Below are 144,179 nucleotides of genomic sequence, written 5' to 3' on the forward strand. Positions count from 1 at the left end.
ATTGTCGCTGGTGAACGCGGAACTTGCACTAACTGCCTTGGATCAGGTGAGTTTCAAGAGGTTTCCTTTGACGGAAATTCTGCTTTTTGTCTAGTGGGTGGGAAGTAACGAAATAGAACTACTTCTTCAGTAGATTTTTCATATATCTGTAATTAACTTGAGTATTTATTTTCCTGATGACTTTTACTTGCTCATTTGAAAGAAATTCTGTACTGTCTACTTCTTATATTCTCAAAACTGGCTCGTCACTTGAGCAGCGGCGGTTAGCGTAACCCGTGCCTTTACGCACAGCGGACCTCTCTCTCGCTCACTTTCATGTGCCCTGCCTCGGGAGATGCGCGGGTCCGGCGGCGTGTTTCCGGTCGGGGGGGGGGGGGGGCAGCATGATACCCTAATCTTCCGGAGGTTGGTCGGGCTGCATTGGTCGACCAGGCTGTACCGTAATGATCCCTCCGCAGGTTCACCTTCAGAAACTTTGTTACGAGTTTAACTTCTTCTAGAGGTGGCTGTGGCTAAGGGGTAGAGTGGTCATCCTTCAACCTGAAGGCTGGTAGTTCGATCCCTAGTCTGACCCATTTGCATGCCGAAGTGTCCTTGGGCAAGATGCTGAACCCTGAATGGCCCCCCCCATAGATGGGTGAATGTAAAACTGTACTGTAAAGGACTTTGAGTGGTCATCAAGACTAGAAAAGCACTATATAAATACAAAACCATTTACCATTAGAGAGTCAAGTTTGATCGTCTTCTCGGCGCTCCCCCAGGGCCGTGACCGACTCTGGCAGGGCTGATCCGAGGACCTCCCTAGACCATCCAATCGGTAGTAGCGATGTGTGTACAAAGGGCAGGGATTTAATCAATGCGAGTCATTTCCCATCCATTTATTCCCTTTAGAATTACCCAGGTGCTCATGCATGAGCTCGGTTAAACTCAGTCTTAATTATTCTGTCTGAAATTTGGCTTGCAGCAAAACTAGAATTGTCCAGTGATTTTTTCTTCTCTGTACTAGCACTGTCCAGGCTGTTAACAAAAGAGAAACTCTTATTTTCTGTGCCTAGAACTTGTTTTCCTTTCCTGAGGGAGGCCTTTAAGGCTGAAATATGCTACTCCAACTCCGTTATTGTGCGGGGGATGGACAGATCCGACAGACTCCTTTTCATTTATGGTTCTCCGAAGGCTGTGGGTGCTGAAAACAATTCATCGCCAGAACAGTAGGTGGCGCAACGGAAGACGAGCTAAGAAAAAGCCTACCTCATGATGTCTTTGTATGTAGAATTCAACAATTGTTTATTATCCTCCTCCCGGCTTTCCTAATACGCAGTAAACTATGGCAACTAACAGACAAAGTCTGTTGATGGAGCTGGAGATGCTTGACATGGAAGAGGACTTGCTTGGCATGATTGTAGAGAATCGTAGTTGACTCTGAACACGCGTAGTAAGGACAGTTTTAGCTGAAATAAAGTGACACCCAGCCGGTGTTATCGTTTCTTAGCGCAGCAGTTCCCCGGTCTTGTTTCCAAAAAACATATACAGTGGAGGAAATAATTATTTGATCCCTCGCTTTATCACTCGATAAAATGCAAGTCTGTTTATATATTTTATTTAAAGTGATTTCCTGGATTTTCCTTTTGATATTCCATCTCTCACTATTGTAATAAACCTACAATTAAAATTATAGACTGTTTGTGTCTTTGTGAATGGGCAAACTTACAAAATCAGCGAGGGATCAAATAATTATTTCCTCCACTGTAGTTGCAGCCTAATAGTTTAAAAAATGTATATTTAATTTTAAATGTGAAAACAAAAAGGGAGAGCAGGTCAGACTGGAGGCGAACACAGAAACTGCAGCTCGGTAGAAAGCAACTGCAGCTTCTGCTCTAAACAAGAAGCTGAGGCGCTGATCTCTGATCAGCTGAGACCAGAGAAACTCTGTGTTTTCACTGTTTCCATAGTTAAGAAGCAGTCGGTCACTGAGAGGCTTCTCATAGAGAACGGGCTCTGCTTTCACTGTGTCTCTCTGAGCGAGTGCGCAGGGCGGGGGGGCGGAGCTACGGACCGGAGCGCTATCTGGGGCGCACACACACACATACACACACATACACAAACACACTCACTCGCCCGCTCCTGATACTTTATGACGGCCTGATACGATGATGTTTTAAAAATTATTGTGACTTAGTCATCCACCAACATTTTCGTCTCGTCTCGTCAACGAAAATTAAAATAGATTTCGTCATAGTTTTTATTTTCAAAGATTCGTTTTCGTTATGTCTTCGTCTCGTCTTCGTCATGGAAAAAGGGTCGTTAATGAATATATTTCGTCATAGTCTTCGTCAACGAAATTAACACTGCATGGTAGCCGTGGAATTAAAGTCGTGACAGCGGGTTTTTGAGCTGTTACCACCACCGCAGCTTGCATGGTGCACGCTAGCGCCATTATGACAGGGCGTTATAACCGTATGTGACCGTACAAACATGCCGTTAGTGCTCTAACCAGGCACTGTTAGTCAGACAACTCCGCTGGCTTAACACACTTGTCACATTTATCTTAGAATCGTAGAATCATAGTTGTGTATGGGTTTTATTGTGCTATAGGGAATGAAACAGGAAGTTTGAGGTCCGGAAATGTGAGATTCCGGAAATGCTGTCGTTCTGAAATGCTGTCGTTAGCAGACCAATCACAGCCAAGGGCTATCCCTAGGCTCTCCGACATGCCGATGTGTAGTTATGAAAATCAGAGGTGCACGAAGAGCTCTCCAAGGTGCTCGGAGAGGGCGTTCCACGGCGGTAAAGCCGTTCCCATCTGTCCGTCTCTGTCAAAACCGAGTTAAAGCTTGAAAGCCTGAAACATGCTTCTGCGTTTTCACGGGCCCGTAAGCGCAAGAGCCCTTCCGGGTCCCTTACGTGCTTATGTATCCCTCCTTACGTGCTGACGGGTGTCGACCCCCTTTTCTAAAATTTACGGCAAAGCTCCGCAAGCTCACTCAGCCCGCAAGGCTGTGATTGGTCTGCTCTACATCCCTTCTGCAGCTGCATTTCCGGTTTCATGCCCCATAATACCGGCAGAAATCACGGAAGATTTAGAAGAACGAATATGGACCAAATAGAAGAGCACTTGGCAGAAGATATCCGATAGTATGATCACTTGTATAACCTGTCACTGACTGGCAGATTTGTCCGCCAGAAAAAGGCTACGAGGAGCCGCAGTGGCTATGTAAATAAACAATCGACGAAGAAGAAAGAAGACGTCTCTAAGGTCGTCTCGACAAAAATGTTTATTTAAGCCTGAAACATGCTTCTGCGACTGCGTCTGTGTCTTTTCACGCCGCTGTGGCGCAAGACTCGTTTTCATTCATGCTTCCCCAACCGTTGCGCGTCTTACAAAGCAATTCCGCGCCAGAACACTCGGCGGAGTAATGCTTTTTGTAGAAGACGACCTTAGAGACGCCTTCTTTCTTCTTCGTCGATTGTTTATTTACATAGCCACTGCGGCTCCTTGTAGCCTTTTTCTGACGGACAAATCCGCCAGTCAGTGACAGGTTATACAAGTGATCATACTATCGGATATCTTCTGCCAAGTGCTCTTCTATTTGGTCCATATTCGTTCTTCTAAATCTTCCGTGATTTCTGCCGGTATTATGGGGCATGAAACCGGAAATGCAGCTCCAGAAGGGATGTAGAGCAGACCAATCACAGCCTATGCGGGCTGAGTGAGCATGCGGAGCTTTGCCGTAAATTTTAGAAAAGGGGGTCGACATCCGTCAGCACGTAAGGAGGGATACATAAGCACGTAAGGGACCCGGAAGGGCTCTTGCGCTTACGGGCCCGTGAAAACGCAGAAGCATGTTTCAGGCTTTAAGTTACAACAATTAGTTATTTTTCCACTATAATTCTTAAACCCCTGCCGTTTGGGAAAGTGATTATTCATTCATTTTGTACCGGTTTGTTTGTCTGTACAAGCTGTTCTCTCAGTTCTAAATTAATTCCAACATGAAGTTGTTTGAATCAAATTTTCGAATTCATTATCTTGCTTTCATGCTTTCACATTAGACTTTATGAGACACTCTCTATCTCACTTCATCTTTAATATCACCAACACTTCATACTGCATGGTGTTATGCACACCATGAAAAAAATAATGGTTTGATGCCGTTCTTTATTATTAAGTTTGTTTAATAATGAATGTGTTTTTTTCAAATGTTTGATTTACTGCTCTTTGCTTTTATTATCCTGTGTAAACAAGACACTCGTAAAAAAGAGTGAGCATAAAGATGCAGTAAAGCCAGATTACCAGATAAAGCACACCTGTTTTGGGAGAATACTGAGCTGTGTAAGAATAATATCTCTCATACAACACATCAGGGGGAATTTCATGTTCTTGTCCAGTTTTTATTCCATAAATTGTACTCATATTATTCTGAGCTGCAGCAACAGAATAGGTCTGGGTGTCAAAAAATAAAAACACAATCTTTGCACGATTAGAATGCAGCAAAATATATTTTTTTGTTATTTATTGTGGTCGACTAACCATTGTTTGTAGGAGGCCATTTTAAAACCACAAATTTAAAGTAGTTGTTTGATTCATGACACAAATATAAGTTCCTATTTAATATTAGCTACTTTACCATTAGGGTTGAGGGACTGGAGGCTCTTTTTTAGGGACCTGACTAGTCAGTAGGGCTGTTGGCAGGTTTTGATCTGATCTGATGTTACCAGCTCCAGAAGCAGAATTTGCAGTTATCGGGGTAACTTCAGCTATAATTAGTTCAGGGTTTGTGGTCCTATAGCCTGTTCACCTATTGGGGTAAATGACCATGGTATAAAGAAAAAAAAGATTCCATGGAGCTTTGTGTGGATTATTAGAGGGTCTCTGAGGAGGGTATTGCAATGATTTTATTTTGTTTGTAGTTTATTTGGTAATGATTTACCAATATTGTTAAGTATGTGCTGGAATAAGCAAAGCTATCTATCACAGGCTTTATTTAAAATGTGTACACATAGCAATATATTACATGATATACTATTAATAGCATGTGAAAATTGTAAATTAATGTATGATAGGATAGCTGTCAGAGCATGTTGAATGCAACCTGAGACAATATACTGCCTTAATATAAACATGTATAAAACATGACAGATAATGCCACATCTCGGTTGAAGTGCACCAATATTTCCCCATCAAGCTACAAAAACAATTATGGATTTGAATCCAAGGCTCAAATGCATTTTTGGTGATTTGCCCCAGCGCCAAAAGAGTTAACTGGGAGCTATTAACACTGTAAATACCATTGTAACCCCACTAAGCAGGCATGGCAAGTTGCTGTACAGAAAACATCCAATTCAAGCAGAAAATAACAATCAATGATAATGACTAAATCAAGTATATTTTAACTTTTTTGTTTTTTGGAAGTTGACACATGTTTCTGACAAATGTTACTATCCAGGTGGGCTCTGTGTGACAAGGAGCCTCATACACAGAAACCCCACAAGCACAGAGGAAAAAGAAGATCTTACGAAATGTGAACAGACCCAACAATTTATGCGATTAAAAGAAAACAGACTCCTTAAATCCCCTGGGGCATGTTGGAGTTAATACAATAAATTAGGTTAATCATACATGATACTTTTTATTTTATATCTATGTAAATGAATTGCAACATTAAATTCCTGAGTGACCAACTCCAAAAAATCCCCTATATATCCCAGCTGGTACTGGTTCTGTTTGACAGGTCGTGGTGGCAACAATGCTCCCATGTGACGCAACTAAAGGGTTAGGCAAATATCAGTTTGTGAATCAAGTGACGGGAATCTTTAAAATTCTGAGTGTCGCAGACTTATTATAAGCCAGTTAGCCCTAATGTTCTGCTTCAGGAACAATCATTTTACATGGGCCATCTGATGACACCCGAGTCTTATCAAGAGGCAGATGTTGGTAGCAGATTCAAAGTCATATACAGGTAAACAGTCCACATCTTTAAATATGAAGACAGGGAATGGTTTAAGTTCCGGCTTCCTTTTGGGATTTTGTGAAGTCTTGTCTTCACCCATTTCTCCCCTCTATGCCCTGATGAACAGTACCGAGATGAGCAGCCATCCAAAACCGACCAGTCAGCATGTGGGGTTGGCTGAGGATGGTAGATGGTGTGGTCAAGGCATTGCCTCACCGATTAGCTGAATAACAAGACTTTCACTTGTTTCTGACTTGATGAGCAACAAGCTGGCGTGTCTGCCTGCAGTGCTCGGCTTGAACTGGATGGGTAGCTTCAAATAGTGCTGTGATCTAATGTGTAGAGGAGAAAAAAAGTGTGAAAACACAGTAAACTTTAACACACACAAAACAGTAGAAGCATGAATACACAACACACAAACATGTATTTACTAATGCTGTCAGTTAAACAAAACCCATTTTAACGACGTCAATTTTTTTCTCCCAAGTTTAAGCAGAGCTGCCAACTCTCACGCTTTCGCCGCGTGACATGCGCTATTGCATGTTTTCACACGTAGTCACACTACACATCCAATCTTTCACGGCAAAAAAAACCCCGGATCATTGAAAATAAAAACTATGACTAAATCTATTTTAACTTTCGTTGACGAGAGGAGACAAGACGAAAATGTTGGTGGTTGACTAAGTCACAATCATTTTTTAAAACATCGGGCGGGCGAGTGTGGGTGTGTGTGTGTGCTCCCAGATAGCGCACCGGTCCGGGGGCTCCGGAAACAGTGAAAACACAGTTTCTCTGGTTTCAGCTGCTCAGAGATCAGCGCCTCATCTTTTGATCAGAGCAGAAGCTGCAGTTGGTTTCTATCGAGCTTCAGTATCTGAAGCTCGATAGAAGCTTCAGATACTGGAGGCCAGGTCAGACTGGAGGCCTGATTGGCCTCCAGTCTGACCTGCTCTCGCTTTTTGTTTAAATATTTCGCCAACTAAAATATATATTTTTAAGCTATTAGGCTGCAGCTATATGTTTTTATTTATTTCAAAATAGGGTACTTCTTATTTCATACATTTTCCACAAATATGGGGAGAACTCAAATAGCCCTACAAGTTCTGTGTTTAATTTATTTCAAAGTAGGCCGACACTTGCCTGTGTATTTTGTTTGTTTGTTATTTTGTCTGTTTGAGTAGCTGGCTGAAAGCAAAGAAGTAGTAGGCTTACCTTTTATTGGTGACCTAACTGTTACGATTCATTGTTTCTGAAATAAGAGGCCTGACTGCTATGTTCACAGCAAACTTGAAAAAAATAAAATATTAAGCCATGGTTTAACTGCACTATAGGCAGAGTCCTTGTTTACCTGAAATGTGCACTTTATAATTTTATTTTGTACCACCCCGTTTGGCAATGTTGTTTTAAAAAAAATTAAACATTTGCATAAAGCAAGCCAATCCACTTTCCCATGTTGATAAGAGCATTCAAATTAAAACAAATTATGGAAAAATATAAATGAAGGGACATTTAGAATAGATAAAAATATGCGATTAATGTGATTAATTTTGATTAACTATGACATAAATGCGTTAATCGTGATTTAATATTTTAATCGTTTGACAGCACTAGTAATTACACATTCAAATAAAATCGAATACTCAAGATTGCACTATATGAATAATGAAATGAGGCTATGGCTAAAATAATAATCTTAATTACAATGTACTGTAAATGCAAATCATCCATAACAAATAAACAATAAGAAGGGCAGCATTGTGTTCAGTCGGGTGGACATGAGAGTGTGATACAAAGTTCAACATGCTGGGGTCACCACACGGCTAGTACAAACTCTCAAACACACCTCAGGCAAAGTTCAGGTTATGATGAAAATCTCCAGTAGGGCTGCTCGATTAATCAAAATTTAATTGTGATTTTGATTATGGGGTCAAACGATCTCCAAACTACTACGATCGAGATGAATTGATTATTTGCAATTTTTTTGGAAAGAGACGCGCATGCGGAAGTCAGTCCTTCCCCCAAAGCATCCAACGCTGCCCAGCTGACTGGCTCTCACTCTCAATCAGCTGTAAAGTGAAGGAGTTGTGTGTGTGGTGACCGGCGGTATTTAACAGCGCGAGTGGAAAATGGCAGAGGGAGGGCACCCCTGTTCGATCGACAAAAAGGGTAGAAAAGGTTCTCTTGTATGGGAACATACCCTGCGCAGCGTTCATTCACCAGCGCAGGGGTTTTCAACTGGTTTTGTCCCAGGGACCACCATTCGGACTACAAAATAATCCGTGGCCCACTGATGTGCCTATGTGCACGCGTGCCTACTTGTGAGTGTTTGCGTGCATGCATGTGGATAGAAGGAAGTTTTAACATTTGTTTTTCCATGTTGGTTATATTTAAAAACCTCAAACAAATCTGTGTAAAAACAACAAAAACGGTTGATTTTCAGTGCTTAAGAATTGACAACAAAATTAAAATGCAGTTTGTAGTTGTAATGCATCTCAGAACCATATGTACATCAATAAATAACGTTCATGACTTAAATGTTCAGACATGTAGCTGACATGTTGAGAGAACGTAAAGTAACAGTGATCAATAACAATCAACATAAGCTGGGGCTACAACTTATGAGTAAGATGACAAAGTAATGCAGAATATGTCACAAATGACATATTCATTTAGTCCAGGGGTCTCAAACTCAAATTACCTGGGGGCCACTGGAGGCATTATCTGGGTGAGGCTGGGCCGCATCAGGTATTCCACAAAAAAAAACGTTGCTAAAAAAAATCCAAACTTCTCAAATGTCCTTATTAACAGTTATTTAACTTCAATGGGTTCTTCTGAACATGAATAGAATATTGAAGAACATGAACGGTTCTTCTGAACATGCTTTCTCTTGACTACTTCTTGCTGCCAGATCCGGTACCTCTCGTATCGATTTTTTTTTTTTATTATATTAATATGAATATTAAAAAAACTTTTTAAAGAAATAATTAAAATAAAATATAATATAATGTAATCACTAGAAATTTATGGAGCCCCTGTTGACATCGGTGGATAAATTACTAATATGTGGCCACACAATAACAAGAGAATCTAATAAGCTATATATATAGCTTTCTTAAAAACAGCATCACAATTTCATAAAATAATAACAAATGCAGACTTCTAAGATGAACCAAAATAATTATGCACATCGTCATGTACAGTCTGTGGCTCGGTGCGTAAATGTCACCACCAGAGGATGAGGGAATTTAAATCATTAAAATTCATCCCCACATATCAGGTGTAAATAATAATGTAAAACAGCCCAGACTGTAAAATGTAGATATTAGCTCAATGTCGTGTTATAAACTGCTGCGGTTTAGAATAATCCATCTTCGTAAAGAAGCTCCCAAAACCTCACAGCGCAGCGTTTGCGGAAAGGAACCGTGGTGTCCCTTGAATTTGCCTTCAATTTAACAAATTGTGTGTGTGTGTGTTCCATTCGTTTTCTCCGCTGGACACAGAAGTCGCCTTTGCTCAAGATGCCACTTTATTAATCACTGACACAAAGACTGATACCGTCACTATAGTATAGTCTAAATAAGTCCCACTGCATTGTAAGAGGCATGTGTGTGCTGCTTTAAGCGTCGTTTTATGTACGTTTCGGGACCTGTGCTGGTCGTACCTGCGCTGTCATTTGTACTTAGCGTTCCGGCACCTTGTGATTTGCAAATGAACCACTGGATACATCATGACCTGCGCGAAAGTGGGCGGAAAACTATGAATTTCACCCTCCTGCTCTCCGCACATCCAAAGCCACTCTTTCCTCTCACACACACACACGACCCCGCCCCCCATGTCACTCACATGCATGGTGCATTCACTGGACAGGCACACAGTAGGAAACCAGAACTAATAACATTGTCCCACACATAAGCTAAAAATATAAAACTCGCGGGCCACACTAACATTAATCTTTCATATTAAGGTGGCGGCCACAAAATAATGTCTCGAGGGCCGCAAGTTTGAGACCCCTGATTTAGTCATTTGTGGGTTAGGGTTAGGGGTTGAAATCTTGGCCTTTGAATTGGGACAACCCGTTCAAGAAGCCTTTAAATCATCAGTGGTCTTAGCTAAAACCTGAGACGTCATCACTAGTCGTCGATGTAAACAGACAAGACAAAAGTTTTGCCGGGGATGTCATTGTAATAACGTTGTTGAGATCTTAAATAAACCAATGCTAGTGTTTGCAGTTACTAAAGTGACAAACCTATAATACCCCAATAACATCTATGCTATTGCAGGGGAATCAATGACATTTGAAATTGAAAGGCTTGGATGCGCTGCATTATTTCACGTATGAACCAAAGCACACTGCTAGCAGTGGTCTGTAAAGAACCCTGCCAGGATGCGTTGTTATTAGAGCAGCAGTTAAGTTCAGTAACATCGCTGCAATTCATGTGATCCATCAAGTGCTTCGTGCCCTTCTTTTTATCATGCAAAAAAATAAAATAAAAAAGACCGCTAACGCTCATTTTTTTTTAAGTTGTGAAAGAAATGACCATAATACATTGAAATGATATTGAACTAAGATATTACCATCAATATCACAATTTGTAAATCCTTATTAGTTTAGAAAATACTACATTTGAGGGCCTCTTTCCCAGCTTGCCAGTGAATCTCAAGGCATTCTGGCTACCCCAGCGTTTGAAGTGAGGGTCAGAGAAATCTACCTTTCGAGGGCTATAGAGCAACAACACTTGGCCCTACTCCTCTGGATTGGACCATAGATACAGAGTTTTATGAGAGAAATCAGTGTGGAGCCATCTCTGACAACAAACGGAAAAGTGTATAGTAGTAATAAGATAACTCAAAACAGAGCTCGGCAATAATTACAAAGACGAGTTAAAGTTCCTGAAACCAGATTTTCAGTGGGCTGCTATCATGAAATGGAGCTTCTATCAGGGATAATAACTACTGGACTCACCTCAGAGAATATTTCGAATGCTTGATGTGGAATGGCTCCTTAGTGTTTACAAATTTCAGCTGTAAGACAATTAGAGAAGCAAGACATCAAATATCAAACCCAGGCACAGCGACAAATGTTAGTTTAATGTTATTACATTTCTCATACGGGATAAATTAAGTAAATCATGCAAATTTCTACTTGCAACTCAGGGCTCCAGACTGCCACTATTTAGATGCATTTTGGGACTATTTTAAGAGAAAGTGCAACAATTTTATAAACAGTGGCAATTACAAATTTGCCCCTCATTTTTTGGGGTTTAAAAAAAATAAATCATTATCATATAGGCCATCACATTTAATACCAGGCGCGAGCAAGAAACTGGGTGTGTGCGCTCCCAGACTTCTCAGACTGGGAACGATGTTGAGTTTACAAAGAGTCAATTTTATAAATGTTTTATTTATTAAGGATATTATAATAGTTTTAATTCTAATTCAATTGTAATACTGAATATTCTTAAGAATAAGAAGGGAATTGCTCTCTGAAAGGATGTACTTGCAGGATTATGTTCTCATATCATTTCAGTGGTATGAAATAGTTTCAACAGTATGGCAATAATATTTGTCACAATAAATTCTGGGACAATATATCATCCAACACAATTTGTTTTCATGACAGGCCTACCTCAATATTTAACATCATGCACCGAGTAAGAGGTTTCCTTTTCACACTTTACTGCTTCAGTTCTCTGAGAATGTCTTTCATATTCAAGCAAAATTGGTATTGTACAATGAATTATCCCAAACTGAATCAATATTGAATGGAATCACATCGAATCGAAACCTTGTGAATTGGAATCTCAACCCCCTAAGAACCTGATTGGCCATCCCGTGGTGTGGTGATGTCAATCATTTTCTAAAGCTGATGAAGCTGATGAACCATTTCGTTCTACAACGAAACGGAAGCAATGCGGAGAAATAGAGGCTGGGCTTTGTATAAAACTCTAGACACCTTCCATCTTGAAGCAATACAGGAAGTAGTTACTTGGCTCCACCAGTTAAATGCTGTCACTTCACTATGTACTTTCCTCATCGTGGTCACTGTAGCAGCACAGCAATATTAGCCTGAGTTGAGGTAGGAATTCTATATTTTAAGTAGACCTTAAAGATGTCTTCATGAATAAGAAACAAACTGGGAGAGTTCTACAGTTTCCCACTAAATGAAGTAACTTGAATACCAACTTTTAATTACTGAATGAAGTTGGCATTGTGTACTGTGCAGTTTTCTTATGTGCTGTTGTTAAATATCTGCACTTTATGCTACACTGCAAAAATCGAATTTGTAGTTTTATTTAAAATACAATTGACTATGTCAATCAATCGTTTTAGATCCACAAAGGGAGGAGACTAAACCTAATGATAACCGTGCTAAATGGGATTGTAGAAGCAAGTTCATCCTACTTTTGCTGCACCTAAAGGTCGCCATGGTAGAATATTAATCAACAAAAATGTTATTATTTCACCATAATATTGCCCGCCATGTAATATGTGAATCTTGTAAACAAGGGGACATCAGCATTTTATTGTTGACAGTGGAAAATTAAAACAATATTATTTTACCTGAAGGTCATTAGTTTTTTCTCATTTCTGGAATTTGTAATTGTCTATTTATAACCAAAACATTTATCTTACTCTCTCTTACTCCCACTTTGTAGTTTGGCTTTCTTGATGAAAATTGTACTAACTTGATTCTTGTTGTTCTGGGTTTGTACCCTCATATTTAAATGCACTTATTGTAAGTTGCTTTGGATGAAAGCGCCAGCTTAATGAAATGTAATGTAATAATATCTGTAAAACAGTTAAGAGGGGAAAAAACTGTTACGTGTTGTGTTGCATGTCGCCACAAGTGGTGCGTCTTGATTTTGTGCTGGTGCTCCTAAAATTTCGGTATGGAGCGTCAGTGCTACTAGTGAAAAAAGTTAGTCTGGAGCCCTGCAACCCCATCCCATCTAGAAAAGCGAATGAAAGTAATGGAAATAACTTGTTAGAAAACAATTTGTGGTAACGTAAATGCTGAAGATGTGTGTATACACTGTATTTCAGCTTCTGCTACAGTAATGGAGAATAATAAATCCCTTCAAAAGTCTTGATGGGAATAAGTTGCCTCTCACCTCATGCGTGCTGGATGAGTTGTTGCGGATGCTGACCTTCAAAGTGTTGGACTCACCCACCCGTGTGGCAGGGAAGGTGTACAGATCCTGTGGAGAATACACACCCCTCCACACAGTCTCCTCCTGCCTGGGGGATTACAAATTGTGATAGTTTAAACAGGAAGCCTAACATAATTACATTCAGGGGATGTGAGATTAATTCCTAAGCTATCAAGGCATCCACATATAGCTATCTCCCATACTGGCTGAAAGTTCTACAGGGAACCTGCTGAGGATCATATGCATATTTAGTTTTAGCAAAATATTTCTAACCTTTTTTTGCCTGCTGAGGCATCCTCTCCCTTTCTGGTCTTGACTGTGGGCTCTTTTTTCACCACAGTGCTGTCTCCTTCCTGTGGTTCTTCCACAGATCCAGATTTTACACCCTTAAGACAAACAGAAAACATTTTAGGATCTTTGCTAGTCGTCTCCGAAAGTGAGAAAATAAAACTGAAAGACCCCTCAAAACATTGGGCTAATTAAAGACAAGTTCAAAGTAGGGCTGCAACTTACGACTATTCTGATAGTCGAGTTTCAGTCTTAGTGAACATTTGTATCAAATTAGAACACATTCCCTGAAGCTGATCTTCTGATATCCATTTCAAGAAAAACATGAACATACTTTGTGAGGCCAACATGACCTTGACCTTTGGCTACCAAAGTCAAGTTATTCATTCCTCAAGTCCGAGTAAATGTTGTGCAGAATGTGAAACTTGACAGCATTCCAGAGATATCACCTTCCCAAGACAAAAATGTGCTTTGTGAGGCCACTCTGAGCTTGACCAACAAAAGTTAAACATACACATGAACGCTGGCACAACACGGTTGGTATATATAAATATATATCAGAGAATCATGGAAATTATCAATTCCCTGATTTATTGCTTGCAACAGTTCGAACTATGCAAAAGTAAAGCGAATTTATTTCATTATGGTTTACAAAAAGCATACATTAAGGAGATGTTATATTACTATGACCATTTTAAACTACACTACAAACTTTTTCAATACAAGTATCCGGCTTGTGCTGAAAATTTGCTTTAGTATGTTCTGAGAAAGACTAAGACAACCACCATAAAACTAAAGGCTGGGTTCTCTCACAGTGCCACAGAGCTGGAAGCGGGTTCTGGTTTTCTGCTGGGGCTCAGACACTGGGTGGCACTCCAAGTCCCAGAACTGTGCATAATCTCCTCGGTCCCTGGGCAGGAAAGTCATAGGCAACTGAGAGGATAAGAAAAACATTGGAGGAAAAGTATTTGTATTGTTGGTTTTTCTTACGCACTCACATGTTCTTCAACATCATAATGGTTTCAAAATTTTAAAAAAATAGTTCCAACAAATTTTCTAGGAATAGGATAATATTTTCGGCTCAAGTACATACAGAACCCTTTTTTTGGTAATTCTTACGACATCTTGTACGACTAAAGATGTACCTTCGTTACAGAAGCACAGGTTGGTTTGTACAGGTCAGTCTCCTGTCTGGGTGTGCTTCCTCTACACTCCTGCTGAACTGCGCTAACTTTATACTTTATAAATAAACACCAACCCTAATTACAAGTTATCAGGACCTGAACAGGACTGAAGTTAGACGACCCTGCATCATAGTGCATCTTTAGTGACAGAACATAATCGATAAATGTTTTCCGCTACGTTCATTGTTTTAGCAATGTCCTGCCGCTGCAAAATTAAAACCACTGCTTCTTCAGGACCAGGACAGATGCACATTAAAGGTCCGGTAGTCCTGTATGTGTCAGTCTCTGATGGAGTCGATTTCCTCCTCACTCCCCTGCTGACCTGAGCCCACTTTACAATTTAACAATAAACACCATCACTGATCAGAAGTTATGTAGGACATGTAGGGCTGCTCGATTATGAAAAAAACAAAAATCATAATCATGATTTTTATGGACAATATCGAAATCACGATTATTATGGACAATATCAAAATCACGATTATTCAAACGATTATTAATGTGCCCTTATTCTGAAGTCTATGCTTTATTCTTTAAATGACTGGATCGGAAGAACCAGTCACTTCCGGTTCCGGTATATCGAAATCTCCCCATCTGCCCCTCTACTACAACCACACAGACAGAGAGAGAAAGAGAGGGTTGGGGGATGGCTATGAGGACCATCATCATTTACTCCCAAACCCGACATTGAACGGGTGACATACAACAAAAAGTGGAGAATCGCGGGTCCGGTGTGAACAGCCAGGCGGCTGCGCGCTGGAGAATGGACGCAGCAAGGTTTTTTTCAGTTTTTCGACATGTTAGAAATATCATTCCCATGCCTACTTGCTAGTGGAGAATCCTCTTGATAATATCTTGCTAGTTTCTCACATGGACTCACATTATCTTGACTTTTAAATTGGGGGCCGGCAGGTGAATCTATGGAGAACTCTGGTAAATTTAAGTGAAGGTCTGAAAGCAGCTCTCGTAAAATCATGCCCTGTTCTTTTACACTGACTTTCTCTAAAAATGTGTGAATGCCTACCTGCATTTTCTCATTGGCTCCCAGAATTCCTGAGACCCTGGAGCATGTGAAAGCAGTGTAGGTAGCCCGGTAGACATCACCAGTGTTGTCAACACCCTGGGGAAAGAAACGGGTTGACATAAGTCACTATTATCACCCAATGGTCAGTAATAAGACACAACTACATGATCAATTAAACGAAATCAGGAGTGTAAACCTACAGTGGTAAATAACATTACCAAAGTCATTCATGAGACAAAAGAAAAGTAAAAAAAACAAAACTAAATAAATGAAAGTAGAAATAGTAAAAGGGAGGGAGACTAAAGGGAGGAAACATAAGCAGTAATAACTAAAAGAGTTGGCAGACGAAAAGGATAATGAAGAAAAGAGCACCTTGACATATGGTGGGGCAAATGATGATAGGTACCACCTCACTTCTACTTGCCCATTCTGCACCTCCAGCTTGGCCTCTGAAGTACAGCAGCAACGCAAGAGTTTGAATAAGCACACTGTTTATTGACTACAGACAAAGGCTGCATGATATTAGCAAAACATGTGATATGCGATAACAATATTGAATATTGCGATTACGATATGACTTAAGCTAAATAAACAAATGCTTAAGTATATGGTGTTATAGTATTTCTGCTTTGGTTACCGCTGCTAACAGACTACATACAGTGAGTAGCCTATTCAGAAACAACAAAAATTAAATGAATTATTTTCATTTAAACAACATGGTTTTATTGAGAAAATTTCACATGGCTAAGGACGCAGCGAACAGCTGAGACACAGCGTCACCAAATCAGGGGTAGACACCCAATCGAGCCAAGCTGTGCTTGCCCTGCCATCTCGTCTGGCTCTCCATACATTGTCTAACTTGACAAATTATGTTGTTTCTACACAGGTCTGATGACACTGTTTTGTGTGTTGGTGTGTGCTTCGATGTGTGTGTGGAAGAGAGCGAGCAGGATGGACCAATGAATACACATGTTCAAGCAGTCTTTTGCGATACATATATCACCCATGTTGATGTTGCATGACAGTCAATTTTCAATATGTCATGCAGCCCTACCACCATCTACAATCCCTTAGAGTTTTTTTTTTCATCAAAACACTTGTAGATTATCATTCTAAAGTTACTCAAACGTGACTGCTAATATACATAAAAAAAAAAGAAGGTCGTGGTGGGACATGTGACAGTTCTTGACCAATGGCTATTGAGTTGTGTGGGATGACAGGCTCTCATTGACTGGTTTGTTGGCGGGTCAGGGGTGAATCAGGAAGTGGAGGGAGAAGACGAGTATTAATGTTAGGAGTGTAGAGACGACTCACGGACATCTGAATGATGTTATGAAAATAGCCACTGCCCAGAACTGATAGCCAGGCTGGTGCCATATAGGCATATGGGTGTGTGGAAATATGGGTTGGGGTTGACTGGTGATGACTGGCAAAGTTAATGTCTCGCGTGCGCGTTAGACTCCTTGGTCTGTGTTTCTAGACGGCCGCCACGCCCGAGCGACGCAACGCAGTTGAGGCGTACTGAGAACAGTCCGACCCGGTTGTCAGTCGTGACCCCGACCAGGGCGGGGCGGCGGTTGCCAACGTCCAAAGTAAAAATTGGGGGGTACATAGCTGGAGATTGAATGTCTGAAGGGACTGTGAAACGTTTGGGAACCAAAGTTCTAAATAGTCATCTCCCTACCTGATGTTTCCCCAGTGGGAGTGGTGGCAAAGATGATACTCTTGTTGCTGATCGCAACCTGAGCTTGTGGGGTCTCCAGGGCCAGTGAGGGCTCAGTGATGAGTCTAGCCACAGGAACAATAGGGGTGGCAGCATGAGGGGGCAGCGCTGACAGTGTCCTATCTGATGGGGCTGCGGACACATCCAGAGCCAGGTCCTGACGAATCTGGACCTTAATAAACTAAAACAGAGGTAACAATGTTCACATTAAGCTCATATTGAGTTCCCACAATTGAAGAAAGCATTTGCTCACAAAGTTGGGAGTGCATTCTTAATATTTAGTACCTTCTGTCGACCATCACACTGGACATAGACCTGTCCACTCCATGGAAGCAGGGCAGATTTAGTTGTAAGTGAGGGGTTAGGGCTGATCCAAATCTGCAGATGGCACCTTGGTTAACAAGTAAAATGGAAAAAGTCACATATAGTCACAGAGATTATCATTTAAACCTCTTCCCAAAAGTTTTCATCCAATAAAGATATGAAGAAAGCTGCCACAAACAATCAAATCAGATTTAACCGCTCAAAATATTTAGTTGGTCAATATTCAGCAAGACAAAATATTCTTTTGTCTAGCTGATAACTGATGTTGCATGCATAAGGGAGAAGCACTACATCAATGACCTTCCAAGATTAATCCCTTATTTTCAGTGCTGGGAAGGATAGACTATCCTGTTTACACAACTTCGTAATTACCCAGTAATGCACAAGTAATGTCTACATTATTTTACTTCTGTTGAACATTTACTCAAAGCCGTCTCTATTCAGTTGGATGGAATGTCAAAAAGGTCAATAATGTGGCTTTGTTATTAAAAACCAAAGTGTCAAGTGGAACAAAAACCGACATGACATTATCTAAACACAGTAGTAGTATTAGTTTATGTAGCATGTATTTTAGAATTGACATTTCAATAAGTTTGTTATAAGTATATATTACAATTATTTAAGCCAATAAGGCTACCAAATTTTTTTTAGCATGTTTCATGATTCAAGCATTTATTTAAGATTACATAGCTTTTACTGAGCTACAGAGTGTATTTTTTTCTTACTGAGGCTCGATCACTCCATGTTGAGGTGTGATGGTGAGACAGTGAGCAGGCCAGGACAAATCAAAGCTTAGCTCTCTGGAAGTGTTGTTACAGATCTGAATCTGACTGGTGGTGGCCGCTACACCTGAAAATGAAAATGAAAAACATTAGATTCCATTGCAGCACCACTTAAATATGGTGTATTGCAGAAATGTAATGTAGAAATCTATTATGATGATAAGTTCACACAATTTTGATGAAATTTCGATTCTACTCACTGATGGCAGGAGTTGTTAGAACAAGCTGTTCTGGATGGATGGTCCAGGAATCAGACTTCCTGCGTAATAGATTGGAAGCCTGAGGGAGATAGAAAACATCTTCTACAGTCTTTCTCATCCTGTTGAAGAAGCTCTAATATAATAGCCACTCAAATAAACATGATTTAATTTAATTGAAGAGGATATCTGTACCTTTAAGGAGGTTTCTGTCACTCTCAGTGATGGACTCTGGGGACCTTTGACTGGCAGCACATCTAAAGACACACCACCATTTACCAAACCGCTGAAAAACATATAAAAGCAAATGATGCAATGTGTTATATTACATGAGCGGACATTGATGTGGAGTCAGAATAAGATGCTTTCTTCTCTTTTCAGTGGTTTTGTATAAATAGATACAATATCGGTTGATAATGGAACTGTTCTCAAACCCAGTATTGGCCGGGCTTTAGACAGGTCTAATAACTAGGTTTATTACTGAAACCATACACTTCAAGTAGCTCTTAAATATCAAAATGATGAATGCCAAAATGAAAGATGGTAAAATGCTGATAACAACAAAAACAACTGGACTCAGCTAAATCCAGTTGACCTGGGGTTTTTTTTGGTACTTGGACAGACAAAATCAATCTGTATTTGTATTCCTGTTTTTGTGTTGATAGGTGAAAGTGAAGGCTGGTATTAAGATGAACCAGGTCCTAGCATATGTACGTGGGTAATACTTTGGACAGTACCAGTCTGTTTCTGAATATTGCCTAGCAGAGGGCAGCTGCAGCTCAGTATGGTCTCTGTCCTCACACGCAGTGTTCTTTCTACTTCCCAGCAACGACACAACCACCTTACTCATGTTGCCATAGAAGATGTGGGCCTCATTTGGCCGCTGGGGCAGGTCACAGGCTACAGGAAAAGTGAAATCATTAGTCAGACTTTAAACGTTAAGGCATAAATTCCAAAATGACAAAATTGGCTTTTCGAATAATTTATCAAATATAACATCTTACTCTCTGTGACATTTTCTTCCCCCAGGAACTTTTCATTGAAGTTGATGTTTTTCAGAAGACTATTCTCGGACAGAGCTTGCTGTGCAGCCTCTGGTTTGCTCTGAAGTAATCTGAAAGAGCAAAATAGTACAGTTTGGTCATTCAATAAATTTACACAGTGCATCTATGTGCAGCATTTTCTCTACGAGAAGGGGACATTTTGGGGTTCAGTATCTTGCCTAAGAAACTTCAGAGAGAAGCATATGTGAGTGAAGACAGAAGTGCAATAGATGCCGCATGAAGCGAAACACATCAACAAGATGTGTGGTTGCTATGTAGATTTCCTATTATTGAAAGGAAGAGTAATACAAACGATTTAAAGAAAGAATGTACACTATGTGTATATTCAAACGACTTGGAGTGATAGTTCACACATTAGCTCCTCACCACTATGCCGATGGAGGGGTGTATGTGTGAAGTGTTGGAGTCCACAAAACAATTTAGGAGAAAAAAAGGTTTTTGCCTCAATACTGCTTATGTGCTGTCATCTAAGGTCTAGAAGCCCTCACATTCAAATTCGACTCAAACAGCATAATTTACACCGTGTTTTTAGCCTATGTCCTCTGATATCTTCCTCAGAGCTGCGTTTATATCCGCAACACACAAACAATGCAAACAAGCTGTCACCCAAGGCGTTCTCTAGCATCCCTACTTCCAGTAGTAGATATTTATGCTAAAAACATGGTGTAAATTATGCTGTTTCAAGTCGAATTTGAATGTCGGGGCTTCCGGACAGATGGATGACACCACCCGAGCATGGAGGCATTTTATGTATTTTGTCTGTTTTATTCGATTTGAAAAATGTATCACCAGTTACTTCAATTGTATTTGATTTGGCTACAACAGTTTGTAAATGTCAGAACCGAGTACAAACTGCTTCAGTGGGTTTTTTTCTTATGAATGATTGGTGAATGAGGCCCATTGTCACTACAAAAGAAAATAAATTTATGAATTTTATTAAGTTTGACTAATAATAGTCGCACCTCCTGTATTGCTGCCTGGAGACCTCATCTCCACAGAACAAACAGACAGTAGCCAGCATGGCAGTGACTGACTGACACAGGCCATGTTCTCTTTGGGTTGACTTCATGAGCACAGTTATCACCTGAAAACACAAAAAACACAAATGGTGAAAAATGTATTTTCTTTAAGGGTTAATGTACAAGAGGAAATTATGTTAGCTGAATACAATCTTCTACCTCTTGTGTCCTTTCCTTAAGCACAAATTGTGATGGGGCAAGGCTGATGACAGAGGGCTCCAAAACTGATCGTGTCTGCATATCTGTAAAGGCCACTGCCTTAATGAAAGCTGCCCTGGAGCCTGTGTTCCTCACGCACAAACACACTTTGCTGACGCGACCAATTGCAATGTTTGTTAGTGTCGCCACATAGCTGTCGGCCTGTTTCCTCTGGTCCTCCAGGATGATGTTGTTGGTCCCGCCATAGCCTGACAGTGGAATCTTAAGATGACAACAAAAAATGACAACTATGCCACAAAACAGTGAAGGAACTGAAGCAGGAAAGAGTGACAATGTAACAAGAAAATAATACTGGGAAATAAAAGAGCAGCGAAAAACGAATGGCCACATCCTCACCGTAAATTTGACCCCTGGCTGTGAAGGCTGGACTCCAGACTGTTTGATCTCTAGCTTGGACAACATTGAGGCCACCCTGGTGGGAGCAAAGAGCAGGTGGACAGCCACGTCCTCTCTGGGACGGATGGACAGCTCCCCATGTCGGGTTAGACGCTCTTCTGGACTGAACATACTCTGGAGCTGTGTGAAAATTAAGTTTGTATACTTTACATTAGAACTGGCAAGGTGATTCATTTAAAATTCGGAGAGCCTCAGTTTTGTGGACTTAAACACTTCACCCATCCCTCCATCAGTATAGTGGTATGTTGATAATGAGTGAATTTTCATTTTTGGGTAAACTATCCCTTTAACTAATGATCTGTAATACTTGCTTTCCTCTTCCTTATACTCCCTTAGATACCAACTCCACTATCCTTGTTCATTGAGACAAGAGAGTTCTAGCTTGTCAGGCCAGGATTTTAAATACGATTTGGAATGGTATAGTGTTGCTTCATAATGCTGGTTTTTAACCATCGCCACAGTCTCATAATGTGTACGCCTCTGTCCAGTCTTGAAGAGTCCGTATTTTAGTTTTAGTTGATGAGAAAATTTTGCTAGGATGTGTAAACAAGTGTAATGTGAGAATATTCTGAACAATACGAAACACAGATGCGGCATTCAGTCTGCAAGTACTCAAATATTAGAGTCTACCTGAAAACAGTCCTGATCTTGACCACGAATGAGCAACCGTAGCTGCTGTGTGACGTTTGTAGAGTTGTTCCTTAGAACCAGCTTCTGTTGGCTGATAAACAATGGCTGCTATTGGTTATGTGATTACAAAGAGTAAGAGTTCAGTTGTAAATATGAAGTATCTCTGACAAACTTTGCATAAAAATTTGTGTAGAAGAATGTAGCGACCAATGATTCAAGGTGATTGCTAAAATATGCATATTATTTAAGTTACTACTGAGGAATAACATCCTCTGTAGACAGCGTCTGTCCCTTCCCATGAATAACATTAGGGCTGCTCGATTAATTGAAATTTAATCGTGATTACGATTATGGGGTCAAACTACCATAATCGAGTTGAAACGATTATTTGGCATTTTTGTTTCGAAAGAGATGCGCATACTCAATTCAGTCCTTCCCCCAAAGCATTCGGCGGCCCAGCTGACTGGCTCTCACTCTCAAGCAGCTTTAAAGTGAAAAGAGGCGAGTTGTGTGTGTGGTGACCACCGGTGAAAAAAAAACAGCCTGAGTGGAAAAGCCGGGAGGGCAGCAGCAGACCATGGAGTGGCCGTGCCGTGCACCGCTATTCTCAAGCGCGCTCCCGCCTGGCTGTTCAGACCGGACTCGCATTTCTCTGCGGCAGTCAGTCGGTCAGAGAGTGTTAGGGTTGCCATCATTAAGGGTTAGAATAACTGGGCACAATATCCTGGTTTCACGGAGGAATAAGACACGCAGCCGTCATCGGTGTTTACCGGAACCGGAAGATATACAAAAATTAAAGCATAGACTTCAGAATAAGGGCAGGTATTAATAATCGTTTAAATAATCATGATTTTGATATTGTCCAAAATAATCGTGATCATTTTTTCCATAATAGAACAGCCCTAAATAACATTATACAAACCTCAATAGAATAAGGTAGACCATAGCGACTCCAATTGTTTGATTATTTTCAGATGAATGACTGATATCTAGAATGACTAGAGTAATCTTTTGTAACCAAGTTATATATATAATGTAAATTGATGAAAGCTGAAAACTTGCTTACACAGCTCGTCCCAGAGAGACGCCTCCCCAAGCTATGAACTGTTTATTAGAGAGAATTGGTGGAATGTCTTTGGTCAGACCAGAGCCAAAGGCAGAAGAAGAGTGAACAGCAGGTTTCCCACAGTCCTCTGGTACAACTTCTCCTTTCAGGGTAACCTCATACTGAGGGCCTGATGGCAACACCAATATGGTGAGGAGGCTGTAACATAACAACAAAGGTTATTGTACTGGGTGAAATGCATGTCCACTGACCATGATATTTTGGCATATATGACACAATATAACTAATAATTTTGTTCAGGCATGTACTGCGACAACCTGGTTATGGTGTAAACCCCACATTGACATGCTGCTCAATTTTCTAACCCCATTGCTAGCTACTTATTTGAACAAGGGCAAGCATTCTTTTTTAATTTAATAAGTGGTTTGAGATTATTATTATTTATTTTATTTTGGTTTATACTGGTGTTGCAGTGACAGGGCATAGTGTACAATTTGAATGAAATATGTCTAGATCCATTATGAAGTCTACTGTTAAACAATAGTGATGTTAACTTGTCAAGCCTTCATTCTTAATTTTGCTACTACTTTCAGTGTTAGAATTTGGATTAATGTTATGTATTATATAAAAGACACAATATTAAACATAATACATGTTTCCTATGATCCCTCAGCACTGCTGTTACAGCAATACTTCACTATCTGAAGTCTAGAAATCTTACAACGTATAGACGGTCAAACCATCAGGTTCCTCCTGACTAAATAAAGTTGTCTTATCCTGGTCATCGGATTCTTTAAAAACAGCTATTATATGGAGGAAACTGTTTATTTTTTTCACAGGAATAATTTTTTCCCCAGAATATAAACTAAAATGCAATAAATGTATGCCAACCTTTCTCTGGTTTTCCTGTTTTTCTGTGCTTTGAAGGAAACTGTGACCTCCTGCTCATCTCCTACTCTCAGGAAGAGTTCATCAGGTGTCACAGAGAAACTGCCCTCAGCATCACTACTCTGTACACAGAAGAATGAAAGAGAAATAAAAGTTAGTAAATAGAATTGAGAAGAAGACGGCAGAACATAGGATAAACCAGAAAGGAATAGAAGGTTGAATAATAAGACATGGCCTCGAGACAAAGAGGCCACAGTGAATCCTGCAGAGGGTCTCCTGATATGTGCTGCCATTGGCTCCTCCAGAGTTTCTGCAGAAGTTCTAGGAGGCCAGGTGGAGGAAGTCCACAGAATCTCCTGAGGGCTATCACTCACCTTTTGTTCACACATACTATTCTGTTTCTATGGAGAAACTCCAGGGGAACTTTGGAGTTCAGTGCATGTCTGAAAGCAGCTTAGGAGTAAAAGGCAGATTAAATAGATGAAAAGAGAAAGGAATGGGGAAATAGTAGGTGAGAGGAGATGAGAGCAAAGCGGAGGATGAGTTGGTGAAAGAACACCAAAAACATGGAAAGCACAAGAAAAACAGAAGCAAAAATATTTATGAATTCCCATTACATGTGCGATAGTCTGAGCAAATAATGCATGGTACTAACCCAAAACCCTAGTCTAATAAGAAAAGTAAAGGTCAGACTTACCTCGAGTTTCAGCTGCACATCAATATTTCCAGCATTCTTTAATGGCAGCATCTGTTTACTAGATATACCCAGCGGAGCAGACAGGCGGAGATTCTAGACAAAAAAAAAGCACAGCTCACTGACAACTCTGATGTTAACAGTCAATAAGTTATAGAGCATAGACAGCCGAACAAGAAAAAAATAATACAAAAAAAAAAAATACACGTTTTCGAAATCGATACACTAGTAGACAATTTCTGTCTCATTTAGCTGGATTGCTGTTTGCTCCGCGTGTTTTCAATTGCTAGACACTATGTGTAAAGGCTGTCTATCCGCAGTGCGGAGGTTGCGTGCAGAGCACAGAAAGCGGAGCGCGCGCCGCAAGCAGGGGTGCGCTCATAGTAGCACAAGCGGAGTGTGGCGCAGTAAGGCCAGCGCATGCTTCTGCAACTGCGTCTGTGGCCTTTCACACAGCTGTGTCGAAGGACTCGTTGTCATTCATGCTTCTCAAAGGGTTGCACGTGTTACAAAGCAATTCACCGTCAGGATACTAGGTGGAATAACGTTTTTTGTTGAAGACGGCCTTAGAGACGCCTTCTTGGTTTGTGGCAGTTGTCGTAGACTGTTTATTTACATCGCCACTGCGGCTCCTCATAGCCTTTTTCTGGCGGACAAATCTGCCAGTCAGTGACGGGTTATACAAGTGGACATACTTTCGGATCTGTTCTGTAAAACGCTCTTCTATTTGATCCACTTGCACTGCTGGGGCTGCACGATCAGCGTGAGTGCAGCGTTATCTGTGGATACTTCACTAATATGTATATACGGGTAGATAAGGATGTATATTGTTAATAGGGAGGTGTGTAGTCTGCACGCACGTATCTTTTCTTCTATAGAACCACACATATTACCACCCATATCCTGCCCTGCCGTTCATAGGCATATGTTGTACTGTGCTGTTGCCAAATTAAAGAACATTAACAGAGAGAAGTCATCTGAGCCGTGTTTTAGCAGACACCTGGAGCGGAGCTGTAAATCAGAACCGGCAAAAAAGAATACGTTCCTCATATACAGTCCTTACATCAATACTCACCAACACACTGGGTGTTCTCTGATAAGTTCTCACGAGAGCTGCAAATTTTGTGATGGTTCCATGCTGATTTATTTCCATACGAAATGTTGGGGGGGGGAACTGATTACCGTACTACTTACTTTGCAGGACATTTCCTCAAGCACATTTACTGAAGAGGAAGTTATCGCGAAGTCGTTTCCTAATCCAATTCAATTTTAAGACCTAGCTAAATCAAATTTAAGACTTTTTAAGACTTTTTAAGGCCTAAAAAAAAGATGTTTTGTGCTTTCCTTTTTTGTAACAGGTACAAATTGCAGTTAAATGTCTACAGAGTTTTTTTTGTCGTTCTATAATTTAATAAATGCAACAAACCATAGTTTTTATATATATTGTATAAATATATATATATAACTTTATAACCTGTGTTATCAAATATGTTTTGCGGCTTCAGACAGATTTAATTTGGGGGAAGAAGGGGCAAAATGGCTTTTTCGATAGTAAAGGTTGCCTACCCCTGCCTTAAGGAGACGTGCAAAAAAAGTTGCAGAAGCATGCGCCGGCCTTAAGTCACCATTGACTTCAATTGTATTGGATTCTCCTGCAACAAAGTTTACTCCTGAAGTGTTCTGTGGACACAAACACTTCTCCCACCTCTCTATCGGAATAGTGGTGAGTAAATAACGAGTGAATTTTTAATTTTCAGTGAACTATCCCTTTAAATGTCAGTCTAAAATAAAAGTAATTAAACAGCTTGACTACCTGTAGGTCTTTAGGAGCATGGACTCTTGCAGTACCAAACCTGGCACTGAGGGGAATACTCCTGATAACATGACTTGGACCAGGAGAGTCCAATTCAATGTCCACCCGAGCAAGGTACTCAACAGGCGGACCAAGCTCTCCTGGCAAGCACAGAGAGATTAAGTTAGCAGAAAATAACTCTTTTTATTTCATCTGAAAAAATACAAGATCAAATAATTCAAAGATTATTATAGGTTCAGTGACCTACTGAATATTTGATAGATCTTAAAATGCCACTGAGGTAATCAGTCATGGTTAATCACCTGAAAATGTGTACTTCTGAGGGGCTTTGAAATGTACCCAGACCATGAAGCCTACTGTATTCTGGGGGGACAGAAGGACAAGTAATATTTATCATGAGTGTTTTCAACAGTTATCGCACCAGTTTAAATACATAAAATAATGTTTTGTGTATTTTCAATTACATCCTGGTGCATAATTACCATTCAATAAAAACCTACCTTAAAAAAAAAAATGAATTAATAGGTGTAGCAAGAAAGTGTAAATGACTGAGATTATGTTTCAATGATTGAGTTATCTAACCTCTCCGTAGTTGGCAGGCATCACATGATTAATCACAGAGGGAGAGGACACTGGGGTGATGTGTCCAGCCTGTTGCGTTTCTTCGGTAGTCATGATAACTGGCTGCTTGGAAAAGGTAAAGCATCGGCTTGCTGTAGTGTTCTAGGAGAGAGATGTAAAATGTGAAACAATGATTACATTTGTTTTATATTGCTGTTATTTAGCTGCATAGCAAAGCAAAGCCAGAATGATTTTATACAAAGTACATTATTATCCTTCCTACCACACAAATTTTTATTTAGAGCAGATACATTAAGATCACATTTATACTAGATATGGAACTTAATGCACAAGTAACTTTCAAATAGCTACTTAAAATGTTCATTATGAGAAGAAACCACAGCAAAATATCTTGTTTGTTCTTCTCTTAATCTCCATATTATCAAAACAGTGATGCACTCAGATTTAGCGTTTGCTCTGTCATTAGCGTAGAGGTTGTTTAACTCAGCAGACACTTCTTTAAATTATACATTTGTTATAGCCTTCACAGTAAAATCCATGGAGCTGCCACTGGAGGTCACTGCATTTCAGTTGTTGATCAGTGTGTGTATTGGTATATGGTCTAAAAATGTGGGGAAAAATGCTGTGGACTCACTGCACTGATTACAAGACGTATGGGCACTGTGGCATGAGTCTTGTTGACAAGTTTCAGAGGAAGAGATTTGGCACTGCCTCCCGGAAGGTCTCCAAAATCCAAATAGCAAAATTTACTTTCTTCAACCTGAGAATCAAAACAAATTAAAGTATCCTTCTTTGAGACACCCAATGCAACATATTTACTTCAATCCATAGCTCATTCAAGCGATTTCTTATCTGCAAATATATCACCATCTCTTTGTGTGAATATTAACCTTTGAGTAATGTACTTCCTTTTATGATGGTTATTTTTGGTTAAGCATGTGATCCTTACCTCTACTGCAGGATTCTCCGCTATGGCAATCAAAACCACCCTTTTAGCAAAGCTATTAGCCCTGGCAGCCACCTCTATCTCAGCAGACGCAGGCCAGGAGCAAACAGTGAGGACACACTCGTAAACACCAGCCTGTGGAGCTATGAACAACACTTTCTGCTCCTCTGTGGTCTTTGGCCCAATGATAGTCTTGTTCTTGACTATGAGCCACTGATAAGGCAAGCTATCCACCTGTAGGAGGTAACATTGAAGATAGAATTTAATTGAACTGCATTTTCACATACTCATCTAAGTCATGTCAGCTAGTTAAAAGGCCAAATATTGTACACCTTTCAGGGTATTCATTTTAGGTTTTGGTAACCCTAAGATGATATATAAGTGGTTTAAAGTCGAAAAAACTGCTGCAATGTGTATTTCCTTGTCCTCTATTCTGCCTCTCTCTGGAGCTGCAGACACAACAGGCAGTGTTCGCCTGCCTATTGAGCCCCTCCTCTGATTGGGTGACTGCACATTGAGTGACACGCGACCAGCACTATTACCAGTCTCATTCTGGCGCATTAGACTATCTCTAATGTAAACAGCTGAAAGTCACATTATGTTTGGATATCGCTATAGAAGACCAGCCACATATTTACAGTGGATAGGATGTTTCTGAATGGTAAGTAACACCGTCCTCATGTTTGTTCAATTTTTAGAAAGTCAGTCGGCCAATGTAGGAGTATCGTACCGAGTTACAGTACGGAGTTTCAATATGGAGTAACGTCTGCAGTGTTTCTTCAGTGTTGTTTGTTGTTGTTAGCTTATGGTAGCTAACAAGCTGCTAGCTCAGCAACATGTCTGCTTGGTGTTGCGTTCGCAGTGGAGGTGATGGGGAGTGGGGTCGGTGGGATCGGGGACTGGTATTGGCTGGGTGGGGCTGAGAGACGAGTGTGAATCCATATGACATCATACGGGGAGGAATTACGATAACAATACGTTTCAATAACATATTTCTTGGAATGGACTGAGTGAAAAATATTGCAGAGTGACTGTCTTCATAGTTTGAGTGTACCTACTGCCCCCCTTCAAGTAATTACAGATAGTAAAAGCCCAGATAAATTTATTTTACACAATACAGATATTGCTCGGTTACAGATAATAGGAACTTGTCTTTAATCTGCACTTACTCACCATTTTTAAGCGATAAAATGCCATCAGAATTGTGTCCAAAACCCTAACAATTTAAAATGTTTTAGTGTGTATTTAAAATATGATCTAGGTGCTTTGATATAGCTCGACACCCCTGTGTTCACTGCTCACCTTTTCTCCATCAATAGCAAGGCTGGTGACAGTGATTGACACTTGCTGCCATCTCTCCGAGGGGTTGAAGAGGCTGAGGGAGGTCTGTGAGGCAATGCCTACACAGCAGGCATTAGGAAACCGCACTTCTCCTGGTACCAACACTTGGCCTGAGGATACCAGAAGAATGAGGATGACTGATGCAGGGAAATGCTGCTTCTCAATGCAGTGGAAGGTAATGTACTTATTAAAAGAGTGAAAAATAATGAGATGCAAAGACTGTTTCCAACAGATTTCATTAGTTAAGGGTATCAAGAATATATATAAAACAATAACAGCCTAAATTCACATTTCTTAAACGTCTCCTCAGACTCTCTAATATATCTGAAAAATACATTGAAATATGTACAAGAGGGTATTTTTATAAATGCAAAAAACCATTGCTACCTCTCGGTTCTTCAAGTCCACCTGTCCCAAGTGGCTCTGCATCATGGTGACTGTAAGGTTTCGCTATTATACCTATGTCCTGTTGATTCTGATGGAGTCTGGGGAGGCGAAGAGAGCCAGCAGCAGCAGAAATTCCCAGAGGCCCTGATGTTGGATGGGTTGGTCTCACTGTTGGATCATTATTTGATGAAAACAAAACAAATAGGACGCAGTTAGTTTAATCATTTGTTTCAAAATTATTTGTATGACAGTTATATTTCCTGGTAATGTATTATTTTTCAGAAATAGCATAATGACTATTAAGCAGCATAATCATAACTGGTTCTAAATGCAGTTACAGTAGGAAATTTGTTATGTTTTCTACCTAGAATATTGGTTGTATTGATTCCACACTTAAACATTAAATGGTACCCATATCACTCAAACGGACCCTTACACAAATCTAGGAATTTGGCTAGATAGGTCACTCTCATTCAAAATACATATTCAACAACCAACCCAGACATTTTTATCAAACTCAGTTTCCTTTACAGTTCACTGTTACAGTTTTGATGAATTTATTTTTATGGTGTTCTTTTCCTGTTGCTTGGGTTAAATTTTTGATGCTGATCGTGAATGTTACTTGTTCTCAAGCCTCTCTTGCATAATAGATCTTGATCTCAATGTGACTACCTGATTAGAATCAGATTAAATAAAATAAATAAATAAAAAGTGGATAGAAAAGGGACATGCCTGTAGAGGACACACTGTAGAGACCACTTCCTGTTGGTCCCACAGGATAAGCACCAGGACGTAATGGAGCTTCAGATCCCAAATAATGCTGAGCCAGCTGGGAGTTATAGAGAGAGCATCCAGTAAGGAGGGACTGCACATCTCCTTGGTGGGGAAGGTCAATAAAACCGGTGCACTGGGGCTTAAAGCTGGGGATGGGCACAAAGTGAAATCCCTCTGATGAGCAGGACAGAGGAACGCCAAGGCCACCAGCATAGATGACAGATGACAACTCTGAGCTAGCAGCTCCCCATTGCTGGGAGCTCTGAGGAGCTGGGATGCTTCTAGTTTGCTGAATGTTCAGATTGCTACAATAACCTGAGTCCACTTTGGTGAGCTGCCTTACATTGGATTCAGAGAGGTGCCTGTGGGTCCTACAACCTGCTGAAAGATCACTGGTCCTGTCCCTGGCACAGTGGTAGTTACATTCACTCTGACTGCGAGTACAGCTCAGGGCAGAACCACTACGGGAGGGCTCTTGTGTTTTACATTGCGTTGCTGGTAGAGGGTCCAGACTTTTAGAATGCTGTGGTTGCAGCTGATCTATGCTTTTAGATGAGCAAGGAATATCAAGGTTAGACTGTTCATCAGGTCCCACAGGTGGAGTTGGACTGAATCTGATGATGGTGGTGCTCAGTGCCATGGTGCAATTGTTCTGTAGAGTAAAACAAAGAAGACAGTGGCCTTACTTGTAGGACAGATACAATTGATATTTTACATCTTGTCCTATGTCTTAAAATGATTACTACTGCAGAAAGATTTTTTTTTCAACACAGATGAAAATACACTATATTGTATATTACCTTTTGTCTCTCAGGAGTTGGTATGACAGTGCCATCATTCATGGAGATGTATGTGAGCCTGCTGAGACTAGGGCTCGAGCAGGTTGACTGAGAAGAAAGGTCAAGACCTGGACGTTTGTCCGTCAGACATTCACTGGAAGATGAAGGTGACAATGTAAAGACAGTGATTAATGGCTCAAAATGCTTACATCCTGCATCTGTTAGTTAAAAGAATCAGCTTAACAACAGAATCAAACCAGAGACAACAGAGTAAATATTTAGGAAATATGGCATCTCCTTTCTTGTCTAATACTGTAACCAATTAATTTGGGTTACATTTATTTGAAAATTAACATTTCATAATATAACTGACATTAATACAATCTGCAGAAATGATGTGATACAATACCCATTAGCACTGGGAATGGAGGTCTGACTTGGAGAGGAGTGGGTGAGTGGAGAAGTGGATGGTCTGAAGTTACACTGCGTTTCCTCCCCACAGGGCTCTGAAAAAACAAGGTCAATCCAATCAATCAACAATTGAGTTCATTATGATGATCAAGCCAGGCAACACCTGCCAACAATGTACAATATATCTGCTTATTTACCTGATGCAGGTTCTGCTGATTGCCAGATGTTTTGGGAAGGGGAGCCAACGTTTTTCTCCTCGGAGCTACAAGGTAGTGGAGTTCCTACAATATTCCTGGACAGTGGTTTCTTCTGCGGAGAATTACTCAGTCTGTCCTGACCCTGCTGGCCTGCAGTCCCCATCCCCTGAGACGGGGGAGAGCAACCTTTAAGGTAGGGCAGACCTGACTGCCCTTTCCTCCATCCTGGGGAGGTTCTAGGCAAGCCAGTTGAGGAAGAAGAGATGTTATCACTCTTTTGTGTTGCATCTAAAGAATACCCAGTATTGTTGTTTGCTGGTGGCTTTTGTTCTCCTGGCTTTACTCCATTATCTGTGGATGTGCTGCCTGTGGATCCACAAGTCTTGGTTGCAGGAGAAATTGTTCTATCACAAGCTGCCGATTTGTTTGAAGAAATCTTCAGCATTAAAGATGGTCCCGATCCCATAGACCTCCCGGCTGAGCTGAAAGATGTGTGGGGACAAGGAAGAGGGCTTCTTTTTGATACACCATTACCTGGCGATAATGAATTTGAAAGTGAGACTGCAGATGGCTTCTTTTGAGTCTCACTGTACACTCGCTGAAATGAGTTGTTCTGGTCCACTGGGTATCCTGTCTGAGGGTTCGTACTGAGGTTGTGCGCCCATCTGGTCAGGTCAAAGGTGGTGTGTGCGAAAGAGGCATCAATTGGGCAAGAGACATCAGTCGTTTTCAGGTACTTCTCCAGGTCAAAGGCACTTGGCTCTCCAACATAGGTTCTTGTCTGCAGTGTGTCCAACATGGCACTCTCATCTGGTTCAGAGAGGATCTATGTAGAGGCAAAGTAGTGTTCTTTAAATTTAACATTCATTTTAAGAGGAACATTTAAAAGAGAACTGAGGAAATGATGCTTCATAATAACAGATGATTAGTATTTAACGTCAGTCACCACAAGGAGTACATTTTCTTTGTCAAATTTGACAGAAGGGTGTTTATAAGTAAACCAGATCATGTTTTAGGGTTTGTTATATTGAAACAGTACAGTAACTGAATAATTAAAGCTATTAAAAGAAACAAAATAGTTCAAAGGATGGAATGCTGGTATTCAATTTTATGAATTAACAAATTGATAAGCGTATATGTCAAAACACCAGAAAGGACTGAGAACACTTTTGCTGTGTATGGAAATGAGCAACATATACAAACTAACAAACGTTACTTCAAAAATATGTATAATGATAACAAATATATATATATCCAAAGCTTTACATTTTCAGCTGAATCTTGATCCTCTGTGCTGTTAACGGGTACTGAATCCATGGGTTGATTCCTCATCTTACTCTTCTTCGAGAGCGCCATGATCATGGCAGCCAGCTGTGATGGGTCAGTGCTGATGGATGCATCAGCAATGGCTGAAGCAATGGTGCTGATACTCAGCATCAAGTGACTGCTGTTGTTGTCCAGGGTGGAACAGGTTGGAATACCCAAGATTGACTCTGGAGAGCCCTCACTGTGGTCAGGTAATGCAGCACTAACAGAATGGTCCTAAAGACGTGAAATGATCTCATGTCAGAATGCAGGGTTTCCACTACATTCATTTGGCAAAAGTTGCCTGCCGCTACAAAAGTGGGGAAGACCCAAATTATAAGCCCTGTATTTTTTCACTATGTTGGAGTCTCCTGTCCGTGTCCTCCCCCCAATTCCCCTGCTGACCTGCACGCACTTTACACTCTAACAATTAACACCAACACTAATCAGACGTTATTAGGTCATGTACAGGCTACTTTGTGCTTGTTTGATTTGCTACAGAATAGTATTTAAACATGTTGAAAAAAAGTCAAATAACTTATAAAGGAACAAAAAAGTAATTCAAACTGGTATAATAAAGATATGCCACAGGTAAGTAGTTAGAAAAAGAGTGGCGGGGAAGAATCACTGGTTGAGTAGTGTGGAGTGATGTGTGACAATGCAGTAGCACTGCCAAGAGATTGTTAATAAATCTAGAGGAAACACCGGAATGTTATGAAGATGTTAGTGTAACCATAGAGAAATATTTGAATATAAAATATATGATAAAAATTAAAATAACATACTCATACCTCCTGATCACTGGATTCTTGATCAATATCACCTTTTGTTGAAATCATTTCACCTGGAGCCTCAAGAGTTTTCTCTAGGTCCTCTGCATGTAAAATAAAAAAAAGCACAGTGCGTCATTGAAAAGAAATACAACATTAGGTACTATTCTATGAATCTTAAATAATCATTCAGCCACAGAAACACCATGGACACACCTGGGTTGAGTGTTTTGTCTCCTTCAATAAGCTCCATGGTGTCAATGTGAGGCAATGTTACGACTCTTTGGGGGTTAATGAGGGGAAATGGTTCCCTCTTCTCTGGAGAGGTAATAATGTAGCCAAAGGACGGCTATAAAACAAAAAACAAACTTTAATGCACTTTACAATGTTGATGAAAACCTCAACTATAGATTTATGTTTAAATAACTTAAATTATTAGCCGAGGAAGTACAATTCGATTTTTCAATATTAATAAGCAGTTTAAGCAAGCAGATCAATTACCCGTTTAGCTCCATCCACATCATTAATGCTGCCCAAACAGCCCAGGGCTTCAGAGCGTTGTCCAAAAAACTCTCCTAAAGAGAGCCGCAGGTAGCTCTGGTCTCCCTGCTTAAATTCAGAAGTGACCTGGGAAGCCCTCATCAGGCTGTTGCTGGGGACCTTCCACAATGAGTCACTCTGAAAGGTGCTGCTGTTGACCAGTTCAATCTTCTCTTCCTATTTGAAGAAAATTAACAAACCAAGTCTGTGCTTCACATTTAATGCAAGTCAAGAGTTGTAGAAGTTTGTTAGGGTACAATTTGACAAACAAACTACAATCAATGATTTCTCATCCTTTCATTCATTTATTAATTTATGTTTAATGGAATAATAAATCAAATTTGTTCAAATTAATTTTCCGTAGTGACAACAGTAGAACTGCTCTTTAGAAAAAAAACTGCTGAATTCCTATTTCAGTTCATGGATAAATAGCTTATTGCTTCTTCTGCAACAATATAGTTAAAACACCGTTTCGTCATTAACACTTCTCTCCCGTCTGCAGGAGTGTGTGAGTGTGTGTCTGCACGTTTCTGTTGCTCATGACACATTTATTTAGTTATAAATCTATGGTTTCAGATCATGAATCCAGATTGTTCATGTCACGTCTCGTGTTATGTTATAGCAAGTAAGCTTCATGCACACAAAAGGTTGGATTTTTTTCCCAATGTGTTTAAATGCATGTCTCATTAACTCTAGAGCAAATCAAACACAATGTAAACTTCAAGTCCTGTATGTGTCCTAACTTCTGATTAGTCTAGATGTTTATTGTTGAAGTGTAAAATGAGCACAGATCAACGGGGGAGTAAGGAGGCAGGACATGCGGCAGGGTCATACCTCATGGTACAAGGTACTCGGGGACACCATGACAAAATGAGCATAGTGGAAACCCAACGTAGTGAATGAGCAAGATTAAATCGGTTAGAGGTTATTAATGTTGGTTTCGTTACATTTTCAATCAATTGCCCAGCCCTATGTGTATGTTTACCTGAATGAACTGGTGCTCTTTTTCAAACTCCTCTTGATCTTTAGCTAACTTTTCCAAAGCACTACCTGTAAAGGAGAAAAAAAGGGGCCAGAACACTCAATTCACACATTTTTTGCACAAAACAAAAAAACACAGTAAACAATGACATTGTATTATAGTAGTGCTGTTAACTTACTGGGATCAACAAAGTCCTCAGTATGAAACTGGCCAGCAGTCTCTGAGGTCTTCCCATCAACCTCTTTCTCAAAGGAGGAGTAATAAGCCAGGTCTGTCACCCACTGCCCTTCTTCATTCTGGTACACAACATTATGAGTGGTTCTGGCACCTAAAGACACAAACAATGTTGCAGTGTTAATTTCGGCAGCTATTTAGGATTAAGTCTTAGTCTTAAGACGAAAATGCATATTATTTTTAGACACATTTAGTCATTTTTATCCTTCTTAGTTTTAGTCTTCCTCCAAATAAAATTTGTCTTGAACTGCAAAACATATTTGATAACAAATCTAATGCATTTATGAAATTATAGAATGACAATAAAGAAAACTGTTGACATTTTATTGCTATTTTTACCTGTTACAACAAAGGAAAACACCAAACTCTTATGAAGAGGAGAGGAAATACAGAGGTAAGTCTAGGCCTACTTTGAAATAAATTAAACACAGAACTATGCAGGGCTATTTGAATCCTCCCCATATTTGTGGGAAATGTATTAAATAAGAAGTGCCCTATTTTGAAATAAATAAAAAACATATAACTGCAGCGTAATATCTTAAAAATATATATTTTGGTTGGTGAAAGGTGAAAACAAAAATGAGAGCAGGTCAGAATGGAGGCGGACACAGTAAATGAAGCTCGGTAGAAACCAACTACAGCTTCTGCTCTGATCAAGAAGCTGCGGCACTGATCTCTGAGCAGCTGAAACCAGAGAAACTCAGTGTTTTCACTGTTTCAACTGTTATGAAGCAGCCGGTGAGTCAGTGACCAGCAGCTTCACGTGAACAAGCTCTGATGTCCCTCTGCGTCTGAGCATGTTAGTGGGGGCAGGGGGCAGAGCCCCGGGACCTGTGTGTGTGCGCTAATCATATCTATTTTTTGCACCTCATTCATTTCATACATACATTTATATGTTTAGTTCACTCTGAAGTTTAGTTATTCGATTCTGCTTTGTGTGAAAAAGAGTGAAAGTGCATTCTTAGATTTCCAATTCCTATCTCCTTTACAATATTGTAAACTCATAATATACAATAATTAAGATCAGTGAATATGATGGAATAGTGACACTAGAATGTACTAGAAGCAACAACTTTGGAACTTTACAACCCAATGTTCTCTGAAAGGGAATCTCCCCTATAACTATAACTTTTTCCCACTAGCTAGCAACTCAATAGCCTTGTGGAAAGGCCACTAGTATTAACTAAATTGCTTTAGTTAGTAGTTCAGAAATGTCCTACAGAGGATTTCCGGAGAATTGGGTCCAAACTTTCTCCGAAGTTTGCCTTTCACATATAAACAACACAGGGTTCTCTGCTTAGACGTGTACAACCGCAAAAAAATCCTCCATAGGAATCAGGGGAGGGGTGGTGCAGCAGGCAGAGGCAGGATGTTATGTGTTAATTCTGATGCAGAGATCACGTAATTTTGTTTAAAGCATATCAACACCATCGCGGCTCTTAACCCAAACTCTCTTGACATCTTTGTCTATCTTGAAAATCCATGGCAATGCTTTTAGCCTGGATATATTTGTTTCCTTTAGATTTATTTTGTATAAATGTGAGAAGCATCATCACCAACCCCCCCGCTCGCTCACAGTGATAGTGGGAATCTCTGCTGTGTTCTCAAATCGACTTCTGCAGACTTCTTGTAGATTTTATACTAGTGGGTCAAAGTCCACAAAAAGTCTGGAGCCTCTCACTCTGACATTTACTTCCACACAAACACCTCCTCCATAGAAGCTGCGGTGGATCTCTGGAGTTCTGAAAGCAGCTTAAGTAAATTGTAAGTAAACAGCTTCTGATCTGAACATCGAAAAGAAAAAGAAAGCTTGCCTTGTTGAAACTCCAGCTCCAGGTTGTCTGGACAGTGGTTCCACTCATCTGAATCTTCTTGTTCCTGGTGGAAGCTCTGGGAGAAATATTTGGGTTCCAGGGAGGTGGAGAGAGGATTTGTGTCATCCTCACTGGTACCACCTGATGCCTCTGCAGTAGTAACATCCCCACAAGGCCCTCCCCTCAAGCCTAAGGAGGGTCTGGCACTATCAAGTTCATCTACTCCACTGTGATCATAATCGTCCTTGTCGTCCCCATCCTTGTCACAAAATTCTGGGAGCAATACCTGAAAGAAGGTGGACAAGAAGAAAGGAAGAGCTGAATAACCATTATACATTGTGCCAATACCATTGTCTTACTTCTCAAATTAATTTTGAAATGTGTTAGATGTATGTTCAACTAATTCTGCAAGGACTTCAGAGTGGAAATAGAAAGCAAAACTTTATGTAATTATGTGTAACAGATAGAAATAAGTGATTTGCATCAGATCTTTGCAAATCACTTATTTCACCTAGTCCTGTATGTAATGTGTACCTGGGAGAGGTGGAAACTCCCCTGGGTGCCATGAAGATGGGAGAAAGTCAGGTTTGGGACATCTTGAGGTCTTCGGAGTCCAGCTCTATTTCTCAGGTAGACTGAATCCAAAAATCGGTCAACAGTTGGCCCTGTTTCCGTGCTTTCCATTGCATCCTGCGATCCCATTAGAACCACAATGATGTCCACATCAGTCACAATAATATCAATGGATTACATATTTAAGACAGGTTGGAATTGGGATGGAGTGTCATCCCAATTCCAACCTCTGAATAACAAACACATTTATGGGTTATTAAAATGGCCACCAGTTGACAGCTGTAGTTGAATTACAGTCAGGCATCTGTACTGACCAGTGTCTCCTGTCGATCCAGCACCATGCTCCAGTTCACAGGAGAGGGCTTTTGAGTTCCCAGTGACATTCCCTGAGAGGAGGTGGCCTCCCCTATTCCTACAGGACCAACCCGGTGACCAATCTGCACAAGGACAAAAAAACTCTGCAGGTCTCAAAGTGAAAAACTATGAGAAAGTGCTATTAAAATCTAAACAGTTCTTAAAATCCTAAAAAATTAAATTAGCATTTGAAGCTATTTTTCAGTACACATGTATATCTGTAAAAAGTTATGTGTACACCAAGTAGTTACGTGTTACCAAGAAATGGACTAGCAATTTATAGTATAGAGTGAACTAAAGTGTGGATAACCAGCCTCGCTGCAGGTTGCATTGTTACTTGATGAATGTAATGTAATGTTTCGCTAGACCAAAATTAATGTGGAAATCAGTGCTAATATCAAGCCTTAGACACTTTTGTTTTGGGTGTTCTACTGAGACATGCTGTTATATGAAATAAAACCATTGTATATACTATTCATTGAACCAATTAGGTGCCTACAGTGTGACTCATTCTCACCTCAGTATGTCTGGAGAGACTGTTCCTTCCATGTCCAACCAGATTATTTAAATCCTTGTCTTCATCTTCACCAACAGCACTGCTGCCCACAATCCCTAGTCCACGCAGGGCATCATAAGTAGTCTGAACATTAGTTGTTGGAGGAGGGATGGTTGACACACCCCCATAATTTCCACTTTCCTCACTCCCACTGCTCCCATCCCCACCGCCTCCATCCCCTATAGTTACACAAAGACACAAAACAAACCGGAGATCTTTTGAAGCTCTGGCATAAGAACTGTGGCAGAAAAAACAAGCCTGAGAGCCAAAAAAGAAATAGATGAGGAAGCAAAGTTCAAACCTGTAACAGGAGTGTTGAGGACCTGTCCCTCAGCAGATCGTCTGTGTTCGATCCCTGACACAGATGGACCACTGCGGTCACTTAAATACTCATCATCAGAACTGCCTCCCTCTAAACCCGGTCTGAAACTGGGACAATTACTCTCTCCAACCTGTTCCAAAAAGTTGATATACACAAACGTAAAATAAAGGACACTGAATTTTTAAGGCCAATCAATATTGCTCATTATATTTTGTTGCTAAAGAAAAAACTATCACAGTTTGAGAATTTTCTTTTTATTTCTGACCAGTTGTCTGGAGGTGCTTGACATGAGCCGTGTTCTGGATGCATCATTGTTCCTTCTGGCAGATTCCAGCTCATCCTCAGTGTCCTCATCACTGGCAGGACAGGAGTCCATACCTGTAGCAGCCAGACGCACGTCAGGCATCATGAAGTCCTCCTGAAATAAAAGTGCAGAAGATATAGCATAGTAATGTAATAGTAAACATTACAAAAAATCTCCAAAAGGAGAAAGAAGCTAAATTTGATGGAAAAAGAAGAAAGGCTTAAGATATTGTAAACCTGAGTTACATCTGAATTTTAAAAGTTGAAACTAAACTATATTTTTAAGCAGCTGTTGTCCATAAACGTAGCACTTGGCACAAAGGGAGTCAGTGGGCTCACCTGATGATTGTTATCAAAGAAGTGGTGCTTATACTGTACTTACTCCGCAGAAGGTATGTTTAATAGGTCATCAGTAACATCAACCTATTAATGAGACATTAAGTGAACGAGAGCTGATTGAGAAGTTACGTTAAATTAAAATGCTCCGTGATAGCGGACAGCTGATGCAACCTCCTGACAGCAGGTAGTGTTCTTATGTGGACATAAACTGTACAGTCTACGAAACAAGAGACAGTTTTAGGCCTAATCCCATTTCGCCCCTTCTCCCCACACCTTAGCCCTTCTTCTCCCTTTTGTGTTTGCGTATAGGGGAAGGCTGTCCAAATACCTGTTGGGATTAAGAGGGATGGCAAAGTGTAAGGGCTGTAAAGAGATTTTAACTGACTGCTATGAGAATTTCCCAGAATGCCTTGTGAATCACCAGCAAGATGGGAGAGAGACCCAAAGATGTATTAATTTCTCCATTAATAAGGATTTACAAATTACGATAATAATTATAATATCTTAGTTTAATATCGTTTGAATGTATTATGGTCATTGTTAATACATTGTTCAAAATAACCCTAACCCTTTTGACATAACGTCATGTCGCAACTCCCCTTTTTGAAGGTATACAATGCACTGAATTTAACCAGAGTATAGCAGCAATGTTACTAGCAGCCTGAAGCAGTGTGCTTTTGAGTCATACATGAAATAATGCAGTGCATCCAAGCTTTTCAATTTCGATTGAATGAATGGCAAAAAGGGCTGTCCCAATTCGCAGGAGAAAATGACCACTACTCCAAGGGGCAAGATGACCCTAAAAAACAAGGGGTAGGGGTTGGAAAAGGGGTTAAACGAGATAGGGCCTTACTGTTGAAACAAGCTCCTGGCCCTCCACTCTGCCTCTCTGCATGGCAGGAGGAACCAGCTTATTGAAGTAAAGCTCCAGTTCGTCATCAGGCAAATTGTTGAAGTCAGTGACATCTAAGAATCAAACACAGAAGATTCGGACTCAAGCTTTGCCAACATGTGAACAATTTTACAGTTATTTCTGCAATTAAAATAACAAGTAAGTATAAAGTCTATTAGCTAAGAAATTTATACTGTGAAAGGATTATAGCACAAATAGACAAGTCATACCTGTGATATCACTGTTCATACTGTCCACAGACATGAGCTTCTCGTTTGCCAGGAAGCTTGAATTGCTGCCACTGAAATGGTCACTGTCCACTCCTTCACTCTGCACATTGTCCTTCCCAACTATGGCTGAAGAGGCCTGAGTGTGTGTGGAAAAAATGAAGGTACTTTATCATGGTTTTTATAAGATAGGAGAGGGTAGGGCTGGGTATTGACACAGATTTGTCATATTGTCAGATTTGAGAACACAGCAGGGAATCCCCTTGCTGGATTCACAGCGAGCGAGCGAGCTTGTGTGTGCTTGTGTGTATGTGTATGTACCAATTTTGCTTGAAAGTGATTCTCAGAATACAAAAGTTGTAAACTGTGAAAGGAAACTTCTTACTTGGTGCATTATTAAAATTATTGAAGTTGGCCAGTCACGATTTCAAATTTAGTTAGATGATATATTGTCCCAGAAATTATAATAATAGAATAACTTATAAAATGTTCATCTTCTTGAGACAATTTAATAACCACCGACATAATGATAATATTAAAGCATAATAATGCAGGTTAACTCTTTCAAAGAGCAATCAACTTTATGAATATTCAATAATAACAAAAAAATAACAAAAAAAAACAATAAATAAAATGGTTTGAATAAAATAAAATATAATTTGGCTCAAGATATATCTTACCAACCTTGATAAACTGGTTATAGGAGGGTTATGCTTGAGATTAGCTTTTAAGTCTGTATTGTATTAGGTTAGTATTCCAGTATTTCCTTTTAGATTGTATGTGTGTGTTGCTCTTCACAACCCTGACACTGGAGATGTGAAATTACACAACTTGCTAAATGTTGGCAACGTTCTCATGTAAAAAAACTCAAGAGGCAAAGGCATATATTAGAAGATAGATCTTGCCATTTAAAGAAACCATATCGATTCCATATAGGGCCCATATTTTACACATTTATGGGATTTAATTTGGTAATTTGGATTTAAAATTAGTATTCCTAAGACAGGGGTCGGCAACCCTCAGCTCTGGAGCGGCACGTAGCTCTTCAGCCCCTCTGCAGTGGCTCCCTGTACAGTGTTATTTTTTTCTCGCCAAACAGTGAATTTAACAAAGCCGTTTTCAGATGATGAATGTGAACGTCACGATCAAGGGGAGTGAACGTCACATTCATTTTTTAAATTTTTTTTATGCAAAACATACATATCATGATAAAGTCAATTAGAAGAGCAGCGTAGCATGCATCACATTTCAATTGCAGGCATAATCAAAGTTAATGTGTTGAGAGAAAGAACAAACAAAAAAAAGAATGATAAAGATAATGATAATAATAATAACTAGGGCTACGTTGTAGCAGTAACGGGCCCGAGCACAGGCAATTTCAAGTCTGTTGCGGTCGGGGAAGAGAGAGCGATTGATGAACAAGCGCATGTCTTTGCCTTGCGTGCGTTTTAAGCTGTGCAGCAACAATAAACGCTTCACTTCCTGTAGCCAGCAGGTGGCGCTAGGATTTTAAGTCATGGTGTCTTTGTAGATGTCATCAGGTCGCGACTCTTGTCTTACATGTCTAGTTTGGAGTTGATTGGACCAAATATGTCCAAGATACAGACACTTGTGTTTTGATGGCGTGTGATCAGACTTTGACTCCACGCCATGGTCAGAGTTTGGTGTTTTCCTATTTTGTAACAGGTAAAAATAGCAGTTAAATGTCAACAGTTGTCTTTATTGTCGTTCTATTATTTAATAAATGCAACAAACTATAGTTTTTATATATATTGTATGACTATATATATATATATATATATATAACTTTATAACCTGTGTGATCAAATATGTTGTGCGGCACCAGACAGCTTTAAATTAGGGGAAGAGTGGTCGAGCACAGGCAATTTCAAATCTGTTGCGGTCTGGGAAGAGAGAACGATCGATGACCAAGCTCATGTCTCTGCCTTGCTTGCGTTTTAAGCTCTGCAGCAACAATAAACGCTTCACTTCCTGTAGCCAGCAGGTGGCGCTAGGATTTTAAGTCATGGTGTCTTTGTAGATGTCATCAGGTCGCGACTCTTGTCTTACATGTCTAGTTTGGAGTTGATTTGACAAAATATGTCCAAGATACAGACGCTTGTGTTTTGATGGCGTGTGATCAGACTTTGAATCCACGCCATGGTCAGAGTTTGGTGTTTTCCTATTTTGTAACAGGTAAAAATAGCAGTTAAATGTCAACAGTTGTCTTTATTGTCGTTCTATTATTTAATAAATGCAACAAACTATAGTTTTTATATATATTGTATGACTATATATATATATATATATATATATATATAACTTTATAACCTGTGTTATCAAATATGTTGTGCGGCACCAGACAGCTTTAAATTAGGGGAAGAGTGGTCGAGCACAGGCAATTTCAAGTCTGTTGCGGTCGGGGAAGAGAGAACGATCGATGCCACGCCCTTTTCAAAATACTCCAGAATACGAAAATTTTCGCCGCCCTCGAATTTAGTGCAAACTCCGACAACTTTTTGAGCACATTAAAGCAAAAAAGCCAATTCATTTAAACATGAGAAAATAATAATAATAATAATAATAATAATCATTTCAATTTCAATAGGGCCTCCCACCGATTTCGGTGCTCGGGCCCTAATAATCATATCAATTTCAATAGGGCCTCCCACTGATTTCGGTGCTCGGGCCCTAATAATCCTTTCAATTTCAATAGGGCCTCTCACCAGTCGGTGCTCGGGCCCTAATAATAATCATAACATGATTTTTCCAATTTGTAAAATTGCAAATCTGTGGATATTGGAATTGCCACACGTAAATTGTCTCTGTTCTCAAACACACTTTCCAGTCCGTGACAGGTTTTATGATACCGAGCTCACCTCTGAGCTTTAACACTGCAATGAACACTGACTTGATATCTATAAGATCTGCTGGAAATCTCCATCTTCATAATATAAATTACACACACAATAGAAAGCAGGATAATTCACAGTCAGCATTTGAAATGTATTCTGTATAATTCCCGTCCCATGTGCCTTCCCCCACCCCCCACCCCAACCCAGCATCCCCTTAAAAACGACAATAAATAAATAAATATTCTAGGGCTGTGAAATGATTAACATTTTTAATCAAATTAATCACAGGTTTCTATGGATTAATCATGATTAATCACATGACCGATTTTCTCTGTATATTTTTGTGAAAACAAAAACTTTAGGACAAAAGACGGATATATACATTTAACATTTCATAAATAAATAAACAAAACAGTGGTGCTGCAACTCAGCAGTTCTCTTTGCTATTCCATATGGAACATTAATATAATCTTCATCCTAAATAGAATTCGGGCTTCTTAGCCATTGTATGGTTGAATAAAACTTCTTTCTTTTCTTTTTAAATCAAACGGAAATTATTTGACCTTCTTAGCCATTGTCTTTATAGGATGGTTGACATTTTTTATATTTTTGTCAAACAACCATTAACCACACCATGACACATTCTAATGCCTATAAAAGGCCCTCTTATCTAGTCTTCCTTTAGCCAGTTGGTGAGGCAAACTAATTTCTTCTCATTCTCTGACAGTAAAGCTGGTCGCTTCTTTTGCAAGATGTGTCCTGCAAATGAGTCTGGTTTGACCGACATCTCTCAGTGGATGTCTCAACACCACCTGAAGATTAACCTTGACAAGACTGAACTACTTTTCCTTCCAGGGAAAGACTCTCCCATCCACGACCTGACTATTAACTTTGACAACTCTGTGTTAACCCCCAATCAGACGGCTAGGAATCTGGGCGTAACACTCGACAGCCAACTCTCCCTTACTGCCAACATTACTGCAACAACACGGTCCTGTAGATTCATGCTGTGCTTTACAACATCAGGAGAATACGCCCCCTTCTCACTGCTACTGCCATCCGACCTTTGCAGCTCATCCAGAATGCAGCAGCTCGACTGGCTTTTAACCAACCTAAATTCACTCGCACTACTCCTCTCCTCCGCTCCCTTCACTGGTTACCAGTGGCTACTCGCATCCGGTTCATGGAGTACACTAGTACTTGCGTACCATGCTATGAACGGATCCGGTCCAGTCTACATCCAGGACATGGTCAAACGTTACACCCCACCCCGTTCACTCCGCTCTGCTTCGGCTAATCGGCTCGCTGCTCCCTCACTGCGAGCTAAACACTCATCAAAAACACGACTGTTTGCCGTCCTGGCTCCTAAATGGTGGAATGAGCTCCCCATTGACATCCGGACATCAGAAAGTTTACACATCTTCCGCCGAAAACTAAAAACATACCTCTTCCGCCTTTACCTTGAATAAAAAAAAAAAAAACTTTTGAAACTAACACTTTAGTAGCACTTAAATGGCACTTACTTATAGCACTTTGTAGTTTTGCTTTATTTTGAAGAAATTGTACTTTCTTGATTCTTGTCGTTCTTGGTATGTACCCTCAGGTTTGAATGCACTTATTGTAAGTCGCTTTGGATAAAAGCGTCAGCTAAATGAAATGTAATGTAATGTACTGTAATGTTTGGTGCATTCCACTTGAATGCCCCTCGCCGACCAACGCATGCTTCGCATTGCGGTGGTACTTTAGGCGAGTATTACAATTGTGAAACGATAACGTCTTCCCACAGAGTGTACATATCACCTTGGTTTAGTTGAATGTTCGATTTTTTTCTGGACGGGAAGATCGTGTTTTTTTGGAACACGATCTTCCCGTCCAGAAGGTTCTCAGGTTCATCAGAATTATCCATGTTGTTTGTTTGTTTGAATAGCAGCTGCCGTCTGACTGCATTAGAGCGCCGACTAGTGCAGAGTGGGCAGAATTGTGGGTATATTGGAAGGTCCCTCTGCGCATGCGTTAAATGCGTAAAAAAAAAATTAATCGCGTTAACGCGTTATTTTTCACAGCTCTAAAATAAACATGTAATGCACTGTGCTATGCTAAAGATTATGAACAGACCCAGTCTGTTATTTGGGTTAGATTGTCAGAATATGTAAGAAAAGGCCTCCATGTCTTTTCAAATGTGTCTGTAACTCCCCTCAGTGTATATTTGCTTCAAATAGAACATGATCTCTTTAAGCCATCTTGTATGAGATTGTGGCACCGGTCTCTTCCAGTTAAGGAGAATAAGGCGCTGAGCTAGCAGAGTGGTAAAGGCGATCACAACATCCATGTCAACCGACCCTACTGTTTCTTCAGGCATCACTCCAAAGAGTGCAATGACAGGTTGAGGTTCAATCTTCATGTCATAGATGTCACTAAGCGATGCAAAGATTTTCTCCCAATATGTTTGGAGGCTCGAACATAGCCAAAACATATATAGCCAGGTTGCAGTGGCTAGCTTACATCGGTCACATGTGGGAATTAGGGTATATTCTTGCTTATTTCTCTTTGGTGAAATGGAGACGATGAACTATCTTAAATTGTATTAGACCGTGCCTAGCACAGGGGGAAGAGGAGTGAACCCGGCCAAGGATTGAAGCCCACTGACCATCAGCAAATGAAAGGCCTAGGTCTTGTTCCCAAATTGTGGGTCTGTAAGACCCGCACAACAAGGGGTCTTTGCCCTTTTTAGGTAGGAGACAGATGGAGGCTTGGTTCAGGGTTTGAAGGAGATGACCAATTGAAAATGATTCATTAACCATAGATAGTTGTATTGGGGATAACGCTTCTGTACATTTCTTAAAGAACTCCACTGAGACCTCGTCTGGTCCGGGGAATCTGCCAGATTGCTTATATTTAATGGCATCACAAACCTCCTCCAGCGTCAGGGGGAATCAAGGGCATCTTCATGGGAGTCTTCAAGGGTTGGTAGATTCAAATTTCGGGCCGGCGAGAGGCCGGCCTGCTTTGTTGCCAAACTCATAAAACAAATGTCGGGGCATTAGTAACAGCTGCTCTGCTGCTGAGGTAGAGGCTAGATCAAACTCAGTCTTTAGGTGAATCCGCTTTTGATAAAGCTCTCTAGAGAGAGTTCAGGTGCCACTGTTTATATGGGAAAGGATGATCAGGAAAAGCTGCGCATCTAGAATAAAATAATCAATCCTACACAATGTATGGCAGGCCAGCTCCCAGCCATCAGTGAGCTTCCTGTAGGGAAGTGAAAATGCCAGGGGTCAACCATTCCGTACTGCTCAATAAAGGTTCTAATAGCTGTGGCCATTTTAGACCGTTTTGCATGACTGGTAGAAGACCGATCAACAGTGGGGCAAAGACCACAGTTAAAGTCACCCCTAGCAATCAAGTGACCTAAATGTGCCAGTACCTTGTTCCTCTTCACAGGGTGATTTATGGATTTCACATTCCAAGAGATGAGCTTCACTTTTCTACCACTATTCCTAACTCTCCTCATACTTTACAGAGTTGTGGTGTAATAGGATATATAAGGCAAAAAGAGAGAACATTGCTCTGTGTAGTATAAAAGGGTGTCACAATAAAAAAGGATGGCCATAGATAATAAGAATAAGACATTCAAAAAACAAAAATATGCGACATATACATTACAAAAAACTAAAAAGTGAAAAGGATGCTTTCCCCCCTCCCCCAGCACTTACCCAACCTAAGTGCATTAATAGCCCAAAAAACAAGTGCAAAACGGTGCATATTAATGTTGATAAACTTTTTGTGATAAAGCTAGCCAGAACATATTAATCCTAACAAGTGAGCTGAATCTTCATTTCCCTCAAAGTCTACTCACAGCCTGCTGTGTTTCCACTTGTTCCCTCGCCATCACCGCGCAGGAAGCTCCTCAGATCTGCACCGGTCATCCCGTTCGCTCCGTTTGATGTTGAAGTCCGTAAAAGTTCCGCCCGGAACGTCTCCTGTTCATCCAGGTGCACAAGGATACCGATCCCAGCAAGTGTTTGTGCCGCATCTGACAGTGTCATGAAGGTCTTGGTTCCGGTTTTCAGGTGAATTTTCAGCTTGGCAGGGAACGGCGATTGAGCTTTTACGTTTTTCTCTTTGAGCTGCTTTATCATCTCCCTTACTTGTTTACGTTTCTTCTGGATGTCAGACTTGTAGTCTTGGTCAAAAAAGATCTTCAGCCCACTGTATATCACTCCTTCTCGGTGTTTCCATGCTTCCTGAATGACCAATTCCTTAGTCGGGGGGCTCCCCCTGGTCTGTCGGTTTCATGGTCAGAGATCGGTATGCTCTCACTATGTTAAAACTCAGATCCTCTGGTAGTGTCAGTGAGGTTCGGATGAGATTGCTTATGTAGCTCAGCCTATCGTTGTTTTCTTTATCTTCTGTTACTCCGTATATACGGAGATTGTTGCATCTTGCTCTGGACACGAGATCCACACATTTTGCTGTCAGGTTCGCATCGTTGTAGCAGGTAGCGAAGGGCTCTTTCGTGTGGCTGTGTCTTATCCTCGGCAGCACCCAGTCTTTGTTCGTATTCTGTCACTCGTTGCTCAGGCTGTGTCATCCTTTCAGCTACCTCACTGAGCGCAGTTTCCACTCTTGCTAACGAGTCTTTGTTGTCTTTGGAGGCTTCCGAGTGCTCCTTACCGAATGTGCGCAGCTCGGCTAGCACCACCGCCATGCTCTCTCCGTTACCTGAGTCACTTTGACTTTGTTGGTCTGGTTGGGGATTTGGAGTCTTTTTGTTCCTCTTTCCTGCCTCTCGTCTTACGCTCGACATCACGGTTAATTGTTGTTAGTAGTTTAGATGGGAAACGAAATGTAATTATGTTTTCTGGCTAGTTCTCCGGGAGCTTCTGGATCAGGCTGTTGCCTCGATCATGACGTCACCACACTCACCACGAGCGGGCGAATGTGTGCTCCCAGATAGTGAGTGTATGAACACACTATATATAAAACTTTATAAGCTGTGTTATCAAATATGTTTTGCAGCTCCAGACAAATTTTATTTGGGGAAATAGGGGGCAAATGGCTCTTTTGATAGTAAAGGCTGCCTACCCCCTGCCCTAACATGATATATCCGTGGTTTAAAGTCGAAAAAACTGCTGCAATGTGTATTTCCATGTCCATCCTCTTCGAGACCAGTATGGTTCTTAAGAGGAATGTCCATGGACTCATTTTACGAAACGAGACGTTTCAATAACATATTTTTTAGAATGGACTGAGTGAAAAAGTCCGGGGAGTGACTGTTTTAATACTTTGAGGGTCTCTATTGACCCCCTTCAAGTAATTACGGATAGTAAAAGCCCAGAAAATGTATTTTCCAAATTATTGGCCATTTAAATGAAGATACATTTTAATCAGAGAAATGTTTTTTAAAACCCAGCCCTAGAACAGGATATGTTTACATTCTGATTAGAGAACGGCCGCTCTACATCCTCAGCCTCAACTTCCCAAATAGCCTTTGGAAGATGCAAAATACCAAATAAATAGCTGATTATGACCCCCTTTGATTTTGATGCAAGTTGAGAGAACATCAATAAAAATATGACCAATGAACAGTATTGGTTATACATTATTGTAAATGAACCATCACATATAATAGGTAATCCTGTATTACAGAGGAACTAAGACTGGGTACCTTTGCATCTGGATTGCCTTTATGTCCATACTGGGGAAGGGCCAGAAGCCCCGTTGACAGGTCTGTTAAGAGTAAAAAAAGATTAAATTAGTATCATTAAAAAATATGTGTTCAATTTATTTCTCCCGTCAGGCTCAGGTCGAGTATCCACAGATGCTCAGCTGAAGGTTCACCTCTACAGAGTTTACAGTGATATGCAGCTCCAGCTCAGATAATTCTGTGCACCTTCCTTTTCTCTCCCCCCCCCCTCCCCCTTTTCTATTCTGTTTTTGTCAATATTTATTTTCATTTAAAATCTGAGATCAATAAAAAAAAGGATACTACGCTAATTATGCGACTTTATCCCGATACAGCTTTACTCGAACGTGTTAATCCAGTACATTGTGATATTGTATGTTCACTACTTGGACTACAAAACATAACAACTTTTTTCGTGGTTTAGTCTGGTGCGGCTCTGTCTTTTTATTTTTCTTCATACCATTCCTGGCCTCTTAAAAGATATTCAGTTGTAATTGGATTATTGAATGATGGTGGTTGTGACTCTGGTAAACATAAATAAATTCTTTGATAGGTGGGCTTGATCTAACAATGGCCGCTTACTGGTGTAAATTTCAAGTGCTCTAGTTAAGAATGGGCTAACAAAGTCTCATGCTGGGTAGTATGGATAATCTAAAGCTAGAAAGGAGCAGCCGCTTTTACCTGTCCCAAGTTCTGTGGGCCTGCCATGGACTGAACCAATCTCTGTAGGAAGCAGCTGAATAATGGAGCCCTGGTTTTGAGATGCGCTGTCATCTAGATTAATCTTCACCAGCATGTCTGATAGACGGTGGGCTGCAATGAAGTCATCCGCTTTGTCCCTGTGAAGATGATGCGTAGCAAATAATTAAGACCACATACAAATGACATGTCAAATATAGAACATATTATTTCATAATAATATGCTTGTCCACAAGGCAAAATACAGCATTGTGGTTTGTACGCCTCGACCAACCAGTGCAGTCCATCTACATAATTTTTGTTTTTCAGAGTTATATAAGGGCACAGTGAACTTTACTTTTGAGTCCAAGTGACAACTGATAAAATTTTCAGAAATCTCTAAAGGCGGTCTTGAGATATCACATTCAAGAGGCCAAAAATCGTGTTTACCAAGGCCACCGTGACCTTGCCCTTCGATCAAGTGACCATTTCATCAAAAACATGTCTGCTAAATTTGCGAGAGTTTCCTTGAGGTGTTCCGGAGTAATTAAATTCCCTTTGGGCATTCCTGATATGTGGCATTCACCACAACATGCAGTCACATGCGTTTGACCTTTGACCTTAAACCAACAAAATCAGTTCATCTTAGATTCCAAGTGACTGTTTGTGCCAAATGTGAAAGGATTCCCTCAAGGCATTCAGCAGATATCGCATTCACAAAACAAAGAAATTGCTTCCTGAGTTCATAGAGACCTTGGCCTTTGACCACCAATATGTTATCAGTATAATATTGAGCTCAAGTGAATTTTTCTACCAAATTCCCTTAGGGTGTTGCAGTATGGAGTACACAGACAACCCGAAATCAATATGGTGTCTGGCTGTCACCTGCGCGGAGGTATTAAAAAGGAATTCAACTCTGCACTTAACTGTAAAAGTACTCAGTGAAATAATCTAACCACAAGGTTTGATTTAAAAAAGATAAATATACACAGCTACATAATTATTACAGTATTGTAAAACAAGCTTTTGCCTTATGGTGACAAACGTCTGCCCCAGTTTAAATACAGCATAAAGAAGTCAATCCAAACCCTGACTAACGGTCTACAGAAAAATAAGCAATAATAAACAGTTCTAGGAACCTGAAGATGAGATTCAGCTCATACAAGACTTCAGACAACACTGTAAATGAATTATGCTTTGTGATCTACATGCATGTATAAACTCACAATTCATCCTTAAAGCTGAGGGCAAACTTGGGCTGTTCTCCAACTGATGGCTGTGAGCTGGCCTGCTTCAACTTATTGTCATCCAGATATGACTTCCAATGATCTTCTCTGTAAAGCAAAAGCATAGGGCACCGATTTCATAAAAAAATATGCTTTTTAACATACTTACAGCTCTACATTATTTTCAGTGCTCCGAAAGCTGAATGCCGACTCAGTGTGAACACCCTCAGCATTGATGGAAAAAATAAAAAAATCCCCAAACAAAACTGGAATGATTTCAGTATCCATTCTCACACTGAATGGCCTGTGTGATACAACAAACAAGTCACATCTGTCCAAAGCAGCAGCCAACTCCCACCTGTTGTCCGAACTGGGTCTGATTTTTGCCACTGTGGAGGCAGCCACTGGCAGTCCCGGGCCTGAGCCCAGTGTCACATTCCCTAGTGTGGCACGGCCACTGGAGCTGTCCATAGACTCACAGAGGAAACTGGGAAGGACTTCATCTTCCAGCTTGTAATGACCTGCCATGGTGTTTGAAATGAGCAGGTTGACAGCCAAGTGTGGCTTGTCTTGAATTCAAGCGAAGCTCATCGGTCATGTCTAGGAAAGATAATTAGACAAGGCAGGGTATGAGTTGAAATCAAACAAAAAGGTAAAATGGATCAATTGGCAGATTTTTACAAAGTCCATTTCAGTCTACCACACAAACCCAACACAGTGCAGTCTAATACAGTTCAAACAACGGAAAACAGATACAACAAAACTTCTGGGTTTTACTGCGGATCTTCATAAACCAACAACTCAGGAAAGTAAACAGAAAGAGAAGTGTCCATGACGCTTCAATAACAGTCTTCCTATATACAATATGTTTAGGAAAACAAGATACTTTTGATGGTCAAGTCAGTCCATCAGTCAGGCATACCCCACTAGACGTGGATCAATAATGTAGACCACATCATCATTAGCTTTAAAACCAAAAGCGTTATTTGGGATCACTTGCAAAAAATGTAAACTATTGTCCTGCAGCAGTAGTGTATTTACTTTATCTATGATATCCCTGCTGTGGCCACGAAACAATCTCTTATTTTCACCTCCACCACACTGCTACCACCTCGATGATTCTTTTCATCGCTTGACGCCACAATTCAAGTAGAAACCCTTTGGTCAGCAGGATAATACAGTCAATTTGCATTGACCTCATTAATGGTTGAATGTGGGTGTCATGGCAAACGTTTCCACTAAGAGAGAGATTTATAAAGTTAACTGAGCCTTCAGATGTGCATGCTCACGGTTTTATAACACACACACACACACACACACACACACACACACACACACACACACACACACACACACACACACACACACACACACACACACACACACACACACACACACACACACACACACACACACACACACACACACACACACACAGCTAGCTAGCCTACTTGCTAAAAACAAATGGGTTTGTCAAATTCGCCAGTACGCTCTAAATGTGAGTGGCTCCTCTGTCTTCGTTCAGAACTTAGACGGACATTGCTAGAAGACAAGTAACCGAGAGCATAGTTATGTTAGTTATTTAAATTATCCTGCGAGCTTATATAAACCAATTCTCTCAGAAGTGGTCCATTTCACATAGACGAAAAAAAAAAGAGCAAAAGATAACGCGAGCGTTAGCTGGAATTCAACTTACATTGAAAACTCCGAGACACCGCTTTTTCTCTTCCAACTCGAAGTCTTTTATTTATAAACTAGCAGCGAGAGGCTGCAATACGCAGTTAAGTTCCAAAAGTAACTTCCCAAAGTCGGGTGTTAAACAATGAAAGTCTGGTACGTTTGTGGAACACACCGTGCAACAGTTCTCAGGACCAAGCAGCGCCCGGAAACTACAGGAAGCCCGCGAGAGCGTAATGTCGAGGGGGGCAAGACTTAATCCCTATAAACCACTCTTATTGGACAATAGAAACGCGAGGGATGCATTAGTCGACCATGATTCGATTGCACACACGTCAATCATTTCTTTGGGTTTGTTTGACACACGGAAAAACAGACTTCTCTCAACGCACGAGAAAATAAATGAACTGGATGCTTATTTTGAATCGGGTAAAGACAGTTTGAATTTATGTAGAAATCAGATGTATCAGTGTAAAAAATTCTCAGAATAAAATTATATTTCGAAGAGCACCCCCAATAAGCAAAACATTTTGTTTACCACACAGCAAACGAGGCCAGAGATTCTAGAGCAATGATAGTCCCTGGTCCAGGAGGGGATTTTATTGTATCACATGTTCTGCCAAGCCTTGGTTAGCAGACACCTGCCCACAGAGAGAACTGCCTAAACATGCATTCCCCTGTCAGAAGAAACGAAAAGCTATTTATGAGTTTATTTTGAAGTGAAATCAGGGAAAGAATTGCCTTATATTTACAAACATTAATCCCCACTGCACCCCATAGGGAAAATCTCTCATTTCAGCCACAATAAGGGAAGAGTAACCACAACACAAATTGATCATTTACTTGTTTAATGACACTTAAGTAGGGAAGATGTTCATATCTAGAAAACAAGGACTTTTAAGTTTCCTAAAACAGACAAGTTGACAAACAGACTCTAGATAACCACATCAGATCATAATAGCTCGAATATAGTTTAAAAAATATTTTTTTTCAAAGATTTTTGTATTAAAAAAGTAGAACAATTAATAACAATAATAGCTTGAATTTATATAGCGCTTATCAAGAGGCACAAGGACGATTAACATGTGTCCGTGATGACAAAAGAGAAAAAATAAAGAAAAGAAAGTAATTCGCACAAAACTGAATAGAAATTAACAGCACTTATGACACAGTTGAGTCTTAACTGAGGCCAAAGGCCCTAATGAACTGGTAGTGTTTGAGGAGTGTATTGAAAGCGTTGTAGTGTTGCGGTTTTTGGCGGGGAGAGAGTTCCAGAGGGTGGAGGTTCTTAATTTGGTGCTGGGGATGGAGCAAGAACCTGTGTTTGAGGACCACAGCCTTCTGAGTGGAGGAGGTTAGTTAGATATGGTAGGGCTAGGGCGTGGAGGGATTTATAGGTGACAAGGAGTAGTTTGTATTTGATGCTGGCTTTGATTGGGAGCCCGTAGAGTTGAATGAAGGTCGGGATGATGTGCTGCCAGGGCTTAGTGAGAACTTCCAGGTTCCGGACCTTGGGGATGTGAAGAATGAGCAGCTGTCAATGTAGTGGACAAGATCCCCAACCTTCCGGCGCAGAGCCTTGAAGGCCACAACCAGGGGCTCACTCCTGTTACTTTTAAGTTTGAAAAGGTAAAATGACACCCAGATTTTTATGTCATTCGGGCAATTGACTAGTGACTTGGGGGTTGGGGGGTTATTAAGGCCACGTTGACGGTTTGATACGACCAAACAGGAACATGTAGATGGTGAAAAAAAGGGGGCCCAGCACTGAGCCTAGGTTGACTGGAGGCCCAAACCTTGCTTTTTCAGGATAGGTGTGACGTATGCCGTTTTGAGGCAGGAGGGGACCATGCCAGAATTGATTATGCTAACCATGGTGGAGCAAAGGATGAGTAGAAGTGACTTAACCAGGGCAGTGGGCGTTGGATCCCAGGAAAAGTGTTTAAATGTTTTTATTTGTGTAATTATTCAATATATATATATACAGTACTGATAAATACCCCAAAAAAATACCTCTACCAGAAAGCCTTTTATTTAATCTGGACTGTTCTTGTATTTCTCTCCTTTTTCATTTATTTGTGTTGTAAAGGTGCTACATACATCCAATTATACAGCTTATTGACTTTCAAGTATCCAGTATCTATCAATGACTATGCCAATGTTGCATAACCCCCAAAACATATAAATCAATACGTGTTTTTTGTTTTGTTTTAACTTCCATGCACTTAAAGGTTGTTCAGAATTTAGGGACATCTAGTGGTAAAGTTGCAGGTTGCAGCAGAACACCCCTAACCTAACCCTCCTCTTCCAAAGATGAAAGTGAATCTGTGTTAGCCTTCAGTTGTCATAAAAACTCAAAAGGTGTTAAGTTTGTCAAGTTCAGACTACTCTAAAATACATGGTGGCCTCCGTAGAGAAGACGTGCTCCCGATGTAAATACAAAGGGCCCATTCTAAACTAAAGAAAACAATTATAGATAAAACACACCAGTGAAATCATCAGTGATCATTTAGGGCCCGAGCACCGAATGGTGAGAGGCTCTATTGAAATGTAAGGATTATTCTTTTTCTTATTAGGGCCCGAGCACCGAATGGTGAGAGGCCCGATTGGAATTGTAAGAATTTTTATCAGGGCCCGAGCACCGAAAGGTGAGAGGCCCTATTGAAATTGGAAGGATTATTCTTATTAGGGCCCGAGCACCGAATGGTTAGAGGCCCTATTGAAATTTAAATGATTATTAGGGCCGGAGCATCGAATGGTGAGAGGCCCTATTGAAACTATTAGGATTATTCTTATTCTAACCCCAATGAATTAGCTTTTTGAGGGCTTTAACATGCTCAAAAAGTTTCTAAACTTTGCAGTAAATTAGAAAGTGGTGAAAATGTACGTATTCTGGAGTATTTGGAAATGGGTGTGGTAAAAAGGCTCAACAGCGCCACCTGGAACGCAGCCCCTAGGTTTCCAGATAACCAATTTTCACCAAAATCGGGACACAGGTGTGTCTTGACTTATCATAGAACAAAGTCTCAAGGATTTGAAGATTCTGAAAAACCCAACAGGAAGCCCGCCATTTTGGCCATATTCCACATTTTTACTTTGAAGTACTTGTCCTAAGGCTTTCTTCAGATCAACTTCAAATTAAGATTAGTGTCATAACAAGATGGAGATAAAAACTGATTTAGAGATAGATTTTTCATCACACCGTGTGACCATGGCATGGCATCAAAGTTTGAATAAACGCCATCAAAACACGAGGTGTAAGCTTTGTTTTACAGATATCTTTCAATTTACATAACATTTTCAGTGTGATGTGCTATTGATAGCATTGACCGTAATGAGCAATTAGCAGGAAAGGATCGACATCGCATGATGGATGCACGAAGTGAAGCATTTATCATTGCCGCAGAGCGCAAAACGCATGCAACGCGGAGACTTGAGCTTGGTCATCGATCGTTCTCTCCACCAGCCGCATCAGGCTTCAACGTGCTCGGGCCCGCCAGTGCTACAACGTAGCCCTAGTTTATTTACAAGTTCTGCCAAAAGATCTCTTTCACCTAAATCTCACACACTAAACCTTTAAATACAAAGCTAAATATTGGAAAATTATGTTTATTAGTCACTTACTAGCATATATGTTAGACTATTATAGCAGTTGTCAAAATGGCTGTCCTTCGCCATATAATGTAATATTCCCACACTCATTTGACATTAAAAACACAGAATGAAGGTCTTTATTAATAATGAGCGACAGTTCTGTGGCTCCCTGCTTATTTTAGCTAAAACACTCCCAATATCACTGCCCTTCAGCCTCTGGTAAGGTCAGCAGTGATCTAGAGGAGTGTCTGTTGGGCAGAGCCTGTTGTTGAGGCTGAATGGGCTCAGCATCACAGTGCTCTATGAGGGAGGAGGGAGGCAGCAGGTGACCGTACCTGTGTCCTGCTCTGGGAAAATCCAAAGGTGGAAAGAAATACCTGAAGCAACAAAAATAAAAAGGAACGAGAGGAGACGAAGACGACAAATACGTGGACAGGGCAAAAACAATGGAATACAGGGGGAAAACACGTAAAAGGAAGTAAAGATGAGAAATCAAAGGAGAAAGGATGGATTTTGTGCTCTACAAGATTATTGATTTTAAAGGGGCCTATTCAAAGAGGTGAACACATCAGATATAATTTTGTAATCACAGCAAAGCTGATGCCATGAACAGAAGTAACTCATGTATTGATCTACGACATAACAGACATTTGTGATGCATTACCAAAGAGGGAAAATGATAGCTATGCAGAGGAGACATTATTAATATGCAGGATCCATGTACATCTTTGGAAAGGTCAGCTGCTGCAGGGGAGGGGCAAAGGGAGCTCTCTTGCCAATCCTGCATGCAACAAGCAGTACAATATCATATTAAATGTCACAGTTTTGTCAACCAGAGAGAACACTGCATTACAAAAGTTTACTTGGTCGCAGAGTGGATTATTCTGTAACATAGATCATCAAACTGTGCACAGATCCCATGTTACTCAGGTTAGAGTTAAATGTAAAAAATTGTAATGTCAGGTTATCAAAATAAAAAACAGGAATTCAGCCACATACATACTCTGGCAAAACAAGCATTAGATCAATTAGTTTACTGCTCCTTTTACCATGAGTAAATATGACAGTTATAATATTTTCTATTATATAGTCCAAATCTTAAAGTAGACATTTGTAACTTTTGCTACAGGTGACTATTAATGGATGATAGATGCTTAAATTTGATGTAACAACTGGAGAAAACTGAAGATCTGCAATGACACTCACAACATTTTATGATGAAATTAAAATGTTTATTGCAACCATCTTACCTGTAAAATATTTATTAGCTTGTTTCTCAAAAGTTACATAGTCATGTAAGCTGTCAATGTCAATGGCTGTATTCATGCCCACGTGTATAAACTATTTTCAATTTTTTTTTACAGGTAGTTAATACGATTGATTCAAGCCATCCTTCTGCTCTGTAAAGAGTTTGGCAACATTTGTTCAGATGCAATCAAATGTATTGAAAAAAAAAAATAGTTTAGGAAATGAATGTGCTTCTTTTTAAATGCAACAGTCATATAGCTACTGGATGTTAAAATGTTGTAATCAAGTTTATGACATATACAAAATGCTGCTTCCTACCTACAAAATGGTTCTGCCGTATATCGCACTCAAGATAATTAAAATGCATATGAACGGCTTTATTTTACTTTTTATACCAAGAAAGTGTTAAGCCCTAAATCATTCTTACAACATGCATCCATACATATCAAGAAGGAAAATAAAGTAAAAAACACAACACATTGGCCTCCACAGGCTTGATGCCCTCAACTCGTATGCTGGAAGCCAAGCTCTTTGCATAAGTGCAGCATTGGGTCAGTTTGGGCCCAGGAGTTTGAGAGTTAGAACCTGCAGTCCCAGTCAGTGTGAGGCAGAGTGAGTTGTCAGATTGACGGACTCAGGTCGGGCTGGGTGAGTGGCGTCTAATGCACCACACCACCTACCTTCCTGCAGACATCCCGTTCAGTGCATTCTGAGGTGTCTGAACAGAGGAGCCCACAATGGTGCTCATGGCTGTGGGCTGACCAGATGAGCTGGTGAGCGGGCTGCCGTCTCCCTTCAGGATTCCTGTGCACTTCCAGTTGTCCATGTAGTTTGCTGCAGAAAGACACAGGTGGCACAGTCAGGGATTCACTACTTGTAATATGTAAGTTCTTACGACCGTAATCAAAGGGAATGAAACGATGTGACAATTTGAGTCAGGGTGATTTGACCATATTTTACCTTACACACACACATTGCAGTAGGAGGTTCTCTGCACAGACGCATTAACAATAGCAACAAATCCTCCACATTATTTAGGCGAGATATGGCAAAGCAGAAAGAGGCAGAACGTATCATTAATTCCGCTGCAGAGATCACGTGATAATTTTTACAGCACACCGACACCGTCTTTGTCTGTGTCTTCTACACCTGTGTCACCGCTTTTTCACCGGGAGATGTTGCTTTACTTGTGATAGATATGTACATCTGATTTTGTGAAGATGCATAACCACCTGCAGGGGAAATCAGTTTTTTTTCTCTTTTGTTGCTGTTATGTTATTGTACCTTATTTTGTATTTCTAAAAGGTTATGTTTATTTCTCTCTATAGATGATGCAAACTTGTGTATGTATTTTCACTTTACACAATAGTTAAAATGTTCAGCCATAATACATTTTTTTTTCTCTGTTGGTTGTATTCTTTGTGGATTTCCAAAGCATCTGTTTTATCTGAAACAAAAAAGCAAGTGCGATACACAAGATCGGCAATAGTTGTCGGCTCACTGACTTCAAGACTTTCCGAAGTTTTTTCTGTCCACCCATGCAAACGGTTTGTATTTACATAGTGTTTTTCTAGTCTTGACTATTTAAAGCCCTTTAAAAAAGGTACAAATTTAGCAATTCATCCATTCATACATACAGTAAATCTATGGGAATTGCATGTGGACAAATCAATGTCTGAACTCGTTGGCACTGTCAGCATGTCAGCTGGTCAGAAAGTAAACAAGGATCTCTCCTCTCGCTGTGAACAGTTTTTGGGCCAGCATACATTAGATAGTTTAATTTTTTACCTTGATTTGTTCATACAGGGATGGTTGTAGATCTCGAAGATGTTGCAACATGTTTTATGTATTTTAAACTTTGGCAGTCACTTTTGACAGCACGTTTTTTGCAGATTTAATATCCGTCTTCATTGCCCTGCATTTTTAGATATCCAAAATGCTCCAAACACTTCACATTTAAGGCATTTTTTCTTGGTGTCAATAAGGCTGGTACGTCAGTTCCCTCTTCTCAACTAACGTTTCTGTTAAGTGGCTCGCACCCACAAACAAGTGCATCTACACACACAAAACGTGATTCATGAAGAGATCTGCGAACATACAGAATACGTGACTCAGGAGATGCAGGAAACCATAGCAAGGTATTGTTTTTACAATTCTTACAGTTACAAAACCGTGGTTATCATAAAGGTCCCTAGTTGAGTCTATGCTTACTTATAAAACTGGTATTCTAAATATTTTAATTAAAAAGAAAACTACTTTTTCAAGATGAAATGAAGAGAAATGACTAGTCATTAACAGCAGGCAACACCAAAAACTCCTCCCAACCTTTCCAGAGCCGCACACAGCCATCATCCCCAGAGGAGGCCAGCAGGGTGCTGGTGATGTTCCAGCTCACACGCCACACCTGGGAGTTGTGGTTGTCAAACTGAGCCATAATCTGCACTTCAAACTTCGTGGGTCCTGTTGAGGTGCTATCCTTCCTGTAAGATGGATCATAGATAAATATTTTTTTATAGATTTACGACATTTTTGAAGATTCACTGACACGTAGAAGGCAGGTATAAAGCAAAGACACTACAACCTCTATGTTTGAGTCCTTCATATGACAACTTTGACAATTAACATAGGAAAAAACGGAATTGGTCACCTCATAGGAACAAGCTTAAAGATTCTGACATCTTTCGTTGCAATGGCAAGGACATGGAAGGATCTTCCCAGGTTTGGAGCAAATGCAATGTCATGGACTGCCTCAGTGACGGTCATCAGCGTCTCTGCTTTGGCATATTTCCTTTTAAACATTGATACATTTTTAAATACAAAACATTTTACGAAAACTTAAAAAAATACAAATATTTTTGGTTTATATTGGTTATCTTTAAAAGTTGCTTAAGGAACTCTAAAGGATACATACCTTGTATTTTCATTGTACTCATAGATCTGAACTTTCCCACCATATGACACATTGCTGTCGTCACTCCCCACTGCAAACATTGGTGGATGTGCACGTGAGCTGGTTGGTACGGAGAAAAAAAAAGTGTTCAAGCTAAAATACTCAAAATCTAAATTCAAGGCTGTTGTCTTTTAAAAGGGAATTGGAGATTGAACACGTATTGATTTTATGACAGGTTTCGCCCAAAACACATTTACGAGGAATAAAAGAGGACAACTGTAGAAACATGCCTTAAATACACTTGTACCTCATTAAAATTGTTCACAAATGTGTATTCAATGAGTTCTAATCCACACTTAGATGATTGATCTAATTATTTTTATTTTTTAGATTAATCTATAGAGGATTTTTAAGTACTTGATTAATATAATAATGCATTTATAAAAAAATTTATTCAAAGACTTACATACAAACAAATCCGAAACAAAGTATGCACTACAAGGCATTTTTCCATAAGAAACAAAATAGCCAAGTCAGAACTGCTTCAACAGTCCCATATCTCTCTGATGTTTTAAATTGCTATGATATTGATGCTCTTTCCTCCTCATCATCATCTCTAAAAAAAACTGATGAATTCATATTTATGTTTCTGGATAAACAGGGCTTTGCTTCTTCTGCAACAATGAAGTGTCCTGTCTGCAGGACTGTGTGTGTCTGTGTATGTGTTTGTTCGTCTCTGTCCCTCTTCACACAAACTGATAATCACATATATTCAGTTATTAATCATGATGTCGAATCATGTCTCTGGATCATTCCGGTCACTTTAACCGTAATGTCCTGACTGTGCAAGTCAAGTCTCGTGTAGCCGGTTTATTGCAACCATGTGTCTCAAACTCTAAAGTGAATCAAAGAAACAAAGTAAACATCGGCATTGTATGTGTCCAAATAACTTGTTAACAGTCGAGTTAGAAGGATTCTGATTCACAAATGTATGCATGGTGGTGAGAAAAAAAAAAAATCGGCTGGTTCGCACTTGTCATGAAACTGGCGCCGATTTTGTGCTGAGACTTATTTTCTGCGGAGATTAAGAATATTTCTGCACATTCGAAGCACAATGTGTGGACAGACCTACGGGCCTGAGTGGCGCTCATTTTATTTCACATTTTTGTACACAAGACGCTTTTTAAGAGAGAAATTATCAGATCTGTGACGCTGAAGCCAAAATTTGTGAATAAAACATCGATTGGAATATGCACAACTAAAAATAACACACAATTTTCTCAATATTCATTTAATTGGTAGATAAACTAATGCACATTTTCCCTATTTTAGCACAGCAGAAACCTTGCATTAAAATAAAGGTTGGGGTAGAGAGTGTTGAATTTAACATCTCTAATCTAATGTTGACCAAGTTTGGTTATCCAGAATTAACTTGACACACTATCAACAACATAATTTCCATTAGTAATACACTACAAAGAGTAAGAATGTTTAGAAAAGATATCAATAAGATCATTCTGAGTTTCTGACTAGTTGAAATAACATCTTAAATTTAGTTTGACCACTCAAAACTCAAATCTTTAACATCTGTAACAGCTGGGAGTAGTAAGAACTACTTTTGCCATTCATTTTCATTTTGAATTATTACCATCTTTCATAAGGATGGTATAAATATCTACAGTTAAATCCTGACAAAACCATTCTGACGTATAAAATGTAGGCAAATTAGATATCTTGAACTAGAATTATGACGTGTCAGGATTAATTGTTAATATCTGAAACTGGAATGGTCATACTTAAGTTGCAGATATCTGTAATACATATTAAAAGGGCACTGAGAATGAAGTTGCTTTTCAAATAAACTGCTTGCAAAGATTTGTGTTTTTTTGTCTTTTTATCCGATTAATAATCAATTAATCGGACTAATGATTGAATATAATGTCGAATAATTAACAGATTTATTGATAATCAAAATAGTTGCAGCCATATTAAAATATGCATTCAACAGTCCTCCTGTATTTGTAGCATTTCTATGTTGTTTAGAAATAAAAGCTTATAAGTTGACAATTATTTATGAAATTAAAAATAATAAATATTTTCAACTTATATATTCATTTTTGTTAACAAACTAACTCAAACTATCAAATTGAATAAATAAATGAATAACAGGCAAAAACAGACAAAACAAGCCAACTGACAGAGTAAGCAAGATTTCACTAATAATATACCACAATATTCCTCACCAGACTGTCATGTAGCTCAGCTTAAGACCTACCTTTCATTTCAATAATTACATTCATTCAAAACTAGTGAACTTGTCTTATTTGTAGAACTGTAAAACTGCCTTTAAATTCTCTGCCTGTTTGCCTATTTCTCTCCCTCTCTCTCTTCATTAAACATGACAAACTTCAGTAAACAGCAGGACAAGGCTTTGAAATCATGGATTTCGTGAGGGTTTTTTTAATTTTATTTTTAGGAAACGTCGGACCAGTTGCAACCGTAATGTTTTCGTAATGCGCTAATGTTGTGGTTAATTTATCACCAACCTTCGGAGGATTGCATAAACACCGTCATTACCTGTTTGTCTGATGCTGCGGGTCAGAGAAGAATTGGCTGCAGCCGTTTGGTCGCCCAGCGCTGCATGAGCACTAAGTGGAGGAGGAGGAGGGAGGGACGTGGCGGGGCATGTCGGGACAAAATTCTCACAAGAACTCAAATAAATGCCCGTCAGATATCAAAACACATTTTGGGGGAATTGATGACAGAGAGAGTATTTTTTATACTTAAATATTGATGAATGAAGAAAAAAATTGGGCTCCAGCCTAAGGGGCACTTTTCTCATCCAGGGCGAAAGGGCAGGTGCTTGAGCACCACTAGGGGTCTATCTTTGCACGTGCCTTGTACTTAACATCAACTCTCTCTTATGTAGCCTCTATCTATCTATTCTTTTCATTTTTCACTTTTGGGAGAACAACACAATAACTTTTTCAACATTTGTTTTGATTTAAAAAGATCACACAGCAAATTGTGTTCTGTAACAGCAATTTGTAGATTATACTATTGTGACAAAAATACTGTAGCTAATGTTTTCACTACAATGAAGATAATAGATTTTGTTTTTTATCTTTTAATTCAAATCCTTCATTAAATTGAAATGTACCTCCTAGAACTAACATGTATTGTAAAGTAAGATATGTATTAATCAATCGAATCAAATTTGAATGGTATAGCCCATATTCAGAAATTTAATTGTCTCATAGAGCTTATGTGGGATCCCTCTCCCAAGACGGACAGAAGTGCAAAAGATGCCATATATATATATATATATATATATATAGATAGATATAGATAGATGAATCTATCTTAAGATACAAGATGCATTTATTAGTTCCAAACACATGCACAGACATGCAAAGGCACACTCATGCAGGTAGGGAAATGTAATCTCTGCTTTTGACCCATCTGGTGCAGGACACACAGAGCAGTGAGCGACCATGTACGGCACTCGGGGAGCAGATGTTGGGTCAGTAAGGTGCCTTGCTCAGGGGCACTAGACAGGGTAGGGAGACTCTTTGATTTTTGGACAGATCAATCCAGGTTCGCCCTTTTGTTATCTCTCCGTGGAGTCGAACCAGAGACGAACCAGAGACCTTCTCTGCCAATAGTCCAAGTTTCAGAGACCATGTATATAGATATCATATACATTTCAGACAATGCATTGTAACAGTATTTTTTTTATGTGAAGTTGTGCTCTAACCTGGAGGGATTCCAAGAAATGCAGCTGCAGCTGAGCTTGCAGGAGATCTCGTGCTGCAGGGACCATTGACTCAGGTTCATCACATCAGGAGCCTCGTAAATTCTCACCACTCCATCCGCAGAGCAGGTGGTCAACATCAGGCCCATGTGTTTGGGGGCAAATTTCACATCAGTCACTGAAGTTCTACTGTCCACCAGTGTGGTTCTCTTTATCTAAAGCAGAAATATGTGAAATACTCGGGTCAGAGCTTTCATGAAAAACCAAGAACTTTTGGAAAGTAAGTGGATGATCATCCCTGTTATAACTGCAACAGAAAGAGCAGAATCCTCGTGGTACAGTTGTACTCACCCAGTGGCTCAATCCTCTCTGTTTGTCATTGGACTCGCCTACAATCTCTTCCCACACGGCAGCTGTCCTGTCAAAGGAGCAGGAAGCCAGAACCTGCCCAAATTCTGGATGAGCCCAGGTCACTCTCCACACTGAGCCGCTGTGTGTCTGAGGAAAAGAGAATAGAGATTCTGTTGAATCACTGAACTCCAAAAAGAATATTATCAAATGTACTTTTTGCTTTGTGTCATGTTGTTGTTTGTTTCATGGGTCTTGGTTTGAAGTGGGGGATGTGAATGATGTGCATTGTTGTGAAACTGAATTTCCAAAATAAGGGACAATAAACTTACTAGTTCAAGCTGTATCCTCAAGGAATTAAAGATAACTCAAAAATAAAATTATGCAATTGTTTTAGCTTTAATCGGATGGTATAATATAATTTTAGCCGTAAGCTTCTAAAGGTTAAAAGTGATCGAGCAGCAGGTGGTTTACCTTCCAGCTTGCTGTGCAGTGCCATGCTCCATTTTCACTTTTGTCCCAAACCTGAGAGAAATAAGATCACAATTTAAACAAGAGTTGCATTGAAGTACGTGTGTAAATGTCAAGTAACATATAACACGCACTGGCATAACTGGAAACTAAAAAGGTGTCCACTTTGTGGTCCTGAATCGATCAGATTACAACTTCTTAATCACAAGTGTACTATACGTGTATATGTAATGTAATGTAATGTACTATACATACTGGGGAGTTTATTGTTGTTCCTCCATGCTAACTCTGAAAAGATTACCTACAACTACAGTAGCCTACATCTTTCCCACAGCGTCAATAGTTTATGTGCTACAAACAACATTTCTAACCTAAGCTAAATAAAACAAGGTAAAACTGCAATCAAAAGTCAGAATTAGTAACATACTCAATGTCGTTTAAGTCCGAATATTAAGTGATGAGCTCAGGGCGCTTGTGGTGAGGGTTACGTTTACTAGCTAGCGGTGAAAGCTAACGCTAACGTTAGCAAACTGATGCTCCAAGTAACTTACCTTAACACTTTGGTCACTGGAGCACGTTGCCATTCTCCGGCCGTGGAAATCATACGACACATCGTGGATCAGATCTCTATGATCCGCAGCGATACTACGCGCTACAAACATGATTGCAACACCACAGTCCTAACAACACTGGCGACACAATTCAGCTAGCAGGCCTGTCATTTGTCTATTTAAGCGTGTGTGTTTGGCGGGTCGCCCTAGTTTGTGTGTGTGTTAGCAGAGAGTGTGCTCCGAAGTTGACCACAGAGGGGCGCATATTCTTCTGTTTCTTTTTGTTGTTTCATGGCGGGTTGCACCTCACCTTAAAGGTGCATTACCTTCCCCTACTATGCTGGAGTGTGGGTCCGCGTCTCTACCGGAACTTTACTTTCAAAATTAAAGCATTTAATACAAAAACAGAAATGAGTTTGTCTGACCTCAAAGCGAGCCAATATTTCACAATGAAATAACAGAAAGACACTTCATCCATATTAACAATAACATAATTTGGGATATTTACAGATACCAATGCTTAGTCTGAACATACTATAACCTTTTTTTTTAATCTTATTTTGCTATGTCCATTGTAATGCCATTGTTATTGGCACATCTCAACTGTATATACCGTCAGATGATCCGGTGTTCTCACATTTATATTTATTTTAAGGTCTGGGATAGCAAAAGCAAATCCAGTTTTTCCAGTTTTTGGCTCCTTTGACCGATCTGTATATATTGGGAACAGGGTATTGTGTGTAGTCCTTAAACTTTCCTCTAGGCCTACTATGTCTACCCAATTTCCTTTTCATTTGTCTCTCCTCAATTGTTCTTGGATATAAAAGTCTAATGATACAGGTGGAAATAACCATGTTGGTGTCAATGGATAAGGAGCTTTTGCACTATTTTATCATGTAAGCTCATCTCTTTTGCCATTTTACTAGCTGTCCATACATAGCACTCTGTCTTAGCTTTCTCACTTCCCCAGCATGGTCTAAGGGCCCTCACAGTCCCAGTAGTTTAGCATTAGCTGTTTGTATCTGAGGTTCTCCCATCTCCACTTGGACAGCTATATTTGGGGAGGTCTTAATAGCCCAAAAGCATATTGCCTGATTTTGTATTCTTCTAGTTCATTTAGCAAGGTTTTTGCTGCTGGCCTGTATACCACACTTCCAAAGTCAAAGACTGATCTAGTTATGTGTAAACCATTTACTGTACATTAGATTAGATTTTAGATTAGATTCAACTTTATTGTCATTGCAAAGTACAAGTACATAATCAACGAAATGGAGTTTAGCATCTAACCAGAATTGCAAAAAAAGGCAGTAAAGTGCAGAGTATTGTGCGTATTTAAAGTGGAATGTAAATAGATAAGATATCTAAAGTAAGAAATATATATGGAATAGTATAGTATTAACAGGTATTGTATGATATAAGAACTATGAGCAAGATAAATATATAAAAATATATAAATATAAATATACTATAGGCGGGATAATGCAGTAGTAAAAAAAGTGTAGTGCAAATGTACGATTGTCCGGGAACGGAGGACCCTGTAGCGCCTCCCAGAAGGGAGGAGGGCAAACAGTCTGTGGCTGGGGTGTGAGCCGTTGACAATGCTGCACGCTCTGCGCAGACATCGCTTGCTCTGGACAGCTGCAATGGTGGGGAGTGAGGCAGCTTTCACCACCCTCTGCAGTAATATCCGGTCCGCAACAGAGCAGCTACCATACCACACTGAGATGCAATTGGTGAGGATGCTCTCGATGGTGCAGCGGTAGAAATTCACCAGAATCTGAGGAGACAGATGGGCCTTCTTCAGTCTCCTAAGGAAGAAGAGTCGCTGGTGAGATTTCTTGACCAGGGTTGAGGTGTTGATGGTCCAAGAGAGGTCCTCAGAGATGTGGACACCCAGGAACTTGATCCTGGTAACACGCTCAACCTCTGTCCCGTTGATATGGATGGGGGTGTGTGTGCCACCTTTCTTCCTGAAGTCCACAATGAGCTCTTTGGTCTTTTGGTGTTAAGAGCCAGGTTGTTGTCGGCGCACCACTCCACCAGATGCTGGACATTTTCTCTGTAGGCCGTATCATCGTTGTTGCTGAGGAGGCCAATCACCGTTGTTTTGTCTCTAATGGTATTAGAACCATGTACAGGTGTGCAGTCATAGGTGAAGAGGGAGTGGGGAGAGCCTCAGCACATAGCCCTGTGGCACGCCGGGGCTCAGGATGAGGGTTGAGGAGGTGTGGTTCTCTAAATTAACAGACTGGAGTCTGTTGGATGGAAGTCCAGTATCCAGTTGCAGAGGGAAGTGTTGATGCCTAGGTCACCGAGTTTCGTGATCAGTGATGGGAGGTGATGATGGTGATGAAAGCTGAACTGAAGTCTATGAACAGCATTCTTACATAGGAGTTCTTATTGTCCAGGTGAGAAAGAGCAGAGTGAAGTGCCCTGGAGATGACATCCTCCGTACTCCTGTTCTGGCGGTAGGCGAATTGGAAGGGGTCCAGTGTGGGTAGTAAGCTGGTTTTAAGGTGAGCCGGGACCATCCTCTCGAAGCACTTCATAATGGTGGGGGTGAGTGCCACAGGGCGGAAGTCGTTGAGGCTTGCTGCAGTGGAGTGTTAAGGCACCGGCATGATGGAGGTGGTTTTAAAGCACTTGGGGACAGCTGCTTGGGCCAGCGACAGGTTGAATATGTCAGTCAAGACCTCTGCCCAGCACAGGCCCTGAGCACGCGTCCGGGGATGCCATCAGGGCCAGCAGCCTTACTGTTGTTGATCCTGCTCGTGACATTTAATATATGTCTTTACACTGTATATACCAGTTTAATCACATTTATGTTTTTTTATATATATATTGTTGTATATTTCTCAGAATCAGAATCAGAAACAGAATCAGGTTTTATTGGCCAAGTAGCCTAAGTTGCACAAACAAGGAATTTGACATTGTGAAATAAATTGTCGAAATAAATAATATAGTTAAATATAATTACAATATAGTATAACTTCGGGATTATTTGTACAGTGGTTATTATAAAGATTCAGGGTTATTGCACAGTGGGTTGGCTGTTCCTTATATTATTTCTTTATATTCTTTATATTCCCTCAACCAAGTAATGCATGCTACTTATGTGATGTCTTCTGCTGCTGTAACATTTCAAATTTCCCCACTGCAGGACTAATAAAGGACTCCATATCTTAATTAGAGCTATATATATTCTTTAAAGCTCTTCTACTGGCTCCCCATTCAGACCCCTTGAGACAGCTCATTTCATCTACCAACCTATTTAGCATTTTTTTAATTTTTATTTCTAAGTACATTCCAGGTCAGCTTTGGGTCAAATAAAAAAAATTGATATCCGATTATGTGCTTACCTGTTCTAATTGTTTCCCTTTTTTAAACCAGCCTCTCTTATCTTTTTTCTATCATTACTTTAGTTTTTTCCACAAAAAAATCCCCATGAATATGACCATCGTAATAGCATATTGTATCTTTCCTTGGATTAAGAGGGAAGCATCACACCAACTGAAAATGCATATTTTGAGTTACTTGTCATAGATAAACAAACAGATATAATTAGGAGACCAGTTCCTTTAAAATAACAAACACCCGCTAAGCTATCATACTACAAATTTGATAGCAAGCAGCATCGTTAAGTTACTTTGGGTTGCCAGCTTAAGTAGAATTTTTACACTTAATGTACACCGGCATTAAACCAATCACTCACAGACAAGAATTTATTTTGTATTTTATGCTGATTTATTTGTTGTTTTAATGTTCTTTGCTGTTAAGTAAATCAATTTTTTTTAAATTATTTTACATACTAACTAGTTATAATATAATTCAAATTAAGATTAATGCAAATATCAATATTCAAGATTCAAGATTCAAGATTCTTTATGTGGTCAGACGCATAACTGGCCCCCCCATTCAGTCAGAGTGCATGCAGCAGAAGCAGCAGACTTCCCGCAGGAATCCTGGGATTTAACACACTGCTGTTTAGATGGCTGACAGAAAGGAGTAACTTAGCGAACGGTGCTGCAAACTCTCCGTGGTCATGCACAAAGTGTCTTGGGGCACAAACTGTGACATTATGGAAAAGGAATTCGAAGACATTGATTCGTCAGGGAGATGGCAAAACCTTTACAATGTAAGTCCGGACACAGGGCCTCTCGTGTTTCTATGACGATCAGTTGCTAACTTACTTAGCTAGCTAAGTTGGTAGCTAGTCGGTTAGACACCTTTTTAATCGCTATATTCTAACTTTTAGCTTCATGAGTTACACATTACAGTGTGTCAACTTAAAGACTATGAGCACATAGTAAAGACGAATGGAGAAACTGGCAGTCCGCGTTCCCAGCGGCTTACTTCCGTAGCTACAAAGCTTGTCGTTACAGAACGTGCAGTAGCACAGTCTTCATAGTTGAGCTCCGTTAGCTAATGCTCGCTGACGCTAGCAGACGTCAGCTGCAGTTTCTGGGAATTCATGAGGACTTCCAGAGAAAACGCATGTGCTCTACCACCAGCTGTTCAGAAGGACCCATTTTTTTACGTTTCTGTACCCGTTTATCTCGGGCTCTGACCCCACTAGTAACTGGAAGATAACATGGAACTGAAGATATTTCGTGGCCACCAGTTAATCTGTTCAGAAGTAACCGAAGCACAGTTAGGCCTATGCTTCAGCATAAATAATAAATGTATACATCAATATTTATTATTAAACCTGTTAATTTACCCAGGTAACTCAGTGTAGAAGTCGAAAGTTAAATCGAAACTAGTTTCAAATGGTTAAGTTTGTATATGCTGAGAAGTGGATTGTTTCACTCATGTCTAAATGTTGAAACAATTCTGATGCATGATACGTTTTTTTTGCTCAGTGGAACAGTTTCTCTTGATCTGTCATTTAGAAAGAAATAGATAACAAAGGTGCTGTCCAGCATAGACTGGGAGATCATCTTTAGCCGCATCCTGTACACACAATGGAAAACAATTATTGTAAAACAAATATCATACCACAATATAATATAGTAGTTTGACAAATGAAAGCCAAGTGGAACAGTACATGTCAGCACAGATGAGCCAAATTACAAACTGTATAAGATTCCTTTTATTTCTCAGCTTAATAATTAAATGAATTTTGTCTCTGTAACTTGTCAGGCCGGAGGCATATATCATATGTATGCATTGGTCTGTTAATGATATGTCTCTCATTTACGTTGCTGACATAAAAAGAAACTATCAATCAATCAATCAAATTTTATTTGTATAGCCCATATTCACAAATTACAATTCATCTCATAGGGCTTTAACAGGGGGTGACATCCTCTGTCCTTAACCCTCAGCAAGAGTAAGGAAAAACTACTAAAAACCCTTTTAACAGGGTAAAAATATGTAGAAACCTCAGAGAGAGCCACATGTGAGGGATCCCTCTCCCAGGACGGACAGAAGTGCAATAGATGCCACGTGCAGGAGAACATCATCAATAATCAAAGTTTAAAACTACTAACTGTCAGTTTGTTTTCTTGTCTCCAACAGGAGATCCGTAACCAAGCAAGCGAATATCCTTACAAAGTGGCAAAACTTCCAGTGAATCGGAACTTGAACCGTTACAGAGATGTCAGCCCATGTGAGTTTTATGATAAATAAGGTTGTTAGTGAAAGTTTGCATTATTGCCAATGATGTCTATTTTTTCTGTCATCTCTCATCTGCTTTCAGACGATCACAGTCGAGTAAAACTTGAAAACTCTGAGAATGACTACATCAATGCAAGTTTAGTCATGATGGAAGAAGCCCAAAGAGCTTACATACTGTCTCAGGTATGGTGCCAGATAGACAATATAAATTACACTATCTGCATTAATAGATTAAACAGTAGATTAAAGAAACCTGTGGATCACTTGAAGAAGAGTGAGCAAGATGTCACTTTAATGTGATCTTTTTGTTAACGTACTTTTCTTTCTTGAGCGTCTTCAGGGACCTTTGAGGAATACTTGTGGTCATTTCTGGCTGATGGTTTGGGAGCAGTGTTGCAAAGCTGTTATAATGCTCAACAGAGTCATTGAAAAAGGATCTGTGAGTACATATTTCTACCTGCTAATTATTCATTTACACATTCCCCTTTCTGTTTTATATAAAAGTTCTGGATGACATGTTTCAAGGTGTCAAATTGAGACCAACATTAGCTCTAGAAGTTTCTACAACATAGCATACATATTCAATGTTAGTTTATCTGTAGGAAGTAGGGGTGGGCGATACATTGAATATACTTGATGTATCGCGGCTTGTACCATGTGCGATGTATAAAATGACTATATCGCGACCATCAAGTATATATTGTCATATGAATGTTTTAAGCCGTCAGCATGAAATTCTCTTTGAGTTTCATTTCGCTCTTCTCATGATGCCCCTCTCACAGCTGACAGCTATCTCCCCTACCCATCCAGAAAACACTCCTGCGCTCATTCCTATTTTTGTATCAGGAGAGGAGGGAAGAAACTCAGAGAGCATAGAAAGAGCGAAAGAAATTGAAGAGTCGAAGCAAGTTTACGAGAGTTCAGAGACGGTTATTGATAGTTTGTTCATATTCTTCGTGAACGCTGAACTGAACAAATCAGTTTACAAATTATGAAGATGGGCAGCGTTTACTCATGACGAGAGAGTTGAAGTTCACACTAGGGATGGGCATAATTAATCGACGATCGATTAATTGATCATTAAGAATTTCCTCGAGGAAATAATTTTTTCATCGAGAAATTCACTTATTACACATTTGACCACGGGGTGCAGTGTTTGAAAAAAGCGCCAACGGCCTACTCAGTAACCTGCGAGTGGCTGTGAGTCAACGTGTATTTCCATTTCCAAAGTAAACATGAAGAAGTCACGGCGAAGTGTAGAGTGGGACCATTTTGAGTTAAAAAATGACTTGGTTCACTGCCAATACTGCGAAGCTATCCCCGAGACTGGGGGAGACAAGGAGCCTGTGTTACGGACGAGGGGGGCGCAAAAACCGGAGTCGCGGCCAAGCTAGCCAAGTTACCACGGAGCTACCTGTGTATCACAGGGACGTCAGTCCCATATAAAGTCTAGATGTCTCGGCTACCAGAGTCGCACGTCCGCACATGGCGGCCATCTTGCCACAGGCAGCTCGCCCCCCCATAACATTGTGTTGTACTGGTACGTACTTTTTAAATAACCTTAACTTGCTAAATTCTCAACCTATTTTTAAATGGTTCGGTTTGTTACAAACTTCAGAGATGTAGTTATGACCATGCATACTTATGAATAATTATGTTATTTTCTAAAAAATAGAATAATGTTCCATATAGGTACAAGATTTCCCTTTACAAATATACCTCAAGATTTTTTTAAAGTACATGTACCACTACCAACACAATGTTATGGGTGGGCGAGCTGCCTGTGGCAAGATGGCCGCCATGTGCGGACGTTCGACTCCGTTCACCAGAAACGCGGATGAGACATCTAGCCTTCATATGGTCAGTCCCCTCAGAGCGAGTTTTTTCGGCGGTTGGACTGACGGTCACCAGGCTGCGTTCGTGTCTGACCTCGGGGAATGTTAACATGCTCATCTTTCTCAACACAAACCCGTAGGCTGGTGCTGAGGTTGTATGTGAGTTACTGGTTATTTTTATGAAGCTTTCTCGACTCGGTGCCTTGTTTGATAGTTTTGAGTTACATCTGGCAAAACCTGTCAGACCTAAGTATTATATATTTGTGGTTAAGTTGTTGTTTAACATGATGTTTTTTATATTATTATTATTATTATTATATTATTTTGTAGAAAACAAAAACGAGGGTCAGTTGTGTTTAGTAGCTCCGGCTTCTAGCTGTCGGCTCTGCTGCTTAAGATTACGGCAGCGCATATTTTTTTCATCTTGTAATAAAGACCTCAATGAGGAATCGACGATCGATGAAGACTATTTAATCGAACGCCCATCCCTAGTTCACACACACACACACACATACTTCCACACACACACACAGGACACCGCCCAATACACTCACTCACTGTGAGACACGTTCACGTGAAGCATCCAGTCAGTGACTTTGTTGTAGAACAACGGAAAAAAAGTATCTCTATGATCTACAGTTTCTCAATGATCTGAAGGCATACATCTATATTTACAGTTGACTCGAAAACGAACTCATTTACACCATGTTTAAGCTTAAATGTCCTAAGTGCCTAAGTGCATGACTAATCAGAGTTTGCTTGAATAGGTTCAGTATAAAGACTGCTAACTGGGATCAAAAGTTTGTTGACTGTCTAAAGGTCACATTGAAAAACCTATTATTATATTTATTTTTTTAAGAATAAATCTGACAAATTGAGGACTAGGACTAGAGAACTACTTCCAGCTATGTTGACAGCAAGAAAACAAATTAATGTGTTTGCAAAAATGTAAAAAGAAGAATTGTGGAAGAAGACCTGTTCTGATGTTGATATAAAAGGTTAAAATCAAATCAAAGTTTATTGTCACATGCACCAATGACAGCGTCATCGGAGCAGTGAAATTCTTGTGACATGGCAGGCAACATCTGTGGAAATAAATAAATAAAAGTTGGAATAAATAAATAAATGTGCAAATAAGTTTACGACCTTGATTCATTTAATTCCACACATTTATTTATTTCAACATATATTTATTTATTTCCACATTTATTTATTTCCACATTTAAATGAGGTAGGAGGTCCCAACCTCAGTCTCGAGCAGGATTGGTCCACTGAGCTACACACACGACACACAGGACCCGGAGCTTCGCCCCCCACATCGCCACACACTCGCTTGGAGACACAAGCAGTGAGATCTGAGCTCGTCACCGTGAAGCAGCCGCTCAGTGACTTTGTAGAACAGGGGAAACAGTGGAAACACAGAGCTTCTCTGGTCACATCTGCTCAGAGATCAGCGGCTTCATGATCAGATCAGAAGCTGCAGGTGGTTTGTACCGAGCTGCAGTTTCTGTTCCTTCTCCTCCTCTCGGCTCGCTCATTGTGCTCAGTAGAACAGGAGACGTGGCACTCAAAGTCAAAACTACTGACACCTAAATCATCCCAATAAAAAATAACCTTAACTATTAACTTGAGCTAGTTTATTTTAAGTGTGAACTGGCCTTGCTGCAAATAGCTGCTGGACACCAGTCATCATTGGAGGCAGAAGTAGTAGGGCTGGATGAGACTGCGCTTAGGCCCGCCTTTCTAATTGGCATACGGACACAGAAATGTGGAAATAAATAAATGTGGAAATATATTTAAGATATACAGTTAGGTCCATAAATATTTTGACTTTGACACAATTTTCTTCATTTTGGCTCTGTACACCACCACAATGGATTTGAAATGAAACAATCAAGATGTGCATTAAGTGCAGACTTTCAGCTTTAATTTGATGGTATTTACATCCAAATCAGGTGAACAATGTAGGAATTACAACACATTGTATATGTGGCCAGCTTTTTAAGGGACAGAAAGTAATTAATCTGTATTTTGGTATTAAATAAGAGTGATGCGCTAAATTCAATGCAGCTAACCGACAATGCTTCAGTCATCACATCTGCCATGTGTCTTAATATCCAAAACTGATTCTGTCTTTTCAGGAAAAGTGTGCACAGTACTGGCCCACCTCACAAGAGCTACAGATATCTTTTACAGACACAGGGTTTGTTGTCAGGCTACTTTCAGAGGAGGACCAATCCTATTTCACAATCCGATTGCTGGAACTGCTAAACACAAAGGTGAGCATGGGAGGGAGACAGTTAAATTATGTAAATGTTTTAGAATCTGTATTGGTCAAGGATTTTGTCGAGTGAAAAGTGTTGTGTGTGTGTGTAGTTCATGAAAAATATAGTCCAGCACTAAGGTAATTAAGGTCAGTCTGAGCTAAACGTTCAGACCATTACTTAACCTGTTCTGCATATGGCTCCAGACCAACTTTTTACATTGGTTGCACTGTTGCACTTAACGTTTTCATTTAGTTGCACCAGGACATAAATCCAGTACACCTACAATTTGTCACTATGCCTTCTGGCATAGCAAATTACACTTATTATACCTTTTTTTGACAGTTCACATTTACAATGGGGATTTTTTTTAACTGGCTGGGTATCGCCACTGATTTCCCAAAACTATTTGATTCTGATTCACAGGGTCTAGATTCGATATTGATTCAGTTATGGATATTTAATTGTACAATACCAATTCTGCTTGGATATAAAATAGATTTTCAAAGAACTAAATCTCTAAACAAGGAAACCTCTAACTTGGTGCATTATTATTTTTTGTTGGATGATATTTTGTTCCAGAAATTGATAAATGATATTGTCATCACTTTAAAACCATTTTCAACCATATTATAACAACAATATAGCATAATCATGCAAGTACACCCTTTCAAAGAGTAATCAACTTCATTAAAAAAAATATTCAGTATGACAAAATTTTAAATATCCTAAATATATAAAACATGCATAAAATAAACCACACACAACCAAAATTATAAGTAAAAGGAATTATTTGGCTCTCATAAAAAAAATTGATCTAGAATATATAAAATATATATATGTATACACTCACCGGCCCTCTTATTAGGTACACCTTGCCCCACAGCATTACTCCACCACCACCAGCCTGAACCATTGATACAAGGCAGGATGGAGACAGGCTTTCATGTTGTTGACGCCAAATTCTGACCAGGCAACGTTTTTCCAATCTTTTATTGTCCAATTTTCATGAGCCTGTGCGAATCAGAGCCTCAGTTTGCTGTGCTTAGCTGACAGGAGTGCCACCCGGTGTGGTCTTCTGCTGCTGTAACCAGTCTGCTTCAAGGTTCGACGATTTGTGCGTTCAGAGATGGTATTCTGCATTCCTTATTGGAACGAGTTGTTATTTGAGTTACTGTTGCCTATCATCTCGAACAACTCTGATATCAACAATCGCGTTTTCGTCCACAAAACTGCCGCTCACTGGATATTTCCTCCTTTTTTGACCATTCTATGTAAACCCTAGAGATGGTTGTGTGTGAAAATCCTAGTAGATCAGCAGTTTTTTTTTATATATGACAATATTCATTTAACATTTGGCACAGTCTATATGTTACCAGTTCAGTTAACAGGATGGGATGGTTATGATTTAAATGAGATTTTTACGTTGTATTGCTTTAAGTTAGTATTCCAGAATTTCCTTTAGTAGTGTGTGTGTGTTTCTGCCCCTCTATGTCAGTCTTTACACAAAACCTGACCATCACATTTAATAATATATCAACAGATGATGTCAGATAATGATTCCGGATCACTCCGGTCACTTAAACACTGATGTCCTGGCTGTGTGTATCTTGATATGTGTGTTGCGTGTGCACTAAATGTTGGACTTTTTTTCCAATGTGTTTAAATGACAAATACTCAAGTAGTGAGTAAATCAAACAAATGCAAAGTAGACTTCAGTACTGTTTAGATTCTAATAACTTGTGATTAGTGTGAGTGTTTATTGTTAAAGGTATGGAGGGACGACACACAGACGGGAGACTCTGACTCGGTACAAACTAGCCGCTGCTTCTTCTCTGATCCTGAATCAGTGGCACTAATCGTTTTGCATTAGTGGTCCGTCATGGAAAGCTTGTATTAAACATTTTTTTCTCCACTCCAAATATACACATTCATGTTGCTGAACTGTCTATATGTCTTAGTGAGTGGATGGGGGGCGGGGCTTGCCCGGGTGTGAGTGTAAACTCCATAGGGGAGATAAGAGAGAGGCGATACATCTTGATCATATACAGAAACAGACCAGCTCAACGTTTTGTGCATCGGTGCGACCAAGGAAACATTTCTGTCGCATCTCACAGCACGTGTGACCTACTCCAGTATCACATGTCTAAATGTGTGGAGATAATAAATACTGTGATTTCATGTTTATGTGTGTGATGTTTTTTCGTGACAAATCACCCCAGTCAGTCAGAACTCTGTCATGCCCAACATCATATGTTTTCTGCCACAGACAGGGGAGTCGAGGGAGGTCTACCACTTTCATTACACCACATGGCCTGACTTTGGTGTACCAGAATCCCCTGCCTCTTTCCTCAACTTCCTCCTCAAAGTTCGGGAATCGGGCACGCTGAGTCCGGAGCATGGGCCCTCAGTGGTGCACTGCAGCGCTGGCATTGGGCGCTCTGGTACCTTTGCCTTGGTGGATACTTGCCTGGTCCTGGTGAGAACTGGGAGGGTCAACGCCACTAAATGCAGCCAACCTTAAAAGGAAACATTACCTGATATCAAAGTTAAAAGTTAAAATGCTACTCAACATTTTATATTATTGTCGAGTGGGCAAGATGAGATGCTTTATAATTTTACTTAGTGAAAGCTGAAGCTGAAGAGGGAGAAGTTGAGGTACGTTCATGCTCTGCCAAAAAGTATTTTTTCTTTGATTTTTGCTTTGAAGCAACACCTGGATAATATGATATATGTATATTTTTTTCTATGTTGAATGAATAACTCTTTACTTCCTGCAATACCATTCAGGTCTGAATAGATTTAAAATAATTTGCTGATTTGTAGGTTCTTTTAGTTTTGATGCATTTTTTAAATGGAAGAAAAGTAGAAAATCTTGGAAATACTGATTGTTCTTGTATTGGCCTAAAGGACACATTTTCTGTCTTCACATTTGCATATCCACAATATGATATGTGGCAGCTGATAAAGCAAGATGACCATAAATACATTAAGTCCTGATATAACAGCACCGGATATTTTTCAAAATCATCAAATTAAGAGACTTAGATCTGGATTAAGTATAGAATTTAAAATTGTAAACAGACCTTGAAAGTGATAGCAGAAAGCGAACAAGACTGCGGTGGAAGAGTAACAGATTCCTCACTTGAGTAAAAGTATCAATACAGCAATGTAAAAATACTTTTAATACAAGTCATGCACTCAGAATCCTACTAAACCAACATTGTTCACCTAAAAGTACCCAAGTAAAAGTTAAGAGAAAAATGTCCCCTGGGGCCGAAACCATATTATATTATTTATAATATCATTATAGTCCTAAACGCACTGTTGTCTAGATCGACAATGTCAATAACATTGAGCTCCAGCTAATGCTGCAGCTGGTGCTGCTCCAGAGTGCTGGTCGCCTGCTTATTAAAAGTTTATTAACATTTATTTTGAGTCCAAATCACATCAAATGGGACCGCATATCTTTGGGTCATTAACAAAACACATGCAAAGTGTGAAGGCAATAAGACAAATAGTTCTTGAGATATGTGTGCCACATACAAAAAAACAGACATCTCTAGAATTTGTACATAGTATTTGTTTTAGTTTTTTTTTATGATTCATCAAAAGAAAAGTCGCTTATTTACAATTTTTAAAATTGATCCAAACAAATGATATGTGTCTCTGTCAAAGGGATAGTTCACCGAAATTGTTTAATTCACTCTGTATCTACTCGGGCACACGGAACACCTCATACACTCTTGGCCAAGGGTAAGCGGGGTACACGTTCGTGTGGCTTCGTCCACTAACTTCACCACTTCCGAGAGGGGACTATTTGGCTTAAAACATGGTGTAAATGACATCCTGTCAAATATGAATGTTGGGGCTGGCAGACACTTAGATGACTCCACACAAGCAGTATGGAGGCATGTTGTGTTTGTTTTCTATTTTATTACGTCTGAAGAAGATATCCCCTCGGCTGAATCACTGTTTACCCCTGAGACTCCAAAAGTGTTTTGTGGACTGAAAAACTTCACCCACCCCTCCATAGGCATAGTGGTGAATAGATAAAGAGTGAGTTTTCTTTTTTTGGTGAACTATCCCTTTATTCGGTCTTATAGTCTTTTGGTAATAAGTAAAAAAAACATCTTTCCACTTGTTTCTTCTCAACATGTTGATCTGGTTTGCAGATGGACAGAAGTAAGAGTCGGTCTTCAGTGGACATACAGAAGGTACTGCTGGACATGAGGGAATACCGTATGGGTCTGATCCAGACCCCTGACCAGCTTCGCTTTTCTTACATGGCGGTCATAGAGGGAGCCAAGATCCTCCTGACAGATAACTCAGCTGCACAGGTAGCTCAATAAATAGAATTTAAAATTTTTTTTTTTTTTTTGATTCTCAACTGTTTCAAAAGACGTGTTGTTACAGTGCATCTACGATTTTGCCAAGAGTAGATTTAAATTAAATATTTATAAAATAACTATCTGTATCTTGTATCTTTTATTAATTTGTGTTTGCATTTCTGTAAGTTTAGGAATTGTTAATTTGAGTCTTTCCATAAATTGACAATATGTAATAATCAGAGATGAATGTGGGTATCCAATAATTTGTTAAGTGTAGAGGAAGTTAAAATCTTGGGCATTCAAAAGTACATTCATTGCTTTTTACAGTGAACAGATGAAACGTCGTCTTTCCCGCTGTCAGAAGTTGGTAGTTGGGAGAAAACTTGTGTGTTTGTGTCTTGTCCCCTGTAGCAAAACAAGCAGAGACTACTATCTAAATCTGCCCCCTACTTGGAGTCAGATCCGCCCCCTCCGCCACCTCCTCCTAGACCTCACCTCAATGACAGCAGGTCCAATGGCCAGCCAACACCTTGTGTGGAGCTGCAGTCCCCCTCAGGAGACCACCTGCTGCCAACAGAGCCAGATAGCCATGACCACAATGTGGAAGACCTTTCTGGGCAGTAAGTAATACAGCTCTGTACATTTTGAAGTGAATTTTGTAATTTTTGGAGAAAAGACACAGTTGTAGAAAAGTCTGTTGTTGGTTTGGACAACTTTTCGTCCCCAGAAAATCTGATTCTAACCCTCTTGTCCTTCTGACGGTTTCATTTGTCATTCTTATGTGACATTTTTGAATCATCCGGCATGTAGTGTTTTGTGGGGATGTGATTTTCACCCAGTTGTTTTCTGACCTTTTCCTCTTAACTGACGTTTATTTAAGTCTCAGAAAGCGACACCGTGAGGAGAGGATTGCCAGCACTGCGCAGAAAGTCCAGCAGATGAAACAGAGACTGACAGACTCGGAGAGAAAGCGAGAGAAGTGGCTGTACTGGAGGCCCGTGCTGCTTAATGTCGGTGCCGGGGCAGCTTTGGCCGTCAGCCTACTGGTTTGCTGGATCTACTCGCAGTAAAACAATCAGGGTCTCTTAAAACTGACTTATTTTGCACCAGTACCTTGGGTTAGGTACTTCTCTAAGCAGATTTAGATGATAAGATGTGCATATCTGAGGGTATTTATTTCCTAAAGGTCAAAATGCGGGAGCACTGGATCAAATGAGCTTGTGTATATTTTTCATGTAACATCTAAAGTAGTAACATCTCAGGATCTCGTTGACAGTACGATGATTTATTTTCCTTTCCTCTTTGTCACTGTTGATGAATGTACTGTATCATAGAAAATCGCTTTGAAAGAAACCTACTTGAGGGGCAGTAAAGACAAAAAAATTATATTCTGACAGATTTATTTTTGCATTCTTTATTTGCTATAGTCAGATTTGTCTTGATCATGATGGACATGTTTTAACATTTTGCATTTCAAAATGAGTTCTGTTGACTGTTTATCCTACCATAGATAAGTTGGATGATTCCTTTCCCTTGACATTAGCAATGGGAGTTTATTTTCTTTTAGAGAATTCACATTTCATTCAAGCATTTAAAGGTTCACCAGAACACCACTTGTTCTTCCATTTTTATGTAGCGGAGAATCGCAATATGTTTCAGACTCTGCTAGAATGTTCCCCTTTCATTTTCTGTTAAACAAGCACATGTTTCCCTTCGGTTTTGGTTGTGTGTATTCACCCACTTGATGGGTACATGTTTGTTCAGGTTATCTTACTTTAGGAAACCAAAGCAAAGCTGTCCAGTTATATTAAAATACCAGCCAAGCAAGCTGTTTATTTTTACTCCCTTTATGTGTAATGTGTTTTCTATTGGATCTTTGACATAACTGACACCTGCATTGCAAAATGATATTGGTCACAGCACCTTTGCATTGCATGTGACTTTTTAATTTGAACCCATGATCTAGCCATGTTTTCAATTGACTGGGACCAATAAAAAGCTATAATAGTGTTATTTAGAAGTTGGAGCAGAGCATCTTGGATTGAATTTTAAGTTAGGTGAGAGTGATGGCAAACATGTCATCACCCCTTTGTTTGCTCCAAGGTTTCTTTAGCATGATCAGTACAGAAAATGGATTATGTTACCTGTTGTTTCAACATTACATTAACTGTTTTGCAGTAGCCAGAGGTGTGATATAATAAACTGTATTGGAGTTGATTGCACACAAAATGTGACATTAGCATGTGCTGACTCCTGAGATGTAGCAATTTTTGGTGATTGGCACTGTTTGGACATGACTTTGACTCAGAGTTCATTTAGCCCAGAAAAGATCAGTTTGACCATAACATTCCATTCACTCTTGTTTTCCTTTAAAAATGACAGGGGAGATTTGTACATTGCCTAGCTGCAATTAGAACATGACATATGTTGTGTTAAGAAAAGAAAACATGAAATGCAGATTAAATTATAAAATTAATCTTTTTTTAAACCAAAGTCTGCTTTTTTGTGTGTATTTTTTCCTTGAATTCTGTGTCAGTAAAGCAACTCCAGTGTCCACCCACAGATCACCCCAGTCCCCATGCCTCCATAATTGCACTCTGGCCATGAGCTAAATCAATGCAGTCAGACTGAAGGCCTCTCACCATGGATTCAAGGAGTTTATTCAATATTTTAAGAAGAGGCCTTGCTCTTATTGACCACTTCAGTAATTTTATTTTCTCTTGTCTGCAGTGGTGTTTTTTGAGGAAGTGCCTGTTGTAGTTGTTTAGTCCACTAAACAATAAATACAAATAAGCATATAAACCGTATGTTTTAATTTAAGAAAGACTAGAAATAATTAATAGTATTAGGTTGATTTCAGATAAATACTGAGACAGGTACATTGATCGTATAGACTTATGGATACAAACTACAAATTGTACTACAATAGGGTCCTGTATTGGTTGTCGTCGCAGACAACACGTAGGTGTCTAAGACAACCCCTGAATAAAAAGGGAAAATAATTATTATAAAATATATATAGCAAAAAATGAACACTCATATCACTATTGTGATATTCCTTATAGTGTATATTATTGTGTTCTCGGTCAGGTTTCACGAATTTAACTTAATCGCAGACTGTAGTCAGGCATCGACATCGCCATATTTACTTTAGCTTTTCCGCCACAGTTTAAACTGGCGGTAGGACGAGTGCCTTTGCCTAGATACAGAAAACAAATGTGTATACAATTATAAGATCGAGCTCAGAAAGGACAAACACGTTTTTTTATTGTTCCTGATAGCGCCCTTCTGCTAACGTCGGTAGCCACTGGACTGTAAAGCTTGCCAGAGTTCGTCGTTAGCAGTGATGTCTCTGCCTCCAGAGAAAGTTTCTGAGCTGAAGCAAATCATTCACAACCATCTGCTCAAGGTGAGCAACGTTAGCTGTTATTTCAACTCATGTTAGTTATATAAAACATAAATATCTTTTTACTCATTGTCCGATGTGCAAACAGTGAGTTAACACTACAAAAGAAGCCGGGTATATTAATCATGGATATATGTTAGTATTACCTTGTTGTTTTCACCACAGCAGCAAAGTACTACCAGTTTATGCTTCACTATACTGTCTGTCTATCACTTATGTTAAATAAGATGCAATAGAGTGGGCCCGGTAGATATACCCTATTATTGTCCTGTATGTGAATAACAAAGCAATATTCAACTCATCCAGTTAGATTTTTTTCCAGTAATTGGCTCATTATTAAGCTGCTATTTGTGTTTGTTTTAACAAAATTGTCATTTAATGAATTTGTACAAAAACTAGAGCAGTTCTAAACCTGCCTGTTTGGAAAGCACATATCATGTGTCCAAATCACACCAAACTTGGAACTGCACTTCTCTGGACCAGTTATAATACAGATATCAAGTGTGAAGCCAATAAGTTGCACATTTTGCTAGATATGTGCTCCACATACAGATAGATAGAAATACATTTGTGGAATTAGTAGGTAGATTGAAATGATGACGATACCATTGATAGGATAATATTATCACACAACTTCAGGTTTACGTATTTACCTGATGGTTTTAACTCCTTGATATAGACCTATTTATGCAGTTATCTAAAATTGTGTTTAAAAATATTGTTGATGGGCAACCCTTATGCAGATTTTCAAGATACAAGAGCAATGCTACATTTTTCCCAATCACTCTCTCCAACACAGTGAGGATGGATGAGCATTAGGAGCAAAACAAACAAGTTGGGGGCAAACATGTGGAAAGCCAAAGCTACATGATAAACTTTGAATGGTGAGGGTCAGGAGTCCATCTTAATCAGATGTCATTATATCAGGTGATGATTATAAAGCCTGTATAGGTACAATGAAATGTCTCCTTGTGACCTTTGTTTAGGCAGCGTAAATGAGAAAGAGGTGTTAATTCTGTGTATTTTGTTTGTTTTTTTGGGTTATCAGAGTGGTATACGTGGTAAGATCCGAGAGGTGCTGGCTGAAAATGTGAAGGATGATCGAGGGCAATCACATCAATCTCTATCTGAGGCAGATTTTTTAAGAACTCTGCAGAGCAGGGGTATCATAGATGATGTAATGAAGGACCTACACTTTGACCAGGTAGAATGACCATTTGACAGCAGCTTTGAATACTTGATGATTAGTGAGAGAAATATAATTATTTAACTAATATTTGCTTATATTTTTGAATTTTTACTTTGATCACATGCTTACTGTTCTGCAATAACTGTTGTTCTATCTACTTTTTAATAGGAGGCAATCATGGATGAAAAAAAAGGATCTCATCCCAAGCGTGCTCCTGACTTTATTGACAAAGAAATCACTCAGCTGAAGAAATGTAAAAAACATAATTTACCATACGCAAGTAAACCAACAGCAACAAGCAAAAAAACTTAGACCAAAGAGTTAGAATGTAATGCAGCAAAGACTTTATTCTGAGCTGAGCTTTTGGCCCTTATAATAATAATAATAATAATAATAATAATAATACACCTTTTTATATAGCACTTTGATAACAAAGCAAGAAGAGTAAATTAAGAGTTGAACAGGTAATATAGATGAAAATAAGTGAACAAGTAAAACAAAAGGTGAAAAGAAAACGATAATATCACAGGATCACATGAAAGCAAGTCTATAAAAGTGTTTTTATAAGAAGTGATTTAAAAGAAGTCACTGAATCTGCGAGCCTTATCTCCTCAAGTAGGCTCTTCCAAAGCCAAGGGTCCCTGATGGCAAAAGCACAGTCACCTTTGGTTTTCCACCTCGACTTTGGAACAGCGAGCAGGGCTCCACCTGAGGAATTTAGGTGCCTGCGTGCAGGCACCTAAGGGGTCAGTAATTCTGTGACTTAGATTGGGGCCAGACCCTGGCATGCTTCAAAAGTGATCAGTAAAATCTTAAAATCATTCTAAAATGGCCAGGGAGCCAATGAAGAGAAGCAAGGGTCAGGTCGATGGGATGTTACCTTTTAAGACCAGTGAGAATCTGGGCTGCCGCGTTCTGACTACTTTTTTACTACTTTTTTACTACTTGTGGTTCGAAAGTAAATGATTAGTCAATCAGAACTCCTAAGTTTCTGGCAACAGGCTTTATATTGATAGACCAGGTACCAAGGCTGTGTTCAATCTCAGTGATGGGTTTAGGTGGATTGATGAATATTATTTCTGACTTCGAGTTGTTGAGTTGCCAATAGTTTTGTACCATCCAACTGTTGATATTATTAAGACAGTCTTTCAACGCAGCTAGGCTTTCAGGGTCATCAGGTCTCAGCGGAATGTAAATCTGTTTTTATCTGCATAGCAGTGGAAGGAGAGGTAGTGTTGGAGGATTTTGCCAAGAGGAAGCACATAAATAGAAAATAAGATTGGGCCTCAAATTGAACCTTGTTGTACACCACAGGTAACATTCGTTATAGAGGATGTGTAATTACGTATGGGAACCGGGCAAGTTCTTTGTAAAAGGTAAGAATCAAACCAACTAAGTGCAGTGTCCTTGATGCCATGCCAGGTTTTAAGATGGTCAATTAAAATGGCCTGATCTACTGTGTCAAAGGCTGCACTTAGGTCTAGGAGGATTAGAATTGTGCTCTCCTCTGTCAGCTGCTAAAAGAAGGTCATTGGTTACTTGGAGGAGGGCAGTTTCTGTACTGTGTAATCATCTATAACCTGATCTAAATTTCGCAAAGACACATAAAAGCTTGAAGTTGGGTTGACACCACTTTTTCTAAAACCTTTGATAAAATGGAAGTTGAGAGATCGGCCTAAAATTGTTAAGAACCGAGGGATCAAGGTTAGGTTTCTTTAAAAGAGGTTGGACCACAGCATGTTTACAACTGGAAGGGAAGATTCCCTTTGTTAGGGATCTATTAAGAATCATTAAAATACTGGGAACCACTGTGTCTGTACAAATGTGGAGGGAAGGATTTCAAGGCTGCATGTAGTTGGTTTCATGTGGGTTATGATTTGTGACAAAGGTTCAAATTTGCAAAAATAGGTATGAATGTCCCTCTTGGCAATACAAATGGAGTTAGGAGGAATGATTTATTTCCTAATGTACTTACATGCCCTTTTTAAAGCTAAATTAAAAGTTCCAATATTGGTGCATATCAATACAACAACAATTTGTTTTTGTAAACTTTCCATGGGCAGTTAAGCACTGGAAGTTGACACTTCTTTTGCTAAAGCTAGCTTATAACAATAACTTAAATGTAGTTGAAAACAAGACTAGGCAAGCCTAGCTCAGCAGCTAGTTGGGAACATTGGCCAACTAGACCTATGATGTTCTTTTGTTTTTGAACGTTTTTGTCATTACCTAGCATATTGATTATATGTTACACTGAAGCCTTTTTCATTACATACAACATTCATGTTTTTTGTTGTTCAATGAAAGAATCCGTTAAAGTTCTACTCACAAATGGATTAAGTAAAATATTTCATTTTTAAATTTGTATTAGAAATGTTTGCATGCATGTCTGCTTGTTAAAAAACAAAATGTTTTTATGTATGTCTGTATATGACAAGGTAAATAGAGTTAGTTTAAATCACCCCAATATTTCCAGTTTATTCCCGTTAATTCTTGTATATTTCCGTTAATTGAATATTCCGGGTTGAATATTCCCAGAATTTTGCAACATACTCACAATGGGAAAATTCTGTCACATTATGACAGTAGAAATTCTGAATATCCAATCAGGGTTTTTGGTGACAAAATCATATATAAATGGGAGGAATAATTAGCCTTTGCTAACACTGATTTTACAATTGTATAAACAGAGAGAAAAAACAGGATACTAAAGTGAATCATGACTAAGTAGTGTCAACTCTATCTATCTCTTATGATATGATATGCAGTATTTATCTGTTGACCTTTTTTTTTATTCATAATCCATGTTGGGTTTTGCTGTTTAACTTATTACAATAAGTTTAACTTTTTCTTTGATCCAATGGTTTCTCCGTTGGAAATCTATCTTTGATTATAGCTTTTACTGCATAGACATTAATCAGCTGTGTAGTAACATTTAACATAGTGTTCCTGCCTCTTTCAAAGTAATTCTTGTTCCCTGTATGTACGACTATTAAGACATCTTGTACAGCTGAGCACTGCTCCCTACAGTTTTGAGTATGTTAGTTATAAAATATCATTGTTAACACAGTGGACACAGTGAGTGATGACATTCTTTTCTTTCTCTAAGCCAATATTGATCCATCAAGACGTTACCTGTATCTGCAAGTACTTGGTGGTAAGGCCTTTCTGGAGCACCTCCAGGAGCCTGAGCCTTTACCAGGTCAAGTGTGTTCGACATTTACACTCTATGTGCACTTCCGCAACCAGAGGTTTCACTCAAAGCCAGTGCCCTGTGCCTGTGAACCCAACCTCGAGGAGGGCTTACTCTTCGAGATTCATAGAGATGGAATAGGTACTCGTCATTCAGGTTCATGTCGCACACCGTTTAATCATGTTGATTCAAATATTTTCTGGATTGTATTTTTTACTTTTCCCACATTTATTTGAAATGAAATGTTTTGAAAATGTCACAGACTACTGCTTTAAACCCACTTATGCATATATTTTCGTTTGATGCTGCAGGAGAAAGCAATAAAATGGCAGATGCAACTGCCTTGCTGTCAGTGAGTGACCCGGTTCACTTGGTACTGATTAAAACAGACACCTACAGTGAGACAACGCTGGTCTCATCCTACTTCTTGGACTGGAGGATAGTCCTCGGCGCACCCAGTGGAAAGACCTGCCTTGGTGTAGAGCTGATGGGAGTTGGTGAGGAAAAATACTTCTTCTGCAGTGTTCTTTGTGTAGCACTTCATTTGTTAACCTAAATGGACTTAACCTAAATGTGTAGTGATAACAAAGAAAACCCTTTCCTCTTCATGGAGACTGTTTAATTTCACATATTTTACAGCTAATGATTGTGTATCTGAATGTAGCTCTTTACACACTGGTATCATGCATCTATAAAATCACTGTAATAAAAAGCAACCGGCTGTTGATGAAATATTGGTTTAACAAATGAAAAGTCATCTTCCAAGGGAACAGCTTGCATCCTCTGATCAGTGTACACTGAGGAGTCTAAGGAATCTATCCGGTAACTACGACTTAAAAGAGCTTAATGCGGTTCCTTTTATCAGTACATGTTGATCCAGTCTCTGTAACAGAATCTCATGCATTTTATGAAGAGGTTTTAAGTACTGCTACCTTTAAAGCCTGCGGTACATAGCCGGTTGATAGAGATATATTAGACTGATTTACTATAAAACTGTTGATTAGAGATTCAAAACTTCCTTAAAATGTCTAGTTGGTATAGAGTCTAATAGAGAAGTTGATGGCTTAGAGAATAGTTAAGCCAGCTCCAAAATAAATTTGGATAATGCTTTTTACAAAACTGATGTTTTACACATCTCTTGTATCCATTGAGAAACCATCCTGAAATACAGTATACATTTAATATTTTATGATATATTGTTTATATGCTGTGCCTATAAAGAGTTATACAATTCCAATAAAAAGTATTCAGCCCCCTTGGATGTTTCAACCTTTTGTTGCTTTTATACATGAAATCATGGTCAATATAATTAGGCTTTTTGACAAGAATTTGCTGAAATAACCTCTTTAATATCAAAGTGAAAACAGATTTTTGCAAACTAATGTCAATTCATGAAAAGTATTTTGTGTAAAATAATTGTTTGTATAAATATTCACCCCCTTTAAAGTGACTGACCTAATTCAACAGAGGTCCAGCTAGTTGATGCCAGCAGTGTCACAATTAGTGAAATGGAAATCGCCTGAGTGCAGTTGACGTGTGTCAAGTGATTGTAGTATAAAAACACCTGCAAAGAGAAAGCCACTGTTGAAAAAAGCTCATATGAAATCTCGCCTGGATTCCCAAATCCTGGAGGATAATCTGACACAGTCTGCAAGAGAACTACGACTTGGGAAAAGATTTATTTCCGAAGGTTCAAAGACAACAAGGTGAATGTTCTGGAGTGGCCAAATCAAAGCCCAGATCTCAATCCAATCGAGAATTTGTGGCTGGACTTGAAAAGAGCTGTTCACGCCAGATCCCTGAGCAACCTGACAGAGCTTGAGCTGTTTTGCTACGAAGAATGGAGAAAAATGCAGTGTCCAGATGTGCCAGCCTGATTGAGACATATCCGCACACACTCAGTGCTGTGATTGCAGTCAAAGGTGCATCTACCAAATACTTACCTGCAGGGGGTGAATATTTATGCAATCATTTACTTTACCTTATATCTTTTTTATTAATTGACATTATTTTGTTAAAATATGTTTTCACATGAATTAAAGCGTGTGTGTGTGCATGCTTTCGTGTCTTTCTCTCACCAGGCAGTGAATCTAAAGTCCCAGCTGGTGTTCTGACAGTCAGTATGGAGCTCTACCCTCCTCTCACAGAGACTCTGAGCACTGATATCATCAGCACACAGGTCAGCACACTGGAGTCTCTCTATATCTGTTACTGTTTATTCATCAGCTGTATAAAGGTTTAGCAGTTACAGGAAAAATACATTAGCCACTCAAAGTGAATGAATACAACTGAATGCCTTTTGTGATCAATATTGCTGAGATTGGATATAAAGACTGTATAGTAAAAGAAACATCGAAGCTCTATATTTAATGCATCAGGTGACTGTCTTGTTCTCATTCAGCAAACCCTGGAAAGAAAGAGGACAGCTGAGAAGGAGAGACTCTTCCTGGTTTATGCCAAACAGTGGTGGAGGGAGTTCCTTGAGATACGACCGTCGCACCAATCCAAAATGGTCAAGATATTTGCGCAGGTTCATCTCAGTCACATGTTTGGCTCAAATTAATAATACAACATTCATCTGCATATTACATAATTTCTAAATATATGTTATGTTTGTCCACACAGCAAAAAAACAACAACATTTTAGTTGCAGTTTTCAACTCATACAAAGGTGTATGCTGCTAAAATTTTTTTTAGGGATATTTAAATCTGGAACTCCTCATAATATGTGGCTCCATGCTGTCCCATGACCTCTGGTTTTGTGTCTGTGAATTATGCAGGATGAAAATGGCGTCAACCAACCAGTGTGTTCCTATGTGCGTGTCCTCCGGGTGGGCCGGCTGCTGGAGACTCCTCGACAGGCAGCCCGTTTTGTCAGCCTGCTGGCCCATGAGAAGGCTCCTGTGGTGGGAGGGGGTGGGCAGGAGCAATGGTGCACATTAATGGCTTTCCTATGCAGAGGGAAGGTAAGGAGAAACAGACATCTGGCATCTATAAAAGAGGTGTGCCCATTTTTCAGAAGACAATGCACTTGCTGTACTGCAGATTTATTGCTCTTCAAACCTGAATTTCTGTGAAGAATTACATGTTCCATTAGTTCTAGAAATAAATCTTGAGAATACCTAGCTTAGTACCTTAATGTAATAAATCCACAGTCAAGTTAATTTTATTAGTTTATTTACACATTAAACATGAATCTCATATATGTAGGTAATTGGAAGGTAACAGAAAGGTTGTGCATTTGCATTTGGGAGAGAGTCCACAAAACAACTTTGTTAGAGCAGAAACCAATACAGTTGAAGTCAATGGTTAGTCCTTGAGATGTAATAAAACAACAGAAAAAAAGAACAATACTGCTATTGTGGTGTCATGCGAGTGTCCGGAAGCCCTGATATTCATATTCGACTCGCAAAGGCGTCATTTACACCATGTTTTTATTGTAAATGTCTGCTGATATCTTCTGACGAGGTTCATTCAAGGACGGTCGGAAATACCAACTTCCCCTAACTTAGCCACTTCTGGAGGACTTAGGCTTACTTGGTTTCGAGTCGAATATGAATGCTTCAGGACACTTGGATGACGCCACACGAGCAGTGTGGAGGCAAGTTATGGCTTTTCTGTTTTATTACGTCTGAATTAGGGCTGAAAGATTTGGGGAAATAATATAATTGCGATTTTTAACCTGTTTGCAAAAATGTAATCTTGAGAAAAAGATTTTTTTAATTATAGGTGTCTTACTGCTCCCAAATCAGTAACATTTCCAGTGTTGGGAAGGATACTTTCAAAACGTATTCTGTTACAGAATACATGCCCAAAATGTAATCTGTAACGTATTCCGTTACATTAACTAATCTTAGTAACGTATTCTGAATACTTGGATTACTTCCACATTGAATTGCATTTTATAAGTGTAGGAATGCGGCGTTGTTATTGTCAGTAGAGCAGCAGCAGTTTAAGCGCTCTCTCTCCGCGGATGCGGCGGAAGGGCAGCTTGCGGATTAGCAGCTCCGTAGATTCCCGTTCATGTCCGGGTGGTCATGCAGCGGTATGGAGGCGCCGGGCCTCAGCAGGAACACACCCATGCTGAACATCTCCGTCTCGCAGATGTGCATGTAGGTGACCGGGGGGCTCTGTGTGTCCGCCACGTCGGCCGAAGACTTTAGGACCCTGTAGGTGATGCAGGGTTGCTTCGCTATCTTCTGGATCAGAGGAGTTTTGTGGCCCGCAGCAATCTGGCTGCGTGTGAGGAGAGCAGCCCAGATCCCTACTCTCTTCGCACGTTATAATCGCGCACGTTGGGATTAGAAAATCTCGTTTTATCATATCGCGATTTTATCGCAAATGAAATTAATCGTTCACCTCTAGTCTAAATATAGGTCACTAATCAGCTACACTGTTTACCCCTGAAACTTCAAAGGTGTTTTGTGTGCTCAAACACTTTACCCCCCACCCCCCATCGGCAAAGGGGTAAGTAAATATTAAGAGAATTACTGGATGAACTATCCCTTTAAGTCCCTGAAACAGCACTACAGAAAGACAAGAGAAGGGGACAAACCAGCCCTTGCCTACGGAACATCCTGAGACAAGCTCATCACCCTCAGGCATGTAGAGTGACACAGGAGGAGTGGCAGGGAGAGGGCCTGCAAGCGCACCGCGGTGGCGACACCATTAATGTTCCCTTAAGTGCTGCTTGAAGACCTGTCCCACTGCATAGAGCTAATTGCACCACCTGAACTCTGTATCCCTTACAACACCAAGTATCCCACTCTGGCAGAAGTCAAGAATACAATCAGATCAACGCGGAGTAACATTTAAGGTATATAAACACTGTCCAAGATTCCTGGAGAGACTGTGGTGACTCATCAGGACAGTATGACATACGGGAAAATTGCCAAGCATTGGAGACATGTAGAAGGAGTCTTGGTACCAAAGGAGGAGAACGCAAGCAACGTCCCTCAATTCCACACCATCTCCCTGAGAAGTGTGGAAGGCAAGGTCTTTTTCAAGATACTTGCAAACTGCATAACAGAGTACCTTCTGAGGATCTCCTATAGTGACACTGCAGTGCAGAAGGGAGGAGTCCCAGGCATGCCAGGCTGTATCGAACACACACAAGTGGTCACTCAGCTGAGCCGCGTGGCAAGAGAGAACAGAGGAGACCTAGCTGTTGTCATGTCCCAGAGAGGATCACAAATCTCATTAACAGTTACCTCTGGGACTACCACATTGTAATGCCATTGTTGAGAGGAGTGGTCGCCAACCCGTCGATTGCGATCGACATATCGATCTCGACAGTGTCCATAGAATATTGATCCCCGCTTTGGACTCACTGGCTGCGTTCAACTGTAATAATTGTTTATTCGACTACACAGGACTACTTTTATACAAGGAAATAGTCAGATTTATGGCCATATTCAAGGCAAAGCCTATTTAAAAACATTGTAATGCAGTAGCAGCTCCTTTGCTGAACATATTGTTGAAATGAGAACCTATATATTTAGCATTGAACAGAAGTTTTAAATATGAATTTGTATTAATGTGAATATTGTGCATTGATAAATATTGTATATTTTTATACAACATTGATGGATTGATATTAATATATTACTGCATCTCTTTGTTTATAGTTATGCTCGTACATTGAGCCTTTAACAGAAATATAAGAAAAATAATAAATATGTGTGCTTTTTTTTTTAGAAGATATCAGGGCGGTAGATCTCGGCTTATGTTTAGAATTAAAAAGTGATCTTGGGCTCAAAAAGGTTGGTGACCACTGGTCTTGAGAAAGGCATCCTAACTGGTTGGACCATATCAGTATACCCGTTTGCCTTGGCAATGAACATGCTGATGAAATCATCAGAAGTGGATGTAAAGGACCGCTGTCTAGGTTGGACATCCTTCAACCCCCAATCATGGATGACTTGACATTCACAACCACATCAGTGCCAGGATGCTGATTGTTCCTCCAAGGACTGGTCATTACTTGGGTTAGGATGAGCTTCATGCCCGCCAAATCCAGAACCTTGGTTCTGAGAAAAGGAAGAGTATGTAATAAGTAGCGCTTCTCTTTAGGAGGTGTCCAGATTCCATTTGCGTCTGAGAAGCCTGTGAAGAGCCTCGGCAAGATCTTTGACTACTCCCTGAGAGACACAGTTGCAGTCCAGTCATCCTGTATAGAACTTAAAACCTGGCTCTATGGATCTATCAGCATGGTATCTTGCAGAGACTCCGGCCGCTGCTGATATACAAAGTCCCAGTGACCATTGTTGAGGGATTGGAACTTGTCATCAGCAAGTGCCTGGGCAGGTGGCTTGGCCTGCCAAAGAGTCGAAACAGCATAGCCTTTTCTGTCATTCTGCAAAACCCCATGAATCTCCCGCCAGAAAGGATTCAATCATGCAGCAATATAGTAATCTTTTAAGCACCGAAGTGCAACCCCACCCTGCCAATCGTAAACTCTGGTATTTGATTCTTGGTTTATGTCCCTGCCAAATGTGCCTCAAGGTCACTTGAAGAGATACAACAATCTTGGCAACATAACCATTTTGACTGATTCAATATAAGATCTGAAATTAAGAAATGGTATTAGGTCCCACCTCCTTATGTCTTCCCCAATCTTTTTGTTCATGGGAAGGTAGTTAAGCAACAGTTTTGTCAAGTATACTGGAATATATACCCCTAAATATCTCATGGATTCAGCATCCCAAATTATACTTCTCCTTCACATTTATTGAGGGATTGTATTTAGGACTGAGGATTTGTGTTTTTAAAACATTCAGCTTCATCCAGAGAAGGATTCATATTGTTCGAAAAGTGAAAATAACTGTACCAGAGGTTGTTCTTGGTTGGTTACATACACCAATACATCATTAGCAAATAAGGACATCTTTTGTTCTCCTCCTTTCATGGCTATTCCTTTAATATTGTTATTCTGAATAATTCCCTGGCTAAGGGGCTCAATAAAGAAGAGAGAGGGATAATTTGGCCGCCCTGTTTTGTAACTCGCTCCAATGAAAATGGGTTTGAAACTGCTCAATAATTTTTTATCTAGCCCTTGTAGTCTAGGTCCTGGGGAAGATTTGTATGCGCTTCATTAAGCAGAGAATATCTCAACTGTTATAGACTAATATGACTCGATTGAACAACGTGGGATGTGTGCCAAAATCTCTGGGAAGAAAGTCCTTAAAATGACCACAACAGGTGACACTATTATCACACTACAGGTGAAATGGACTTTTTTCCCCCTTTATATATATCCTTTATATACTTTGTCTAAAAAATAATATTAAAATATGCAAATTATGTGATATCTCATTATATATGCGTTCATAAACCCTTGAAGCTACAGATTTTCTGAGGTGATCACAATGTTCACAATGACCATGATTATAAGGTCATAGAAGAGTATAAACATTCTGATTTGATATAAATAAAATGACTAAAAAAAGTTACAACTATAACCTAGTACATACAACTAGCAACATACAGGAATTGCCATTTATTTATTAACCTAAACTTTAAAAGCTTACATTTCCTAGCTGTTCTAAATATTGCTGTCATTATGTCATCGCCTCCAACTTTGTTTATCAACAAAAGTTTACTTGGCAGCCATAGTGACCTGAGGTCATAGCAGAGCACATGGCTGTCAAGCAAGATGACTTGAGATCAAGATAAGGAAGGAAATCTACTCTTTATTCTCTGTGTTAGCGTGTACACTTATAATGTGTCATTATCATATGAGTTGTAATTTTGTGTGTTTAAATAATTATAATGAATTTTTATCAGTTTTATATTTAATGTGGTGTGTATTGTAGCTAGCTAACTACAGTTTGTTACCTAACCCTCCCCCCCCCCCCCCACGCCAACACACGCCATCATTATCGACTTCATGGCATTGGTGAGGGCAGCCAGCGTAAGCTTGCTGATGCTACCCCTCAGACATCTAAGTGGCCGCATAAACATGCCGATCGTCAAGGCGGAGACCCCGGTACACCTCTAAACGTTGACTCCACAGTGTGGAAGGATCCTGCTGCTGCGCCAGCTCCATCTCCCACTGCTCCCACTGAGGGGCTGCACTGGGGCGCTGGGGCTGTCGCAGGCAGGCTCTGGCCCACCTGACTCTGGGTCAAAAGGATATGGTTGCAAGATTGTATCTTCGTCTCCAGTAGCCATTCATCTACAGAGGTAGTGGATGGCTAAAAATCTGGGCGCTTTTATCTTGTGAAGGAGGGAGGAGGGGAGGGGGAGAGAGGAGAGGGGCGGCACACTCAAAACAGGTCAATCTGAGGAGGGCTGTTTTAGACATGGTAAAAAGGTGCTGTTGTAAATGATCCTTGTGGTATTTTGACAAAAGTATGTTACAGACATTTAATTAAGACCCCAAGGAACAATATCAACTTGTGGTAAAATGGGTATACGATGAGTCCTTTAAGGACCAAGTTAAAGGTAGACTGCCACACAAGGACCAACGAAACCCCCATTACTTTGTACCATTCCGAAGGTAACCCGTCTGGTCCTGGGACCTTATTTGATTTAAGATGTGCTATAGCTGAACTTATTTCTTTGACTGATGCATTTTCATATCTTGACTTGATAGCGCAGAATTTCCCAGACCACTACGGGATAAACGTTTCCTGCGCCTTCTCTGTTAGCGGCTGGCAAGACAGACAAAACACAAGTCTCGCAAAGTGGCCCTTGTCAGCTCTGATTTATGAGTTTCATTCCAGGGAAAATTTATTTAGCCTCATCACTCCCCAACCTGTTCTGTATCTGCCATCCATATTAGCACTTCTGGGGAGCATTTATCAGTCTGACTTACCCGTAGCTTGAGAAAGCACATAGCAGCGGCAGCAGCAACCCCTTGCTCAAACCAGGCCTGTATACCAGGAAAGTCAAATGCAATTGCTTACTGTTATAGACAATTTGATATCTACAGAGCTTACTTCCTATCCTGCATACTTTTCAGAAGTGTTCAACACTTCTGTGAAAGGCAAATAGAGCAGTGAGAACAGGATATAATAATTCTGTTTAGACAGATTGCTGTAGTGACATGATGAATTAGACAAGCAACAGTGAAGGAACAAATGAATCTGTTAAAATTTGTTAAATGTTAGAATATGCAGTTATTCAACTTTGTGGTGTCAACTTATCACAGTGTAAATAAGGAATTTTGCCTGGAACTGAGGCTACACCTAAAGTTCAATATTAGATATTAAAGTAATATTTTAGAAACAAATATTTTCAGAACAAAGCTGTAATATCCTTAGAACAAGGTGAGAATATAACGAATAATTACATTGTAGAACAACTATTTACTATTTTAGAAAGCCATGTTGTGATAGGTAAAGTTGTAATAAGTCATAATTTCTGATAATGTTATTGTTTTAGAAGAAAAGTTGTCAAAATACTTCAAGATAATAATCATAAACACTCTGAATGAAAGTCTTTATCTTTTCAAGATATAACAAAATACAGAAAGATAAGATAAAAACTTGTAATATTTTGATAATAAGCCTTCAGAACTATCAACAGGAACTCATTGTTCCAGAGTGAATGGAGCAGGCCAATAGCTTTAAGAGGTTTCAGCAGGGTTTAATTAAACTGCTGCAACTTTGCAGCTTCAGAGATGCAGGATTGAAAATGAAAGACAACAAAATGGTATTACTCTCAAAGTGCAACTCTCAAGGCTAAAATGTAATAAATGAAGGTCAAGGACAGTTGTTTCACTCATGTTACAGTTAATATGGTAATCATAAAATTATCTGCAATTTGGTTTCCACATTTTCATCTCTGGAGAGGAGCTGAACCCATTGCTGTTTGTGCCCCCCAGGGGGATTGTGAAGACCACGCAACGCTGCTGTGCAGCCTCCTGCTGGGATTTGGTTTGGATGCGTATGTGTGTGTAGGCACCAAAGCAAAGGGAGTGCCACACACCTGGGTCCTGACCCGCGGTACTGATGGGAGCATTACATTCTGGGAGAGCCTAACAGCACACAGGTCTGTTGTTGTTGTTGTGGTTATTGATGTAAATAGCTTCTGCCATGTGGCGCTCTAATAACATGCTGGATGCAAGCTGAAATGCAGTATATAACAGATTTTGTGTGATGGGTACTTATAAAATTGAAGGAGGAGAAAAGCCTGATTTCATAAATAGACTTATTTACTAGATATACTGCTTTTCTGTAAGTGCTAAATCAGATGTGGCCTAAAAAATTACTTGTTTTTGCTTCAGTTTGCCTCTTTACACAGTTTGTGTATTTGTCAGCAAATACTATTTAACTATTTAAATGGTAGATGGTGAGTATATATGTAGCGTTTTTTTTATTCTTGGGGACCACTCAAAGCGCTTTACAGTACAGTTTTATTTTATATTTATACAGCATAACTCTGAAGAGATACATTTGAAATTTTGCATACGGTGCAATTACATTTTTTTCAATCATTTTGTGGGTTTGTAATTGGACTAAGTATGTGTGGTCAGATACCTCCATCAGGCCATTGACCCAGAAGCTCTGCCTCTGGCCCCACAGCCCAAACCCTCATCCCCCTACCGCACTGTGGGTTGTGTCTTCAACCACCAGAACTTCATGGCCAACTGCCAGCCATCTGATGCTGTAGAGCTTTGTGTCTTTGACTTCCAGGTAGGAGCGACTTGTCCGTTACATTAACTGTGATCCATCTCTCAGATTACATAATTTGTACATGTACATCATGGTCTTTTACACCACAATACAGCACTTTTGATTTATTTGTTGGTATTGTGTTAGTGTTTGGGTTTTGTTTAAATTAATTTGAAGTGAAAATCTTAATTATTGCAGCATCAAACTCTCCATAGATCTAATCCATCGCTTAATTTTCCCTCCTTTTTTTCCCTTTAGAATCAATCTTGTTGGAAGGTGATGAGTGAAAATGCACTGAAGTCTGTCTGTGACCCAGGCCCAGTCACCTCTCTGCCCCTTCAGCCTTCGCTCTGTGCCTCATCTCTGGATCCTGCTTCATCTAGCAACCAGTTGGAGTTTGAGATGCGTTACCTGGTTTCGGAGCACAGGAAGGTAAAACATGCTGCTGGATGTCGATACTCTAAGATGATTTCTAACTCACCTTGGGCCCGTACTATGAAGCACAATTTATTTATTTGGGTAACTTCAATTTGAGTTTAAGATTTGAAGTCCTACGAAACTTGTTAACTTCTTACATGGGTAAATCACCATGGTAACTTGTGCTGAAATGCTAACCTGCTCTGGAGCCGGTTAAATTGGAGGTAAGAGATTAACCAGTATAAAATCTCCGCCCATAATCAATTCATTTGAAACATGACATCACCGTAGGATCCCGTGGAGCAAAAAAAAAAGGTTGTAAGAGGGTCTCTGAGGAGGACAAGGGTCTTCAGCGACAATTAGTGTCTTTATGAAAGATAAGGATTCTCATCGGAGGGAATGATAAACCTTTGTCAGCTGCTTGAGCTGAACTTAACCAACCTGACACGTAGTAGAAATGTGCTCACAGTACCACAGACTGTCTGCATTGATCTACGTTTCTCTACTTGTTAAAGTTACTTCAATTTATCTAGTGGGTTAGTTAGTGTAATGCCCTTGCTCCCAGGTCATGACAAATACGGAGATGGACACAATGGATGACGGAAGGTTAAAGTATTTATTATAAATTAAACAACCAATAAGTAATGATAAATGTGGAGTGGGCGGCTGTGGCTGAGGGGTAGAGTGGTCGTCCTCCACCCTGAAGGTCGGCAGTTCGATCCCCAGTCTGACCCATCTGCATGCCGAAGTGTCCTTGGGGAAGGTGCTGAACCCTGAATGGCCCCCCATGGAATAACAAAGTGCTGTGAATAGATGCACAGTATGCATGTGTGTGTGAATGGGTGAATATGAAACTGAACTGTAAAGCGCTTTGAGTGTTCATCAAGACTAGAAAAGTGCTATTTAAATACAAACCATTTACCATTTACCATTTTACATCAGTAATGTGGATGTGAGTGTGGGAGCATAGTGAAGTTTAAGGTGTTGTGGAGCTAAAGCATAATAGAAACAAAAGCAAAGTGAGTAAGAGCGAGCACAAAGCCAGCTGGGCTTTTATCCTATTGGAGTGCTGGGCCAAGGTGATCTGAATAGGCTGGGTGGCACCACTGCACTCCTCTGGTACCGTAAGGACACATACGAAAACACAGAAACTGTCCAACACACCAACAGTCAGGCAGGGCCGTCACAATAGTTGTATACTTTTATCCTTCTTTTAAATAGGTTTATCCTATGAAATAAATATTTACTTGGAATGGGGGATAGATAATTTACAGATTTACCTTGTGACAGCCCCCATACCTCCCTCCCCTCTCTTGGAGACTAGAACAGTCAGCCCTCACCAAATTGCCACTACACTGTTTTGCGGTGCGCACTCTCCTTAAAGTAATTCCATATGTTTTATTGACTAGTCATTTTAAATGTTTCCACCACAGTGTGTCTTCAGAGACAGTGCAGACAGTGTGTGTCAAACAAAAGCTTTTTATAGAGGCTACGTCATGTGATTAAGTTAAACATTTCATCTCTTATCCAAGAGGTTTCTTGTGGGAAAAGAATAGATTCATATCCTGTTATTATGTCGTGATCGCGTTATGTATTGGTTTCCTTTATGGCTCCGTAAACACCACATTCTTTCACATTAAGATGTTTTACCAGCTGTCCTTCCTACATTTAGCAGCTGTTACTGTGTTTCTTTTAATCTGGATAATGTGTTTGTACTCCTTGTGCATGTCTTTGATGTTCATACGCTGTAAACCGTGCCCCTTTCCTGTGCACACGCTAAGATCTTGATGACGCAATCATGGGTTTACTTAACGAGTTGATAACCAGCTTTGTGTGACCGCTTAGCCTGACTGCCATTGTTAGATTAAGTTTACCCGGATATCTGAAAGATATCCTGGGTATGTTTATCTTGCTTCGTAGTACAGGCTACAGGCCACAGTTCTTTTGTTATTGATTTGATAGACCAAGAGAGGCTTAAGTTTTACATTGTATGTTAAAGAGCCACTGGTTAGTTACATGTTAGGTGATATATCCCAACATGCAATGTAATAAGCCGACGATGGGCTCTTTGGTGCTCCCTCCCTTAGGACCTGGAGCTGGCAACAGTGTGGGATGATCACCTGTCCTACCTGCTCTCCTCGGCTTTATCAGCCTATGAGCTGGAGCGCTGCACTGGTGTGTCTTGTGGAAATGAGGAGTTCCAGGATGCAGTGAGGAGGGCAGTGCCAGATGGACTCACCTTCAAAGGCTTCCCCATACACTTCCTGCACCGCAGTGCTCGTAGAGCCTTTGCTACTTGTCTAAGGTAAGATAGATTCCTGAATAAACTGTAGATAGCAGTGAGTATGTGCATTGAAAATGCTTGACCAGTTAAAGGGTTTACACTTCCTGTTGACAGCCATGTGGTCTGTTTGAGTGTAAATAAAATCCCAAAATATATTCATGAAACTTCAAGTTTGTGCGTTTTGTGGTATTCTAGTCGGATGATTGCAAGAGCAGACACAACTCTAAAGTTCCTCAAAACATGCACTGAACAGTTGTATTAGTATGACTGTGAAAGTGCAGTGAGTTTGTCTGAAGCCAGCCTTTGAATCGGCTGTAGATGGCATGACAGAGGAATAATGGGACTCATTCACAAGCACTGCTTACACACACATCTTTGCTTAAATGTTTGATGCACAAATTTGGTATTCATCAATATGTTTTTATCTAAATTTGTTCGCATAGGACGATCAAGTTTAGAACTTCCTCAGACCATGCGTACTCACAAATGAAGGCCCGGCTGCCCTAGAAAATTTAAACACACACCCTTTTAACTGAATAGACCGAATCTATTAAATTAGAATGAAATTTACACCCTTTCACCCTCATCATTTATTGTTTATTTATTTACACCACTAACACAAGAAAGACGCAAACAGAAAGAAAACCAATACCTCCAGATTGTAGGGCAGTGCCATACATGTGGAAAACACTGACAAAGATATCAAAAGAGTGTAAAGTGATAAGAGCCGTTGCAGGTGTCAATACTGTTAACTAAAAACCAAGATCTCTGAGAATCTCCTGCTGCGTTGTGCTTGTGTGAAAGGAAACCTCTGGAGGAAGTCCGGACCAGAAGCTCTGGAGTTTCCTTGGAGCTCATGTCTTGAAAAAGGGAAAGTTCACCGAAAAAAGGAAAATTTACTCATTATCTACTCACTACTTTGACGATGGATGGGTGGTTGAAGTGTTTGAGTCCACAAAACACTTCTGTAGATAGAAAGCGTTGCAGCCAAATCCAATACAATTATAGTTAATCATAAAATAAACAAAGAATTTGAATAGTTTTCACTTACACCATGTTTTTAGCCTAAATGCCCTTTGATATCACCTGGAACTGCGTTCACATTCCCACGCACACACTTAACACAAGTTCTGCGTTGTAGCATCACAAGTTCTGGTAGCATCGCTAATTCTGGTAGCATCGCTACTGCTGGTAGCATCGCTACTTCCGTTAGCAGACATTTAGATAATGGGTGAATCTTCTTTTTTGGGTCACCTATCCCTTGATGAAATTTTGTGTTAATAGAGACATAAAGCAACAGTACATAAATGCGTGAACAAGTGTCCAATTGTTTTAGCAAATTCAACCAGAATTCGATACAATGTCACTCGTGTCTTGGCTGCTGGCAAATTACACACGAGTAACATCAAGACTGAAATCTGTCTCTAAAGCGTCTTTATCATGTGTAATTATATTGTCTGTGAATCAACCTGGAAGGGTCCATGAAGAACACAGCCTTTAAACTGGTGATCTAGGCAAAGGTATCTCCTGCACTTATATTTAATGCTATCTATCTATTTGTTATTATTTAATAAAACAATCTTTGTACTACCTCTTATTTCTTGTCTCTTGTCACTTTCTGTGCAGGTCTCCTTTCTGTCAGGAAATAGTAAGTTGCCGTGGTGACCATGTGCGGCTGGCAGTAAGAGCTCGGGTGTTTGTGTATCCAGAGAATGTTTGTGCAGTGTGGCTCATGTTTGCATGTAAATATCGTTCTGTAATCTAAACAACTGAAAGATGTTTTTCAAAAGACTAACAATTTGTGTGGTACATTGGCCCCAGACAAAGCTTTTATAACTTCATGACGACACAAGAGGTTTCTGTTTCATAGAGACAAACTGCTTTATAAACATTGCATTAAAAAATCTGCATCCATGAAAAGACTAAATTAAATAAAGTTGTACTCTGTGATTAATACATTTAAAGAGATGATTGTGACTGTTATCTCTACTCTGGTGCTTAGGCCTTTATTTTGCTGACTTTTATGCACTTAATTGTATGTATTCATATATCTATTTTTGAAAATAAATGCACTTAAAAAGAAAATATATATATATATATCTCTTACTGTGTAAATAAATGTTCGAGTTGGTGACATCTATTCTTTTTTTGCTACCATGAATATTTAAAGGATTTTAATTTTAAAAATTGATCTAAATAATTCTAGAAGATCCAGCCTATTGGTATACATGAATTGTTTTGTCTAAATTTTTAACTTTCAAAAAGAAAAACTCAAAACACTGCCATAAAATCAATAGCATACCTTAAAGTCTTGCACAGTAATCTCAATGCCATGTACAAAGGATGGTAGAAGATGAAGCAAAAGGTTTATTACATCACAGTTTTTATCAATTATCATTGTCATCACCATAATTAAATGGCATTATATTAATGATGCTCAAAGAGTCGCCAACTCATCAGAATAGTCTGCAGCAATCATTACGATAATACAGTAGGAAAAAGCTTAAAAGTGAAACAAAAACTCTATATTTATACTTTATATATAAAAGTTATTGAACATGATGCAATACTTTGTGTGTAGGTAAGTATAGAGTCTGACTTAAAAAAAGACAAAATGATGTTGGCTTTTCTTCACCGTATAAAATGCCTCTATTCTGTATCTTTATTTTGATTCAATACATCCAACCTTAGATTTTTTTCAAGGCACCTAATATGAGCTATGTAATCTGAGGAGCAGACAAACCATATTGTTTACATTAAGCTACACTTAATACTGTAATGGGTGACATGAAACCAACATTTTAACTATAACTCTAATTGAAAGGAAAGGCGATGCATTTTTTTATTTTTTTTGTACGTTGTCCTATACATCTGCAATATATTAATTATACAGTAGATGGCGATCTAAGACCAGGCACTGGATACCAGGAGCTGATCTCTGTTCCGTCCTAACTGACTTGTTACATTACATTATATTACATTACATTTCATTTAGCTGACGCTTTTATCCAAAGCAACTTACAATAAGTGCATTCAACCATGAGGGTACAAACCAAGAACAACAAGAATCAAGAAAGTACAATTTCTTCAAAAAAAGCTAAACTACAAAGTGCTATAAGTAAGTGCTACTAAATTGTTAGATTCAAAATTGTATTCAAGGTATAGTCAGAAGAGGTGGGTTTTTAGTTTGCGGAAGAAGAAGTGTAAACTCTCTGCTGTCTGGATGTCGATGGGGAGCTCATAACACCATTTAGGAGCCAGGATAGAAAACAGTCGTGTTTTTAATGTGTTTAGCTCGCAGTGAGGGAACAACAAGCCAATTACTATTCTGAAATCCCACAGGCCAGTGTTGATTGGTGCTGATTTGACACTGACTGATTTTGAAAATGCAGAGAAGGTGAAGTGACCGTTGCCTAGCTGAGTGAGTTATTGTGTCAGGAGTCAGTTCAAAAAGTATTGCTCTAATTGAAGTGATGGAGTTCTGGGGGAATGGTTGACATATCAGCCCAAACTTAGTTGCCTGTGAGGATGGCCAATTAATTCAAGGACGGAGGCTGAAAGAAGTCAATAGAGTGCTAATGAATAATTTCTCTCTATTTTCTGAATTTCACACACGCAGACAGATGGACACCTTCGCCCCACTCATAGCTCAGGAAAAATGTAGAGCAAAGGAAGCGTTAGATGCTGGGAACTCAGGTACGTTTTCAGCCCTTATTAAACAGCAGTTCTCAGGTGTAATTGACTAATAGGCCCTGTGGGAAGGGATTTACTATATAAAACAGGAAGAGAGAAGAGAGGATGCTGGTTTCTGGTAAAACTGAGTGTAAAAGCACCACTTACACCTTGCGTCTCCACCCATGCAGCTGACATGCAATGTTTGCATTCAGGTGAGACATTCTTGTTTCTTGTTCTTATAGTGCTGTGTGTATATCACCCTTGGTATTAAGACAGGTGTCAAGTATAGACTAAAAGTACATTCTCAATTTAAACAAAGCAATGAATTGATTATGTATAAGTAAAGGTTAAACAGTATGCTGTAAATGGCTTTTATTCTGTACTTTGTTAATTAGTAATAGTAATAAACTGGATATAGATAGAACGGATGTACAGGTGGAAGTAACATATGTTGTGCAATAGTAGGAGTAGAATTGACGTTGGCTAATTATTAATAATCATGAAATATGATTATTAAAATAACAATTATTTCTTAAAAATAATCAAAAAATGATAAAGCTATTAATTAAGATTAGTAACACATTTAATTAGAAATGATACGGTTATCCATTAATAATAGTTAAAATAATTAATGAAAACAATACAATTATCAATTAAGAATAATACAAATCTGTAATCATTGCTTATTGTAGCGGGGCACCACCATGGTTACAGGGACCAACAATTCAATCGTTAAATATCGGTCTCAATGACATAGGTTATATTAATAATCTCAATATTTAGTATTAATGATTATATAATAAACAATGAAGGGTTTTAAGTTCGAACACAGGCTATAGTAATCCAGCTGTATACACATACATATGCACAAATAATCACAGAAATACAAATACTTTAATTACAAAAGTATTTATTAAAAAGGGGAAATAAAGTTAATGTTATTTCAATGATTCTTCATTTAACAAACTCCAATATTTCAAAGATGGTAACAACAGCAGCAGCACTTATCACAATTGTCACACATGTAATACGGAGTATCTATGTGTGTGTGTGTGGTCGTGTGTGTCTGCCTGTCTGTGTGTGTGTAAGAAAGAGAAAGGGGAGTGGCTATGGCGTAATGACGTGGTGACGTCCTCTGGCCGAATTCAAGGTGATGTTACATTCACGTACTTTCAAGATGGAGGTTACCTTAGTGAAGCCACGTTGCGAAAAGCAAAATGGCTGCCGGTCACTGACCTTAACAAACGGGATCTTTAAGACAAAGAGATTTCTTATCTCGTGGTTTTGGCGCCGAATGGCGTCGAGATGTATAAATGCTCGTTAAATCTAGATTTCTCCATGTAACATGAAATGTATAAATGTAGGTCGGGACGTGTGTAAAAATAGGTTTAAGAGAAGAGAGAGAGAGAGAGAGAGAGAGAGAGAGAGAGAGAGAGAGAGAGAGAGAGAGATCAGGAAAGCTCTCAAAACATTGTCAGAGACAAACTTCCAGCGAAGCAGACCAGTTACGTGAGATTTATCTTTTAACAGATGTAAATCTCCGCACAATATCTCTGACGGTAACATGCAAAAAGGAAGCGCCGGCTCTGTACCGCGCTCTTCTCAAAAAAACGCAGTAAACAAAGGAACCGGATGTGTCGTCTTGGCCCGCCGTGTAGCACGGCTAAAAACAGATCAGCGATCTACAAACAAACATACAATCAAACAAATGACACGCTAAGTATTTAAACTAGTCTCTGCCCAGACAATAAAGCCTCTTACTGTGACCTCCGCGGTGTTGCTTGCGCGTTGGGCGCGGATTTCCCGGAAGTCCAGTGAATCTGTCGTTAAACCTCAGGATGCGTGCGAACGGGCGGATTCCTGGAAAACAAATCAGTGTCCTGGCCTCTTAAGCGGTGCTCCGGTGGGTCTCGTGGTTGCAACGGAGGTCAGCGCTGGACCGAATAGAAAGAATTCTCCTGCTCTTGGAACGGAATTCGGCTTCGTCTCTTCTGCAGGGATGAGCAGCGGTTGACGCAGCTGTAGATTTGGAAAGAAAGTCTCTGAGCTCGGCCAGCGAGCGAGTGAGTTCCTGTGCACGGCCTTTTCAAGTTAAAAACAAAAATAGTCTCTATCAAAGTAAGATCAAACTTAAGATAAAAGAAAATAAAGAAATTAAAGAAAATAACTCTGGTTGCCCCCTTTAGCAACTAAATCATCTGGAAAGACCCGGAGGGGTCTGTTGACGTCTTCAGAGCAGGGAAAATGGCAGCGATTATTGATGTCTCAGTGATTTTATTCTACCTGAGAGGTTCTGCCTCCTTGAGGTGCTGGTCATAGGATGATGCTGGCTTTAAGCCAATTGAGTGTCAGAGTTGGACCTCAGTGGGCGGGGCTTGGAACTCAGCGGGGGTCCTGAAGGCGCTTCAGGACATTTTCCAACCACCAGGGGGAGATTCTCAGGCCTGCTGGAGAATGTTTTCCCTCCAAAAGTTTTACAATCCTTTGTCCTCACCGTCGGCTCCAGTGTCTGGTGCTCAGCCTCTGGACTGTGGCCCAACACATACCAATTATTTTTTAATTATTTTGCATACACTTTTTCCACACATATAATCATCTTCCTCTTCCAAGGTGGTAAATGCTGCTAATGAGTTTTCTTCATCCATAGACATGGCACCCACACTTAACAAGTATTGCCAATAACTGTATCATCAGTTGTAATGGTGTTGATTGGGAGGAGTATATTGTAGCTCAGAGCCATCTTATGCACGTTTTTGGATTGTGCCTAACAGTCAAATTTTATTCGGGACAATTCATTGCCAAAAAATTTCTTTAAAAAGAAATATCTCTATTCATTGGAAAATATTAAATATCTGAAGGAACAGTCACATTTTGCAAAATTACCAAGTGTTTGCTGGAGAGGGAGGGTTGAAGACACTTGGGTCCTTAAGGATGCTGGTTTGGTATTCACACTGTTTTCACAACTAGCAACACCTTAACATCAGCTTTTGCATTTATGAATAAGTAAAAAAATACTGGTGGTTTTTCCACACTCTATTTGAGGCTTAAGGACAGAGAATGTTACATCTTGTTTAGCAGTGTAAGGAAAATTGAAACCAATAGCATGCAAAATGCAAGTTTTCTGGACCCAGTTTTGTATATGAGACACACAATGATTTTATACGTGTTCTCCATTAGTTTTCAAGCGTATATGCAGGGTATATTTAACCTGCATCAACCAGCAAGATTTAAAACATCACTGTAAATGAAAATACCTTTTATCTGCAGTATGCTCAGGGGTTTTCAATCACAAAACCTTTGTCCCAGAAACAAGTGCTAATAAACCTAGCACAACTTAATTGCCTGCCCTGTCACCCCTGAATACTATTACATATTATTACATTTTACAGTTCTTTCCAGGATGTTTCTAGGAAATTATTAGAAATTCACAGACACTTAAATAAGGTGTTGCTTGTTTAATTGACAACTTAAAGCTTCCTTTAATTATTATTAAAAGAATAAACATGATCTCTCTCTCTACTCCACAATGACAGGAATTGAATTCTAATCAACATTAGCTGAAGATCATGAATTAAAGAACACTGTGCCACTCTGGTTATGTATTTCAATGGTAAATAGTAGCTGGGCTATATTTGTATAGAACTTTTCAGTCTTAATGACCACACAAAGCACTTTACATTACAAGTCACATTCACTCATACACTCCTATAGCGCTTTTTTCCTCTCCTACAGTGATAGCCTTCAGGGGCAATTGGGGGTTCAGTATCTTGCCCAAGCACACTTCTGAGAACAGACAGGAGGTGCCTGGGATAAAAAAAAAACCACCAACCCTCTGGTTAGTGGACGACTAGTGGTTATATCGATCACTGAAATAACACCCAGGGTCCAGACAGAAACAATTACTTTATGTAATGTCAATACATTTTGTGCAGCCAATCAATGTGTCCAGATAATGAATCTTAGGTTTTATGACCAAACACCTGCAACATGAATCACATTCTCATCAGCTTCAGTTTAAATTGTGTTTAGTGATAATTAGTGAATGGCTGGCTAGAATGGCTATGGACTCCAAGCCTTATACACTATAATAATTTAGAAGTTGAACTGAGAAATAATCAGATTGGGTCATAAGGGGATGTAATACATTCGTCAAACCATACAGAAACAGTTTGTTTGTATTTGCATGCATTTCTTTCCCTGCTAAATATTAGGCTGCTTACCATCTTTCCCCAGATATTAATCCAAACCAAAATCTCATGTCTACACTCAAAAGGAAGGTGTAGCTGAGCTTGTCTGTTCACAGAAATATGAAGCGGGTTCCCAAGGCTGGTCACCTTCTTGTAGAGCCGACTCATTTTATTGCTGTCAGCAGATTAACCTAATCCGATGTTCAGGCCTTGGGCTAAATAAGAGTTTGTCAAGTAAATATAAGACTAATGGCGCATCTCCTTATCAGTGTTGATTTTCAACTGTGGTAATACATCTACTCACTGACACCAATGTATCATCTAATTTTAGTTTTTTAGCCAGACAAAAAAACAGTTTTTCTGTTTGCTTTGCGTGTGTGTGTGTGTGTGTGTGTAACACAAATGTTGTTTGCGATTGACAAGGTAAAGGACCCACATGTCCTCTTTTACATCCAGATACAGAGACTACACCATTGTTTCGAATAACGACTATTTGATAAATTACACTTTTGTTAATTTCAGGAAACAACCCGCAAATATTGTTAATAAATAAATGACTTGAGGCTAGTTGTTAAAGTAGTCGCACTTGTAACTCCATATCTATGCAATTATTATATTTCCCATTGTATCTTCCTGCCAACCAATGCCATGACTCTGCCTCTCTTATTCTCTTGTCTTATTGCATTTTTTACATTTAAAATTCTTGCAGGAGGTAAAAAGAAGGAGTGGGAGAGATTCAGAGAGGAGCGTTGAGCATTAGAGAGAAATGTTTTGCATGGCCTGGAGCCTATTGGGTAATAAAGTCATTAATTCAGCTGATTAACTTGGCCTTTAGGTTAAAGAAAAATCATATCCATCTCCCTTTGAGATGTGACTGGGGAAGCTCAGAGGAGGGAGAACCCAGCTAATTAGTGCTAAAAAACAGGAGGGGGTCTTGAGAAGGAAATGGGAGATGGAGGGAGAGACAGAAAGAAAGAAACTGTGTGTGCATGCGTGCGTGCGAGCGTGAGAGAGAGAGAGAGAGAGAGAGAGACATTGAAGTTTGTGCAGATAGGTGTTTCGACTGAAGTACTAATGATGAATGTTTTGGTTGAGGGAGTGTCAGCTCATCAATATGCCCGCTTACTAGGCGCGCCCTTTTTTCAAAGACTTTTCCCGACTACCTTTGAGCCTGGCACTTAATGATCTAACACAGTAGTGAGGGGGAAGAGTTCGGGTGAGATATCAGGTTGCTTGCAGTAATGATGTTGTTGTTGTTGTTGGATGCATAAGAAGAAAGGATGGCAAAAAGACTAACAAGAGATCCAGCAGATAGTCCTTGGAGCTATGGTAAATGGTCTGTATTTATATTGCACTTCTCTCGTCTTGATGACCACTACAAGCATTTTACAGTACAGGTTATCGCCATTCACACATTCAGTGCTTCTATGTGAGGGGCAATTTGGGTTTCAGTATCTAGCAATGAGGTCCCCTTCATGAATGCATACCTTGTGAAACTACAGTGCTATAACTCTAACAATGTCACAATACTGTAATTCTCTATAAATTGATACAATCAAATATTGAGAGGTAGCTCCATAATTTGATGAAAATAAAAACTACACTTTAAGGGATAGTTCACACAAAAATTAAAAACTCATTATCTACTCCCCACTATGCCGATGGAGAGGTGGGTGAAGTGTTAAGGTCCACAACACATTTATTTAGTCTCAGAGGTAAAATTTGTAACAGTCGAGTCCGAAAAAACATAACATGCTTCCATACTGCTCGTGTTGTGGTGTAATCAAAGTGTTGGAAAGCCCCGAAAAATTCATATTCGACTGGAAACAAGGTCATTTACACCCTGTTTTAAGTCTAAAAGACACTTCCGGATGTGGCTAAGCTAGCGGACGTTTGCATGTCCATGAATGCACCCCTAAGAAGATATTAATAGACATTCAGGCTTAAAAATATGGTCTAAATAATGCTGTTTAAATATTAAATATATGAATGTCTGGGCTTGTGGATACTTGGAAGACACCACACCAGCAGTATGGAGGTGAGTGTTTACCCCTTAAACTCCAAAAGTGTTTTGTTGACTCAAACACGGTACCCACCCCTCCATTGGCATAGTGGTGAGTAGATAAAGATTGAAGTTTCATTTTTGGGTGAACTATCCCTTTAATCTACCTCTAATGCTGCCTTCACACCAAACGCAATGTACATTTTCACGATTCGTACTGTGTGATAACTTGTGTTTTCTTACATTACTTACATCAGTTATAGGAATTAACCCTACCACCGAGTTGAGCATCTTTTTAAGGGTGCTGTAGTACCCCTATAATTACTCTCAGCACCCCTTAAAATATAATAATGTCGCCAGATATAAAAAAAAAACTTAGAAAATTGGGGCTTATGTTTGCTGCTAACAGTGTTGGTCAGTTTTAATTTAACAATGGAGAGCCAACGTGATTTTAAATAATCACTATGTGTCATTATGACAGAATTGTCTCTATGAATTATTGTAAGTTCAATTATGGTCAGTAAACTGAAGCATTAGAACTCCAGACATCTTTCTGTTTTGTTTCAAATGCAGCATGAACTTGCTGCGGCATGAAAGAGGTTAGCTGTGGTAAAAAGCCTTATTTATACATCCCTAAAGAAATGTATTTTCCATAGATGGATATCCGAATATTTATTCAAGAATACAGCCAGGTTAAGGGGAAAGAGTAAGGTCAAAATCATGTTACCTGCTGCATTGAGCAAAGCCACCCAATACTTATATAGATTGCAATAGATTCACATAGATTCACATCTTCATACCTCGTATCATACTATAAATTATTTGGTTGTTATATTTCCCATCTGGTTGACAGTACAAAGAGGGACAGAAGATGATAGTTCAACAGAGATGGAGAAAGAGCAGAATATACAGAGAGAAAGAGGGCATAGCCAGGCAAAAAGTAGACATGTAGTCAAGACCACACAGTTATAAATCTATGTTAGCCATTGTTTTGCTCAGTCATTACAGTGGACTGATCAATGATTTTATGTTACTGCTGTGCAATAATACTTTAAAAGTGATACCATAAAATGGTGTGCATCTAGGCATTCAATCAATTTGGTTATCAAAATAAAATACAAAACATTAATATTTAAAATATTAGATAACTTTATCAATCAATCAATCAATCAATCAATCAAATTGTATTTGTACAGCCCATATTCACAAATTACAATTCGTCTCATAGGGTTTTAAGTTGGTTAAAGTTTAGATCTAATTTAGATCTAGTTCAATTAGAAGTCTCAATATTAACTATTAAAGATTATATAATGAAGAGTGAAGGTTATGGAGTTCTTGACAGTGTAGAGGTTGGCAAAATGTACTTATGCAACATTAATGAAAGAACATTTGTGAAAGAAAAACATTTATTATGAATATAATAGTATAAAAACACAAATTACTAACAAACGTACTAACTAAACAAAGATGTGTGTGTGAGTGTGTGATTCTATGTAAGTAAGTGTGCTTCCCAAGATGGTGGCTTAATTAAAAGTTCACACCTTCCTTAGCATGCTTTCACGATGGTCGCTGGCCACCCGAAAGTTAGCAGCCCCCCCTCCCTTTTCTTCTGAAGTGTGGGAGGAGATAACTAGGTGTAGAGATATGCGTGTGTCTGTGTAAAAGTCAGACAATGAAAGGGTTAGAGATAGGGTTCCCAACCATCCCTTGAAAAACGTCCCGTATTTAGAAACAAAGCACCCATCCCGTATTGTGCTGAAAAGGGACGCACTTTGTTCCATATTACTGGGAGATTTATAAAATGGTCAGTAAAAGGCCAATGGAAAATGAATAACAGGGCGCTTTATATGAACATTTACGGTAAACTTGTTCCCAGGCAATGTCCTGCTCTGAGATCAATGAGCTGACAGCAAATTCACACACGAGTACGATGATTCAGAATACGCTCATCCCATTGGTCGAGGAGGTACTGTTACTCGCGGAGAAGATAGTGGAAGATAAGTAAGTATAAGGAGAAGATAGTGGAAGACAACAAAACAGCATGGGTTACAGTTACACAGACGCCGACACTGCTTTACGGGGCGGTACAGCTTTGATTAGCAATACGACTCGTACTCCTCCGAGAAAAAAGCAGAAAAGGATGCAAAAATACCGTGAGGAATGGCAAAAAGCGAACACCTGGGTGAAAAACGTGTGCAAAAATATCTATAAAGCGCACTGCACTGTGTGCCGACGCACTTTTTCTGTTGCCCATGGTGGGCTGAGTCACCCCACCATGTTCTGTTTGTACTTTTGTTATTGCACTAAATATATGCAATATTTCAGGATGGATGTTCTGCTTTCGATATATTGTTTTATATTAATGTATACAGTTTTAAGTTAAGCAAGACAGGTTTCTGTTTAAGAAAGATTCGTACTTTATTCAGCTAATTTTGTGTATTATAAAGTGAATTGCTGGATAATAATTTGTTTCCCATGTGTTCATGTCACTCAAAAATATGCATCTAAATCAGTTCAGGATCAAATAGTTAAAAAAAATTTTTTAAAAACTTTTCACTGACAATAAAAGGGGCTTAAAAAATTCACCAGGGGCGCAGCTGAGCAGCGACATGTGAAGAAGTGTTTTTGTGGGCTCTGCTTAGATTGAACATTTATTTAACATTCTTCCTCTCCTTCTCATCCTTTTCGGTGCGAACGTGTCTCTAAAGTGCCAAGTCCCTCGAATTAGTCGTTTTTTTTTATTTCTAAGCTCCTCAGAATGCCTAAATATCAAAAGCCGAAGCCGGGGCCGGATGCCTCGGACTCGCCTGATGTTGATCCGACCATGGAAGCGAGGTCAGGGTCGGATCTTGAAGCAATCATGGCTGCCATTAAGCAATCGTAGCGGTGTGTGCTAACCAAGATCGACTCGTCTGTGATGGTGGCTGTAGAGACAGAAATCCTAAATGTCTCAACCCTCATTGGTGATCTCGAGGAGGAAGCTAATGGTCAGGCTAACCGGGTTGTAGCACTTGAAGCTAAAGTTAATGCGCTGTCTACAAAAGTCGCCCAGCTGACAGATAAGACCGAAGATTTGGAGTCCCGGCAGCGGCGAGATAACTGCAGACTAATTGGAGTGGAAGAGGGATTCGGAAACATACGACCGGAGAGAGCCGTGGCCGAATTGCTGAAGGAAGCGCTGGCCCTCGACTACACGCCGACGCTTGACCGGGCACATCGGAGCCTGCAGCCGAGACCAAAGGATGGGGATGCCCCGAGGCCAATAATCGTCAAGTTCCACTACTTCCAGGAGAAAGTGGATATTTTTCGAAAGGCCATGGGTGCAGGTCCCATCACCCACAAAGGCAAGCGTTTCTACATCTACCCAGATTACTCGGCCGCTGTCAGAAAAAAGAGAGCCGCCTTCACCGAGGTGAGAGGATTGCTTCGCCGGTGTGCGGGTGTGAAATACGGTCTCCTGTATCCAGCCACACTGAAGATCATGAGTCCAGCTGGCGGGCAGGGATCTTTCGATGACCCGATCAAGGCAAAGCACTACATCGAGACCAATCTGCGCACACAGGAGATGGAGGGAGAGTGACAGTTAATTCACTGGGCCATAAAAGGTACCATATATGCTGCGTGTTAACATTACAGTTATCTGCACATGCTGACTTTTTTGATTGATAAACGTCACCACACTGCGGTTGGATGCATTTTATGTTTGGACTATGGACAAGTTTAAGTGACATTTTTCAATTTTTTTTGTGAGGTTATCTTCCAACTGTAAGTGTTAAGAACCTTATCAGCCTGTGACCAAATAGTGCCAGCACACATGCAGCAATAATAGTATTGTTACTGTCACTTCTCGTTATAAACACACTTTTAACTTCTCTTCCCACAATACCCAGGTGCACTACGTCACACACTACAAACTTTCCTTAAAGGGGCAGGCCATACCTGAGACACAAAAAGCTCTGGACTCTTACAAAAATGGCTCACTTTGCACCTTAAACTATAAAATGAACTGAACTATGAACTAGTTCAGAATTTAAATGGTGAACTATGAACGTGAACTATTCATATTTACTTGTGTGAACTGAACTTTGAACTAGTTGTGAACTTGCACAACACTGGACTCAGACATAGCCAACATGCAGGACCGGCTCACTACAAATTGTTGCGCTATAATTCTGAATAACGCAACAAGGAATCAACAAGGAGCAATTTCGTTCATTCCAGCTAATGAACGAAAAGGAGCAATTTCGTTCATTAGCTGGAATGTCAAAGGCCTGAATAACTTGGTTAAATGGAGCAAAATATTTAGTCATCTGAAATCATTAAAACCGGATGTAATATTGCTACAGGAGACACATTTAAATATGAATTCCCAAAAAAGACTAAGTTGTAAGTGGATTGGACAAATATATCATTCACGTTTTAATTACAAAGCAAGGGGAACAGCAATCCTAATTAGGAAGGGGATCTTATTTGAACACTCTGAAGTAATATCAGATGCTAATTGCAGATATATTGTTGTAGTGGGCAAGCTATTTAATACACCATTAATATTGGCTAACATTTATGGACCAAACTGGGACAATGCACAATTCTTTCTTCATTTTTTTTCAACTCTTCCGGACCTTTACTCCTACAAGTTAATTTTAGGTGGAGACTTTAACTGCGTCCTTCATACCCAGCTAGACAGGTCAAGTGTACGCTCTTATGGCTTATCAGACCCCTGGAGGACAAAAAATCCAACTACGAAGCAATTCTCCTTCTTTTCCTCCGTTCACCATAGTAATTCCAGGATTGATTATTTTATTGTCGATAACCAGCTACTCTCCTCAATTTCCAGCAGCAAATATCACAGTATAGTGCTATCAGACCACAGCCCAGTGCAGATGGATCTAGTTTTTCCAGCAAATGTAGCGCCCCAACGAACTTGGTGACTAGACCCTCAGCTACTTTTATGTAAACATTTTAGAACATTTCTCAACAATCAGATTGACTTCTTTCTGGAAATTAATGATACTCAGGATGTTTCAAGGGGAATTTTATGGGAGTCTATGAAAGCCTACATTAGGGGCCAAGTTATCTCTTATGTGGCACATAGGAATAAGGAGCGTTCAAAACAACTTAAAGAGCTTGCTGACAAAATTGCAGATATTGATAGGCGCTATGCTCTTTCGCCTACACCAGATCTTTTTAAGGAGAAATTATTTAATAAGCTTATGACATGGAAAGCAGAGACAAATATTTTTAAATCCAGAAAGGTATATTATGAGAATGGAGATAAGCGGGGAGACTCCTTGCACTTCAACTTAAACAGCAATCAACTGAACAAACGATCCCAGGAATTAATACAGGCGCTGACTCGATATCTCGCAGTCCCAGAGTCATTAATGACCAGTTTAAGCAATATTATTCTACTCTATATCAGTCAGAGGTAGATAGTAGCTCATCTGAGATTTATTCGTTTCTTGATTCTCTGGACATCCCAAGGCTTTCTCCGGATGCTCAGTTATCTCTAGAGCAGCCATTGTCGCTTGAGGAAATAGCGAGTGCCATCAGATTATCTCAAACAGGAAGGGCGCCAAGTCCGGACGTATTCCCCACAGAGTTTTACAAGGAATTTCCCTCAAAACTCGCACCTATCCTCAAATCAGTCTATGACGAATCTTTGGCCAATGGAAGATTGCCGCAGACGCTTACCCAGGCCACAATCTCAGTTTTACTAAAAAACTACTACTGTTATTCCTACTATTATTAATGAGGACCAAACAGGCTTCATTCCTGGGCGGCAATCATTTTTTTATGTGAGAAGACTATTTAATGTGTTATTTTCCCCCCATTCAACAGTACAACCTGAAGTTATTCTAAGCCTTGACACTGAAAAGGCGTTTGATAGAATTGAATGGACCTATCTTTTCGCAGCTTTAGAAAAATTCGGAATGGGGCCCACTTTTTGTAAGTGGATCAAAGTCCTATATTCAACACCACTGGCGGCAGTCAGGACAAATGGCCTGATTTCTGAATATTTTTCACTCCACAGAGGTACAAGACAGGGTTGCTGTCTGTCCCCTTTCCTGTTTGACATTGCGATCGAACCACTGCGATCGAACCACTAGAGATAGCAGGCTCAATTAAAGCTATTTTTCAGTATAACTATAGGTCGATTTTAGACCGTACCAAAACTGATTTGGATAGGTGGTCAAATCTTCCACTATCATTGGCAGGGCGGATAAATGTAGTGAAGATGACTGTAATGCTCAGGTTTCTTTATTTATTCCTATTTTGCTCGGCTGGATCGCTTTATTTCTGTGTTCATATGGAATAAAAAACCTGCATGTATAAATAAGGCAAGCCTGGAGAGAGTTAAATCTGATGGTGGTTTGGGTTTACCTAATTTGTTATTTTACTATTAGGCAGCTAATATTGTCAAACTGACATATTGGATCACCATGTTCGCAGATAAGGAGGGTCCGGCTTTGCATCATTTAAATTTCTATGTGAAGATCATAATTTACCAAAGTCTCATTACTTCAGATATCTTCAGGTTCGAAGTTTCGCCTCTAAATTTTTCCCAGGGTACCCATCCCCACCCTCTAAAGATTTAATGTTTTCAATCCTTAATGTTAATCCACTCAATAAAGGAGCAATGTCAAAAATATATGCTTTAATCCTGGATGGATGCCCTCATTCGTGGGACAAAATTAAGGCAGCATTGGAGGGAGAATTCTGAGAAGGAATACCAGAAGACACCTGGAAAAATACCATACAGCGTATACACACATCTTCTTTCTGTATTAGAATGGTTTGATTCAGTTTAAGGTTGTCCACAGGTTGCATTATTCTAACGACAGACTGTCTAAATTATACCCTAATGTTGCACCAAACTGTCCTAGATGTCACTATTCTCCTGTTTCTTTGGGACACATGTTTTGGTCATGTCCATCATTGATTGGCTTCTGGTCCTCAGTCTTCCATCACTTTCAGCAATATCTGGCAAAATACTGCAGCCTGACCCTTTGATAGCTATCTTCGGTGTAAGGGATGAGCTAAAGCTGTCCCGTCTCCACAAAAATGCAATTGCCTTTGCATCGTTGCATGCCCGGCGTCTGATTCTGCTGAATTGTAAGGGGAAGAACCCTCCTGCCTATGTTCATTGGATTAGAGAGGTGATGTTGAGATTGGATTTGGAAAAAATTAGATATACAGTACACAGGTTGGAGGATAAATACGACAGAACCTGGTCACAGTCTATGACACATGTCAAGAGCTTGCCTTTTGCCTGAATCCTTGTTCTTATTTATTTAGTTTGTTTTTCCTTCTTTCCCTCCCTGACTGCCATCCTAGTCTTCTCAATGCCTATATTCTGACTGTTGGGACTTTTTTCTTATGGTAAAGGTACAGAATGTTGGTGTTATGACCATATTGATCAACACAGATTGGTCTGAGTTATTTTTATTTTTTTTTGTCTGTCTCTTTTCTGTATTTGTTTATATTTGCGGTCTTCTTTTGGTGTTCTGTCTGTCAGTGTGATACGTGAGTGATTTTGTAGATATGTTTGTGGGGAAACCACCTGGTTGGGTGGGGGGTGGGGGGCGGGTGCACAACTTTTGTAAGAAATGCCTAACTAATGATGTTACTGTTTTCAATATGGAAAAATGATAAATAAAGTTATAAAAATAAAATAAAAATTCACCACGCCAGGAAGGGTGAAGGCAATCGGGACGGCCGGCCCTACCAATGAGGTGTCCCTTATTTATTTTCCATAGAGTTGGCAACCCTAGACAGAGAGATCCTGTGAAGATCGTAACTAACATTAACTTTCAAATAACTGACTATCTCCACACATATCAAACTTCTAAACACCACACAGAATCAAATAAACAGTCTTGCTTAGCTTAGTATAATTATGAATCCCAGATTTGTTACCGATCCTTTAGAAATGGGAAAAGGAAGTTGCGGTGCTGTTAGCCGTTCGTCCTGCCAGTTGTGTGAAGTGTTCTGGCTTTGAGTAATCTCTGCCTTAGCGGTTCTGAGGAGATGTGCGCTCAGATGCTGGTTCGAAGTTCTTACCTGCAGGACATCGAGTCGCTGCTAGTGTAACAGAGTTAAGAATGTACTGTATTTATTTTTATTCATAATTTGTATTTGTGATTTTATTTTGTCATTATTTTATTTTGTTAACGCTACCTGCAGAAGTGATGTTGCTGTGCACCAACTTTCGTGCTCCCCGAAGTTCTTACTTCCTGTCAGCTCTTATTTCACTCATTGTATTTTTGTCTCACTGAGGGTAATCACCTGTGGATAAGCTCCGTGCTGTTTTATTGTTTTCTTTGATAAATGACCGGTGTAAATTTCATGTTGTATACATAAGTACATTGCGCTGTTGTTTTGAGTGTTTATATGTTTTGGCAATGTAAATTAACGTAATTTAATATCCACGGAGATGTATTTTATAAAATGCGGATGCCATTTTGTTTTCGCACCAATTATTTTGGTAGCCTTCGATGTTAATTTATTCTATTTGTAGACTTTTGAATGGAGCAAAAAGAGGTCTCTGTTGGTTTCTGCAGGTATGTGGGTTTCCTTTTTGATTTAATAACTGTTTGCCCAACAATGTGTTACTGGTGTGTGTAGTATTTATGTAATGGATAAGGGTGTGTATACTGTGTTTTATATACTGGTAGAAAAGTATGTGAGTACTGCAAAAAGAAGTTTCTGTAGAACCCAAAACCAAGTCCTGAGTCACCTGTTTACATCCGTTACACTAGGAGTTTGAAAGAGCTTGAGATGTGTGGAGGTTTTCTTGAAGACATGAGTTGGAAGCTGCACCTCTGACCTCCTTTCGTTGGTTAGGGAAGAGAAGATGCCAGGCTTCCCCCTCGGCGATGCAGGAGAAGAGAGCTGGCAGCCTCCTCCTGGGAAGGTTGATGGAAAGAGAGAGCAAGGAGGGGGAGATCTGTCATTATATTGGCCTGGTGACCTCACAGGTCATGGGGCCAGAGTGACCAATTGAAGTTGACCCTGGTGGCTTTTTCACACCTCTGGGGGAAACTGACCGGAACAGAAGGACCTGCGGCATCTTGGGAGATTGAGTTCCTTGGCTTTTTAGTAGCTATTCTGAACAAAGGGACCATGCTTGTTTTGAGGCTTTTGACTACACATATAGGCCGACGAGTAGGCCTTTTGTTTCACAGAAACCAGGTACAAAAGTGGACCGGTTGTCAAGACCACATTGATATAAAGACATTGAATGTAGCTACTGTTGTCCCCATTTATTATGTATTAAAAGTATTATTTAATTCCGCCAGAAATCCTTCTGTTTTTGTTAATTAATGATTTTGTACTGTGTGTTTCACATGTGTTTGGCGCCCTCTGTTGGTCGCGAGTGGCTATTGTATTTATCCTCCCAGTTTTCACCAGAATGTTCTAGATCTGGCGGAGACCGGTAGGTATCGTTTACAGCGCGACACTAATGTGTAAAGTTTGTAATTTAAGTAATCTGTAAGTTGTTTAAAATGTGTCATGTGTTTCATACGATCATATTAGTCGAGCTGCTTCATTCTTTTATGGTTCATTTTCATTTTTGAGTTAGTTCAGAGTGTTACAGCAAGCTAGCATAAATGTATTAAGTTTGCTAGCTTGCTTGTGTAAGTGCGTAGGTGTCCGTCATTTTGTGTCCTGAAGAATGCCTTCTGAACTGTGTATTTCTTTTGTTAGGCATGTGACCAAGTGATGAATGTTTTCTGTTCTTTTGCTGAACCTCTGAACAGGTATGTTTTGTTGCGTAAGACTCGTGCTGATTTTGGAAATATAAGATGTGATTATTTTAATGATGTGTTTGATTGAATGTGAGACATTCAAAGGTAATTGTAAATTATAGTTTTGTTATTTATTTTTATGAATACTTTGACCAAATTGTAACTTATTATTTCTTATATAGGTCTTTTTGGTTTTATTATACACAAGAATGTTCTAGATCTGGCGGAGACCGGCATGTGACCAAGTGATGAATGTTTTCTGTTCTTTTGCTGAACCTCTGAACAGAAATAAAAGTCCAGTGTCAAGAAAAGAACAAGTCCTGGTCATCCATTTTTAGACACAACGCAGAGCAGAGAATATCACCACCAGAGAGAGAGACCGGTTACACCTACATTCTTTGCAGTGGACATCACAAAATTCTTTACAATACTAAGCAGTTTAATCACTTCTTACATATATTTGTTATAAATGCTCTGTGTGTTGGCTTCATTTATTATCACATAATATGTTGTTTTGTATTTCTGTATAGTATATGTATGTGTTATTGTCAGTGCAAGGAGGGAAAGAGGAAGATGGAGAGGGGAGAGAGATTGAGCAGGAAGAACCAGATGAAAAAGTTGACAGATAGTTATTGCAAAAATTGTTAGTGTGTCAGCACATACATTATGTCAGAGGACTTCATTCTAAACATCACATCTTTATTCAAATACGTTCTTTGTTTATAACATATGCTATTTGTTTATTTTAAACTTTAGGGGAGAAAGAGAAGAGCATATAGATACTATGAAAGATTAGAGCGTGAGAGGGAACACTAGAGACAAAAGAAAAGAACTAAAGGGAGCCAGCCACCAAGCTGAAGCAGAGACGGGTCAAGATTACTTTTTTGATTTAGATGATAAGGACACATGTCCAAATCAGTTTAAGTTGTTTAAGTAACCACATGATCAGTTTAGTACCTAAAAAAACATTGTTTATTTGCTTGTGTTAGCCTGGTCGGTGCCAGGAACTGAGCCCAGTGAGTATAACAACTTAATCTTTAATTATCAGCGCTGATTGGCTTTTAGGAAAAATGCGCCACTTTGAATTGACAAACTCAGAATCAGGTACAACCTTTACAGCAATATTCTGGGGTTATAACAGTGGGATCACTATTCAATAGACTGAGGGTCAGGGATAACAAAGTATCTTACACAGACCACACCTTTAACAGCTGTTTGAGGGTATAGTCCTCCACTCATGTACTTACACACAAAAGATAAACATAGAAATTGCTTATTCAGATTGATTATAAGATTACTTTCTAAACAGTTCATGAGCAGAATGGATTTATTGGAAGTCACATCCAATATCAGCTCTAACAACAATACCCTTTTTGATGCATTTGTGGGGATTGGGTTTTGGTGTTGTATTGTTTTGCTGTGTCTTCTCCTTCCCTTCTGTTTTCTCCCTGTGTTTGTTGTGTGTGGCAGGGGGCGTGGCTGGCTCCTTGGCTGCAGCGGACGAGGCACACCTGCTCCCAATCCATCTAATCATCCCCTCTATAAAAGCCTGGTCTACTCACCACTTCAGTGCCAGATTATTCCGTCTACTATGGTAGCTGTTGCGCTGCAGAAACTCTTGACCCTCGTGTCCTTTGGATGTCTTCTAACCTTTGTGCTTTCCTTCAACCCAGAACCTTTGTGTGCCTCACTGCTTGGCTCCTCATCCTCTTCTCAACCAGGATCTCCAAGCCAGACAGCACCCTGCCGCTCCAGCCTCCAGCCTCTGTTCATTTACCTCCAACAACTCGTTTGTGTCTGCTCTGGGGTACAAACCTAACTCAAAACCTTAACAGCTGTTGCTTTCAGAAAAGGGATGTTCTTTTTAAGCTGCCTCAGTCTTGTCGGTCAAAACTAGATTAGTCACTAGTGTTCTCTCTATGGGCAGCTGTGGCTGAGGGGGGTAGAGTGGTCGTCCTCCAACCTGAAGGTCGGCAGTTCGATCCCCAGTCTGATCCATCTGCATGCCGAAGTGTCCTTGAGCAAAATGCTGAACCCCGAATGCCCCCCCCCCCCCCATAGATTAACAAAGTGCTGCAAATGGATGCACTGTATGAATGTGTGTGTGAATGGGTGAATGTAAAGCTGTACTGTAAAGCGCTTTGAGTGGTCATCGACACTAGAAAAGCGCTATATAAATACAAAACCATTTAATAACCCAAATCAACCTGCACAAACTGGGCAAATTCAGAGTTTGTTTTAACCAAACTAAATGGATTAGGTGTGAAAACACTTATAAATTTGATTTTATCTAAAGATGAGATCTGATCCCTAGTTTTTTTTTTTATTTCAAGCTGATTTTTTTTCTTGACGATTAGATCAGTCAAGATTTATTAATGTATGATATAAAAAGCATTCAAAAAGATAAATAGACCACATAGGTCAAAACCACCCATCTAATCTGATATTAAGTAAAGGGTGAGAAAACAATAAATTAAAGCTGTTGACAATGTTATTCCTATTAGGATTTCAAAGGTTTTACAATAAATAAGAAATCCGCACCATCTTTTTCAGGCCACAGTTTATCTTATCAAGGATGGAAAGACAACAATAAACAACTTAATAATATGCTGTTTTTCCCCTCCCTTCTTCTTGTGATTCCACTTCAGATTGCCAGCACCTGGTATGCTTAACCTCCTATGGTATCATCATCCTGTGTGTGCCTCCAGGTGCACTGTTTTACCGATCAGCGTCAAACATTGTTATTTACAGAACTGCATCGTACAGCTAGGTACTAATGCAACATATCGTTAGCTAGCTAAGATTCTTCTGATTCCACTGATGTAAACCATTTCAAGATCCAATCACCACAGCCAATCAACGTCTAAGTCCGACCGGAAATAAAAAAAATGTTTTAACTCACCTAAGAAGCTTCATATTAATCCACAGATCAATAACATTCCAACAAAAACGGTCTTGGTACATTGCCAAAGGTCCAGACGATCCAATCTAGTAACATTATCAGTCCAAAAAACACTATAACATCAAAGAATAGCCACAGTCAGCTGATGCGTAATCTCAGTGCAGCAACCTCCTCAGTGTAAACTGTGACGTACTCTCCCTCCTAACTCTGTGTCCATGGAAACAAGGATCTCAAAATGGTGGCTAGCCATATCCTATTGGGTTAAGTGAGCTGTCAATCTGAACTTGACCCAATCGGGGCTGTCCACAGCCTACAATAGCCAATGAGGCACCTCGTTGACAGACATACAGAAATGTGCTGGTCCACAGGAAAAAAATACAGAGGCACCAAGCAAGTCACTGCACAACAGTGTTTCGTCCCCGGTCGTGACTGCTACATGTTGCAGAAATATGAAAGATGTTTATTTGTATAAATTTTAAACCATGTAACCAGTTTTGTCTCCTTTACATAAAAGAAGGATTTTGAGTGTAAAATTATCCTTTTTAGCCTGTTTGGTTACCATAGTTACAAAGGGTCCATTGGAGTCTCCAAATGGCCTTTGTGGAAAACGCCTAGACATGCGCTTAGGAAAAAATCTGTCAAATATTAATTTTCTGTGGTATTGTTATCAAATGTGAACTTTGGCTAGTCAAGGCTTCATACTAGGGTCCCATTGTGTTTTCCAGCTCATAAGTCCCAGCTAGGGTCATTTGCAGGCATCTGTTTATTAAAAATATTCAGGCGGAAATAAAAACCTTCTACTTAAATGTGTGCCAACTGCTATTACTCAATGCCAGTAGCACTTAGAGTGATTCTGACTGTTGGGGGGGAAAGTTCATAATGTTATCTTTCAAAAGATCATGCATGTACTCCAAATGGTTAAAGAACAGCTTTCAATTTACTTTGGGTATTCCTCAGACAGGCCTTTTAGGCGAATCTCACCCGCCTCTTAAGAGGTTTTAAGAGAGCACCAAACTCAGCTGTTCAAAATGATAAGAGATCACATTAAAAAAGATATCAGAGAAGAATAATAAATATATATATATATATATACTCGATAGAGCATATGTATTAATCAGAAAAACTAGCAGAAGGTTGGTGGTTTGAATGCCTGCCCATGCCAAAGTGTCCTTAGGCAAGATGCTGAACCAAAAATGGCCCCTCATAGATGTTGAATTTGTACTGTCATCTGTTCTTCTCAGATAATATAGTCTGCATGCCAAAGGAACATTAAAAACACGAACAATATTAGAATAACAACTGTAGCTTGATTCAGTGCCGTTAAGAAATTAGAAATTTCATTCCACAGCAGCGTCTCAGTGCTGCACAAAGACCCACCAACATTTTCTGCTTCCTTATTGGCCAGCGAGCCAACACATCAGGGATGACATTCACAAGGACACCGCTGACCCCTACTTGACATCAGTTCATCTCTGGATTGTCCCCTATTGTGTGCATGAAGCAGCGGGTACAGGGCTGCAATGTGAGCTGGTAGCAGAAGTCAAGCCTCTAATACTGAGTTGTATTAAAATCTGTGTAAAAAGAGAGTGATTCATAATTGGACAAATTTGAGTCATGCTATTTTGCCTTTTAATTTGGACTCAAGCATTAGCATCTCCTTTCAGTTTTATTGCTGGAAAACAGAAGCTTGTGAAGTGAAGTTTAGTGACACCTTACCTGATTTATGCTTACTGAGGATAAGAAGTTTCCAGTCACCTCTCAATTTAATTTAGAGCTGCCAATATGCTAAGTCTAGCTTAAATGTCCTATAGCATGAGGAAGAAAAGGGCTTCCATGCACTAGCATATTGTGAACTGCCTGGGAACATCTGGTCCTATGGCAAACACAGAGGCAGATTTTGTCAGCGCCCACAAAGGCTGAGAAGGAGAGAGGGAAGAGAGAAAGAGGGATCTGCCGGCCTTCATTTTAAACCAGTTTAAGGACTCTCTCTTCTGGAGTCCATTAGAATAGCGGAGAGTATCATTTTCAGTTGCAGAGGGGGACAAACAAATGTGCTCTGTGGTGGCTGCCAAATAACCCTGGCCACTGTTATTGAAATGGTCATCAATCAAAAGAAAGGAAGAGAGATCAGAGGGGAAAGAGGGCTGTGAAGCAGCAGAGGGGAGCCAAAGCAACGGTGAAAGAGGAATAAATGGAGCCAAGGAGGAAGAAAATGAAAGGACAGAGAGGGTAGAAAGAAACAGAAATAAAAGAAAAAAATTTGGACAAAAGCAAGAAAGCAATATAGTAGTTGATAAGAAATGTTTTTGAGGAAAAGTCGGATTTGGTGACAAAAACTGTAAAATCAATATAGTGGAAAATGATATATTGTATATTTGTTTCACCTGATATTCATACTATTTTAAGACAGTTACTCTAGCTGCTATAGCATTTTATCACATAAATTACCTTTGCTTTGCATTGCATTGGTTTGTTAAAGTGGACATATTATGCCCATTTTACCACAGTTGATGCTGGCGTCCAAGGCCATGTAGCGAGACTCCCTACATGGGCATGGTATGACTATGACGTTTATTTCGGTTGTAATCCCATTCGACGCACTATAGTGTATTGTTTCTGACATAGAGGAATCACAACAGATCGTGGGAGTTGTTTTTTTCCAGATCTTTTGGAACTGTAGACATGCCAGATACACAAATTAACGTGTAGAAGCACTACAAAAGTGGAACTTTCATAATATGTCCCCTTTAAGTAAAACCAGAGAAACAATATACTGTATATAAAGATGGAGGATGGATGACATGTCTACACTTCCTCCTACAATACAGAAAATAATCAAAAATCGCCTTCATATGAATGCTCCCATATTGCGCATTTAGAGCCAGGTAGTTGCAATGGGAGCCGTTGTATCAAGGTCCCACCATTATACGATCAAACATTGAGGTTAAGGTTATAGAGCAGGGCTCTTCAATTAGTTTGGAGCTAGGGCCAGTTCTTGAAACTGAGGCAAAGTCAGGGGCCGGAGGATATGAGTGATCACGGTAACAAGAAATTACAACAACATACTGAAGGAGTCAATATATTTTATTTTGTAAAAGCTTTACAACATATGCCCAAGAGGACATATAGGCCCAAGTATTCAAAAATCAAACCAGGTGAGCAATAACCAAGCCATATTAACAGACAATTGGAGAAATGCAATTAACTAACAAAAACATGCACTTCATTGTACATAGCTGTACCAACACAACTTTACTGGTCATTATCCTCATTACTTAAGATTAAACTGATTTGAGTGACAGGCAGAATCAAATGTATCTCCACCAACAACGTGCATTGCATGGAACTGAATAGAATTGCAACAACTTAAAAGTGCATGGTAGTCTATCAAGGAAATGTGTTTAAAAATGAATCACTCAGTTCAGGTGAACTGTATCAGTTGAATTTACAAATTCCAAGTGCACCAACAAAAAAAAAACCTCAATGAATAAAAAAAAAAACCTCAATGAATAACGAAAAAAGAGGAGATGTGACCCGGCCCGGAGGAAGCCCGGGGCCCCCGTCTGGAGCTAGGCCCAGACGGAGGGCTCGATGGCGAGCGCCTGGTGGCCGGGTTTGCCACGGAGCCCGGTCGGGCATAGCCCGAACAAACTACGTGGCACCCCCCCTCTCTTCATCCCATGGGCCCACCACCTGTGGGAAGACCTGTTGGGGTCGGGTGCGCAGCCACATGGGTGGCAGCGAAGGTCAGGGGTCTCGACGGACCAGACCCGGGCGGCAGAAGCTGGCTCTGGGGACATGGAACGTCACCTCGCTGTGGGGAAAGGAACCGGAGCTTGTGAGGGAGGTGGAGCGCTATCAGTTAGATCTGGTGGGGCTTACCTCCACGCACAGTCTCAGCTCTGGTACCGTACTCCTGGATAAGGGTTGGACTCTATTCTTCTCCGGAGTTGCCGAGGGCGTGAGGCGCCGGGCGGGTGTGGGGATACTCATAAATCCCCGGCTGAGCGCCGCGGTGTTGGAGTTTACCCCGGTAGACGAGAGGGTCGCCTCCCTGCGCCTAAGGGTTGTAGGGGGGAAAACTCTGACTGTTGTTTGTGCGTATGCACCAAACAGCAGCTCAGAGTACTCGGCCTTCTTGGAGACCCTGAATGGAGTCCTGTATGGGGCTCCAGTAGGGGACTCCGTAGTTCTGCTGGGTGACTTCAACGCCCACGTGGGCAACGATGGAGACACCTGGAGAGGCGTGGTGGGGAGGAACGGCCTCCCTGATCTAAACCCGAGCGGTCGTTTGTTATTGGACTTCTGTGCTAGTCATGGATTATCCATAACAAACACCATGTTCGAACATAAGGGTGCTCATAAGTGTTCCTGGTACCAGAGTACCCTAGACCGAAGATCAATGATCGATTTTGTGATTGTGTCATCTGATCTGAGGCCACATGTTTTGGACACTCGGGTAAAGAGAGGGGCGGAACTGTCAACCGACCACCATCTGGTTGTGAGTTGGATCAGGGAATGGGGGAAATTTCCGGATAGACCTGGTAAGCCCAAACGAGTAGTGCGGGTGAACTGGGAACGTCTGGAGGAGGCCCCCGTCCTAGGTATCTTCAACTCACACCTCCGGCGGAGTTTTTCTGGCATTCCTGTGGAGGTTGGGGGCATTGAGCCGGAGATGGCGGTGTTCAAAGCCTCCATTGCTGAAGCTGCGGTGGCTAGCTGTGGTCTCAGGGTCTTAGGCTCCTCAAGGGGCGGTAACCCTCGGACACCGTGGTGGACACCGGTGGTCAGGGAAGCCGTCCGATTGAAGAAGGAGGCCTTCCGGGATATGATATCCTGGAGGACTCCGGACTCGGTTGCAGGGTACCGACAGGCCCGAAGGGCTGCAGCTGCTGCCGTGTCGGAGGCTAAGCAGCGGGTGTGGGAGAAGTTCGGAGAGGCCATGGAGAAGGACTTTCGGTTGGCACCAAAGTGTTTCTGGAAGACTATCCGGCACCTCAGGAGGGGGAAACGGGGAACCATCCAAGCTGTGTACAGTAAGGATGGGACTCTGTTGACCTCAACTGAGGAGGTCGTCGGACGTTGGAAGGAACACTTTGAGGAACTCCTGAATCCGAATAACACGCCCTCTATGTTGGAGGCAGAGCTTTTGGTTGATGGTGTTTCGTCGTCAATTTCCCTGGTGGAGGTCACTGAGGTAGTCAAACATCTCCGCAGTGGCAAAGCCCCAGGGATTGATGAGATCCAGCCAGAAATGCTAAAGGCTCTGGGTGTTGAGGGGCTGTCATGGTTGACACGCCTATTCAACATCGCGTGGGAGTCGGGTACAGTGCCAAAGGAGTGGCAAACCGGGGTGGTGGTTCCCCTGTTCAAAAAGGGGGACCAGAGAGTGTGTACCAATTACCGGGGTATCACACTTCTCAGCCTCCCTGGTAAAGTCTACTCCAAGGTGCTGGAAAGGAGGGTTCGGCCGATCGTCGAACCTCAGATTGAAGAGGAACAATGCGGTTTTCGCCCCGGACGTGGAACTACGGACCAGCTCTTCACTCTCGCAAGGATCCTGGAGGGGGCCTGGGAGTATGCCCATCCGGTCCACTTGTGTTTTGTGGATCTGGAGAAGGCGTATGACCGGGTCCCCCGGGAGAAACTGTGGGAGGTGCTGCGGGAGTATGGGGTAAGGGGGTCTCTCCTCAGGGCCATCCAATCTCTGTACTCCCAAAGCGAGAGCTGTGTTCGGGTCCTCGGCAGCCAGTCAGTTTCGTTCTCAGTGGGTGCTGGTCTCTGCCAGGGCTGCGCCTTGTCACCAATCCTGTTTGTGATATACATGGACAGGATATCGAGGCGTAGTCGTGGTGGGGAGGGGTTGCAGTTCGGTGGTCTGAGGATCTCGTCACTGCTTTTTGCGGATGATGTGGTCCTCATTGGATCATCGGCTTGTGACCTTCAGCACTCACTGGATCGGCTGGCGGCCGAGTGTGAAGCGGCTGGGATGAGGATAAGCACCGCTAAATCTGAGGCCATGACTCTTAGCAGGAAACCGATGGATTGCTTACTCCGGGTAGGAAATGAGTCCTTAGCCCAAGTGAAGGAGTTCAAGTACCTCGGGGTCTTGTTCGCGAGTGAGGGTACTATGGAGCGTGAGATTGGCCGGAGAATCGGAGCAGCGGGGGCGGTATTGCGTTCGCTTTACCGCACCGTTGTAACGAAAAGAGAGCTGAGCCGCAAGGCAAAGCTCTCGATCTACCGGTCGATCTTCGTTCCTATCCTCACCTATGGTCATGAGGGCTGGGTGATGACCGAAAGGACGAGATCGCGGGTGCAAGCGGCCGAGATGAGTTTTCTCAGAAGGGTGGCTGGCGTCTCCCTTAGGGATAGGGTGAGAAGCTCAGTCATCCGTGAGGAACTCGGATTAGAGCCGCTGCTCCTTTACTTAGAAAGGAGTCAGCTGAGGTGGTTCGGGCATCTGGTAAGGATGCCCACTGGGCGCCTCCCTTGGGAGGTTTTCCAGGCACGTCCAGTGGGGAGGAGACCTCGGGGAAGACCCAGGACTAGGTGGAGAGATTATATCTCAACACTGGCCTGGGAACGCCTCGGGATCCCCCCGTCAGAGCTGGTCAATGTGGCCCGGGAAAGGGAAGTCTGGGGCCCCCTGCTTGAGCTGCTCCCCCCGCGACCCGACCCCGGATAAGCGGATGACGATGAGTGATGAGATGAAGTGCACCAACAAATACAAAATAAAACTGCATAGTAGGCCTCTGAATTGAATTACAATATGACAATGCATGACAATTAATGAGGGGAATAACATCATAATTAAATCATACTGTTACAAAAATGAACCTAAATTGCTTGCTTGACTAACATGCCTATTAACTTGCATGTAATTTGCCTACATTTGCCATAAAAAAATTCAACCGATGTCACTAGAAGGGCTCCGTATGTGGCAGATAAATACGAAAAAATATAATGATATACGACTAGCATAAAAACTGGCGTATTTTCTAAATATAATAATAATAATTGTGAAACTGATGTGTATTCTTATGCAACTTTATTAGCAGCGTCCTCGAAAAAAAAAAAAAAAATCATCTGGCCCACGAGGCGGTTTATATCACCGTGTGGGGAATTGGCAAATTGGCGCTCCCTGCAACTGCAGGCGCCCCTGCTTGATGCTGCTTGAGAAGTGGGACTCCCAAATGGAACGGACAAGGGGGGGACGGGGGATCCACTGTATAGAGCAGTGGTTCTCAAACTGTGTGGCACGCCCCACAATCATAAACTAATATAATAGCCGAACCAATGTTTTAACGTCCGCATCTCTTTAACGGCAGAGCAGTTAACAAATCGCTCTTTCGCCGTAGCCGGCAATCCGAGGATCTGAAGCCGCGGGTGGCTCTTCAGCTCCTCTGCAGCGGATCACTGAACAGTGTTGTGCATGTTGCCCATATTTTTCGCGGACGGACAGCACACACACAGGCCCCAGGGCTCCGCCCCCACCCCGCTCACTCTCTCAGAGACACACACAGTGAGATCAGAGCTTGTTCATGTCAAGCAGCCAGTGACAGTCTGGGACAAACAAGAGACGGTGTTCAAAAACCAAGTTGAAAAGAAAGTACGATGACGCCTGGTTCACAGTCAATGTGGTAGGACATGAGGAGAGACCAGTGTGTTATTTATGTCTGAAAACTCTATGAGACCCAACAAATTAAGAAGACTCTTAAAAACAAAACAGAATAATTAAGAACTTCAAATTAATAACCATGGCCCGTGGCGCAAATCCATGTAGAATCGCCACTGCCAGTCTACTCCGTATTATATATTTTTTTTTTATTCAAGCACTTTTCAAGCACACTCCGGGGGCCAGTCCAAAGCAGCTCGGGGGCCGGAATTCGGCCCGCGGGCCGCCTATTGAAGAACCCTGTTATAGAGTACTGTTGGTTGAATGCAGAAAAATTGACTGATCTCTCTTTTCGAAGTACAGTGTTTTGCCAAGCCATCTATCCATCCATTTTTTCACTTGGAACATTTGCTCCAAATTGACACACTGTTTCACATGGCTGCAAGATCTTGTAACAAGCCGATTGCACAAACAACATATACTGTATAATTATGTTTTTATGGGAGAACAGTCTTATCTTAGTTTCTGTGGCAAGAAAATGGGGATCTGACATACTTAACTTATTTCTAGAAAAATAAGTAATAATTATAATGATTTCTAAATGTAAAGTGGGTAAGGTGGCATTCAAACAGATGGAGTAAATGGAATCACTAATTGGGCCAGTTCCTGTATATAATTATGATCAAATTCGAACAGACTACCTATAATTACATATAGGTAGTATAATTACATCCCTTGAAAAAAAGGAGTCATAAAAATAATTTTGTCGATGATGCCTTTGTTCTCAATTTCAGGATGTTAAACAGTTTAATATTCTGGACCTCACCTCATTAAAAAATATATCTCCTGACAGAACATTGTAGTCACTTCACCAGCTTCATGCCTCTGAAATACAGCATTTTTTTAATCAAATGTTGTGTGTCTTCTTGTTACTCTTAATCCGTTATATCAAAGATTTGGCCTTATTGTATAGAACTGATATCCTGGAAAGACACAGGAAAAGATCATGAGAAAATTGATGAAGTCCTTCTATAAACACAGAAATTTGATAAAATATAGATCCAGTAAATTTCCTGCAAATATTAGATGGGAAAGAATCCAAAAAAAGCACAATGTGTGCATTGTGGGTATAAACCCCTATTACAGACGGGATTGTCCTCCCCTTTCGTAATTTTTCGGTGAAATAAAAGGCAAAAAACGTACACACTATCATACAATCACATGGTTGACATACTTGCGTTTGTGTGTGACAGTCCAACTGGGACTGCATTTAAAGTAGAGCAAGAGAAAACTCAATGCAGCGGTTCCTGCTCCTGCTGAGCTAGCACCGCATATTCTATATCCCACAGCTGAGCCCACCTTCGCGTCTTTTACTGTTTATAAAAAATCTATTTAATGACAATACTTGACTCAACCACGTCTCCTCCTAATCATTATTACTGCATCCTGGTCTCAGCACCAATCAAGACAATTGGTCAAAAAAATCAAAGAGCAGGGCATTTTGTCAAGAGCTGAATGTTAGTGGGTGCAGTCTGACCAGTCAGAAAATCAGCCTTTTGGATTGGCCCTAAAGAGAGATGTCCAAATAATGTTGCTGAGCTCAAACAGAACTAAAGTAAGAACGATTTAAAATCCTCCTGATCTGCAGCTACTGGCTTTAAGGTGCCAAGGGATGTTTGACCAATTATTAAATGCAAGGATTCTCTGACTTGTTCCACAGGAACTGTGAAAGTCCAATGGGTGTGTGAAATAAATACATGAAAAATAATAATTGTCTGTGTTATTAGCTTAAACACATTATGTTTGTCTGTGACAGTGAAGAAGATCAGATCATATTCAATCTTCAATTAATGGAGAAAACCAGGTCATTCCAAATGGTTCACAGACTATGTCTTACTACTGTGTATGAGAGAGGTATCCGTCTTCTTATCTTGCTCTTGGCAAGAAAGCATGTAAGCACATTTGCCAAAATGTCAAACTTATCTGTGAGGGAAGATACAACAAGACCAATTCTTATGATGTAATGAACATTTTCACATTCTACAATTTAGCATCAAAATATGTGAGTGTAATATTTCAAAGCCTAATTATTACAAGATAATGTCAATTTTGATTATACTTTTTTACAAAAATAAAAAGCTTTATCTTTCTTTCAGTTATCTTTCCTTCTCTTGTTCCTCTTGTGTGGAAACAAAAAGACAGCAGTTAATGCTGATCATCCCAGAAGAATCCAATTAGAGCGGTATGTAGAGATCTTGAGATTACAGTGTATCTAAGAAAAAAAACAATCAGAGCCTATCCGATTTCTAGCTTTAGCAGGAGACACATTGCTGTAATGAAGTCTTATTTCTCCTCTTTCTACCCCATCTCTCCACTTTCCTTTATCGCCCTACTTCCATCTGCTGTCCTTTCCTGTCTTATTTTGTTTTTCCATTTCTCTCTTCTGATTTGCATTTTCTATCTACAGTTTTGTCTTTTTCTTGTTTTTTTACTTTTTTGTTTTCTGTCCTTTTCATTTGTTTCTCCTCTAATTTCTCTCTTTTTTCCTTATGATTTCTCTTACACATTCTACCACATCCTTTCCTGTTCATCATGCTCACCACATACTAATGCCGGTGGTATTACTGCGGCAGGCCTGAAGGTGGTGTGCATACACAGAGAGCTGAGTGCAGTAAAGCAGGTGTTTTTCACCTAGGAATTTGAAATATCACTGACGACCTGGTGGTTGGCTATGACCTTTGGCGGGTACTGCCTTTTTTTGCCTTGCTTGCTTGCTCTTTTGTTAAATACCCGGCCACCCATCTCACCCACCCCCTTCCTCCGCCCCTAGGCAATGTTGCCCTGCAACCGCAACACACTTAGAGCTTGTACATCCATTCTATTAAATTATTAAATCCATCCATTAAATAATTCATCACTGGCTGAAAAGAGGCACACAAGGGAATGCTGTGCAAAGAATTTTGATGAGAATGGATTGATGATGACGATTATATAAAATACAATACACAATATAATATGAATGCATAAATGTCTGATTTGTCCTTAGAGAACGTTAATGCTGTAAGAATATTACCATAATTTAAATCAGATATTCTGCTACTAAAGTAAAATTCTGAAGAATATTAAACAGATTTTGTCTCTTTTTACCCTTGTCAATCCTCTGTTTATCCAAATGCTAAAGTCAAACCTTTCCTTTCAAAGATGCAGCAGCAGCTTGAAGTGCATATCATGTCATTCCTGACTATCACATCAGTACTGACTGCTGGTCCATAAATGTTGAACAGATGAATGCATTATTGGCACCATTATATTGAAATGTCAGTGTGCCTCTGTGGCGTACCGCACGTACTGTCAGCTATCCTGCAGGTAATGAATTGTATCTACAGTTCAGATTGTCACCATGATGGCAGGAAATGCCATGAATTTCCACAGATAGTGTCTATCTCTGTTTCTATCTGTTCTCTGTGACTGTGTAATTTGCACACAGTGTTCTATTAAATCCAAAGAGCACTGTGATAGTTTTAAAATATATGCCAGATTTTTTTGGAACAATTTAAACTCATTTATTTATAACAGTTGGAATATATTGTTGTCGGAATGTGTCAACGATCAACAAAGTGGAAGTTTGTAAATGTATCTTTATAAACAAAATGAGGCAATTTATTTAATCAGAGGTGCTATATTACACACAAAATATAAGTACAAGAACTGACAATTCATAACAGGGACCATGAGATGTCTCAAGGTGTTCTATCACGTATGTTCTTCACACATGAATATCTTTTTATCTTTCCTGGAAGATCACTACACCACAAAATGAAGAAAGTTAGTGTTAGAAAAATATCTGAAAAAATACAGTAATAAAGACTTAAATAAATCAATATTTTTTATAAAATATAATCATTCATTCTGTAATTAAACACAATTACAATATTGGTTTTGTCTGTCAAATATCCCAAAATCATAATCTCTTATAATACAAGAAGACATATTCAAATTGCTTGTCTTGTCCAACCAATAATTTAAAATCCAAAAGGTATTAATTTGAGAATAAAATCATTTGGCATTAACTATCTATCTATAAAGTATATACAACAAATCAACATATTGTTTCATCCCCAAACAGTGTTGCATTTCAATTTGCAACCTACATAATGGAGTCAGTATCAACCTGTGCTAATTACAAAAGCCATTTTGTTATTATATCATTTAATATTTTTTTGCATTAATTCCACACCATTCCTTTATTATAATTATTTATTATCTTAATAATGGTAATAACTCATCAGTCTACCAATATTTTCAATCAAAGTTGCCATAATGCTGTTAGAAGCAATCTGATTTCTTGTAACCTCAGTAAAAGCAGTATTGATGCTTGGTTCTTCCTCTGCTTATCAATGTTTTGTAATGTTGAGTAGTGGGCTCCAGGTGACGAAGGTCAGAAGTGGTTGAAAGCTGTCGCCCAGAACAGATAGAGAAGATAAACATAAATGAGTTTTGATTTAAAAAGCTTCTTCTCTTCTCTTCATTTTTCCTTCAATTTTAACAAACACCAAACAGTGAAAAGTTCCCTGCTGAAAGAAAGCTGTTGTCAGAAATAAATCCTCAACACAATGTTACAGGAGAGACTTTAAATATTTCTCTCAACCCAAAACAACATAGGCCTAATCTTTAAAAATAAAGACTTTTAGTTAGCTTCCACACACTCTGGCGCTCGTCCAAACTGCACTGTAAAACATGTTGTGTGATGTTTTATCCCCAGGTAACTATGTAATGATATTCATGAGCTGGGCCCAGCATACGGCAGTGTGAGTGCTATATGCGTTTCATGCTATAGAGCCAACCATCGTCTCCTTAGGGGTATTTGGCTGAGGCCTAATGGACGAGGCTGAGCTAATCCCCCAGAGAAACACACACTGCTCTCCCTTTGTCAGAGAAGGGGTTCTGATCAGGTCTTTGAAAGAATGCCACACTGGTGTCTCCCTGTATACGGCCTCTGGCTCACCTTTAAACATGTAGGGAAATGCACACAAAAATTTGTGGTTGTGCACCTAGACAATTCACAGATAAACACACGCAACCACACACACACACACACAGCTGGGCCTCACAGTAAGGGTCTCAGTAATAGGCACCCAACCATCTGGAGACCCTGTCCAGGGGGCTGTAACCAATAGAGTGCATGCAGTATAGCAGATTATCATTGTACATGAATTTATGTGTGTGTGTGTGGATGATATAACAGGGGACATCATCGGATATTCTACACCTAAACCAATGTTTTCTCACCCCCCTACATCCACCCTGAGGCTGTAATTGGATAACGGCACATATATTCTAAATAATGTAAAAAACAAATTCATTCAATTCTAGGAAGCTGGAAAATGTGGGTGCTTGTATGGGTGTCCAGAGAGTATAAGTTAAATATGTGCTGATGATAACACAGTTTGGTTAATTTCATGTTGGGCACAGTTTCAAACGAATATCTTCAAATTTTACATCTGCTGTCTATTTCTACTGTCTTTGTTGGTGCTGTATTTGAAACCATGTTTTCCATTAATTGGAGCAAAGGAGGCTACTGTAGAAGACCAATACTGAAGAGAGCTAAATGTGGACTCAGTCAATCAGTTCATCATGGAAAAACGTCCCTATACCTCTGCTGTGGTGAAATACAGATATTTTGCATGTTTGGACAGTTTTAAATATAATTTTTTTTGATTTTGCAGAACACAAATTTTACTTATTTACTTATCAAATCTAATGATCGGTTTTCCAAGTGATACACTTAAATAACATGGTTATTTCGGTTATCTGCCGAGCCTCAACATTGGCCGACATTTTTTCAAATGGCAGCATTTCTTTGTAATATCACAATCAAAGCAGCATCTTTTGGTGATTTCCTTTAAGGCGCTGAATACTAACCATTTATACATTGTCCCTGTTTCTGTTTGTCATAACCAATACCCTGACTTCCCTCGAGCCTTTTATGAAAATCAGATCTTGAGTGCGCCTAATTAGGCTTGATTCACGTTAAAGGAAGAGGAAAGACAGGAATGTGAATAAATTGAGACCAGGAGGAGGAAAGCATGGAGCGACAGACGGGTGATTAATGTGAAAGCTGTGATGCACGTCAGTGGGGGAGACAAATGAAAGGACGGGGAGAGGGTTTCTTTTAAAAGAAAAAGACGAGACAATATAGTAAAATTTGATCCTATGAAATACATTTAAACCCAAATATGTCATTATCATTTAGATAATAACGTATAATAATAGACATTATGAATTTATTTTTCGTATGCAATAAGTCATGTTGTTTTGAATATTATAAAATATAATATATTATTTTAATCCTAAAGAAATAGAATCCAATGGTGTTCAACCTTTTTGGCTTTTTGAAAACAAAGTCTAGAAGTGACCTATTTATGTGATTGAAAATCTTTTTTTTTCTTCCCTGTCTAGTTGAAACACCAAATTTATCCTGTGACTTAGGTTGGAAAGCACTCTTACATCACAGGATGTGTTTAGGAGTTTGCAATATCTTGACCAAATGAGTACTTTATGACTATATTACTGTCAGTAAATGCAGTGTTACTTGATTTCTAAGATGACAGTAATGCTTAATCAAAACCTCCACTATCTAAGCTGTTTGACTGTCTGGTTTGCTGGGTGGCTCCAGCTCAGCAACACTATGGTTGTCTGCAGCACTAATTGATAGAGGATATGCAGGATGTCACAGATCAAGATAAGCACAACAGAACCTAAATGCACAACTCAGGATGCAGCTGAAAGTTAAAATAGAAATCCAGGCTGGCAAACTTTAACGAAAGGCAGGTTTAACAGACTGGGTCTAAAAAACAGGATCATTATAAGAAGACCCAAGAATACAGCGCTGGGAAGCTAAAGGCACATGACACAAAGACAGTTTGGCAGAGAACAAAGGAAGTGTACCAGTAAAGTGGAGCTGTGAGTAAATAGAGAAGTGAGGTGATTTAACCAAAAGTAGGTGGGGGAGTGGCTGGATCGGAAATGACAACAGAGTTATGAGCAGAACTAATGACAAACCAGACTGAATGAATGAAGAAATTATATAATTAATTATAAGTAGAATAGAATTTAAACAATTAAACAATCAAACATTATTAGATTAACTCACATTCTGGTTCATTATGAACCATTCACCAAATTCTATAGATAGCAGTTAGCAGTCACTCACTGCATGTCTTCCTCGTTAGTTTGTTAGACTCAGTTCTGCTTGTCCTGCATACCCACATGCCCCTGTTGTTTCTTCTCCGCAACAGACGTCAGCTCCGTGCACTCATTAGCAGTGAGGCTCCTCTGCTGTCCGCTCCAGGGAGTGATAAGTGTTCCTTTTCTAGGTCACCGGTTATGTGACGCGCTGAGCCACTGGGAGCCACTCATATTCCTATTCTCCCTCCACAGGAGAAGCCAGCCACATCACCAATTAATATGCCCTCCACCAGCTACACCCATCCGCCAACGGATGTGGAGCAGTCATCTTGAATTCAGATGTCTTCCCACACACTGTGTACCCAGAGTCCCTGAAGGTGCCGGGGAGAGACAAGGAAAGATTGTTTCCTGATTGTCAGCAAGAGGAAAAAGGGGGAAGGTTTTTGAAATATTTAAAGTGAAACGGTCTCGCTGGAACGATGAGGTTTTGTTTTGCTTTATATTAGATGTTGGTAAACTTCAGAGGTACATAGGTCTTCCATTTAAATCACATAGATGTCACAGTCAATCAGAATTCACCATGACTCCCCCCACAACTTTTTTAGGGCTGCTACAACTTGGGAAAGATGGGGGAATGTTTACAAGGCATCTCTTCATGAGGGAGAGGTTGAACTTCTGCAGCAAGATACTGTTTTATTCAAAAAGAAAGACACTCATTTCCAACTTTTAAAATAAGTAGATTAGAGTAGACAAATAATTGCAACGTTTGCTGTAACATTTGTATACCTGCAAAATAAATCTGCATGTGTGGAAAAGATGATTGATGAGCTGTGAGGTTATACTAAATATATAAAAGAAAATGGCAACTGAGTGAATGTTATCCACTCAGGAAGAGTGTCACATGAGGTTAAAAAAAGCTGGTAAGCAAACCCTTAGTAAAAGGGATAGTTCAATCCAAAATAAAAAATCCCCTTATTATCTTCTCGACACTCGATTGAGGGGTAGGTGAAGGGTTATCCCTTTAACATGTGATAATTTTTCAAGGTCAGTAATTGTAACTATTCGTTTTTTGCAGCTTCCGCTCCCAGCCTATCCACCCCAACTCCTTAAAGCCTTATCCTGAATATGTTTCTTCAGACAAAACCACATAATATCTGATAAATACAAAAGTAGACACAATAGTTAAGCAAATGCCTATTTCTAGCCCCTTCTCTTTTTCTTTATTCTACCTAGAACAGGGGTCTCAAACTCAAATTACCTGGGGGCCACTGGATGCAGTATCTGGGTGAGGCTGGGCCGCATCACGTATTCCACAAAAAAAACTTTGCTAAAAAAACCCAAACTTCTCAAATGTCCTTATTAACAGTTATTTAACTTCAATGGGTTCTTCTGAACATGAATAGAATATTGAAGAACATGAACGGTTCTTCTGAACATGCTTTCTCTTGCCTACTTCTTGCTGCCAGATACCTCTCGTATCGAAAAAAAAGAAAGAATTATATTAATATAAATATTAAAAAAAGTTTTTAAAGAAATAATTAAAATAAAATATTGTGGCAAGACAAGGAAAGGCAGAGACGCAGGTACTGTTTACTGTCGTTTATTCAGTAGCAAGGAAGAACTGGCACATGTTCCCCATACGGGAAGTATATATAGCTACAGCCTCTAACATTACCCATCAACCCACTGGGTGAGAGGACACACCCATGAGTGCACGCCACACAGCCCCCCCCCCCCCCCCCGAACACCCAGAGGGAAAAAAAATTGGACAAAAGTCAGTACCTTCCAGGGGGTTTAACGAGGCGACCATAACGGCTACGCTGACCCCCGTCCGCAAACGCAGGGGTGGAACAGGAAGAAGGGACATCATTTACAACAGGCACCTGATGATAACCTCGCACCAAATCGATTTTAGAAAAAATTGTCATGCCCGCCAGACGAATCGAAAAATACTGAACATGCGGAATGGGATAACGGTCATAATGCCGTAATGTTATTTAAACGGCGGAAGTCACCGCACGGCCGCCAAGACCTGTCCGCCTTGGGCACCATGTGGAGCCGCGAAGCCCACGGGCTGTTGGACCACCTAACGATCCCCAAACGCTCCATGGTAGCAAACTCCTCCTTCGCGGTGGCTAACTTCACGGTGTCGAGGCGACGCGAACGTGCGAAATTGGGCGTACCCGCAGTGGGAATGAAATGTTCCACGCCGTGTTTAGTAACCGCGGCAGAAAATGCGGGCGTTGTCAGCGAAGGAAATTCCGCCAGTAAGCACTGGAAGACATCCTTTGACGCCGCGAAATTAGCGTGTGTTAACGGCCCGGGTCCCCCTGTCTGACACGGAAAAGACGCAAAAGACACAGCATCAATGAGCCTGCGATTAGCTACATCCACTAACAACCCATTAGTGCACAGAAAATCTGCTCCGATAATAGGAACCGTAATGGAGGCTACAACAAAGTCACACAGAAATTTGCGTCCATTGAAATACACAGTCACAGACTTGGTACCAAACGTCTCTATAGCCGAACCGTTAAGCCTGAAACATGCTTCTGCGTTTTCACGGGCCCGTAAGCGAAAGAGCCGTTCCGGGTCCCTTAGGTGCTTATGTATCCCTCCTTTCGTGCTGACGGGTGTCGACCCCCTTTTCTAAAATTTACGGCAAAGCTCCGCAAACTCACTCAGCCCGCAAGGCTGTGATTGGTCTGCTCTACATCCCTTCTGGAGCTGCATTTCCGGTTTCATGCCCCATAATACCGGCAGAAATCACGAAAGATTTAGAAGAACGAATATGGACCAAATAGAAGAGCACTTGGCAGAAGATATCCGATAGTATGATCACTTGTATAAGCTGTCACTGACTGGCGGATTTGTCCGCCAGAAAAAAGGCTACGAGGAGCCGCAGTGGCTATGTAAATAAACAATCGACGAAGAAGAAAGAAGGCGTCTCTAAGGTCGTCTCGACAAAAAGCATTACTCCGCCTAGTGTTCTGGCGCGGAATTGCTTTGTAAGACGCGCAACGGTTGGGGAAGCATGAATGAAAACGAGTCTTGCAAAACAGCGGCGTGAAAAGACGCAGACGCAGTCGCAGAAGCATGTTTCAAGGCCTAATTATAGTCCTGCGACTGCAACCGCGGAAGGCCACGCAGCTGCATCGACGGATCCGTTTTGGTTTATGCTTCCTAAACGTGTTACGCGTGTTGCAACGCAATTCACCGCCAGAACACCCTGGGAGTAACTTTTTTTTTCGAAAACAAAACACACAAAGAAGAGACGTCTTCTTCTTCGTCGAATGTTTATTTACATCTACATTTGCATAGTCAGCCGACCAATCAAAAGCCTTGCGGGCTGCGTGAGGCTAACCCTAACCCTAACCCGCGTCGTTTTGTCGTATAGTTAGAAAATTGGCGGATGCACGCAAGCCGCCAGAGGGCTCGAAAGGGGCGTGTTGCGTGTCTTGCGTGCATGCGTGCGTCCGTGCAACACAAGTATAATTTGGCCTTCAGGCTTTAGCCGCTGTCAGACGCGGACCACTGCCACAGGCCGAGAGGTCAGTAGCTGCTGGAGGGAGAAGGCTCTTCTGCGAGCCGGAGTCCACCAGGAACTGATTACCTGATATGGACTCATGAACGAAACAGCAGCTCCTCTTGCTCGCCAGCGCCCACGGCTGCTACCGAGCGCCGGCTCTTCCGTTTCCCGGTGCCTCGAACGCGCACGGAGGAACGCAGCGGCGCGCCTTGCTGCCGAAGCACTGATGGAAGAAACACAGCTGGCCGCGCTGTCTGCGGCTGGAAACTGCAGCCGTCAATGCCGGAACCTCGTCCTCCAACGTCGGCTGCAAGGACTCCACGGCCACACTCTGCACGGAGACGTTCCTCGAAGTCAGCAGGATCCGGTCCGCCTGCTCAGCCAATCCACGGAAGTTGCCGGCCGCCAAACAAGAAGAGTTGGCGAGGGCTGCGCGCACCTGCAGCGGGATCTGGCGCAGAAAGATGTGCGGGAACAGGAAACCATCATCCTCGGAGCCCAGCAACGACAGCATCTCGTCCATCAGGTCCACTGCCGAACCATCGCCCAAACCGGGAAGCGACAGTAGCTTGTCTGCTCTCTCCGCGGCTGACAAGCTGTAGCGCCGGAGGAGAAGCTGCTTGAGGGCGGCGTACTTTCTGCGCAGGACTCGCAGGAAAGTACACTGCATCACGCGCCGGGTGGATTGCTGGTCCAAAGCCGCGACCACCAAAAAATACCTGGAGTCGTCTGCCGTTACTCCTCGCAAATGGAAAAGAGCCTCGACGTGCAGAAACCACGGCGCGGGGTCGTTCTGCCAAAACTCCGGCAGTTTAACGTGCTCCGCAGAGCTGGTCGGTCGCGGAAGCTGCGGCGCCATGGTCGTTGTGGAGACACGGTCCACGGGCGCCGGAAAAGAAAATACGTCTTCCCCCGATGACGAAGGGACACTATCCTCCTCTACCTCGAACATGTCCAAAAAACGGGGTCACCAATGTGGCAAGACAAGGAAAGGCAGAGACGCAGGTACTGTTTACTGTTCCCCATACGGGAAGTATATATAGCTACAGCCTTTAACATTACCCATCAACCCACTGGGTGAGAGGACACACCCATGAGTGCACGCCACAATATAACAATATAATGTAATCACTAGAAAATTACGGAGCCCCTGTTGACATCGGTGGATAAATTACTAATTTGTGGTCACGCAATAACAAGATAATCTAATAAGTTATATATAAAGCTTTCTTAACAACAGCATCACAATTTCATAAAATAATAACAAATGCAGACTTCTAAGATTAACCAAAATAATTATGCACATCGTCATGTACATTCTGTGGCTCGGTGCGTAAATATTACCACCAGAGGATGAGGGAATTTAAATCATTAAAATTCATCCACACATCAGGTGTAAATAATAATGTAAAACAGGCAAAACTGTAAAATGTAGATATTAGCTCAATGACGTGTTATAAACTGCTGCGGTTTAGAATAATCTGTCTGCGTAAAGAAGCTCCCAAAACCTCACAGCGCAGCGTGTGCGTAAAGGAGCCGTGGTGTCCCTTGAATTTGCCTTCAATTTAACAAATTGTGTGTGTGTGTGTGTGTGTGTGTGTGTGTGTGTGTGTGTTCCGTTTTCTCTGCTGGACACAGAAGTCGCCTTTGCTCAAGATGCCACTTTATTAATCACTGACACAAAGACTGATACCGTCACTGCAGTATAGCCTAAATAAGTCCCACTGCATTGTAAGTGGCATGTTTGTGCTGTCTTAAGCATCGTTTTATGTGCGTTCTGGGACCTGTGCTCGTCCTACTTGCGCTGTCATATGTACGTTCCGGCACCTTGTGATTTACAAATAAAACACTGGATACATCATGACCTGCGCGAAAGAGGGCGGAAAACTATGAATCTCACCCTCCTGCTCTCCGCACATTCAAAGAGAGTTCCAAATTTGTAGTTAGTTTATGAGACTTAATCAATAAATTGACTATGTTTTCCCTTCCTTTGAAGGATGGTGCCCTGATGTAACTTTAATCAATGAATTTAATATGAATTTTTTTTTATTATTAATATTCAATATTTTATTTTTATGAAAATTCCAAATTTATTGAATTCCAATGGTATCAAGTGGAATGCATAATGGAACAACAGTTGCAATAATCATTTTTTTATTACT

General features: G+C 40.2%; 4 protein-coding genes and 1 long non-coding RNA gene across 8 annotated transcripts; 2 read left to right on the top strand and 3 right to left on the bottom strand.

The window, feature by feature from the left end:
• Window positions 1-4,365: 4,365 nt before the first annotated feature.
• On the bottom strand, window positions 4,366-53,353 carry cep192 (centrosomal protein 192). Of its 3 annotated transcripts, none has more exons than XM_062398557.1 (51): window positions 53,330-53,353; window positions 51,836-52,077; window positions 51,478-51,585; window positions 50,255-50,412; window positions 49,556-49,617; window positions 41,039-41,174; window positions 40,770-40,882; window positions 39,540-39,692; window positions 39,254-39,404; window positions 38,914-39,131; window positions 38,357-38,479; window positions 38,004-38,159; window positions 37,470-37,755; window positions 35,600-35,749; window positions 35,425-35,489; window positions 34,401-34,616; window positions 34,116-34,248; window positions 33,921-34,003; window positions 33,091-33,366; window positions 31,825-32,650; window positions 31,626-31,722; window positions 31,238-31,370; window positions 30,396-31,089; window positions 29,664-29,831; window positions 29,238-29,386; window positions 27,939-28,169; window positions 27,624-27,749; window positions 26,990-27,130; window positions 26,710-26,770; window positions 26,408-26,547; window positions 24,598-24,690; window positions 23,904-24,022; window positions 23,013-23,210; window positions 21,947-22,037; window positions 21,257-21,436; window positions 20,861-21,121; window positions 20,645-20,766; window positions 19,623-19,732; window positions 19,356-19,518; window positions 18,814-18,904; window positions 18,622-18,700; window positions 18,365-18,488; window positions 17,601-17,706; window positions 17,277-17,496; window positions 15,965-16,041; window positions 15,593-15,688; window positions 14,198-14,317; window positions 13,370-13,482; window positions 13,058-13,184; window positions 10,909-10,967; window positions 4,366-6,277 (listed from the first exon to the last, which is right to left on the bottom strand). In XM_062398557.1, exons 2-51 carry the CDS (start codon window positions 52,003-52,005, stop codon window positions 6,145-6,147), a joined length of 8,205 nt encoding a protein of 2,734 aa, XP_062254541.1. In that variant the 5' UTR covers window positions 52,006-52,077; window positions 53,330-53,353; the 3' UTR covers window positions 4,366-6,144. The 3 variants fall into 3 exon arrangements, 2 of the variants coding, with proteins under 2 accessions (XP_062254541.1, XP_062254540.1); XM_062398556.1 differs by having other exon boundaries at window positions 53,174-53,348; XR_009923780.1 differs by lacking the exons at window positions 4,366-6,277; window positions 10,909-10,967; window positions 13,058-13,184; window positions 13,370-13,482; window positions 15,965-16,041 and having other exon boundaries at window positions 14,264-14,317; window positions 53,174-53,348.
• A 3,518-nt stretch (window positions 53,354-56,871) lies between these two features.
• seh1l (SEH1-like (S. cerevisiae)) lies at window positions 56,872-66,325 on the bottom strand. 2 transcript variants are annotated; one of them, XM_062400226.1, is made up of 9 exons: window positions 66,011-66,325; window positions 65,463-65,513; window positions 64,992-65,138; window positions 64,644-64,855; window positions 60,908-61,006; window positions 60,644-60,784; window positions 60,322-60,476; window positions 58,677-58,830; window positions 56,872-57,125 (listed from the first exon to the last, which is right to left on the bottom strand). In XM_062400226.1, exons 1-9 carry the CDS (start codon window positions 66,119-66,121, stop codon window positions 56,948-56,950), a joined length of 1,248 nt encoding a protein of 415 aa, XP_062256210.1. In that variant the 5' UTR covers window positions 66,122-66,325; the 3' UTR covers window positions 56,872-56,947. The 2 variants fall into 2 exon arrangements, with proteins under 2 accessions (XP_062256210.1, XP_062256211.1); XM_062400227.1 differs by lacking the exon at window positions 56,872-57,125 and adding an exon at window positions 57,132-57,529 and having other exon boundaries at window positions 66,011-66,323.
• Window positions 66,326-69,921: 3,596 nt separating this feature from the next.
• On the top strand, window positions 69,922-81,905 carry ptpn2a (protein tyrosine phosphatase non-receptor type 2a). Its single transcript, XM_062400228.1, has 9 exons — window positions 69,922-70,145; window positions 71,531-71,621; window positions 71,712-71,812; window positions 71,970-72,068; window positions 75,606-75,743; window positions 77,998-78,207; window positions 79,904-80,068; window positions 80,471-80,679; window positions 80,940-81,905. The coding sequence occupies exons 1-9, from the start codon at window positions 70,053-70,055 to the stop codon at window positions 81,127-81,129; spliced, it is 1,296 nt and encodes a 431-aa protein (XP_062256212.1). The 5' UTR covers window positions 69,922-70,052; the 3' UTR covers window positions 81,130-81,905.
• A 1,327-nt stretch (window positions 81,906-83,232) lies between these two features.
• Window positions 83,233-103,302, top strand: cep76 (centrosomal protein 76). Its single transcript, XM_062399597.1, has 13 exons — window positions 83,233-83,468; window positions 84,514-84,669; window positions 84,823-84,907; window positions 87,761-87,985; window positions 88,156-88,341; window positions 89,926-90,023; window positions 90,246-90,374; window positions 90,625-90,810; window positions 97,674-97,840; window positions 98,325-98,484; window positions 98,722-98,895; window positions 100,968-101,185; window positions 102,791-103,302. Exons 1-13 carry the CDS (start codon window positions 83,406-83,408, stop codon window positions 102,927-102,929), a joined length of 1,986 nt encoding a protein of 661 aa, XP_062255581.1. The 5' UTR covers window positions 83,233-83,405; the 3' UTR covers window positions 102,930-103,302.
• A 2,430-nt stretch (window positions 103,303-105,732) lies between these two features.
• On the bottom strand, window positions 105,733-123,819 carry LOC133965346 (uncharacterized). The gene is made up of 3 exons (XR_009923866.1): window positions 123,683-123,819; window positions 119,769-119,937; window positions 105,733-107,367 (listed from the first exon to the last, which is right to left on the bottom strand). It is a non-coding gene; the product is annotated as an uncharacterized LOC133965346 (long non-coding RNA).
• Between the last annotated feature and the right edge of the window lie 20,360 nt (window positions 123,820-144,179).

The sequence above is a fragment of the Platichthys flesus genome, chromosome 11, assembly GCF_949316205.1.
Source record: "Platichthys flesus chromosome 11, fPlaFle2.1, whole genome shotgun sequence".
Classification (NCBI taxonomy): domain Eukaryota; kingdom Metazoa; phylum Chordata; class Actinopteri; order Pleuronectiformes; family Pleuronectidae; genus Platichthys; species Platichthys flesus.

What these genes read in the sequence shown, in the direction of transcription:
- seh1l (XM_062400226.1), bottom strand. Translation starts at nt 66,121, where the DNA reads ATGTTTGTAGCGCGTAGTATCGCTGCGGATCATAGAGATCTGATCCAC. An exon ending in TTTAAGCTTGTTCCTATGAG is followed by an intron (nt 60,477 to 60,643) that starts GTGACCAATTCC and finishes TCCATCTTACAG; the next exon opens with GAAGGATAGCACCTCAACAG. An exon ending in CTGTGTGCGGCTCTGGAAAG is followed by an intron (nt 58,831 to 60,321) that starts GTTGGGAGGAGT and finishes GTCTTTCTGCAG; the next exon opens with CAAACTACATGGACAACTGG.
- cep192 (XM_062398557.1), bottom strand. Translation starts at nt 52,005, where the DNA reads ATGGCAGGTCATTACAAGCTGGAAGATGAAGTCCTTCCCAGTTTCCTC. An exon ending in CATGGAGTGATCGAGCCTCA is followed by an intron (nt 17,707 to 18,364) that starts GTAAGAAAAAAA and finishes TTGTTAACCAAG; the next exon opens with GTGCCATCTGCAGATTTGGA. An exon ending in GAGCCAATGAGAAAATGCAG is followed by an intron (nt 14,318 to 15,592) that starts GTAGGCATTCAC and finishes TTATCCTCTCAG; the next exon opens with TTGCCTATGACTTTCCTGCC.
- cep76 (XM_062399597.1), top strand. Translation starts at nt 83,406, where the DNA reads ATGTCTCTGCCTCCAGAGAAAGTTTCTGAGCTGAAGCAAATCATTCAC. An exon ending in GATTCATAGAGATGGAATAG is followed by an intron (nt 87,986 to 88,155) that starts GTACTCGTCATT and finishes TTGATGCTGCAG; the next exon opens with GAGAAAGCAATAAAATGGCA. An exon ending in TGGTCAAGATATTTGCGCAG is followed by an intron (nt 90,375 to 90,624) that starts GTTCATCTCAGT and finishes TGAATTATGCAG; the next exon opens with GATGAAAATGGCGTCAACCA.
- ptpn2a (XM_062400228.1), top strand. Translation starts at nt 70,053, where the DNA reads ATGCACAAAGTGTCTTGGGGCACAAACTGTGACATTATGGAAAAGGAA. An exon ending in GAGTCATTGAAAAAGGATCT is followed by an intron (nt 72,069 to 75,605) that starts GTGAGTACATAT and finishes CTGTCTTTTCAG; the next exon opens with GAAAAGTGTGCACAGTACTG. An exon ending in CAGATAACTCAGCTGCACAG is followed by an intron (nt 80,069 to 80,470) that starts GTAGCTCAATAA and finishes TGTCCCCTGTAG; the next exon opens with CAAAACAAGCAGAGACTACT.